Source organism: Lathyrus oleraceus, chromosome 1, assembly GCF_024323335.1.
Source record: "Lathyrus oleraceus cultivar Zhongwan6 chromosome 1, CAAS_Psat_ZW6_1.0, whole genome shotgun sequence".
NCBI classification, from domain to species: domain Eukaryota; kingdom Viridiplantae; phylum Streptophyta; class Magnoliopsida; order Fabales; family Fabaceae; genus Lathyrus; species Lathyrus oleraceus.
The window spans coordinates 402,639,042-402,783,220 of NC_066579.1; the positions used below are offsets into that span (position 1 = coordinate 402,639,042).

Consider the following 144,179-nt stretch of genomic DNA (forward strand, 5'->3'; position numbering starts at 1 on the left):
AAGGATTGAACTTTGTAATAAAACATTATGTTCTTTCAGTATCACATGTCTATATTGTCTTACTCAGACATTAATCCTTGTAGTTGTGCATGTTTATTACCTCTTCAGGGTAAATATTCTCCCCGCCACTCTTGATGCGACCATTTGTACGTCCAAGGAGCCACAAATTACCATGACAGTCCATGGATCCAATGTCACCTGTGTCAAGCCATACTTCATTCCTCTGATTAGATGAGGTTGTGAGAGTTTGATCCCAATACCTGACCATTAAATGTGGTCCTCTAGTTAAAATTCTTCCAGTGTCACCAGAAGAATCTGTACATATCTTCAGCTCTACATGAGGTGCAGCCTTGCCAACACAAACACCTTGTGGTTGGTGAATGAGATGTTTGGATTCTACCTCACCATATGTTTGAAAAGGACGGCTTGTGGTTTTTTGCATTGGATCATATAGCGTCAAGAATGTCAGTGAAGAGCATGCCTCTGTCATCCCTTTAATAAATGAAGATTGTTAGCTATTTCTATAGAAAAAGATAAATAAGTTGAACTGTTTTTATATATGTTATAAGCTGTTTTCATAAACTAATCCATAAAGCTTATGAAAATAAGCTAAAAATAGCATATGGACATGTCAATAGTTGTATCCGTAATCTCTTCCAAACAATTTCACAAGTGCTAATACCAGTAGTTAAACTCAAATAAGCTAATCCAAACATACTTTAGTAAAAAAAACTTTCTTCTAGGCAAGATTGGGTAAAGAAAGACTCACCATAAGCTGAAATAAGCTTAGCTTTATGGAAGAATATGTTACTGTCTTTGATAAGCTCAAGTGAGAGACTTCCACCCCCATTGAGTATTTTTTTGACAAGTTCTCCACCTTTCCATGTTTCTTTGTGCCTAAAAAAATCAAAACATCAAATAAAGACTTGATATAATAGTAAACACTACTTTAGGATTTTTATTTACTGTTTAGTCTAAACTAGGAAACCTTTTGATAGAAGTGATGAATCTTGTATGTGTAAAGTAACATTTTCTTTGCGGTAGATTAACTGATTGTAATACCACATTTGCATTAATTTAATAGCTTAAACGCAATTTTAGTCTCTTTATTTGGTCTCATTTATAATTTTGGTCCCCTCATTTTTAAATCTACAAATTTGATTCAACGATTTCAAAATGTCTTACATTTTCCAGATCTTTACATTTGATGTTGATTTTTTATGATTTAGCAAATGAGACACTTATTTGATAAATAAGTCGAAGACATGGAAATGGACTATTAAATGAGAATTCTCCTGAACAATATTTTATATCGAATTTAGTTAGTTGCTTTCGTGATATAGATTAATGTATATTATATTTTGATAAATTGGAAATTAGTTGTTAAGAATCCACCTAGGTTGTGTTACTTCACCAACTGAGTTACCACTTGAGCATCTCCCTCATCACATAATCAAAGTTGAGCCTTAAAATGTATAGGTGGGAAAAAATTTAGTCATTTGAAAAATTGGAAGACTATAATCAGGGATTTGAAAGTAGGGGGACTTCAACCGCAAATGCAATAAAATAGAGGACCAAAACTGCATTTAAGTATAGGCTATTTTATAAATTGATCTTTTTTAGATACTGTATCATATGACCATTTTTGTTTCAGAAAGGAACAAAGTATTGTTACTATTTGAAACTAGAACATACCTAACAATAGAAATCAAACTGGCCATTATGGCAGGAACTGTGATAAAAGATGTGACAGTATGTTGTTCTATGGCATCAACAGCTAATTCAGCATCAAACTTTGGCATGAATACATGGCAACCTCCAACCATGAGCATGGCCATTGCGGATGACAAGCCACCAATGTGACATAATGGAGCAGTATGAAGATAAACCTGTAAGAGAACAAATGGAAAAAGAAAAAAAAAACGGAGCTCAAACAACAATTAGACGATTGAATGTTTCAACTTGGTTTATAATGTAACATGCAAGTAAGTAGAATCTAAGTAGTTAATATTGACAACCTCATCATGTTATGATATAATGGTAAGTTGTCAAAACCAATAAGTAACATAAACTGGATGTAATGGTGAATGGCATACATCATCTTCACTATATCCAACTATTGCAATCTTTGCTAGGGACTGTATGATCAAAGCTTCATGGCTTATTGTCACTCCCTTGGGCTTTCCAGTAGTTCCTAAGAGTCAAGCATATAACAATTTCAGCAATTTGGAAGTGTATTCCCTAGATTAATATTTGAACACTAGCATGTACAATATTATCAAAAAGTCATGCAAATTGTACATTATTGCATAGTTATCAGTATCTTACAATACATGCAAGTCATATCTCGATTTAATACAAAACTGAACTCAATCAATACACATGATGTGAATCTCGATTTAATAACCAAGTGAGAAGTTTTTCTGAGGCAATCAAGTGAGAATGAAGAACCTGAAGTAAAGCATATTATGACAGCTCCTTCAGGTGCCCAGGAGTAATTAAACTCTATAGGTTTCACAATATGCTTCTTAAGTATTCCTGGAGTCAACACTGCAAAACAACAAGAGCAATTAAGCTAAGAAGATTATTCAAGCTTATAAAAGTTTTTATGCATAAATTGTACTTTAGTATAAGGTTTTAAAAAACGGCCGCAGTCGCGTAAAGGCTTTCGCGATTTCGGTTGGTACAGGTGTCGCGACACTGATTAAAGTCGTCGCGGTGTGAATTAACCACAATTTGTTCTTTAATATAAAAACGGTGATAACGGTATCGATATCGGCACATGCTGATACTGTTTTGTCGCGGCCGTTTTCGTGGTTAGAGACCGTATTTAATTATTAATGAAGACACACAAATATTCCTACCATTCCATTTCTTTGCAAAATCTGAAGAAGGAGAATCCAACAAAACACGCCACTTCAAAGATTGAATATCAGTTTGTTGGAATTTGAAGTACCATGAATAGCAACTCTCATCAATCACTAACATCACTGGCTTCACTACTGCCATTGCAAACCTCGCCTCTTCAAAACTCTTCAAAAGTAGAAAATTGCTTCAAACCACAAAAACAATACAAATTAGGGCAATCATGTGTACAGCAAATTTACATACCCAGCGATAGTTCAAAGGAGCGGCAATTCCTCCAACAAATGCAATGGCTAATAACCATTCCAAATACGAATCACTGAAATGAAAAATCAAATTGATTCACCTTTCGTAAATTCATTGATAATGAACTAGCAGAAATAAGTAGAATCTGTACTACCTGTTGTATGCAGAGATGGCGATAACGTCACCGGGTGAGACTCCAAGCTGGAGAAGGCCGTGTGCTAGTGATGCCACTTCCACCACAAACTGTTGCCCGGTTTTGCGGTGGTTGCCGGAAATGGTTACCGGGAAGTCTTGCCGGAAGGTTAACAGTCGACTCAGACATTGGCAGATGTGAGCCATGAGGAAAGTGAAAGCGCGCTTTGCTATTCTGTTTCCAAATGAACGTTATCTGCCCAAATACAACGACTTTCTCATGTTATTATCACACGTGTCATGTTTTCATTGGTGATTTTAAAATTTTCTCTATCTTTTTCTTGCATTCGTGTGTTTGTTATGCTCAAGGATGACATAGTATAGCAAGAAACAATTAACCTTATTGTTGAAGCGCATTTGTTCTTATAATGTAATCAAAAAAGTAAGAAAAAATTTAAATATTTGAAGATAAATAATTGAATTGATATATATATATATATATATATATATATATATATATATATATATTCAAAGAAAAAAATGGAGAGAGTTGTTATATAATGGTATGCAAAATGGTTAGTATTTGAAATAGGAATAAAAAAAACTCATAGAAAAAGTAGGCAATCAACCTTAAATTTGACATTTTAGTGTTTAGAAGTAGCATGGATAAAAAAAAGTTGAAGTAAGATATGAGAATGAATGAACAATTCTTTGTATTGAAGCTTATTTATATGGGTAGTGTGTAGATGTTGTGTATAAGAAATAATTTTAAAATGAGATATATAATTGAAATAATAAAATGAAGTGTAAGTTTGTGTGTAGTTTATTGAAAGAGTAAAACAAATATAATGTTGTAAAAAAAGTAAGAAATAGTTGATAAAACAAAGGAAAAGTGCAACCAAACAGAACCTAACAAACATCACCGCAATTGTGTCCAATTACCATACATGACCGAAGTGCATCCAATTAGCAAACAGTGAATATATGCAAGCTAGGAGTAAGAATGTAGTTTCCAAGATATAATAGCTGTAGTTTCTGAAGATGGTGGGAAACCAAATTGCTCTGACATTAGAAAAACGGTAATTTTGAAAACAATGTTCATGTGCATTGTTTCCGCGGGAAGTGATAAATAGATACAAAAGTAAGTAATCTCTCATTTCTTTTAATTGTAATTTTAAAGTATTGATTATTTTTTTTTTTGTCAAAAATATCTCTAATTAATTATTATAAAGAGAGAGAAAAGTCAAATAAATTAATAAAAAATTAAGGATAAAATAAGAAAAAAGATAATGATTGTTTAAAAAGTAACAACAATGATTAGCTTTATTGGTATGAGTAAAAAATCAAAAAGTGATACTTAAAAAGGAATGGAGGAAGTAGTAAATAAACAAGTATAAACAAATGTTTGTTGTGAAACTCATCTCCAAAAAATAGAGTAATGTTGATTTCTTGATTAACAAGAAAATTCTAAAATAAAAGAAGGGTAATGTTAACTTGTGCCATAGGGGCACAAGTTAAGAAAGCCACTTATAGAAAGTTTCTATTGGAAAAAATAATTAAAAAAATAATTTTATAGTACTTTTATTAAAGTCAATACACAATTTCCAAAATAACATTTCTTCATTTGGTTCTTAACTTGTGCCCCTAGGGTATAAGTTAGCATTACCCATAAAAGAAAAGAGAGGAAAAGAAAAAAAAAACAATTCAAAGTGGTATAAATTGAATTTTTGATTCAATTACACATCAAAAAATAATGTTTACAATTGAATCTCAATCACACCATTTTTTTCTTCTGATTATAATTATTAGGGATTGATGGAGAATTGATGACTAATATATTATTTATAAAAAAAAAACTAAACTCTAACTTTTAACTAACATACTAAACAACTGACCTAATAGATTGACTCAATTCAACATGTTAACTTAAACAACAAACTAACATATTCCGACAGATACACTAGCTCTTCGACTTTGACAGAGCTCTTCGACTTCGACACGGTTTGCTACAACACTAGCTTATAACCCATAAGTTACAAATCTTCACTTTGGAACAAACTATGAACCACGAAGTCAACTAGTTGTCATCATGTAGTCTTATCAGCTGCATACATGGAAAAATTTGCAATTTGACAATGTCTTGGTGATCATATCAACAACATTATCGTCGGTCGAAACCTTTAACACCTAGACTTCTCCACGCTCGATTATCTCTCTGACGAAATGCAACCTCACATCGATGTGCTTGGTTCACTCATGATAGGTTGAATTCTTCGACAAGTGTATTGCACTTTAACTATCACAATTAACAGTGATTGCTTGACCTTGAAGTTTCAGCTCCTTAGCAAAACCTTAAAGCCACACTTCTTTCACAACTCCAATTAGGGCAATATACTCCGCTTCAGTGGTTGATAAGGCAACAACCTTATGAAGTGTGGTTTTCCAACTAATTGTTATGTCAAACATAATGAATACATATCCATATATAGATTTCCTAGAATCCATACAACCTGCATAATCATAGTTGACAAATCCTTCAATCTCTACTTTGCTACCATCACCACATGCTCCGCCATAAATTAGGACTCTGCTCAAGGACCCATTTATGTACCTTCAAATTTACTTCAATGCTTGTCGGTGTGCCTTCCTAGGGTTAGTCATATATCTGCTTACAAGACTCACTTCGTACGCTATGTCTGGCCTCGTACATACCATAACATACACCAAAGAATCTATTATACTAGCATATGGAATGTTATTCATAAGGCTATTTTGACTTCAGTACTAGACCTTTGAGTCGTATTTAGCTTGAACTGAGGATTAATCGGTGTTATAACAGGATTTGAATTAGACATACCAAACTTTTCGAGAATCTTTAGTAGGTATGTCTCTTGAGATAAGCATAACCTCAGTTTTTTTCTATCTCTTTAGATGTCAATCCCAAGAATCTGAGAGGCAACTCTCATATCCTTCATGTCAAACTCCTTATCAAGTTTAGCCTTCAACTTCATAACATCCTCGACATTGTTGCTTGCTATAAGGTGAAGGAAAATTGTGATCCAAAATGCAACGGAAATTAAAAAAAAATCCTTTAGTGATCCTTACGAATGGGCATGATCAGTGATAGAAATTGTTACCTCTTGTGGCGATTGAAATCTTTGATGCAGATCTAATGAGTGATCACGAACGTTGAATGGTGACAATGCCTCTACCTAGTCCACATGAACGGATTCCTTCAGTCTCAGTGCTAGCTGCTATGAATGAGGACTTTGAGTGTGTGTGTGTGTGTGTGTGTGTGTGTGTGTGTGTGTGTGTGTGTGAGAGAGAGAGAGAGAGAGAGAGAGAGAGAAATGGAATTTCATCAAGTTAAAATGCTTATGTACAAGGGTTCTATTTATAGAACCACTTGTGTGGGTTGCAAGCTAAAAAGTCTACTTAAGTATATGTGGCACATATCTTATGGTATACCGAAAATCACTTAAGCACGTGGTACCTTACCATATTTCGTATTCTACTTAAGTGCGTCATACCTTACGATGTTCTACATATTTTCAAGTGTAGGTACTCTACATATTTTCACATATTTTCACATATGTTTTATATTTAAGTGAAATGTAGAACACCGTGAGGTACGATGCACTTAAGTGAAATGTAGAACACCGTAAGGTACGATGCACTTAAGTGAAATGTAGAACATCGTAAGGTACCTTACGGTGTTCTACATTTCACTACATATTTTCACTTAAGCGCGTGGTACCTTACCATATTTCATATACTTAGTATGTAAAGTACCTACACTTGACCTGGATGGAATGAGGTGATAACGCCTAAGTATGTGTTTTGATCGTTGGTGAGATCTAGGATCCTTAGCTTGTGCGATAGCACCATTGTTATCACAATAAAGATTAATGGGATTCACAATGCTATGAACTATGCCAAGTTCACTAATGAAATTTTTGATCCAAACAACTTCCTTTATTGCACTTGAGGCAGCAATATACTCGACCCCAGTTGTAGAATCAGCAACTGTATCTTGATTTGAACTTTTCCAGCTCACAGTGTAACACCCCAATTAAAATAAGATAATTATTTAATTTAAATTAATATTTTATTTATTTATTAATTTAATTGAATAATTGGAAGTTTAGATTATTATTATTATTTTGGAATAATAATTATTTGGGATAATTATTTATTGGAATAAAATAAGTTGGAATAATAAAAAGTCCCATTTTTGGTAAAAAAGGGTTTTTTGCACGTGAAAAGGAAAACACAGAGAAGCGGTTGAAAGTGGAAAAAGGGCAAAAAGGCAGAGCTAGAGAAGAGGAAAAACTTGGAGCTCAGAGATTTCTGGATTAACTCAGGTAAGGGGGGTTTATCATCGGTTAAAGGGCATTATGTGATAATATGTACTGGGTAGTGAGAACCATTGTTTTACCTCTGATTAGATCGATGCATGATGAATTTGTGAACTTTTTGGATAAACGAAATTGGAGTATAATTGAGAAAGAATTCGTAGGAATTAGATGTAAAAGTGTCAGATTTTGTGTAATCGAATAAGATATGAATTGTGTTGAAAATATGAACGATTTCTGTGTAGAAATTGGACTGTGGAAGGTTGGATTGGGTAGATCTCGTAGCAGAGAAAGCCATTGCAGATCTGGAAATCTGGTTTCTGGTCATACGCGTATGGCACTAGGCAATACGCGTATGAGATGGCTGGTACGCGTATGGCACTAGGCAATACGCGTATGGATGAGGAAGATGATGTTTTGAACGTATTTTGGTCTCTGTTGGTACGCGTATGGGAATGTGATACGCGTAGCATACGCGTATGGGCGTGGGCATTACGCGTATGGATTTGGTCAGGCGTGGGCAATACGCGTATGGACATAGGCAATACGCGTATGGGCAGAATTGTGATTTTTCTGTGCTGTTGTTGTGCAGTTTTTGGTTGTTTAGGCTGAGTGATGTACTTAGCTGATGTATGATGTAGCAGGGATCATTTCCCGTTGTTTTGAGTAGTCTAGGTATTAGTAGAATGTGCTAATACTGTATTTGATTATGTGGCATGATGTGATATGCTTTTGTGATAAAATGTATTAATGATGTGTGATGATAAGCATGGGGCTGTGAATGTATCAGTTATGTATGCATTTGTGAATAGACTGTTTTATGGCTTAGAGTGCGAGCTTATGTCTATTCTTGAATTGTTGCTATTGTTGTTGCATTGCTAGGTGATTTGCATGCTTATTCTAGCCTTTGGGGCTGTAGCTAATTCCCATGGTGAGGAATTAGTGAGTGAACTATGGTGGGTTTGTTGTTGATGTTTGCATGCTAGATGATTAGTGTGCATAGTCTAGCCTTCGGGGCTGTAGCTAATTCCCATGGTGAGGAATTGGTGAGTGAGTCATTAGATCTCGAATGAGTGAGACTAGTGAGCTTAGTAGCCGTATCTGGATTTGATCGGTGAGCTTGAACTGTATGTTCAAGAATAGTCGGTACCGCATGTGTGGAGTCTCATTTCATAATGAATGTATGGCATATAATATGAATGGATGTATTCCAGTATTATATGTGTGTTATGTGTTGTGTTGTTGATGTTGAGTATGGTTGAGATTATACATATGCTATATGTTACTGTTGAATATGATGTTTGAACGGATATTGTCGTTGCTGAGTGCGTAGTCTGATTAGGGTGAATTGATGTGTTATTTACTTAGCATTACATGTTGTTCTATAATGCTTATTATATTGATTGAGGAACTCACCCTTACATCTATTTTTCAGGTAACGAGCAGTGAGTTGAGTAGAAGCTAGTGCTATGGAGTCTAGTGTCGTCCTTAGTGGGTCATGCTCTGGTAGATGTAACATCGGGAGGGAATGTTTGACTATGTTTTAATTTAGTTGTTGATTCAACTTTACATGTAATGTAGTACATGATTTGAATGTCGATGTTTGTACCGCTGCGAATTATGCAAAAGAGTCTTATTTTGATTTAATAAATGAGCATGACAGGATATTTTGATAATTGTTGTGAAATGATTGTGTGACACCCTTCGGGGCATAATTACTCTGATTGATATGTTATTATTTTAATTAAATATTTTGGGGTATTTAGAAGGGTGTTACATTAGTGGTATCAGAGCATAGTCGGTCGAGTCGAGTCGTAATTATTCTGTTTCCCCTGTACGGTATAGGTGTTGTGTAACCTATCAGTACTCATTGTTTTAGTTGTTTGGGTTTTCAGAATAGAGATGGCTGGAAGAGGTAGAGATGATGCTGCGATTGCTGAGGCTCTGGGTATGCTAGCTGGAGTACTTGGAGGAAATCCGAATGTTGTGGGAATGGGAGCTGCTCGTCAACTGAGTGAGTTCTAGAAGAACAATCCTCCAATGTTTAAGGGAGCATACGATCCAGATGGCGCTCAGAAGTGGTTGAAGGAGATCGAGAGAATCTTCCGAGTAACTGAGTGTGCCGATAACCAGAAGGTCAGGTTCGGTACGCATATGCTGTCAGAGGAAGCTGATGATTGGTGGGTTGCTACCCGCACTGAGTTGGAATCTGCTGGAAATGCTGAGATCACTTGGGCTGTGTTCAGAGAGAGATTTCTGAGGAAGTACTTTCCAGAGGATGTCAGAGGAAAGAAAGAAATAGAATTCTTGGAATTGAAGCAGGGTAACCGGTCTGTTACTAAGTATGCTGCTAAGTTCACAGAGCTGTCAAAGTATTATACTCCCTATAGTGAGGCTACTGGGGAATTTTCCCAATGTGTGAAGTTTGAGAACGGGTTGCGTCCCGAGATCAAGCAGGCGATTGGATATCAGCGGATCAGGGTGTTTTCTGATTTGGTTGACTGTTGCAGGATTTTCGAACAGGATTCCAAGGCTAGAGCAGAGAGCTATCAGCAAAGGGTTGATAGGAAAGGTAAGAATCAGATTGATCGTGGGAAACCGTATGCAGCTGGCAAAGGTTTCCAGAGGCAGAGTGGGATGAAGAGGCCTAGTGGGGGAGACTCTAGTGCTCCTGTTAAGTGTTACAGATGTGGTCGGGCTGGACATCGTGTTCATGAGTGTACCAGTGCTGAGATGAAGTGTTTCAAGTGTGGAAAAGGTGGTCATTTGGCTGCAGAGTGCCGGTTGAAGACTGTAACTTGTTTCAACTGTGGAGAGTTGGGCCATATCAGTCCACAGTGTCCTAAGCCAAAGAAAGAGAATCAGTCAGGAGGCAAGGTCTTTGCTTTATCGGGTTCTGAGACTTCTGCAGATGATCGTTTGATCCGAGGTACGTGTTATATTAATGGCTTTCCTCTTGTAGCTATTATTGACACAGGTGCGACTCATTCTTTTATATCTTTGGATTGTGCTGTGAAACTTAAGTTAGAGATATCTGAGATGTTGGGTAGTATGGTGATTGATACTCCTGCGAAGGGTTCAGTGACTACTACTTCAGTTTGTTTAAGTTGCCCTTTGAGTATTTTTGGTAGGGATTTTAGGATAGACCTTGTGTGTCTTCCACTTGTGCAGATTGATGTTATCTTGGGTATGAACTGGTTGGTGTTTAACCGAGTTTCTATCAACTGTTTTGATAAGACTGTGATATTCCCTGAGATTGAAGAAGGAAAGGATTTGTTTCTATCAGCGAGGCAGGTGAATGAGGAAGTAGCAGATGGGGCAGAGTTGTTTATGCTGTTAGCGACTTTGGAAGCTAAAGATAAACTGGTGATTTGTGATCTGGCTGTGGTGTGTGATTTTCCTGATGTGTTTCCGGAAGAGGTGAATGAATTGCCGCCAGAGCGTGAAGTTGAGTTCTCGATTGATTTGGTACCTGGTACTAGGCCAATATCGATGGCTCCGTACCGTATGTCTGCTGTTGAGCTGACTGAATTGAAGAGTCAGTTGGAAGATTTGTTGGATAAGAAATTTATTCGTCCGAGTGTGTCGCCGTGGGGTGCACCAGTGTTATTGGTTAAGAAGAAAGAAGGTACTATGAGGTTGTGTGTGGACTACAGGCAACTGAATAAAGTGACGATCAAGAATCGGTATCCTTTGCCGAGGATTGATGATTTGATGGATCAGTTGGTTGGTGCGAGTGTGTTTAGCAAGATAGATTTGAGATCTGGGTATCACCAGATACGTGTGAAAACTGAGGATATTCAGAAGACTGCTTTCAGAACAAGGTATGGACATTATGAGTATTCTGTAATGCCTTTTGGTGTGACTAATGCACCTGGAGTATTTATGGAGTATATGAATAGGATTTTCCATCCGTACCTAGACAAGTTTGTGGTAGTGTTTATTGATGACATTTTGGTGTATTCGAAATCTGAAGAAGAGCATGCTGAACATTTGAGAGTAGTTTTAGAAGTTCTACGAGAAAAGAAGTTATTTGCTAAACTATCCAAGTGTGAATTTTGGTTAGAAGAGGTTAGTTTTCTTGATCATGTGATTTCAAGAGGTGGTGTTGCTGTTGATCCTTCTAAGATAGAAGCGGTGTCTAAGTGGGAAGCTCCGAAGTCTGTTGCTGAGATTCGCAGTTTCCTGGGATTGGCTGGTTACTATAGGAAATTCATTGAGGGATTTTCTAAGTTGGCGTTACCGTTGACGATGTTGACTAGAAAGGGGCAAGCATTTGTTTGGGACTCAAAATGTGAAGAAGGTTTCCAAGAGTTAAAGAAAAGGTTGACTACTGCTCCTATTCTGATATTACCGAGTCCGTCGGAATCGTTTGAAGTTTACTGTGATGCTTCATTGTTGGGCTTGGGTGGTGTGTTGATGCAGAATAAGCAGGTTATAGCTTATGCTTCGAGACAGCTAAGAGTTCATGAGAGGAACTATCCGACACACGATTTAGAGTTGGCAGCTGTGGTATTTGTTCTGAAGTTATGGAGGCATTACTTGTATGGATCAAGATTTGAGGTTTTCAGTGACCATAAGAGTTTAAAGTATTTGTTTGATCAGAAAGAGCTGAATATGAGACAGAGGAGATGGTTAGAATTTCTGAAGGATTATGATTTTGGTTTGAATTACCATCCGGGTAAAGCAAATGTAGTGGCTGATGCATTGAGTAGGAAATCATTGCATATGTCTATGTTAATGGTTAAAGAATTGGATTTAATTGAGCAGTTTAGAGATTTGAGTTTGGTGTGTGAAAGTACTCACAATAGTGTTAAATTGGGAATGTTGAAGTTAACGAGTAATATTTTGGAAGAGATCAGAGAGGGTCAGAAATCCGATATGCTTTTGGTTGATAAGTTGACTCTAGTGAATCAAGGTCAAGGTGGTGAATTCAGAGTTGATGAGAATGGTGTTTTGAGATTTGGTAATCGGGTGTGTATTCCGGATGTTACCGAACTTAAGAAGAGTATTTTAGAAGAAGGACATCGTAGTGGCCTGAGTATTCATCCTGGAGCTACGAAGATGTATCATGATTTGAAAAAGTTATTTTGGTGGCCGGGAATGAAGAGAGAAATTGCGAGTTTTGTTTATTCCTGTTTGACTTGTCAGAAGTCAAAGATTGAGCATCAGAAGCCGTCTGGGCTAATGCAACCGTTGGCTATTCCAGAGTGGAAGTGGGATAGTATCAGTATGGATTTTGTTTCTGGTTTGCCGAGGACAAGTAAGAATTTTGAGGCTATATGGGTAATTGTTGATAGATTGACGAAGTCGGCTCATTTCATTCCGATCAGAATGGATTATCCGTTAGAGAGATTAGCCGAGTTGTATATTGAGAAGATTGTAAGTTTGCATGGTATTCCGTCTAGTATTGTTTCGGACAGAGATCCTAGATTTACATCGAAGTTCTGGGAAGGTTTGCAGAGGGCTTTGGGAACTAAGCTGAGATTGAGTTCTGCATATCATCCGCAGACTGATGGTCAGACTGAGAGGACGATTCAGTCATTAGAGGATCTTTTGAGAGCTTGTGTTTTGGAAAAGGGAGGTGCTTGGGATTGTTATTTGCCTTTGATTGAGTTTACCTACAACAATAGTTTTCATTCGAGCATTGGTATGGCACCGTTTGAAGCTTTGTATGGTAGGAGATGTCGGACACCTTTATGTTGGTATGAGTCCGGTGAGAGTGCTGTGGTTGGACCGGAGATTGTTCAACAAACTACGGAAAAGATTAAGATGATTCAGGAGAAAATGAGAATTGCTCAGAGTCGTCAGAAGAGTTATCATGATAAGAGGAGGAAGTCACTTGAGTTCCAAGAGGGAGATCATGTGTTTCTTCGTGTTACTCCGATAACTGGTGTTGGTCGAGCTTTGAAGTCGAAGAAGTTGACACCTCGATTTATTGGTCCTTATCAGATTTTGGAGAGGATAGGAGAGGTAGCCTATCGTATCGCTTTACCGCCATCGCTTGCGAATTTGCATGAGGTTTTTCATGTGTCTCAGTTGAGGAGGTACATTCATGATCCGTCGCATGTAGTCCAAATAGATGATGTACAGGTGAGAGATAACCTGACTGTGGAAACATCACCTATGAGGATCGAGGATCGAGAATTGAAGCAGTTGCGGGGTAAAGAGATTGCCTTGGTGAAGGTAGCTTGGGGAGGACCAGCAGGTGGCAATGTGACTTGGGTGTCGCATCCTGCGAAAAATCAACCGGCGAGCCTAAAAATAAAAACACACAGAGCCGCCACTAAACGTTATTTATCCCAAGATAGGGAAAGGAAACGCTCAGAGAAACCTGGAAAGACATGGTCTCGCGACCAGAGAGGAAAGGTTCGGGAGTCGGTTACGCAAGGGGAAGGTATTAGCACCCCTCACGTCCTAGGTACTCCTAGGGATCCACGTTCTAGAATAAAGAATGGGTTGCTAAACATCACACACACACACACAGGGAACGCAGGTGGGGTTAAGAGAAACGGGCTCGATAAGGCGTCGCACCTTAGGCCTACATATCTTGTCTGAACAAGAATCAGAGCCACTGTAGTTCGGCTTACGCACGCCAAACAACACGAAACAACACAAGCAAGAGTGGCAAACATGGAGCCCGACAACCACTGGATGGAATTACGTCGGCATCCGAACCAAAACATGCATAAAACGGCAAACGTGGAGCCCGACAGCCAATCACTGGGCTTACGTCGGCATCCGAACCAAAACACACAGTCAGATAACAAGTAAACGCACGCAAAAAAGAAAAAGGTTGCCCGGAGTGGTCTCGCACGACCACCTGCCTACATACCTCGTCTGGAACGAGGATCAGGGCGATGTAGTTCCCCTGAAAGGGACTAAATTGCTAACCAGAAACCGGGGAAAGACACGCGACTAGGGAGCTGAGACTCGAGCCTAATGTTGTCATGCATCGTTTACCCTAAGTTCGGTTTTCTATCCTACTTGCATCAGCAAACTAACCTAACCAGGAAAGAAGCTAGCACACAAGCATACAGTCATATCATACATCAAATGAGAACAGGCATCTCAAACAAGCATGTCAATCAGATATCCACATAGCACGCACTATAACCACACAAGGGGCTCAATCAATCAGGTTTGACTGCCTAAGCAAGTCGTATGTACAGGCTGTGTTTGCTCTTAACCTTGCCATTACGAGGCTAAGGTGAAGCAGATGATAGGATGAAGTGAGGATCAGACCTCACAGCTCTTATCCCTAACCAGGGAGAGCTGACAAATGAGCATGGGTCCAGAATAGGGGAACCCTTCTATACTCGATGACTCTGACTCAATGTGCACTGCACGGATCTTGGGCTTTTGATCTCAATGCTACAACCATGTAATGGGAGCAAGGAGAAGACTCAACTGAATAGTGGGGGACAGACTGCTTGTCCCTAACTTCCACCGATTGCCTTACTTGAAGGACTTTACCTGCTTGGGCTTGAAAATAAACATACACAATCATTGCCTCTTAAGGAGGACTTCAGACAATTTGCCCGGCCCGGTAACAGCCGGGTCTCCAGACTACATGAAGTAAGAAGGTTATACCTCAAATGCAAGTTGCTTAAGCAAAGCAAAGCAAAAGTTCACAAGGAACTAAGCAACTAAAGTACCTGGAAACAATCAAACTCAGTCAGTACTCAATCAGACAAACTATACAGCAAACAATCAAACAGTTTAAACAATACAACACAAAGCAAGCTCAAGGCTTAAGCCCAAGCTCCAACACCTACAAAACAATGTTATGTTAGTGTACAAACATCCACAACATCAATTAAAATCAACTTGTATCATTCTCCATGTACATTATGCTTTTGATCCTGAAAAACCAAGCAAACATTAGCAACTAGACCACTAGGCCAAGCCTAGGGTCCACAAGCAAGAAAAAGTTAAAACAGCAAGGTATCCACCATCCAACATCAAATTAACATCAAAAAAGATCAAACATCATTGGTCTCATGTTTATATCATCCATCATGCTCAATTCATGCACAAAACAATCCATATGAGGTCAAATGAACCACCAAGCATACAAACAGAAGTATTGCATTCAAATCCCTATCAAAATAAATCCAAAAATTCTCAAATTAAATACACCTAAACAGGGGATAATCAAGGTCTACCATGTCAAATTTGAGCTCAATTGGGCAAATGGAACCATGTCAATGAAAATCATCAAAAACAGACACAATTTCATGCTTCAATTCACACCATCAATGCATACATCCAATTCAAAAATTCATATCTCATTGAAAACAAAAAAGAAATGGATGAGACCAAAACAGGGAGGTCACACAACGTGTCTAGTTCATGCATATCAAATTTCATGGCCATACAATACAATATGAGGATTTCCCAATCAATCTACCAACATGTATCACATGAGCTTGCAATTTCAATCACCAGAAATGAAAAATCATGATCAATTAGAAAAGGCAGTGAAAAATTCTACAAAAATTCATACAACATCCTAACATATCAACAATTCACCATGCCAAATTTCATTCAATTCTAACATGCATAGGTTATCCAATTAAATTCAACAAGTTGACATCAGGAGGTGTGACACAAATTGTCACACCTAAGTTCCAGAATTTGCTGCTCTCTGACCAGGTATCAAAAATTCATGAAATTTACATATAAATAATCCTCAATGAGTCAAGAACCACCACAAAAATTTTCAGCCATTTATTTTATGATATGAGTATTTCATGATCAAATTGCCAAAATGTATCAAAATGTGACATACATTAGAAAAGCCTATGCCAAATAAAATATTTGCCAAGCACAACTTTGACCAATAGGTCAAAAAAATCCTACACAAGTCAACAAAGTCAAGGAAAAAAATCTCCATATTTTTAGGATTTTTTTACTATTTTGTATGAATTTTTTAAAGTGTTAAATATTTTTTAGAAATTAAATGAATTAATTAAAAATGACAATGGCAATCCTGTAATTATTAAAGGCACTGGCGGTAAACACGAATTTTGAAAGTTCAAACTGGATTTTGGATCAAACGCATGTATTTCATCTCCTTCAACCTACAGATTTCCAGAAAAATTGAAAAAACGAAGAACACAAAATCTCAACAGAAATTGACATGGCTATATCCGTTGGAAAGGTCTCTCCTCCTACAATCCAAATATCACATTATTAAGACCTAAAAGTTCCTAAATCGAACAGATCGAAGCACTTAGGGTTTGAGTTCATAATTTCAATTCCAGATTTCGTGAGCTATGGTGTATCATTTCTCAAACCAAACACATCCTCATCACCTACATTCTACGCTCTACCAAACACACCTAAGCAATTGCAAAATCGTGATGCTCGAAAAATCTCATACCTGGAATGGCAGTAGTGATTCACGACGTTTCCAAGCTCATGATCTCAAAACAGCAACGCAGCAACCTTCAGGAAGATGAATGCCATGCTCCGTTTCAATCGATTCCACTCCTATTGTCCATAATTCGAATTTGCCATGGATGAGGTGGTTATGAACAGTCGCGTTTTAGCCTGCCACATGCTCCATGCTTCACAAACAGTTGGAGAAGATGATGATACAAATTCAATGCAACAAGAATCGTGAGATTTGGTTGAAGAATGAGGAAGAATTTTGCATTTGAAGATTTTTGTTCTTGATGCAAATTGAGAGAATGTGAGAGGTTTTTGATCTGAATTTTTGGTGAATGATTTTCTGTTATGATTAGGAAGTGTTTTAGAATTTATATGGATGCTTAATCCTCCACTAATCCACTTAATTAACCAAATTAGCATGTTAAGTGAAATTGGTTATTTTGCAAATAAGGGCAAAAATGTAATTTCCATGTACAGCTCATTGCCAGCTGTTTTGACAGCTCATGCAAACTCCAAATGTCATATGTGAACCATAGAAACTTGTCCCATGCTCATTGGTGTTGTATTTCTCAAATTCACATATGTGTGGTAATTGTCCAATTTTCCCCATTTCACTTTTCAAGCCAAATCTCAATTTAAAAGGCCTAGGCATGAAATGAATATTCAAACACACTCCAAATGCCATTCCTGAGGTGTTGGAAAAAGTCCCATTCAAAAATTCCAATTATTTTGACATTTGGACAATTTTGCCCCTGGTCCAATTCAGCTGTCCAGTTGAAAAGTGACTTTTTGCCTTGGCCATTTTTGGGAAAATCCAATGATGCACCCTCAAAGTACATGTCAAATGGAGTTTGTGCATATAAAGAACTTGCAATTTGGACAAAGTATGTGGTAGTTATGGCCTCCTGATTACGGGTCTTTTCTGAAATTCACTGAGCCATAACTTTCCAACCATACATGGGAATTTCAAGTTCTTGGATTTTTTGGAAAGGTGAGAACAAGATCTACAACTTTCATGTTGAACAATTTTTCATTTGAAGCTTCCTTGGACATCTGTTTTTGAGGTCAAAAACTTTCCATTTTTGGAAACTTCAGTTACAAGTCACTTTCTATTTTTGGCAGTTTTTGTCCTGACTTGATTTTCTTCATTTTTAAGCTTTGCAATGTCAAATAACACTTGTCCCAACATGAATGAAGTGTATCCAACTTGTTTCCACCTCCAAATCCATCAGATCATGTACAGTTGACCACAATTGACTTTTCTGCTGATAGATGAATCAGGCAATGCATAGATCAATTTAAGCTCCAACCTTCAACTGAAATGGCTCAAGGGTGAAACCCTAGCCTCAATAAGCACAATATTATCATAGAATGAACCCCATAATCATCAGAAACCTCATCTCCTGATCCAGCCTAGACTAGCAATGCAACTGATTAGGGTTGACCGGTGGTCAAAACCCTAATCTCAAGGAATGAGCTTCAATCTTTGATCCTTCTGATGACAACCAACCATGATGATGATGATGTATCACTTCAATCAAGATGAAGACCAATACCTTGAGAATCATGAAACCCTAATTCACAGCCCAATCCTCAGATGGCCATGATCAATCAATGAAACCCTGGCTTGCACCTTCTGACTTCCTATCTCCTGATTAAGACTTGGGAAGATGGCTTGCACAATGTAACCACATGATATGCAATATGACATGCCTAATGCCCTAAAATGAAATGCAAATATGTTAATGCTAGTCCCAATAGAGGAGGGCAAATTTTGAGGTGTTACAGCTGCCCCTATTCAATCCACTGTGAACCTGTCGATATGAACAGCCTCGGCTTTCAGATGATCAGGATGAAGAGTGATTGAATACCAAGAACAGACGAACAATTTGCACTCTGATGGGATAATAATTAACAACGCCTGTCAGCATCGGCGAAGAAACAAACTTGAAAAATGTCAACCTGGATACCAAAATAAATGGTAACGCAGGGATAACCATGGTCTGATCACCACACATCCACGCGGGATTATCATCTCTTCTTTTCTCTATTCTTTTCTTGAACCCCGAAATTTTCTTTTGCGTAAACGATCCTCAGATCTCTGCATTTGAACCCCGGAAAATGCCTCAGCATCTCTTTTTGCCAACATAATGAACCCCGATCTCCAATTTGAACCCCAGTCGCCTGATGATAACTCGCGATCGCCAATATGAACCCCGTTCTCCAGAAAATGTCGCAACATCTCCTTTTCTCCATTTGAACCCCGTCTCCAGAAAATGTCTCCACATTTCCTTTTCTCCATTTGAACCCCGTTCTCCAATCTCTCGTGATAATTCCGCTGGCAACGCCGGAAATAACACCAAACACCACTCTGAGGGCGACATATCAGAGGGTACACCTTCACAAAAGGAAGGTAACATGTGCATCTCTTCTTCCGAAGACACCCGTAACGACCTCCACTGGCATCCGCCAAAGCCTAAGGTGACACATGAACAGAAGACGATCCTAAGGACCTCATCCCGGATGTAATCTTCAACTCCATCTTCATTTGAACCCCGCTCTCCAGAAAATGTCTCCACATTTCCTTTTCTCCATTTGGACCCCGCTCTCCAGAAAATGTCTCCACATTTCCTTTTCTCCATTTGAACCCCGGAACATGCCTCAGCATATGCTCTTCTCTGATTGAACCCCGATCTCCAGAAAACGTCGCAACATCTCCTTTTCTCCATTTGAACCCCGGAATCGCGCTGATCGCGTAACGTCGTCTGATATCATTCCCATCTCTGTCCGACGGAAACATTTCCTCCAATATCGCACTACTGGGGAACACTGCTGATCTGACGTCATGGTACCACACTCCTCAGAGTAACATTTTCAACCAGACACTGACTGATGACTGGGAGAAAACTCGACGTTTACTGGACATCGAACAATGATGTTGACAGGACATCGAACAATGATGTTTACAGGACATCGAACAATGATGTTGACAGGACATCGAACAATGATGTTGACAGGACATCGAACTGATGTTGACAGGACATCGAACAATGATGTTGACAGGACATCAAACAATGATGTTGACAGGACATCAAACAATGATGTTGACAGGACATCGAACAAGGATGTTGACAGGACATCGAACAATGATGTTGACAGGACATCAAACAATGATCGACCAGACATTAAACAATGACTGGGAAATAACTCGACGTTTACTGAACATCGAATGATGATGTTTTACAGGACACCAATCAAGCTCGACCAGACACTTACTGATGACTGGGAAATACTGCTGCTCACAATGCTGAACTCCTCGGAGTATCGTCTTCACTGTCCGGCAAAACCAAATCCCAAGCGGTAACCACGGCTTGAATCGCGTTGATCGCGTCACGATGTTGAACTTATCCAAGTAACATCTTCACCATCCGGTGAAACCAAATATCAAGCGGTATCCACGGCTTGAATTGCGCTGATCGCGTCACGATGTTGAACTTATCCAAGTAACATCTTCACCATCCGGTGAAACCAAATATCAAGCGGTATCCACGGCTTGAATTGCGCTGATCGCGTCACATTTCCATCTCTGTCTGACGGAAAAGCTCCTCCAGTATCGCACTACTGGGGTACAACAAATCTCAAGCGGTAACCACGGCCCGAGTAACTGATGCTTGCAATGCTGATGTTGATCTTCCAACCAGTGAAACCACTCCTCAAACGGTAATCACGGCTCGAGTTGCATCTTCACCCACTGGCAGAACCATATCTCAAACGGTAACCACGGCTTGAGATTAGCCTATGCTTGCAATGATGCATGATTGATTTTTCTGCGTAATGCTCCATAATTATGGAAATGCTACGCGATTATTTATTTTTCTATGCAATATGCCATGTTTATTTTTTCATGATGAATGCATAAAAAGGTATCCCCCTCAAGGGACTCTTCTGGGGAATACGAGACACTCCGCTGAGGGACTCGTAAACGCTCCGATTTCCACCATGCTGGGGAATAACTGCTGCTGGGAATAAGGCAACCCTTGCCGGGGAAGAACCTCCTTTGCACCCAATCCGCTCGGGAATCTGCTGGAGATAGGAACCACCAACACTCTGTGGGGATACCACAATCTTTGACTTGCTGGGGATATCAATCCCGACTCCGCTTCGAGAAACCCTCACAGATACCTGCTGACTTCACTGGGGAAATGCTCACAGATACTCCGTTGGGGAAAAGCAACCTCCATGTCTGGCAACTGGGGAAGCATCAATCTGACACCTGCTGAGGATAACCATCCTGACCCTGCTAGGGAAGACGAATGCTACTCCGCTGGGGACAACCCATGCAATCCATAGGTAGCATCAACTCAGCTGGGGATGCAAAAAAATCTGTCCGCTACGGGAACTTGTCCAATCCACTGGTAGGATGAACACTGCTGGAGATATATTTCTTTGAAGAAGACCCGCTCCATTCGGGGATTGCTGGAGATATATTTCTTTGAACCCGCTCCACTCGGGGATTGCTGGAGATATATTTCTTTGGAAAAGACCCGCTCCACTCGGGGAACTGCTGGAGATATATTTCTTTGAAAAAGACCCGCTCCACTCGGGGAGTAGCAACCTTCTGGCTTGGCTGCTGAGGAAACACCGTTGTAAATCTGCCGGGGATAACCATCTTGACTCGGCTGGGGAAAGCCATAGATCCGGAATCTGCTGGGGAGTTAGTCCTCTAATTCTGCTTGGGGACCTAGCTGAGGAAATGAGAAAAGTTGGTACAGAACACCCGTCGACTCGTCGAACCACGGCATCCACCTCCAATACTCGCATCGGCTTTCCACTTTTGAGAATTCCCAGACTCGTCTGGACCTTTTCTGCTCCATCATCTTATATTCCAAGTCGCTCCGCGCTCGACGAGAAACGTACTCCTGGGATTTATACAGAAATTTCAATTTTCCGACTTTGAAGAGTCTTCTTGGTTAATTTCAAAGGTCGTCGGACGTCTCGACGTCTCTCCGTCGTTCCTCCATCCATTCGTCCCTGACTGGACCCTGCGGGGAATTACACACTTTCAAGTCTTTCGACTTTGAAGAGTCTTCTTGATTACTATCAAGGATCGTCGTGCGCCGCAACGTCACTTCGTCATTCTTTCACTGATTCGTCCCCGAGCGAACTCTCTGGGGATCTGTTTTCAAAAGCTTCCACACCACAACCTGCAAGTGAGTGAAAGTATCTAACAGTACCTGCAAAACAGATCGTTAGATAAAACCGTGCCCCAGGCGTGTCAAGATTTCAACACTTGGATCACTCAACCTTCCAAATAAGATTTCAAGCCTTCAATCCTATAAACATGCATTGGAAGGAACCTGTATGTCTTAAAATGCAAAGATTCTTTATCAAAAATTCTGGATGTTTTTGCAATCAAAGCGGTAATGAAAAACAAAAACAAAATTATTTGACTGAATGTGCATTTTATTGATTGGAAAAGTGTGGCTCAAATTGAGCAATACAAAAGGAAGCAATTCCTGAAAAGAGGTAATTGCGCTCAAAAGGAAAAATCTATCCTAATGGCAATGTGAAACCCGTGATCTCATCGAGTTCCAACTCGGTTACACCCCATATGTCCTCAGACTCTCCATGCTTTCTGCCTTCTGAACAAGACGATTCCAACTGATCCCTACCGGGTATTATCCATGATGCTTTAACCCAAGCGCAAACGATCATGCTAGACGCAGTTGTTCGTTTCAATCCCTCTTTTGCCTGGACCGCCCTTTCGGGTTTTCAGTCCACCGGGATACCCCTTTTTGCCCAAGTCGCCTTTCTCAGGTTTTCGACTTGCCGGGTGTACATTTTTTCATTTTTATCCCTAATTTTTGCCCGAACCTTTCATTCTGTTTTTGGTTCGCCGGGATGCCCATTTTTGCCTGGACTATTTTATTCTTTTCGTCCAGCGGGTCAATTTATACGAAGTATTTTTTAACTGCGTCCGCATTCACAGGGGATGGAAAATCCTCACCATTCATGGTCGTTAACAACAAGGCTCCGCCAGAGAAAACCTTCTTGACCACGAATGGACTTTCATAATTCGATGTCCATTTGCCCCTTCGATCGTTTTGAGGAGGAAGGATCCTTTTCAGCACCATATCACCCACGTGATATACCCGAGGTCGCACCTTTCTGTCAAAAGCACGCTTCATCCTCTGCTGGTATAATTGCCCATGACAAACGGTTGCTAGCCTCTTTCCTTCGATCAGGCTCAACTCTTCATACCGGGTCCTTACCCATTCAGCCTCTGGCAATTTCACGCCCATCAGGACTCTCAAAGAGGGAATCTGAACCTCAACAGGTAATACCGCCTCCATCCCATATACCAATGAGAAAAGAGTTGCCCCAGTAGACACACCGAAGATTAATACCCAGGATACCAGTTTCCTACTCAATCACACCGTCGTTGGTGTATTCAAACGTTATCCGGGCAACAAAATCTTATTCTCCTTAACCTCCCCATCAGACATCAGAATCCGTTCGGATTTGGGTCAGGCCCCTCCTCCGGGATCGGTTACTCTCAATCTTCCGATTAGAGCACCTCGAGATGTCCTCATCAGGGAACTCAAACTTCATCGGTTGATAATCCTCATTGGGTTGCAGAGAGATGTAATCAGACAATACACCCCTTGGTCGCTTTCTGAGAGTATCCCAAATCAGTCAATATTCTTTTTCACTCTCGCAACCCGTCCGGTCAATGCTGGCTTCTCAAACACATACCCGATCGGATCCATCTCGGAAATCCACAAAGTGGTATGACCCAGCATATACTGTCTCAGTCGGCGAGCAGCCTATGCCAAAGTACATCAAGTTTTCTCGAACAGTGAATGTATTGTTTCACAGTCGGTAAACTTTTTGCTTAGGTAAATTGCATGCTCTTTTCGACAAGACGCGTCATGCTGACCCAATACACCTCGTAGACCCCTCGAAGGCCGTCAAGTACAGATTAACAATTGCTCCTTCCACAGGAGACATCAGAATCAGAGGCTCCTGCAACTTATTCTTTTATTTCCAATGCCCCTTGGCAATCATTATTTCACCTGACCGTTTGATCTTTTTTTTCCAACATCTTGAATATAGGTTCGCACGTGGCTGTTAGATGAGATGTGAACCATGACAGGTAGTTCAATCTTTCTAAGAAACCACGAACCCCTCCTTTATGTTCTCGGTTCAGGCGTTTCTCTTATTGTTTTTTTTTTTTTTTTTTTTTTTCTTTTTTTTTTTTTTTTTTTTTTTTTTTTTTCAGGATGAACCTCGATTCCTCCCTTACAATGAACCCCAACATTTTACCGGACCGCACTCTGATAGTGCACTCACTTGAATTCAACCTCAGTTTGAATTGTCTCCACCAGATGCCCCAGTCCTGTTTGGGACTTTGCTATCATGTCATAGCAGTCGATTCATGACGAATCATATCATGAAACAAAGTCACCATGGCTCTCTGATAAGTAGCATCGGCGTTTCGCCTCTCTGGAGGACAGTCTCCTTTCCATGGTAATTCATGCGCAATGACACCGGTATCCGACCCTAGCATATCTTGACATGACCAGGTAGAAGCATCCACATGCTCTTTCAACAGGGCTACCATTCTGCTCTCGGCTTGCCTCTGAAGCGGCCTTATTTCCCTATTTCTTTCCTGACCTCGGCGGTGCTTGGGATAACAATCTCGCATCGCCCTTCGTGCGACTGAATCACCTTCTCCTCTTGTTTAAACAACCTGGCTAATTCCAGTAGATCACAGTCTTCTTCGCCTTCTTCTTCAGCCTGATCGCTCGGATTGTCGAAGTCATACGAGGTGTAACCAAATTGTTATCAACGAGATCCGGAGAATTATTTTTGAAGTTGGGACGAGACAAATCACAAAAAGGAAAAATGAAAATAAACATTGCCATTTTTATTTGTTTTTAAACTGCAAAAATAAATGAAAAACAGGGAACACCGCTTTTTGACTGAAAAACATCCATTTATTAATGATGCAGAAAATGCAAATTTATGAACATGAGGTGGCCCTTACAATGGACCATTACGTGTCGGGCTACACATATGGCTTTCATGCAAATAACACTGAAAACAGAAAATATTACTCTTCAGGATGAGTGTCAGTGATGATCTTGTTTAGGCCTTTCAGCTTCCCGGTACGCACGGCTTTATCCAACCACTGAACTTGCAGTTACTGTCATTCTCTTCCCCCATCACACAGACGTGATCCGAATCTTCAACAACTGCACTCACCATCGCCTGACCATGTGCCGGCATGGGATTGGCATCAGCGTTGGGAGACGGTGCAAAATTAATGGCTTTGGAATCCACCAGGTCCTGGACAACATTCTTGAATGCTCTACAGCCCTCAATGTTATGCCCCGGTGTTCCAGAATGAAATTCGCACTGGGCGTTCTCATCATAGTTAGGCGGCCTCTGATCTGATCTCATCGGAACCATTGCCCTCGGCTGCACCAACCCAAGATCCATCAGCTTTTTGAACAAAACAGCGTATGTCACAGGCGGCTTGTCAAAATGGCGATCAACCCCTTTTTCCCTCACCTGGTACCCAGCTCTCTGTTGAGGTGGCTGACGTTGCTGTCGTACTGACTGATTACCAGCAGGGATAGTTACAGCAGCAGTGTGCTGGTAGTAACGGTCCCTACCGTGTCCTCTCTGGGCATACACAGCACTCGATTCACCCTCATTCTTGCGCTGACCGTTCCCGAATGGCTTCTTCGACGCTGATGACGAAGCATTACCTTGTATTTTCCCCATTTTCAGCCAACTTTCAATTCTCTCTCCTGCCACCACAATGTCAGCAAAGTTGGTAACCGGGCATCCAACCATTCTTTCAGCAAAAACCCCTTGCAGGGTACCCATGAATAGATCCGACATCTCCCGATCCACCAACGGAGGTTGAACTCTGGCAGCCAACTCCCTCCACCTCTGAGCATATTCCTTAAACCCCTCGTTATTCTTCTGAGACATACCCTGCAGCTGGGTACGACTCGGGGCCATATCAGCATTGAACTGATACTGTTTAAAGAAAGCGTCACCAAGATCCTGCCAGCTCTTGATATCGGACGACTTAAGCTTGGTGTACCACTCCAAGGATCCTCCAGACAGACTGTCTTGGAAGAAGTACATCCAGAGCTTCTGATCTGTTGTGTATGCAGAGATCTTGCGAACGAAAGCTTGGAGATGGGTTTCCGGGCAGGAACTCCCATTGTATTTGTCAAACGCGGGCGCTTTGAACTTTTGTGGGATCACAATCCCCTCAACCAGCCCCATGTTGGACATGTTGACAAATCCCGGAGTAGCATGGCTTTCCAGAGCCCTTACCTTTTCAGCCAGCAACTGAATCTCTTTGCTTTGTGGTTGGACACCATATTGACCGAATGGCTCATTGTGCATGGAGAATTGATCAGCTTCTCGGTCCTCCTCTCTGTCATCATCCACCCCAAAGAAAGGCGGGAACAGATTATCCTTCAGATTATGCCCCAGACCGGGCCCAGGCTGACCACCAGCAGTACCAAAACCATCATTGTTGTTCACCATACCTACAGTTTCTCTTTTTCCACCATCTCTGGATCCACCCAGCCCCTGATTGGAGACACCATCCAGATTAACAACACTGTTAGCAGCTGAGGCCCGCTCAAGCTTCTCAACTTTATCAGCCAAAGCCTTCTGATCAACTGCAAAACCCTGCATGATGTTGATCAGCTCAGTCATCTTGTCCTTCAGCTCAAGGAGATCAGTACTCGGGAGATCCATCAGTCTAGGAGTGTTGCGCCGAGTGAAGTATCTGTGAGGACGAGTTGAGTGCAAAGGTACAGTTCTGCAAGCACGAGCAATGATTCCTGCAAAACAGCAAACAGGTTAATATGCATGAATGCAACGTCTATCCATATGAGGAAGCTTCTGTCCTTTGATTCTGGTTTCATCGAGACAGATAACATTTTGACATCCACATTCTGAAATTCAAGATGTCTCTCAACCAGATTCTCAATCTATAATACTCCCCATATGGCTAGACGTATGTTTGGTGCAGATGAATGCAAAATGAGAATGATGTATGAATGCAATGCATTGTGCCATCCTCCAAGTCATCTGATCCTCTGTTGCTCTGAATCACAGCCCGGATCTCTGAACCGATCATAACCATCTGAGGAGTGTACAATCATCAATCTGACCCACGGGTTCAGAAATAAACGGAAGACAGATACATCATCATCATCATCAGTCTCTGAGCAGACACTCACAACCATCTGAATCGGCCCGGGGAATCCTGAAATAAACGGATCCCCACTGATAAATCACGGACAGCATTCCGGCGTCACGGCAATAAATGACCATAAATCCGACTTATAATTATGTCTCTGAATCACAGAACACAAAGTCACCATCTGATTATGCATCTGAACGGATCACCCTCCCCTCACAGGTAAGTTCTAAACAGGTCATCCTAAGGCGGATAATAGTCTCGACAATCGGGCGGAGATACTCAATGGGTTTGCCCTTTCGGGTGTGCCATTGTAGCTCTCTTAAAACCGTCTAAACCAAAGATCCGGGAAATGATCGGCCACCAGAGTCAACAACTCAGATGGAGTAACTCAAACAAAGCGGAATATCCACAAAGATGAGCACTACCAAATGAGCCTCGTCCGGCTTGTGGTACATCACGCCGCCAGGCACATGTTGACTTAACATGAAAGAGGCAACGTGAGACCACACTAGTCCTAGGTGTGTACTCGGGCCTGGGTTTTAGCCCCACTCAGAACACCCACCCCAAACAACAGAACCACCTGCAGCGGAAGATGGCAACATGACAGTAATGATGCATGCAGACATTTAATGCAAATATATACACACTGGTTAGAATAATAAATGCAATAAATAACACAAACAAGCAACCTAAACTAATCCTAGAACGCTAGGAAGGACTCGCTTAGGGACGATGGACCAGCATAGGTCTACATCGCACGTCCCCAGCAGAGTCGCCAGCTGTCGCATCCTGCGAAAAATCAACCGGCGAGCCTAAAAATAAAAACACACAGAGCCGCCACTAAACGTTATTTATCCCAAGATAGGGAAAGGAAACGCTCAGAGAAACCTGGAAAGACATGGTCTCGCGACCAGAGAGGAAAGGTTCGGGAGTCGGTTACGCAAGGGGAAGGTATTAGCACCCCTCACGTCCTAGGTACTCCTAGGGATCCACGTTCTAGAATAAAGAATGGGTTGCTAAACATCACACACACACACACAGGGAACGCAGGTGGGGTTAAGAGAAACGGGCTCGATAAGGCGTCGCACCTTAGGCCTACATATCTTGTCTGAACAAGAATCAGAGCCACTGTAGTTCGGCTTACGCACGCCAAACAACACGAAACAACACAAGCAAGAGTGGCAAACATGGAGCCCGACAACCACTGGATGGAATTACGTCGGCATCCGAACCAAAACATGCATAAAACGGCAAACGTGGAGCCCGACAGCCAATCACTGGGCTTACGTCGGCATCCGAACCAAAACACACAGTCAGATAACAAGTAAACGCACGCAAAAAAGAAAAAGGTTGCCCGGAGTGGTCTCGCACGACCACCTGCCTACATACCTCGTCTGGAACGAGGATCAGGGCGATGTAGTTCCCCTGAAAGGGACTAAATTGCTAACCAGAAACCGGGGAAAGACACGCGACTAGGGAGCTGAGACTCGAGCCTAATGTTGTCATGCATCGTTTACCCTAAGTTCGGTTTTCTATCCTACTTGCATCAGCAAACTAACCTAACCAGGAAAGAAGCTAGCACACAAGCATACAGTCATATCATACATCAAATGAGAACAGGCATCTCAAACAAGCATGTCAATCAGATATCCACATAGCACGCACTATAACCACACAAGGGGCTCAATCAATCAGGTTTGACTGCCTAAGCAAGTCGTATGTACAGGCTGTGTTTGCTCTTAACCTTGCCATTACGAGGCTAAGGTGAAGCAGATGATAGGATGAAGTGAGGATCAGACCTCACAGCTCTTATCCCTAACCAGGGAGAGCTGACAAATGAGCATGGGTCCAGAATAGGGGAACCCTTCTATACTCGATGACTCTGACTCAATGTGCACTGCACGGATCTTGGGCTTTTGATCTCAATGCTACAACCATGTAATGGGAGCAAGGAGAAGACTCAACTGAATAGTGGGGGACAGACTGCTTGTCCCTAACTTCCACCAATTGCCTTACTTGAAGGACTTTACCTGCTTGGGCTTGAAAATAAACATACACAATCATTGCCTCTTAAGGAGGACTTCAGACAATTTGCCCGGCCCGGTAACAGCCGGGTCTCCAGACTACATGAAGTAAGAAGGTTATACCTCAAATGCAAGTTGCTTAAGCAAAGCAAAGCAAAAGTTCACAAGGAACTAAGCAACTAAAGTACCTGGAAACAATCAAACTCAGTCAGTACTCAATCAGACAAACTATACAGCAAACAATCAAACAGTTTAAACAATACAACACAAAGCAAGCTCAAGGCTTAAGCCCAAGCTCCAACACCTACAAAACAATGTTATGTTAGTGTACAAACATCCACAACATCAATTAAAATCAACTTGTATCATTCTCCATGTACATTATGCTTTTGATCCTGAAAAACCAAGCAAACATTAGCAACTAGACCACTAGGCCAAGCCTAGGGTCCACAAGCAAGAAAAAGTTAAAACAGCAAGGTATCCACCATCCAACATCAAATTAACATCAAACAAGATCAAACATCATTGGTCTCATGTTTATATCATCCATCATGCTCAATTCATGCACAAAACAATCCATATGAGGTCAAATGAACCACCAAGCATACAAACAGAAGTATTGCATTCAAATCCCTGTCAAAATAAATCCAAAAATTCTCAAATTAAATACACCTAAACAGGGGATAATCAAGGTCTAACATGTCAAATTTGAGCTCAATTGGGCAAATGGAACCATGTCAATGAAAATCATCAAAAACAGACACAATTTCATGCTTCAATTCACACCATCAATGCATACATCCAATTCAAAAATTCATATCTCATTGAAAACAAAAAAGAAATGGATGAGACCAAAACAGGGAGGTCACACAACGTGTCTAGTTCATGCATATCAAATTTCATGGCCATACAATACAATATGAGGATTTCCCAATCAATCTACCAACATGTATCACATGAGCTTGCAATTTCAATCACCAGAAATGAAAAATCATGATCAATTAGAAAAGGCAGTGAAAAATTCTACAAAAATTCATACAACATCCTAACATATCAACAATTCACCATGCCAAATTTCATTCAATTCTAACATGCATAGGTTATCCAATTAAATTCAACAAGTTGACATCAGGAGGTGTGACACAAATTGTCACACCTAAGTTCCAGAATTTGCTGCTCTCTGACCAGGTATCAAAAATTCATGAAATTTACATATAAATAATCCTCAATGAGTCAAGAACCACCACAAAAATTTTCAGCCATTTATTTTATGATATGAGTATTTCATGATCAAATTGCCAAAATGTATCAAAATGTGACATACATTAGAAAAGCCTATGCCAAATAAAATATTTGCCAAGCACAACTTTGACCAATAGGTCAAAAAAATCCTACACAAGTCAACAAAGTCAAGGAAAAAAATCTCCATATTTTTAGGATTTTTTTACTATTTTGTATGAATTTTTTAAAGTGTTAAATATTTTTTAGAAATTAAATGAATTAATTAAAAAATGACAATGGCAATCCTGTAATTATTAAAGGCATTGGCGGTAAACACGAATTTTGAAAGTTCAAACTGGATTTTGGATCAAACGCATGTATTTCATCTCCTTCAACCTACAGATTTCCAGAAAAATTGAAAAAACGAAGAACACAAAATCTCAACAGAAATTGACATGGCTATATCCGTTGGAAAGGTCTCTCCTCCTACAATCCAAATATCACATTATTAAGACCTAAAAGTTCCTAAATCGAACAGATCGAAGCACTTAGGGTTTGAGTTCATAATTTCAATTCCAGATTTCGTGAGCTATGGTGTATCATTTCTCAAACCAAACACATCCTCATCACCTACATTCTACGCTCTACCAAACACACCTAAGCAATTGCAAAATCGTGATGCTCGAAAAATCTCATACCTGGAATGGCAGTAGTGATTCACGACGTTTCCAAGCTCATGATCTCAAAACAGCAACGCAGCAACCTTCAGGAAGATGAATGCCATGCTCCGTTTCAATCGATTCCACTCCTATTGTCCATAATTCGAATTTGCCATGGATGAGGTGGTTATGAACAGTCGCGTTTTAGCCTGCCACATGCTCCATGCTTCACAAACAGTTGGAGAAGATGATGATACAAATTCAATGCAACAAGAATCGTGAGATTTGGTTGAAGAATGAGGAAGAATTTTGCATTTGAAGATTTTTGTTCTTGATGCAAATTGAGAGAATGTGAGAGGTTTTTGATCTGAATTTTTGGTGAATGATTTTCTGTTATGATTAGGAAGTGTTTTAGAATTTATATGGATGCTTAATCCTCCACTAATCCACTTAATTAACCAAATTAGCATGTTAAGTGAAATTGGTTATTTTGCAAATAAGGGCAAAAATGTAATTTCCATGTACAGCTCATTGCCAGCTGTTTTGACAGCTCATGCAAACTCCAAATATCATATGTGAACCATAGAAACTTGTCCCATGCTCATTGGTGTTGTATTTCTCAAATTCACATATGTGTGGTAATTGTCCAATTTTCCCCATTTCACTTTTCAAGCCAAATCTCAATTTAAAAGGCCTAGGCATGAAATGAATATTCAAACACACTCCAAATGCCATTCCTGAGGTGTTGGAAAAAGTCCCATTCAAAAATTCCAATTATTTTGACATTTGGACAATTTTGCCCCTGGTCCAATTCAGCTGTCCAGTTGAAAAGTGACTTTTTGCCTTGGCCATTTTTGGGAAAATCCAATGATGCACCCTCAAAGTACATGTCAAATGGAGTTTGTGCATATAAAGAACTTGCAATTTGGACAAAGTATGTGGTAGTTATGGCCTCCTGATTACGGGTCTTTTCTGAAATTCACTGAGCCATAACTTTCCAACCATACATGGGAATTTCAAGTTCTTGGATTTTTTGGAAAGGTGAGAACAAGATCTACAACTTTCATGTTGAACAATTTTTCATTTGAAGCTTCCTTGGACATCTGTTTTTGAGGTCAAAAACTTTCCATTTTTGGAAACTTCAGTTACAAGTCACTTTCTATTTTTGGCAGTTTTTGTCCTGACTTGATTTTCTTCATTTTTAAGCTTTGCAATGTCAAATAACACTTGTCCCAACATGAATGAAGTGTATCCAACTTGTTTCCACCTCCAAATCCATCAGATCATGTACAGTTGACCACAATTGACTTTTCTGCTGATAGATGAATCAGGCAATGCATAGATCAATTTAAGCTCCAACCTTCAACTGAAATGGCTCAAGGGTGAAACCCTAGCCTCAATAAGCACAATATTATCATAGAATGAACCCCATAATCATCAGAAACCTCATCTCCTGATCCAGCCTAGACTAGCAATGCAACTGATTAGGGTTGACCGGTGGTCAAAACCCTAATCTCAAGGAATGAGCTTCAATCTTTGATCCTTCTGATGACAACCAACCATGATGATGATGATGTATCACTTCAATCAAGATGAAGACCAATACCTTGAGAATCATGAAACCCTAATTCACAGCCCAATCCTCAGATGGCCATGATCAATCAATGAAACCCTGGCTTGCACCTTCTGACTTCCTATCTCCTGATTAAGACTTGGGAAGATGGCTTGCACAATGTAACCACATGATATGCAATATGACATGCCTAATGCCCTAAATTGGAATGCAAATATGTTAATGCTAGTCCCAATAGAGGAGGGCAAATTTTGAGGTGTTACATTGGGAACTTGAGAGCCAGATGAAGGAGTCTTATCCGGAGTTGTTCGCTTGAGGTATGTTTTCGAGGACGAAAACTCTTTTAGTGGGGGAGAGTTGTAACACCCCAATTAAAATAAGATAATTATTTAATTTAAATTAATATTTTATTTATTTATTAATTTAATTGAATAATTGGAAGTTTAGATTATTATTATTATTTTGGAATAATAATTATTTGGGATAATTATTTATTGGAATAAAATAAGTTGGAATAATAAAAAGTCCCATTTTTGGTAAAAAAGGGTTTTTTGCACGTGAAAAGGAAAACACAGAGAAGCGGTTGAAAGTGGAAAAAGGGCAAAAAGGCAGAGCTAGAGAAGAGGAAAAGCTTGGAGCTCAGAGATTTCTGGATTAACTCAGGTAAGGGGGGTTTATCATCGGTTAAAGGGCATTATGTGATAATATGTACTGGGTAGTGAGAACCATTGTTTTACCTCTGATTAGATCGATGCATGATGAATTTGTGAACTTTTTGGATAAACGAAATTGGAGTATAATTGAGAAAGAATTCGTAGGAATTAGATGTAAAAGTGTCAGATTTTGTGTAATCGAATAAGATATGAATTGTGTTGAAAATATGAACGATTTCTGTGTAGAAATTGGACTGTGGAAGGTTGGATTGGGTAGATCTCGTAGCAGAGAAAGCCATTGCAGATCTGGAAATCTGGTTTCTGGTCATACGCGTATGGCACTAGGCAATACGCGTATGAGATGGCTGGTACGCGTATGGCACTAGGCAATACGCGTATGGATGAGGAAGATGATGTTTTGAACGTATTTTGGTCTCTGTTGGTACGCGTATGGGAATGTGATACGCGTAGCATACGCGTATGGGCGTGGGCATTACGCGTATGGATTTGGTCAGGCGTGGGCAATACGCGTATGGACATAGGCAATACGCGTATGGGCAGAATTGTGATTTTTCTGTGCTGTTGTTGTGCAGTTTTTGGTTGTTTAGGCTGAGTGATGTACTTAGCTGATGTATGATGTAGCAGGGATCATTTCCCGTTGTTTTGAGTAGTATAGGTATTAGTAGAATGTGCTAATACTGTATTTGATTATGTGGCATGATGTGATATGCTTTTGTGATAAAATGTATTAATGATGTGTGATGATAAGCATGGGGCTGTGAATGTATCAGTTATGTATGCATTTGTGAATAGACTGTTTTATGGCTTAGAGTGCGAGCTTATGTCTATTCTTGAATTGTTGCTATTGTTGTTGCATTGCTAGGTGATTTGCATGCTTATTCTAGCCTTTGGGGCTGTAGCTAATTCCCATGGTGAGGAATTAGTGAGTGAACTATGGTGGGTTTGTTGTTGATGTTTGCATGCTAGATGATTAGTGTGCATAGTCTAGCCTTCGGGGCTGTAGCTAATTCCCATGGTGAGGAATTGGTGAGTGAGTCATTAGATCTCGAATGAGTGAGACTAGTGAGCTTAGTAGCCGTATCTGGATTTGATCGGTGAGCTTGAACTGTATGTTCAAGAATAGTCGGTACCGCGTGTGTGGAGTCTCATTTCATAATGAATGTATGGCATATAATATGAATGGATGTATTCCAGTATTATATGTGTGTTATGTGTTGTGTTGTTGATGTTGAGTATGGTTGAGATTATACATATGCTATATGTTACTGTTGAATATGATGTTTGAACGGATATTGCCGTTGCTGAGTGCGTAGTCTGATTAGGGTGAATTGATGTGTTATTTACTTAGCATTACATGTTGTTCTATAATGCTTATTATATTGATTGAGGAACTCACCCTTACATCTATTTTTCAGGTAACGAGCAGTGAGTTGAGTAGAAGCTAGTGCTATGGAGTCTAGTGTCGTCCTTAGTGGGTCATGCTCTGGTAGATGTAACATCGGGAGGGAATGTTTGACTATGTTTTAATTTAGTTGTTGATTCAACTTTACATGTAATGTAGTACATGATTTGAATGTCGATGTTTGTACCGCTGCGAATTATGCAAAAGAGTCTTATTTTGATTTAATAAATGAGCATGACAGGATATTTTGATAATTGTTGTGAAATGATTGTGTGACACCCTTCGGGGCATAATTACTCTGATTGATATGTTATTATTTTAATTAAATATTTTGGGGTATTTAGAAGGGTGTTACACACAGCGCCACCATTTAAGCAGAACACATAACTAGATTGCGATCTAAAGTCATCCTTATCTGTCTAGAAGCTAGCATCGCTGTATCCAATTACAACAAGCTCTTCCTGACCTCTATATATCAAGAATGAGTCCTTATTCCTTCTCAAATACTTAAGGATATTCCTGACAGCTACCCAATGAGCATCACCGGGATCAGATTAGTACCTACTCGTTGCACTTAAAACATACAAGTCATTTGGTCGAGTATATAACATGCATACATGATAGATCCTATTGCAGATGCATATGGAATCTTATTCATGCGATCCTTTTCTTCCTTAGTTGAAGGGGATTGTGTTTTTTATAGACACAGACCATGTTGCATAGGTATGAATCCTTTCTTGGAATCATGCATATTAAAACGTCTCAGCACTTTATCTATGTATGTACTCTGACTTAGGCCAAGAAGTTTATGTGATCTATCTCTATAGATCCTGATTCCTAATACAAAGGTTGTTTCACTTAGGTCCTCTATAGAAAAGCATTTCCCTAACCAAGTCTTTAGTTGTTGCAGGGTAGGGGCATCGTTTCCAATGGATAATATGTCATCTACATATCTTGATGGATCCATATTGTTTTAATTTTTCATCAAAATGAAGATTTCAACTTCTAGAAGCTTGCTTCAATCCATATATTGATCTCTGTAACTTGCATATCTTTTGTGCTTCTTCTGGTATGTTAAATCCTTCAGGTTGTGTCATGTACACATCCTTAAAAAGATTCCCATTAAGGAAAGCAGCTTTGATATCCATCTGTCGTATTTCATAATCATGATATGCAGCGATATCAAGTAAAATCCGAACAAATTTAAGCATTGCTACTAGTGAAAAGGTTTCATCATAGTCAACCCCATGAATTTGTTTATATCCTTTTTCAACTAGTCTTGCCTTATAGGTACGTACCTTACCATCCATGTCAATCTTATTTTTAAAGACGCACTTGCATCCTATAAAGTTAACTCCTACAGAAGGCTCTAACAAAGTCCAAACCTAGTTTGTGTACATGGAATCCATTTCAGATTTCATGGCTTCTAGCCACTTCTCAGACTCATGACCAATTATGGCCTCTTGGTAGGTCACAGGATCATCTTGATCCATGAGTAATACATCACCTTGATCAGTTGTAAGATATTCATATCTCTCAGGTAGGTGACATATCCTACTAGACCTACGCTGGTCTTGTTCTACTTGAGTAGGTTGCTCTTCTACAACTACTTGTGTTTCCCGCTCTAATTTATCCATAGATGTATCAGTGCTTTATGATTCTTGAATTTCTTCAAGCTCTACTTTTATCCCACTTATTCCTTTGGAAATAAAATCCATTTATAGGAAAACTCCAGTTCGAGCGATAAACACTTTGCCCTCAAAAGGATTGTAGAAGTAATACCCTCTTGTTTCTTTAGGATACCCCACAAATAAGCATTTGTCAGATTTGGGCCCAAGCTTAGTTGAAATTTATCGTTTTGCATAAACTTCACAATCCCAAATCTTCATATAAGACATATGTGGTTTCTTACCACTCTATATCTCATATGGTATCTTCCTAACCTTTATGGGTAGAACAGAGTTAAGTGTGTAAGTTGTTGTCAATAGTGCATGTCCTCAAAATGAGTTTGGAAGATCAGTGTAACTCATCATGGATTGGACCATGTCTAACAAGGTTCAATTTCTTCTTTCAGATACACTGTTCTATTGAGGTGTTCCAGGAGGAGTAAGCTGGGATAGAATCCCACACTCTTTCAGATGGTCATCAAAATCTAAGCTTAAATATTCACCACCTCGATCTGATCGAAAAGTTTTAATATTTTTACCTAGTTGGTTTTGTACTTCATTCTTGAATTCCTTTAACTTTTCAAAGGACTCTAATTTGTGTTTCATTAAATAGAAATAACCATATCTACTGAAATCATCAGTAAATGTGATGAAGTACCAAAAACCTCCTCTGGCTGGTATGTTCAGTGGTCTATATACATAAGTATGTATGAGGGCCAAAAGACCATTAGCTTTTTCACCTTTTCATGTGAATGAAGACTTTGTCATCTTTCCAATTAAACAAGATTTACATGTCTCATATGATTCATAATCAAAAGAGTCCAAGACTCCATCTTTATGGAGTTTGGAAATGCGTTTCTCATTTATGTGGCCTAATCGACAATGCCAAAGGTAAGTTGGATTTAACTCAATAGGTTTCATCCTTTTAGTATTAATATTATAAATATGCATTTCAAGATCAATGACATATAGTCCATTGTTCATTTGTGCATTATCATAGAATATATTATTCAAATAAATGGAGCAACAATTGTTCTTTATTATGAATGAAAAATCAAACTTGTCCAAACAAGAAACGGAAATAATATTCCTGCTAATTGCAAGTACATAATAACAATTCTCTAACTGAATTTTTAAACCACTAGGTAAAGTCAATACATAAGTTCCTACGGCCAAAGCATAAACCTTTGCTCCATTTCCAACTCGTAGGTCAACTTCACCTTTTCCCAAATCTCTATTCCTTTTTAGCCCCTACACATTGGTACAAATGTGAGAACCGCATCCAAAATCTAATACTCATGATGCAGAAGTAGATAAATTAATTTCAGTAACGAAAATATCTGAAGTTGAAGTCTCTACTCTATTCTTCTTATCTTCTAGGTACTTTGAGCCGTTTCTCTTCCAGTGTCCGGTCTTATCGCAATGGAAGCAAGTGTCATCCTTTGCTATGCCTGCAATAGGTTTTAAAGCAGGAGTAATGGGTATGGGTTTGACAACTTCCTTGCCTTTCCCTTTACCATACTGCTTGGTGGACCTTTTGTTCAGTTTCTTTCCATTTTCGATCATCATAATGGACTTCCCCTCTGACTTCAGACTCTGCTCAGCAGTTTAGGAAGAGTTTTATCCATATCATTCATGTTGAAATTAAGGACAAATTGACTGAAGCATTCTGGCAACGATTGCAAGATCAAATTAGTCGCAACTTCCTTTCTGAGAGGAAAACCCAACCTTTCAAGGTTCTCTACATAGTCAATCATCTTGAGCACATGGGGACCTACATGGGCTCCCTCAGCTAACTTGCCTTGAAAAAAGATTTTTGAAACTTCAAACCTTTCATGTCTTGCCTTCTCTTGATAGAGCATCTTCAGGTGTCTGATCATATCAAATGCTGCCATGTTCTCATGTTGCTTTTGCAACTCCGAGTTCATGGTAGCTAGCATAAGGCAAGCAACTTCATTGACATCATCGACATACTTCTTATAAGCTTTTTTTTTTGTCTCAGGTGCATAACTAGGAGGTTCCTCTTCAAGAACAGATTTCTCCAAGACATACAACATTATATCATGCTTGAGGATAATCCTCAAATTTCGGTGTCAATCAAGAAAATTTGTCCCAAACAATTTTTCCTTATCAAGGATTTATCGTAAAATGTTGTTAGAGGTGTTTGTTGTCATGGTAATCTACATGAAAAATATGAAAACATAAGTATCATTAAAATAACATATTTAATTAGACCTTTAATTAAATATGTTTCCACTATTTTACTCAAAACAAATGACCTTCACCATTTGATTCGAAAAATCCTGTTGGAATATTTTCTAGTGGGTCGAGATCCACATTTCACTTTGCTTTAAGTCCGTGTAGGCGGATTACACAAAATTAGGTTATTTAGGTAGGAACTTCTTCCAATTGTATCTAATACAATTCTCGAATATTTTAGTTGGGTGAATAACTCCTTATTTCAATCCATCATATGGATCATTTCCAACTCTTGATTTTAAACGTATATAATCTTATTATAATTTGTTTAGTTAAGTTTGACATATTATTTTAGCAATTGGATATTACAATTGTCCCATCGCACCTTACTAATATAGAACATGCACCTCGCGTAGGCGAAACCTACATTATTTGATACTAGTCTTGATGAGTGATAAAACTTGGAAAGCATAAACTTAATATTTAATTTGAGGGAATTTACAATTATTTTGATCTCACTGGCTTATTTATCATATAAATCATCTCTCACGGGCATCAACATACATTCACATGCATCAATATACATACAAAATGAAACAGTTATGACCCATAGTGTAATTGTTCTCTAAAGCCAATGAGAGAACCTAGGCTAACCTAATAATCATCTAAGCTTCTCCAAGTAAGATCTTCAAGGTTGTCCTCCTTTGATATTGTATTCTTCTCTTTCTTCATAACATTACATTACATAAAAGATATTTTTTTACATACGGGGGAGTGAGATGAGAAAAGAAGTTACATTAAGAGATTAAAAGAGAGACACGACACGTAGGTCGTATTTAAAAATCCCAAAAACAAAATAAAGGAAAACTAAGGTCATAACTGATCACCACAAGATAGTAATAATGAACACATTATTATTATCAATTTAAATTTTGTTAATTAAATAAACCAAATTAAATTTTGGCGATTGATCACACTACGCAGAGTTAGCCGGGGGTTCCACTGCCCGGTCAGAAGATTCGCTGGAAAATGCTCGTTTGGATGATTCATTGTCATCGTGATTTTTTTCCTACGAATCGCTCAAATTGGAGATCTATATACCAGATGTTGGAAATCCATCACAACCTATGGAGAATTTCTATCAATCTTGATGAACAAGATTGTTATCAACTACGCAATGACAATGAAAAGAAAAGAACAATCGAGAAAGAAAGAAAGAACGTTGGAGAGGAAGAAGAATATTTTCTACAGAGTTTTTTGTCTGCTCACAATCTGTAGAATTTTTCTTTATTCACTTTGCAACTGCAAAATTCGGTGAATACAATGTTATGAGTTATTTCAAGAATATGAGTTACTCCCTCTATTTATAGATTTAGGTTAGCTTACTCCATAAGCCAAAATCCAAAACTATAAAAATGCAAAATAGTTAACAATACTAAAAATAAGCCTAAGTTGAAATCTTGTGTAAAGCAACATGGTTCGACATTTCCACATACTAATACAACTCGACACACTAAACTATTCGACACATTCTTATTCTGTCGAACAACCTGCTTCAACACAAAAAATTACAATTTAACAATATGATTAATGAGTTTTATTTGTATTTTATAAATATAAATTTGATTTTAACATTTGAGATTGATTTTTTTCAGAATAGTGATTGTGTGTTGTGTTTAGTGTTCTTAAAAAAAGCAACAACGAAGTAATATATCCACTAAGATTCATTTTTTAGTATGAAAAATTAACATATAAAAGCGTGCTTATGATTATTATGAAGTAATGCTAAACATGTGTTTAATATAAACTTTACATACTTTACTTATGGGTAAATATTGTATATTTCTTTTTACAAAAAGATTAGGTTACGTATTAGCATATTACCCACGATAAAGAGGTACTTTCATATACAAATTGCTTAGTGAGATTCTCTCATGAATAATTTTTTTAAAGATATTTATCTAAAATATAATTAGTTAAATCTAATCACTTATTTTATTGAGATTAATTACTATACATTGTCAGTGTAAAAAGTTTTACACCGTCGATTCATCACCATCACCCGTCTGTATTACTTTATAGATTTTTAAAATAAAAATTAAACTTCTTTTAATATCTCACGCATATAATTAATTGATGGTGTAAAACTTTTTTACACTGATAGTGTATTTCAATTAATCTCTATTTTATTATATCATTAAAATGATGATGTATTATTATGAAAAATCATTTACTCATTTTTTATTGATATCATTGAAACATAACTCTCATATAAATCTATTTATTATAACATATCAATATACATCTTCCACTCATATTATTCGTTTACATAATTTATAATTCTATTATTATACTAACACAAATTTGTATATTAACAACTTTAATCGATAGAAAAATAATTCACTTAGACATATCATCACAAATTCTATTAGTTAATTTTAATCTTATTCACTTTAATACATCAAATTCTTTTAATCGAGAGAAGAAGAAAAAACGAATAAACTATTTTTCTTATAGAATTCATTTAGATATCTGAGCCAATTATTTTTTATGTAAGGAGTATTTTTCTCACTTTCAAACCATAGTTCTCCGAACTACGAATATTTTGATTTCCTTATTGCACTATAAGAATACGTATGCACGAGATTGCTAGATCTTGACGAACACATTAATATAAAACCTCAATTTTTCCTACTGAGGTTCCCTTTCATTTCTCTTTTCAATCTTTTATTCACTCAAGAAAAATAAATAACATTTAGTTAACATTCAAATAACAAATTAGATTAAAAGAGTCTCATTGAGTACAACGTATGTGAGGGGTACTAATACCTTCTCTTTGCATAATCGATTCCTGAACCCGAATATGGTTCCAACGACCATTATTCTATTTTCAAAGGTTTTATCGATATTTTTCTATTCCTCCATTGAAATCAATAAAGTTCGGTGGAGACTCTGTTCGAATTATTTTTCCGCGATCATCGCGAGGAAACGTATTTTTCGAGATGCGACAGTGCCTAACTCCTATTATAAGGCTAATCGTCTCAGAAGGTGTGAATATTTTAAATTTATTCCTACCTTTTGAGACAATTAGCCTTATAATATGAGTTAGGCACTGTCGCATCTCGAAAAATACGTTTCCTCGCGATGATCGCGGAAAAATAATTCGAACAGAGTCTCCACCGAACTTTATTGATTTCAATGGAGGAATAGGAAAATATCGATAAAACCTTTGAAAATAGAATAATGGTCGTTGGAACCATATTCGGGTTCGGGAATCGATTATGCAAAAAGAAGATATTAGTACCCCTCACATACGTTGTACTCAATGGGACTCTTTTAGTCTAATTTGTTATTTGAATGTTAACTAAATGTTATTTATTTTTCTTGAGTGAATAAAAGATTGAAAAGAGAAATGAAAGGGAACCTCAGTAGGAAAAATTGAGGTTTTATATTAATGTGTTCGTCAAGATCTAGCAATCTCGTGCATACGTATTCTTATAGTGCAATAAGGAAATCAAAATATTCGTAGTTCGGGGAACTATGGTTTGTTGATGTTTTTTATGAACAATTATTTAGATTATGTTCTAAAGGCTAAACATTGACTTTTCTATCCTCAACGGAGGCTTAAACACTAGTTTGCTATGTGCATTATAAGAGATTAAACAATATTCTTTTTGAAAAGATTTTTGATATGCTCGATTAATATGTTGGAAGTGTTATTTGAATGACGACTACTCTGATAGTCGAGTAAGGCAACTCGTGTCCAAATAATCGAGGAGAGGAATCGAAGGCTCTAGATCATCTCCTTTTTCATCCTTAATTGTAAAAGGGTTTGATAATAATTAAGATATTTTAAATGGATAACAAATACTTAAATGACCGAGTAATGCGACTCATATTCAAGTATTCGAGAAAGGAAATAGAAAACTCTATATCACTTTCTTTTTTTACAATGTTTTGTTCTTATATAATACAAGTGACAATACACCCTCTCTATCTTTATTTTGTAGGTTTGAATTTTGTTTAGTTATACTTTTTTATTATTTAATTTTTTCTCACTATCTCATATGATTCAATCACTATACAATCACTATAAGATGATTGTTATGATGTAATGTTTATTTTTTGTATTTTCAAGTGAAAGTTATTTTATTATACATAACCGACTATCCAACTCAAAATTTAGCTTTTAAGCTTTTAGAGTTTTTAAGGATTATTTTTTCAATATTTATCTAATAAATAAAAATTGGTAAAAATTTTCCTATATTTTGAACTCTTTGAATTTTTGGTTTAGCTCATTTCATCTTGATTCACATTATAAGAAATGGTATAAATTTTAATTAAAAGAAATTGAATGATATATATAATTTTAATTAATAGTTCATTTTCAAATAAAATTCTTATACTTAAATAAATAAAAAACTATGGGAAAATTTTAAAATTTAATATTATTATTATTTAATTAGAATAATATCTAATAATTATATTTAATTACAATTATCAAATAAAAGAGGACACGAATTAAAATATATTTATTTATTGTATTTTTCATCTAGAATGAGTCATCCTTAAAAAAATTACATTTGAAACTCTAGATCTCTAAAATACTTCCATTTACCCTCATATATTTTACAAAGTTCATCAAAAAAGTTTAAATGTCAAAATATCACTGATCTTTATATTTTTTCGATTATTCCACCATCTCCGCCTTTTATATTTTTTAAGTAATTTACTTTTGCAACCCTAGATCTCTAAAATACTGAATTTTCTAATTCTTTTTCCATTCCACCCTTACATATCTTGAAAAGTTCTTCGAGATTTTTTAAAAATTGTTTGCGTGATGCATAATTTTGTTCGTGCTTGGCCTTACAATCATGTTTTAGAAGATACTGGAAATGAGGCTTAAAGTATCGCAACATAGAATCAGATCGTATTGTTTTTGGGTCATGAACTTGGTTAGGACAATCAAATTGGTTAGGAATTTGTTACCGAAGATTGTCGTTAGGATTCTATTTTGTGGATTTAGGGTGTTGAGATTTGGCATATGTATTATGTATTTGGATTGTAATTGAAATGGGATGTACAAACTGTTTTTGAGATTAAACTGAATTTAATTTAATGGTTTACACTTGAATGATTCATGATTTAGTGCAGTAGGTTTGTTGACATGGTTTGAGATAGAACTGTACTCTAGTGGTTCTGTTGTAAATGTTTTACAACCTATTATTAAAACTTGTAAATTGGTATATGGGTTATTATTGTAATGGATTTAATTGAAATACACTGACAGTGTAAAAGGATTTTACACTGTCAGTTAATCATAGTCGTTGGATGTTGAAACACGTTTGACTTTTATTTTAAAAATCTATAAAGTAATGCAAACGGGTGATGGTGATGAATCGATTGTGTAAAATATTTTACACTGACAGTGCATAGTAATTAATCTCTATTGTAATCTAGTAGTGCTCTTACTTGAACTTGAAATTGAACGATTCATTATGTTTTTCATCTTTCTAATCAAGAATCTCAAGATAATTTCATTGAACTAAGTAGCAACATTGATCAATGCATTTTGATTCACTTTCTTCTATTATTGTACTTAGGAAAATCTATAGTTTATTATATTATTTTTAATATTTTAGTGTGTTTTAATATTTGAATTTATTTTTGGCTTTATTTTATTTTCGTACTGTATTTTCATCATAAATAGTTATTTGATACCTTATCACTATGCAGATCATAACTTGGGCTATAGAAGTCGGATTGACACGTTCTAATATGCGTTGGAAAACTAAGAGAAAGAACTATAAGTTTCATGTTGAAGCCAAAAGAAGATTCAGAATGAAGAATGGTCGAATAATTTGTTGAAGTTCCAGACTTAATTAAAATAGTTAGTTTTGACCAGTTTTTGTAATTTTCGGGCCGGATCCTATAAGGGCCCGAATTTGCCTTTTATTATATTAGGTCTCTTACTACTCTAGTAATCCTGGGTCTGAAATTTGATGATACAATATTGCTTAGAAGATTTCATGTAGAGCTAATTCCCAAAGAGCTGATTTGTTGTATTCGAATTTCACTTTGAGGTTTTTATTAATTTCAGTTTAGTTTCAATTTCTTTTCAATTCTTCCTATAAACTCGTTTGCTTAATTCGAGTAATTTCGTTTGCTTTATTTGATTGTTTATTATAGGATAGAGTTTATTAAATTTGATTGTTTGTATGATCTTTAACTATAATCACGTTAGCGTAGCTTTTTCGTTATCGTGTTTGATTAAGTCGCGTTTGTTTAATTTGCGTCTGCTTAAATCCGTTTGCTTAATTTGAAAATTAGGAACATACATCATATAATACCAATTTGTGCTTGTCAGTGGATATTGTAATCAAATGAGTTTGAATCCGCTAGGGAATTGAAATTATAAGAATCGATGATAAGTCGGAAATCAATACAATAGATTAGCTTATTTATCAATTTTGCTTTTACCTTTAATCATCTTCGATTTAAGTTTTGAACCTTATAAAAACCCCTTCTTTTCATTTGTTTTCATACTTGGTTAATTTGCCAAGAGTCCTTGTGATACGATACTCGGGGTGTCGTTTTCCGTTTACTATATATTATTATTCGCTTTTGACCCGTGTGCGACATCGGATCAAATTAGCGCCGTTGTCGGAGACTTTTGTAGGTTTTAACCATTATTATAGTCTAACCATTATTATAGTCACAAGTGTTATTCTTAAGCATTTTTCCCTTAACTTTCTTGCATTCTGGTCTTTTTGCGGTTTAAGATAAAAAATAATAATCTGTTTTTAAGAAAATCGTCTTAGATTATTCCGATTCTTTGTAGATTCATTAAGAAAAAATCAAGGATCAAAAACCTGTATTTAGGGGCTAAATAGTGGACGCTGCCCTAAAAAATCGAAATTCCATATTTTTCTATTTTTTATGATTTGTTTTCTATTTTGGTATTTTTAGAAAATTTCGCAAAAAATCTTAAAATTCTTAATTGACGTTATTAGATTAATTTTCGTGTTTTTGTATTTTTTGTATTTTATTTTAATCGTTTTTTTTTCATATTTCAATTGTTTTTACTTAATATGGACATTGTCAGTATTTTCCTATTTGTTGTTGCATTGCTGAATTAGTTGTGTTTTCTCATTGTTTGTTGGTTTTTTTCTTTTATATTGAGTTTAACATGGCTGACCAAAGAACTCTGAGAGAACTTGTTGCCCCTCATATTGATTATAATGCTTTATGTGTTGAATATCCTATTGCGGACAAATCCTTGATTGGGAACATGTCACTTAACTCCCAATAGTTCACAACAAGGGATAATTTTGTGGTCCAAGCAAAATGTGTGAATGAGATTCAGGTTTCTTCTTCCAACAAGGCTCTAGAAACCAAAATTGATGAAGTTACCTCTTTAGTGAAATAATTGATGTTACCCATTCCACCACCACCACCATATAACCCTCCACAAGTAACCACCTCTTTACCTTCTGAACCTTCACTAGAGGAACTTGTCAAGCAAATGGTTGTAAACAGTCTCCAATTTCAGCAGCGAACAGATTATAGTATTCAGACTTTGTAACCACAAATTGGACAACTTGTCACTTCAATGAGTGTCATGCAACAAGCTCAAGGATCAAACCAACTACATGCCCAAACAATAGTGAATCCAAAATGCCTCAATGTGAGTGCAATTTTCTTGAGATCCAAAAATTTTACAAAACCAGCCATAGAAAAAATAAAAAAATTGTTAGTGTAACACCTGAAAATAAACCTGGACCTTCTATTGTTGTTGAAGTTGAAAAAAAGTATGTATCATCAACCCCCTTACCACAAAGAGTACTGGAAAATAAGAAGATTAACGAGGAAGAGAATTCTGTTTTTCAGATAGAGTTGCTTTCTGAAGTTGTTGATGAAACTTATTCTGATTTGTTTTCAGCTGATTTTCCAACTTTATCTGGTTTTGATAATATTTACTCATGTGATGATTGTACTAACACTAACATTTGTGCTGTTTGTGCTGAGATTGATGCTGCCTTGCAGGGTGATAGTATAAATGAAGTTGTTTATGTAGCTGAAGCTTTTGACATTCCGGCTACCCCAAACATATCATCCATTGAACAACCACCTTCTTTAGAGTCTAAACCACTTCCTGAGGATTCATATTATTCATCAAAGCTTCAACTTAAGCAGAAACATAAGAAGGCAATTGGATGGACCTTGGCTTACACTCGTGATATTAACCCATCCATAAGTATGCATATGGTCTCACTTAAAGATGAAACAAAAGTAGTGAGGCAGCCCCGTAATCCTTTGATTCTTGATGTTGTGGAAAAAAAGATCACTTTCACATGCCCATTCAACACTTTTACTTATCAAAGATTCTTCTTTGATCTTGGAATACAAGGTGAAGACACTAATAAAAATTTCAAGGTCAATGGACACTACGCAAAGCTACTCCATGAGAACCCGACTTTGGAAGGAGATACTATAAAAGAGCTCTCTTTAGGAAAATGTGCTTATGCAATCACTTACCCGCCTTGACTCCTCGGGTGTGTTCTTTCCTTTCTCTCACTCTTATTTTATATTTATGCTCTTTTATTGAGGACAATGCATGTTTTAAGTGTGGGAGAGGGAATCATTTATTTGTTTTGTTTTCAGTTTTTCTCTGTTTTGATTTTTGTTTGTTTTCTTTTAAAAAAATTGCATGCTTTTTCCTTTGGTTTTTTAGTTACAATTATGAGTATTTTTCTTAGTTCTCTTGACTAAAGTCTTGTGGTGTGATGTGAAAATTTTGATGTGCATTTTTAGTATGATAGGTAGGACTAAACTCTGAATTGTACATCATTTGTGGTAGATCAATTAACCTTGTAAGCTTTGAGCCTTATATGGATAACATACAAAAATCCATATCTTTCTTTCTTGTGCGATTCACTCATGTCTGTTAGTCTCTAGAACTTGAATTGACTCTTGTTGATGTCGTTGTTTACTTGTGCACACTGATATGGTAAAGGCGATTTTGTTTTTTGTTTTTTTAGCCAGTTAGGCAAAAAGCCAACCATGAAATAATATTATCCCTTGTTTGAGACCCCCTTGAGCCTATTATCCTTTTTTTGTTTAAAACTCATTACAAACCGAGAAGTGAAAAACAATGTTATCGTCCTATTCAAATGATTGAAAGAGTCTTGTTTGGAGTTGTGTGAGGTTGAATGATTATGTTTGTAATATTTCAGAAGTTGGTAGAAAAAGAAAATAAAATAGAAAAAAAAATGAATGAAAAAAAATAGAAGGATGTATACATGTCAGTACATACTCCTTATAAAAAGAAAAAAAAAAGAAAAAAAAAGAAAGGAGAAGAAAAATGTGAATGAAAACAGTTGCTATAGAGTTGTTGGAGTGAATGAAATCTTTTATAAATTCAACTCTCGCAGTTTTTTTCAAGTCTTTTTTCTCTCTTTGAATTTTAACCTAGTACCCTCTTAGGATTTATCTCACCCTTACCTTTGTCATGTTACAACTAAATAAAAGTCTTTTTGATCTTTGTATGCATGTATTTCAATTGTGGATGTTAGAGTCTTTTCAAGATTATGGTAGTATTAACTTTCATGTTGTACTTTGAGTGTATACTGTTAATCTAAACACTTGAGAGTTAAGTGAATAATATCCTTTGAGGATCTTACTACTGTTGATGTACTATTTGGTAACCTGTTTTCCTATTTGCTTTGAATGTCACAAAAAGTTTCGTACTAACATCATATTCTTGAAGCTTAGACTTAGAACTTTGCTTGCACTTTGTATCTTGATAACCTTTGGAATTGCATGTTTTGTTTGTTCTTGTTTTTCTGTTTTGAGTTTTAAATTTATAATTTTGCTCGAAGTGCAAGAGTTCAAGTGTGGGGGATTTTGATCAGTGCATTTTGATTCACTTTCTTCTACTATTGTACTTAGGCAAATATATAGTTTATTATTTTATTTTTAATATTTTAGTGTGTTTTAATATTTAAATTTACTTTTGGCTTTATTTTATTTTCGTACTTTATTTTCAGCATAAATAGTTATTTGATACCTTATCACTATACAGATCATAACTTGGGATATAGGAGTTGGATTGACACGTTCTAATATGCGTTGAAAAGCTAAGAAAAAGAACTACAAGTTTTATTTTGAAGTCAAAAGCAGATTCAAAATTAAGAAGGGTCGAATAATTCGTTTAAGTTCCAGACTTAATTAAAATAGTTAGTTTGGGCCAATTTTTGTAATTTTCGGGTCGGATCCTATAAGGGCCCGAATTTGCCTTTTATTATATTAGGTCTTTCACTACTATAGTAATTCTGGTTCTGAATTTGGATTATACAATATTTATTAGAAGATTTCATGAAGAGCTAATTCCCAAAGAGCTGATATGTTGTATTCGAATTCCACTTTGAGGTTTTTATTAATTTCAGTTTAATTTCAATTTCTTTTCAATTCTTCCTATAAACTCGTTTGCTTAATTCGAGTACTTTGTTTGCTTAATTCGATTATTTCTTATAGGATAAAGTTGATTAAATTTAATTGTTTGTATGATCCTTAACTATAATCATGTTAGCGTAACTTTTTCGTTATCGTGTTTGATTAAGTCGCGTTTGCTTAATTTGCGTCTACTTAAATCCGTTTGCTTAATTCAGAAATTAGAAACATACATCATATAATACCAATTTGCGCTTGTCAGTGGGTATTATAATCGAATGGGATTGAATCCGCTAGAGAATTGAAATTATAAGAATCGATGATAAGTTAGAAATCGATACAATAGATTAACTTATTTATCAATTTTGCTTTTACCTTCAATCATCTTCGATTTAAGTTTTGAACCTTATAAAACCCCCTTCTTTTCATTTATTTTCATACTTGGTTAATTTGCCAAGAGTACTTGTGATACGATACTCGAGGTGTCGCTTTCCGTTTACTATATATTATTACTCGTTTTTCATCTTTCTAATCAAGAATCTCAAGATAATTTCATTGAACTAAGTAGCAACATAAAAATGCATAAGAGAGTTGAATAGTGGAAATGGATGTCTAAACAAGCAAAAATGAAACTAAAAAGGCATGGTGTACTATATATGGTTGTTTGGGCTTAACATGAGTTTGCACATAGCAAATGTTAATTCTTTTTGCTGAGTTTTTAATATGAATAAAGGAAATGGGCTGACCTTCGAAAAGCACATTCATGGCCCATTAGGAAAAGTGATTCCACAAATTGGCTTGAATTTCCATATTAACTTAAATTATCCAAATTAACTCGAATTTCTAAATTAATTTGAATTATACGAATTAACTCGAATTTCTAAATTAACTTGAATTATCCAAATTAACTCGAAATAAGATTAACTCAAAACAATGATTAAATGATTATGGACACTTATGTCGAATGCAATGATCAAATATGGTCTTACCTGGAGATATAAACGAAATTAGATCCAAATTTGAACAAATATCTTGAATCATATATCCTACAATGGATGACACAATGACGACTTTAAGAACAATATGCAGTGACTCAATGGATCCAAAAGGCCACGAGACTTTGAATTAAATTGGACCCTGATCAAAGGAAATGAATGAAAGTATGAAGATACTAATGAATCAATGCAACGAGACCTATGTGATAAAAGATCACGTGGATGATTCAAATGATTAGCACTATGAGACCATAATCCTCTAGTGAACTCCATGAATGACATGATATAGATCGTAACGACCAAACAATCCCTTCCATGAGCTAAGGTTTTACAATCCTCAAATTAAACCAACAACTTTAAGTACATCTGATCAAGGTTTTAAGCATATACCAAGTAGTGAGGCTCACAACCCTTATGGACCAACAAGCTAGGGTTTCAATTAATCATCAATCCAAAAGTCTATTAATTAAGTCATTTGAACAACAACCACAACAACCATCCCTGATTAGGGTTTCAGATCAAGCACAAAGCGTCACCAATAATAACTCAAACCATGTGCCCACAACTAAGGTTTAGAAGTCCAGTTCATGCACGGAGGTCCAGCAACGAGATCCCTCAAGACCAAGAATTAGGGTTGCAATCCACACGATGAACAATACCAAAATCTTCAATCCAAACTAAAAACATTGAATCTATAACATTCGTTAATTAATGTTAATCATGAATGAATGATGAACATGAATGAGACATGAAGGAGGTTAGATGGGTCTCAGGTTATATGTTAGATGAAAAAGTAAAAAGGGGAAGCAAATTTTGGGGTACAACACTAATACAATTTTATGTCATGTAACTTTAATTTGCTACTATTTTATGATAATTTTATTAGTTGATGATATTATTTATTATTTTATGATACTAAAAGATACTAAGAATATGTTGTCTAATTTTTTTTAGGAAAATATAAATGTTGAGTAATTTTATAAAAAAATATGATGACTAATTATTTTGTCACTTAATATTAATAAAAAAAGAAAAATTATTTGGGCAATTCACTACCCAATCCAACATGAAAACTAATGAGTTTGTCCAAACCGACTTATTGGTGTAACGGATGATTATTTTACCTCATCCAAACATGAGTGTTCTATATAAAATGAATATTGAGTTTGACCAAACTCAACCCAAACCGACTCATGTCACCCATAAAATTAATGGTTCAACTAACTTATAAATATAAAATAACATAAAAGATATTTAATATATATTTATTTTATTTTAAATTAAAATAAGTTACAAAGAATAAATCATTTTAAAACTCTAACAAATTATATTTATTTTAGCTCATCAAAACTAAATCTTTTATGAAAGTTTAGCAGTTAGAAACTTTATGTTTTATGTAAGTTTTAACTAAAAACTTAAACACTTTAAAACTCATATTAAATATCTGAATTTTAAAATAAAAGATTAATTAAAAATATTGATGTTAAAGGACCATAAAAAAATTGATAAACTCAAATATATAAGAATTATACTAGGCTAATTGTTTTTTTTCTAATGAGAAATAGATAAACATAACCCTTTCTTTTTTTTTCTATTTAAAAAAAAAGGTTTTTATTTAGCTTTAATTAATGTTTTGGTTCTCATATTTTAATTTAATATAAAAATTAAAATACAAGTTTTGATATTTTTATATTGATTAAAAAATTTAAAAATGTTATTAACTTTATATAAATAAATTATAAAGTATGGTTAGAAATTAAATATATATAGTATAGCTAAAAAATAAAAATAAAATAAAATAGAAGAGGATAATAAACAATAAATAGTATAGTTAAGAAATAAATATATACATTTTTGTTAAAATTTTAAGTTGACTTATAATATAAAATAAATTATTTTAAAAAATCGATTTATAATTTAGGAGAGAAGATAGTTATTTTTGTTTTGACATTAAAACAATTTATGTGTAGTTGAACAAATTTATTGGTTCTATCTAAAAATAGGGAAAAAAATCGTACTACCATTTAATGATATAGTTTGAAAAAAATAACATGCGTCAATTCGTGCAAAAATTCGTACTAACATTTAATGATATAGTTTGAAAAAAATCATACAAAAATAACCCACTTTTTTAAAGAAAATTCCCCAAATACTCCTGGTTTCAAAAAAAACCTCAAACTACCCCACTTTTAGGAGGAGACGCCAATTCAATTGACGACTCCTCTTAAAAATTGAATGCAGGCGCCAATCTGCCCTAGCCAATTGGATTGGCGCCCCTGTGTATAAGTTGATAGGAGACGCCAATTGGATTGACGGCTCAGTGTAAAATGCAATTTTTTTGTTATAAATAGATGCGTTGTGTGAGTCATTGTTCCACATCTTAATTAATCCTTTGACAATCATGTTTGGTGTTCGTCGCCGATACGGAAATGTGATTTATGCAAGAGACAAACCTCAAATGTTGATGCTGTTCTGGAACATCATTACGTTCGATCAACTGAAGAGGGAGTTGGTTCGCTGGTTAGATGGGAAAATACCAGAAGGGCAAAAATTAGAAGTATTGAGAGACTCAACAGTATCTTTGGTTGGGTGCAAATGAAGACTGATAAGGATGCTAGGGAAATGGTGTTCGGTCGAGATGACAACAATTTGATTGTTGTAATCAGTTAGAAATATTTCTGTTTTCAGATAGATTATTTTGTACTGATATTTATTGTGAACCTCGTTGTAACAAAAACTTAATGATATATAATGATTGAAGGTTAGAGAAATACATTGTTACAAAAAGCTTAAGACCTAGATGATGCTCCTCGATTGGGACAGTTGTTCTTGTTGTGTCCTGGTTGACGACAAATACTACATAATCTTATCATTTTATCTGTGGAATCCATTTCTGTCCTGATACGTGTGTCGGTTGGCCTTCCTTTTTTCTTTCTACGCATCTCGTCGTTGTGCCAAACTATATCACCTTCATATGAAGGCCAGTATTCCTCCATTGGTAGTACCGAGAAGCTTTGATTATATACATTCATAACGGTGACGGTCTTGTACACATCAGATAAATGGCTATAAGCGTCTTGGCGAGTATAAGCGCATACTGCAATGACATGGGAGCAAGGAATGCAGAAGGCCTGGAATTTTCCACAATCACACCAACTTCTGTTTAGTCTAATATCATATGCTAAATTTGGTCTCCCCTCGTTGTGATCCATTGTTTCCTGGACACTGAAATTTTGCCTATGACGGTCAAAGACTATTACAACGTGTGTGCTAGCTTTGATGCTTTCCTCTTTCATGACCTTCATGCAACACTTACTGAATACTTGCCCGAACATTAACACCGCACTCCATCTTTCACCTCTGGTTGCAAACGTAGAAGCCAACCTATAATAGGTCGATCTTACCAAGGCGGTTATCAGCAGATTTCGAATTCTTTTGAATACCCCGTTCATGCATTCCACAAGGTTTGTTGTCATGTGGCCCCATCGACAACCTATGTCAAATGCCCTTGTCCACTGCTTTACTGGTATGTTATTTAGCCATCTCCCTGCGTCTTTATTAGACAATCTAATTTCATCATGATAATATTGAAATGACGGCTGAGTTAGAGCATACCCAACATTCACCACCTTCTTGCGAAGACTCTTATCTTTTATAGAACGCATGAAGCTTTGTGTAATGGCTCTGATGCAATAGACATGGGTAGAAAGAGGATCATGCCATCCGTTGTCATGGTTGTTGTAGACACTCTCAATGGCAGTATGTCTATAAAAAATCAAACAGAGATTGGCTTGTGGAGCCACATGCATTCTGAGATGTCAAAGAAAGAAACCCCATCCACCAGTCGTTTCACCTTCAACCAGAGCAAAGGCAATGGGAAAGACATTGTTGTTGCCGTCTTGTGCAACCGCCATGACCAAAGTACCCTTGTATTTTCCGTATAACCAAGTGCCATCAATTTGAATAATATGTTTGCAGAATGTGAAACCTTTGATGCACGGGTCAAATGCCCAAAAGAGACGATGAAAGATTCTATTACCTGTAGCACAAGTTCCGTCTGGCATCATCGCTGACAATGTCTCCATAATTGCCACAGTTCCTGGGACATATGTTTTTAGTGCCCATAAAAACAGTGGCAATTCCTTGTATGAATCCTCCCAGTTTCTGAATACTTGTTCAACAACCTTTGTTCTCGTAATCCAGGCTTTCTTGTAAGATGGAGTATAATTATATGTTGTTCTAATATGGGATATAATTATACTCACCTTCACTGATGGGTCTTTATTAACCAACGGCAGAATGTCTTGACATATCAACGCAACACTTAGTTTACAGTGATCTTGTTCAATGTTAGTTGCAATGCAACTGTGAGGTGGGTCTATTGAAGTGATCTCCCAAGAGTCATTTTTATTTTTGTAAGACGCAGCCAAACGAAACTTACAAAGCATGTTACGACATTCGATAACATACCTTCTAGAATCAATGTGTTTCACTGTAAAATCATCAGAGTTGTTCATGTGGAATTTTTTGATAGCTAGAACACATTCTTCTTTGGTACGAAACATATCTCCCACCTTTAATTCGCCTTCTGATCTCGGATACGAATTATAGAAAACACTGTTGGATGTTTCATCGTCGTGCAGATCCATATTTGTCATATGTTGAGGCAGATTGTAGACATGACTAGGAGGTATTGGTGGTGGTTGATCATCATCTTCAATGTCGTTGTTCAGCATGTGATAAACCTGTATCTCGGTCTCCTCTTCTTCTTCATTAACGACGTCCACTTCTGCTTCTGCTTCTGGGTTGACGTCATCTGACCATTGTGGATCAAATTCACCAGATTCATCCTGACTGGTTATTTGAGACTGCTGAGATGGTATACATGATTGAAGAGTAATGTACAACTCAATACAGTTGCAGCCTGAATGTTCATGACTAACAAACATGTATTCAACATCTTCATCGTCTCGTACCTTAAGGGGAAAAAACTTGCATTGACTATTCTAAAAAAATATTGGATTTTGATACGTGATCTTTGACACAATACCCGATCCTATATAGGATTGTATTCTTTTTTTCAAATACAAGAAGGTTGCGTTTCTCTTGATCGTCAGTCTAATGGTATCAGTGTTTCGAAAACAAAAACCATACAACTCATACTCGTATGTTTCACCGTTGCAGTGAACGTTGACACTGTATTTTGGTGAAGATGACATTGTGCAGATGAAAACTATTGTCTTGCTGCAGATGAATGTGAGTGAAGTGTCTTGGATGTTGATAGTAAGACACTTAAATAGGGGAGTGAAGTGTCTCACATGCTAGCTAGTTCAGACTGACGTGTCGCACATGCAAGCTAGTTCGAAGTGACGTGTCTTACATGCAAGCTACTGCGAAATGATGTGTCAACCATGCAAGCTACTAAGAAGTGACATGTTCAGCATGCAAGAGAGAGGACAACCACGTGTCATACATGCAGACACACACTCCAAATGAATTGGCACCCCCATTCATTCCTTGCACATGGGCGCCAATCCATTTGGCGACACCTTGTCAAATCATGCATGCAGACCTCGAAACCAAGCAATCAGACCTAGGTCTTGCATGCATGTCCCTATGGAGGCGCCAATTTGAATGGAGACACCTCTTAAAGGTTGTACATGGTCTCCAATTCAATTGGAGACACCATGCAAGCACAACTTTTCATGCTCCCATTCATTTGCCTATAAATACATCCACTCCATCAACACTTCTTCCACACCATCACTCTCACTACTTCTTCTACAATACTTCTTCTACAATCTTATCTGCAACAACTTCTTATAGTTTCATCTGTACCAACCACCCGACAAAATGTCTATCCTCACAATGGGCGAATCACATAGAGGAACGGTTGCAAACATCACAACATATGTAAGTTTTTTCTTTTGTTAGCTTTTCTTCTTTCATCTTCACCAATCCCCTTTTATTTTAACATACCAACTTAGTCAAGTTTTTTGTTCTTTCTTTTATAGGATGTATCAAGGTTCCAGACTCGGGTCCACGAATATGTCCATATGGACCCGATGATTCAACCTTATGTTGAACTCACCGGTTTTGGTCATATAAGCAAGATTTTGTCTTGGTCCGTAGATAACAAATTCATTCTAGCTTTATGTGAAAGATGAAGATCAGAGACACACACATTTTGGTTCCCAACCGACGAGTGTACCGTGACGTTAAAAGACGTCTACATGCTTTTGGGACTACCCATTGTAGGTAAGACTGTTAATGGTAAAACCAACTATGCAAATTCAATTTGCACGGATCTCTTGGAGACTGATTTTGTTAGATGATAATGCAAGAGGTCAAGGTATACTACTTTCACGCCTTAAGTCGTACTATAATAGTTTATACTTAGATGAGCATTCTACCAAAGATGCTCGAATAATAAAAACTAGGTGTTACATTATGCTGTTAATTGACTCGTTTTTATTTCCCGAAGGTAGTGGTTCTAGCATGCATATTATGTATTTACCTTTACTTAGACATGTAGATAGAATATGAAGTTACAGTTAGGGATCTGCTTGTCTAGTCTATCTCTATAGCTCCTTGTGCAAAAACTCACACAAAGACACATCTACATTTTCTGGATGTGCTGTTTTGCTACAAGTATGGGGTTGGTCAAGACTACCGTCCCCAACGCCCATCAACAACAACCTTTTCACATTTCCGTATGCACAAAAGTAAGTTGTTTAAATTGCTTTATCTTTACTTACTTCTTTAAAGATTATTATCTCTAACTAATATTTTTTGAATTTTTGGTGTAGATGGTCTGCACGTGGTATGAGTTACAACAGATGTCCAAGACACTGTATTACTCAGTATCGCAATCTATTGGATCACCTTCGACCGACAGACGTAAGGATAATAACTTAATTATTTCGTTATATTTTGTTAACTTTTTCTACCTATATTATAATCCTATCTTCTTTCACATTTCAGTTCATTTGGCGTACATACCTTAATTTGGATCATGACCATGAGGTCAACACTGAAGACGTGGTCGTATGGACTGCATGCACACCGATATGCCCAACAGTGATCGTGTGAAGCTGCAGTCCGGTATGCCCCAAAACGTCCCAGATCCCCCAGCTAGCCTAGGAGAATGGCATATGCGCAAAGTTAACGACCAATGGAACTTCAATCCATGGCAAAGCTTCGCAAGATCGGAGTGTCGCAAATGGAAGCATCGCCATGACCATGTCTTAAATGACGCAGTCATGCCAACTGAAGAAAAACCAAGCCGTACTTATATGGCTTGGTACAGATCGATTGGTTTTCAGTTCATCGCCGAGGATATGTACTTGTACGACCCACTCCAGATGACTTACACACCTGACACGTCAACATCAAACCCCCAACAACAGTGTCAGACTGGATACACACAACCCCCTGTCCGTCAAACATTCCGTTCAACCAACACACAAACATACAACCAAAACATGCCATACACCCAACCCCAATATCAAGAGCATACCTCATACCACCACTAACAAATTAACCATCAACCTGAGACCGAACATCGCTTCACACCCACCCCATCACCCTACCAAAGTCACCTTAGCCAGAACACCCAACGATCATTCAACACCAACCGCCCCTCCTCCTACCATAGCCAAGAAGCCCAAATCTCACAAAACCAAAACATCCAACAACCATATCTCTACCAAACACCCCAACAACCTTTCCAACCTTTCCTCGACGCATAGTTCACACCCATGTCTCCTTTCAACCGTCCAGGTCGCCCATCAAATAGTCAAGCACAACCCAACTTCTCTGGCATGGGTCATGAGCTCAGCTGCGGCGGTACACCATCGATGCATACTGAAGACTATGCCGACTTGTCTGACTACCTCAACAGGCCTTCTCCTGTAGTTGGTAGTGACGCTCCTGGCCCCTCAGATGCTCAAACACCGATACTGAATCATCAACGTGGGTTAGGGCCACGGGTTAAGGTAGCCAGAGGATGTGGGACCGAAGGTCGGTTAGGTGATCCCGGTCATCACCATTAGGCTTTTTGTGTAAACGAAATTTTTTATTAATATTAATTGGTCCTATTTCAAATTTATCTATCACGTATACCATTTACAAAAAAAAAATGCATTTTACACTGAGGTGCCAATCCAATTGGCGCCTCCTATCAACTTGCCTTAGCCAATCCAATTGACGCCTCCATTCAAGTATTTAAGAGGAGTCGCCAATTGAATTGGCGCCTCCTCCTAAAAATGGGGTAGTTTGAGATTTTTTTTGAAATTAGGGTATTTTGGAAATTTCCTTTAAAAAGTGAATTATTTTTTTTAAAAAAATCGATAAACATAACCCTTTTTTTTTCTATTTAAAAAAAAGGTTTTTATTTAACTTTAATTAATGTTTTGGTTCTCATATTTTAATTTAATATAAAAATTAAAATACAAGTTTTGATATTTTTATATTGATTAAAAAATTAAAAAATGTTATTAACTTTATATAAAAAAATTATAAAGTATGGTTAGAAATTAAATATACATAGTATAGCTAAAAAAAAAAACTAAAATAGAAGAGGATAATAAACAATAAATAGTATAGTTAGGAAATAAATATATACATTTTTGTTGAAATTTTAAGTTGACTTGTAATATAAAAAAAAATATTTTAAAAAATCGATTTATAATTTAGGAGAGAGGATAGTTATTTTTGTTTTGACATTATAAAAAATTCTGTGTAGTTGAACAGATTTATTGGTTCTATCTAAAAATGGGGAAAAAAATCGTACTAAACATTTAATGATATAGTTTGAAAAAAAAAAACGAATGTAATAATAAATCAAAAAGTGGGTTATCATCAAAATCATCACCACCACCCGCCCTCGTCGCAATCCTGTCTCTCTCGCTAATTCTGCCATTCCGATTCCTTCATCTTCTTCCTTTTCACTGGTAACGTAACTTCGCCACTTTCTCATTCTGATCTCAATTCCACACTCACACAGATTCCCATTTTCAACCAATTTTACCATATCATTCATCATCAATTCTAACTTACCATGCCGTTTTCTTTTTCTTCTTTTCGATCCATATCCTAAAACCATCTTCCTTCACAATTTAGGTTCTGATCGCGTCAATTGTCAATTCCGATTGTGTACATTTCTGATTAATATGTAATCATTTATGATTATTCATTTCTGATTGTGTTCATGCTTTGTAATAATTAGTAATGTAGTGGATATGTTTTGCAATTAGAGGTTTCCTTCTACGTTTTGGTTTGTTGGAATCATTTTGTTGTGAAAAGCTGAAAATAAATATTTGTATTTTTTTCATTTCTAAGCTGTTGTTTGTTGTTTGACTGTTAGTTAAAGGGGTTGCAAACTGGATGATTGTGGCCTTGTAGCATGTCAGCTAATAATCACCTAATGGATCTTGGAAGGCCCGCGTCAGGTATTTTATCATACTTAATAGAAAATGGAACATGCATGCACTGTCAATGTAAAATAGTTTATATTAGTTTTAGATTGGCGTCCAATGATACCATTGTGTAGTTATTTTTTAAAAAGGTGATTACAAAGTGATTTATATGTATATTAATGAGGTGTTTGTCATTCTGAATATTTAATATTATGACTGCATAAGTACAATTAGTGACATTTTACTATTAACCCACTCTCTAAGTGGATGTGTTTGGTCCTTGATGAGGAAGACATGAGGTAAGATTATTTGGTAAGCTAATGAAATTAATAAAACAGACCAGGGGCTTTTTCAGAGCAATTTTCATTTGTTTTTCTTGAGAAGTTGAATGATTGGCAGGCCTTTTACAGGTAGAAGAAGATTGAAAGATTTATTGCTTCAGAAGGATAATCGTATTTGTGCTGATTGTAATTCTCCAGATCCTAAATGGGCGTAGGTTTTTTGTTCCTGCACTCATGATTTTTGTGCTTTATTTTAATAGGTGGGCAGTTTCATCCTTTTTTCGGATGAACTTGAATGAATATGCCCTTAAACTAGGAAGATAGCTTAATGTAAAAATAAAATAAAGAATGTGACATGAATATTGCTACTGTGAATTTATTTTTGAAGGTGATTTTCAGGTCTGCCAACATTGGGGTGTTTATATGCTTAAAATGTTGTGGTGTGCACAGAAGCCTTGGTACTCATATATCAAAGGTAAACCATTAATATGTACCATAATAAAAACGAAAACTATTTACTCGTTTTCTCATTGCTGTTGAAGCATCGTTTCCTTAGTTCACTTTAGTCAGGAATTTTTATTCTTTTTGATGTGAAATGTTTGAAGTTTGAAAAATGATCTTATCCGTTGTTGTCTTCAACAAATTTAAAAAGTTGACAACTCATTTGTATGGATTATTAATTTTCCAGAACTTGTGTAAGAAATGCATCTGACATGATATGGAGGAAGAGTAAAAAAATCAATAAACTTCATGACTTGCAAAACACGTTTGTCTTTCAATTTGACATTCACAAGACGTCTTTAAGTACATGAAATTGCAGTTACATGTATTAGATGCATGACATTTCATTAGTTTGGCATTAGCTATGAAAAAATAATGTCTAAGTTAAATTCTCAGTTCTCACTAAGTATTATTCCTCATTTTGGTTCTATTTATAATTTTAAATGTATTTATGGTGGTTTTAACACTCCATGTCTAAAATGAAGCAAACTATCTTAACCAAGGTCATTGAATTCAAATTCAATATAAAAAATATTTGGTTTTTATATTGGAGCTGATTCATTCTTATAAAACCAGCTTATAAGATGAGGGGTGCCGCACTTTATTAACTCATTGCAGGCCTACTCTCTTTTCTGTGCGGGACTTGGATTTTTTCCAACACACTCCCTCATGCCCAACATTGTTGGATTTGGTGGCGGTTCTAAATGGTAGACGGCCCAAATCGATAACCTCTGATTCCATATAAGGTTTTCATATTGGGCTTACTCATCCTTACAAAATTGGTTTGCAAGGCGAGGGTTACTAGGATTATAGAATAAAGGGGAATTATAGTAATTAAAGTAGTTATGAGTTGTTATAGAAGTTGGTTAGTTAGTTTAGGTTGTTATAGAGTATGTGTGTAAATAAGAGAACACAAAGGGTTGAGAGCATCTTTGAATATTTGTAATTGCAAATAAAGTATTCTCTAATGTGAAGGAGAAAGAAACCCTTGAGGAGAGATTCTCTCATATTCTATCCCATTTCTTTATAAAATTGTTGTTTCCTTGGAATCTAATTCTTGGGTACTAACAATTAGTCCGACGTGCTGGATTTTCGAGGAGTGCCTTTTGGATGGATTGCAAGGGCTGAAAAGATTTTCGAAGTGAAAGAAATTCATGGATTTGATAAAGTGCAATGGACGTTCATGAGCTTGAATGCTTGGACATATTGTGGTTTTGTTCTTGGCATTAAGAAAATTCAGATCCAACCTGAGAATCCTTCTACAGGTCTGATCAGAAGATTTGGAGGGCGAAATAGTGGCTGTCAGGAAGAGGGAGCTGCAATAGAGAGATACGAAACCTACAAACAAAATATTGGCGAAATGATAAAACAAGAAAGGGTGCAACCTCTGTGTTCAAGAAAAGTGTCAAAGGGAGTGCCATATCTTAAGGTTGATGGGTTAGGAGGTAAATATGCTCCATAGTATGTCCAACGAGTTGGAGGCACGACCTTCTCCAAAGAAATTGAGGCACTGCACGAACTGTCACAACAGAGCATATATTGCAGTTTTTGGGTCACAATTTTATCCACCAATTCAAAGGGAACAGAGAAAAATTGAGGCTCTAGCAGATGGAGTTCCTTTGGTTGCAGCAGGTTCATCCAACTTTCAACAATGGGATCTTGGAGGAATTTATCTATAGCTATTAAACATGAAGAAACTGAATATATTTCAACCTTGAGGACAAGGTTGTTTTGAGGAGGGATATATTGTTAGGATTATAGAATAAAGAGAAATTGTAGTAGTTAAAGAAAGTAGTCATGAGTTGTTAGAGAAGTTAGTTAGTTGAGGTTGTTATAGAGAGTGTATAAATTAGAGAACACAAAGGGTAAAGAGCGTCTTTAAATATTGTAGTTGTGAATAAAATATTCTCTATTGTGAAGGAGAAACCCATGAAGAGAGTTTCTCTCTTATTTCCTTAAAATCCAATTATTGGGTTTCTAACGGGGGTGTCACTCTTTATAAACTCATTTTAGGTCTTCTCTCTTTTCTATATGAGGTGTCACTCTTTCGCTCAGTTTCAGTTCAGTTCTCATTTTGTTTCCTAAGGTTGTTTTTCTGAAGCATAACTAGCCTAGACTGTTCATTTTTTCATTCAGAGTGCAGTTCTGTCCTTAAAGTTTAGCTTGCAAAGGCAAGCTAATATTTGCATATTAGCATAATGACCTAGGTTTATGGTCGTTCTACCTATTGCAGTCACCCACACACCATTCCTTTTATTATTTTAGAGGTCTATTAGGTGTGTGTGTGTGTGTTAAATAGGATCTTATGCTATGACCTTGTTTTTCCTCTTACACAAACACGATATTGAACAGTATATGTAACCTATTTTTGTTTGCAGTAGGCCGTGTCTATCAAGTTAAGATTGTGCAAATTTGAATATGATTTTTCGTTTGACAGCATTACTTTTACTTTCAGGTTTTGTCTGTGACATTGGATGAATGGTCAGATGATGAAGTAGATGCAATGATAGAAGTTGGGGGAAATGCTTCAGCTAATTCAATTTACGAGGCTTATTTTCCTGAAGGATATACAAAACCCGGACCAGATGCCAGTCACGAGCAGCGCTCAAAGTTTATACGGTTAGACATACTTTCAGATACGCAGTGAATCATCTGCAGGCTGCATCATTTAGTTCCTTTTATAAATCCTATATCTCTGATCACCATGAAGTAGGCAATGCTGAATATTGTTTTTCCTTTCCATCACCCGCTTTCTGGGGCTGAATCATTTATTTTCTTGACATTCTTCTGTTCTTTTGACTAGTCATGTGAATCCTTTAGTTAACTACTTTCATTTTAATCGTGGCTATTTTGGCTGCAGGTCAAAATATGATATGCAAGAATTTTTGAAGCCTAGTTTGCGCATTGTGTCTGGAAAAAGCAGCCTATCAAGTTCTTCCAAAAGTAGTTTCATGGATAGTTTTAGAAGTGCTGGCTCACAGAGAATGGTAACTTCGATTTTGCATTAAGTCTTTTGTCTATCTTACTGCTTTTATGAATGAGGGAGACCAAACTTAGTACGCATATTTTTGTGAACTAGATTTTCACTTGGTTGAATCATTGTTGTACCTGATGAAAGCCTACAAGTTTTATTATGAAAAACAATTTAATATAGATGACATGAAGCATGTTGCATTGTCAATGTAGCTATTCTTGTTAGTGATTTCCTTGGATGGTGATTGATATTGGTGGTGACAACAGGAAGGTATGGTAGAATTTATTGGAATGTTAAAGGTGAAAGTGATTAAAGGCACAGATTTAGCCATCCGGGACATAAAGTCAAGTGACCCATATGTTGTTTTGAACCTCGGCACACAGGTTGGTTGTTCTTCTCATATATTTTATTGAGGAACTGCTGTTTTCTTATCTTTTATTCATAGTTGAAAATCATGAGCGGTGACAGTTTTCTTTCTGAAATTTGATTTGGTGCTATGGCGTACAGACTATACAGACAAGTGTAGTGAAGAGTAATTTGAATCCAGTCTGGAATGAGGAACATATGCTGTCTGTTCCGGAGGATTATGGACAGCTGAAATTGGTATGATTGAATTTTATGTTGTGAGTGATAGACACTAAATTCTGTTTGTATCATATTATAATGGACACCGTGATTGCAGAAAAATTAGTTCCTCCATCCTCATTTCTCAACATCTGACACCTTTTAAAACCAGATCCATTTAGTGTAAGCAACCTAATCCAGTTCAAAGTTACCTTCTGTTACACAGTTACAGCCTTTCTCACCATTGGAAATAAAATATAGTTGCCTTCTAATTACATTTCCTAATTAGTTATAATTTGCAATAGGTTTAAAGCAGAACAAAAGTATGAATTTATGGCAAGAATGAACAAAGTTATACAAACAGTATAACTTCCTCACCTACCTTCCTTGTTATCTTGGTCCTGAACAATCTGATTAGCTCCTTCTGTAAGGGATAGAACTTGAGAATAGCGTCTTTCTCTTGTTATTCTTCATTGCCATGCCAATTTTATTTTCAGCCAGTGACCTGTTTATCTCGGATCAAATAAGAATTTAATGGCATTCACTGTTCAGTATTAAGTAAAAATTTAAGTTGGTTATCTACTGCTGTCTTCTTGATGTAGTAACAAATGATAAATATAATACATACTGCATCGAACATAGCCTTACTACAGCTGTGGTAGAATTGTTGTTCTCTTTAAGTTAATTTCATGTTTAATGAGTTTGATTGAACTGTATATGTGTTTGTGCAACTCGTCTTTTAGCTATACAATCTAAAATTATTTAGTGGAAGTGAAGTAAGAGACGAGGCAATGCAATAAGGATAAAAGAAGATAGTATATTTCAGGTTAGTGAACATGTTATTTAATCTTATCAATTGGCTACGTTGCAGAAAGTATATGATCATGACACATTTTCGGCCGATGATATAATGGGGGAAGCCGACATTGATCTTCAGTCACTAATAACATCTGCCATGGCATTTGGAGATGCTGGAATGTTTGGAGATATGCAGATCGGAAAATGGTTGAAATCTGACGACAATGCACTTATTGAGGATAGTGCAGTCCTAATTACCGATGGCACAGTTAAACAAATGATGACACTCAAACTCCAGAATGTTGAATCTGGCGAAATAGATTTAGAACTCGAATGGATTTCTCTTGATCAATAATAGCTTCTGGAGGAATGTTGTTAGCATATGAAGTAACTTATGTAATTTTTCTCTTCTGCTTTTGGCTCATAAACAAATAAATCTGCCTATTTATGTTAACATCTGTCAAATTATTGAAACAAACATTGAATGCATTTTTCCCATAGAAAAGTGAGAGAGATAGAAAACGTAATTTTGCTTGCATGTTCATAATCATATTACTTTCATGTGTAATTGTCAAATTACCAGTGTGCTTGTCAATTGGTTTATGTAAAACTTCAGGCTGAAAAATATTTGTTTCCCATTCTGAAGCTGTGGGTGTTTGTCTAATATTTTATATTTGGTTTTATGAAAACTTCATAATAAATTTTAGGACGTTAAAAAGAATAGTTTTAAATAATATTTTTATTTACTTTAAGTTTTGTTCAAAATATTCATCATATACCTTTTGTTGTATAATAACTAGACTAGATAGTAATGGTTCATAGAAAAAAAAATTACTAAAGGTTTAAAACTGCAATATGAAATGGAGTATTCAATAGGAAATATTTATGGTTTATTCTCGGCTGGGAGAGACCTTAGGCAACAAGATTAAGTGTATTTTTCATATAAAAAAAATGAATAAGTGTATTTTATCCTTTTAATTTATCTCCAAAAATTTATTAAATAAATTTCATCAATGACTTAACATCTTTAGAGTGTCTTTGAATAAAGTAATTGAATTTTTTAATAAAAATTATCAATTTGTAATTTTGAAAATTTGAAAAAATTAATTTGTAAATTTTAAATTCTTAAGGACTTATTTATATTTTTTTGAAAATTCTAAAAAATGAATTTGAAATTTTCTTAAAATATGAGGACCATCTTAAAAAATAAAAATAAAAATAAAAATAAATAATTTAACATCACATTCTCTATTTTTTTGATGTCTTTTGAAATTTCTTAAAGGTTTAAATAGTTTTTTGAACCATTTTTTATATTTTGATTTTATAATTTATTTTTTTTATTTGAGCCTCTATATCTCATTTTTGTGTTCCAATATCTCACTTTTGTGTTAGTTTTAGTTTCTGAAAGTAAAATTTGCAAAAAATTTTTGAAGGAAAATCCGTAGAAATTCTACGGATGTTAATTTTAAGAACTAAAACCAATACAAAAAATAGATATAAAGACTCAGACAAAAATAAATAAATTACAAAATCATAATAAAAAACTCGCTAATTTATAAAGATCAAAAAATTATTTAAATTTTTTTAAAATTTACTTTATTTTAACAATTTTTATATTTTTTTTTATCTAAATAGTAACTTTTGCTTTAATCATATTAAATTCCCTAAAAAAAATTATTTTTTTGTTAAAATTCTTCATCCAAACACCTTTATTTTGCCTAAATTCTTAACGGGCAAGTATATCTTTTTTCTGTAAGGATGTTATGATGTTCTCGGCGATAAACCAAAAAGAATCTTCATGTATTGAAAGTTACTATATGCCATCTTTTACTCTTTGTGATGTGAGGGTATTTATTCTAAGTGAGATTGTCACTTTTGTTTTTGCATGCCTCGCCTCAAGCCATAGATAGAAAAAGAACCCTCTGAAATGGTGTCAAAGTCAATGGCACTTATTAACAACCAATTATCGATAGTTAATTTATAGCATTCACGCAATTATGACAGGGATGATAATCAAATTGATGTCAAAATATTTACAAAAGTATGTATATTTTTATTTTATTTTAATAAGGATTAAAATTTGAACCACTCGATTTTAATTCAACAATCACATACAAATTGATAGTGGAATAAATTAAGTTGTCAAATACTTGCTCAACGGTCTTTATTATAATAAAAAAATTCATATAATTAATAAATATATTTAAAATAAAATAAAAACATACTCGTATTATAATAAGAACAAGAGGAGCAGTTGATCATTTAAAAGAATGAAGTGGACAAATAAGCGGAAAGGAGAGCTTTTGTTTTTGTTACTTACATTTAATATATATTCAGTATCACAATAAATTTAATAAAACCACAATAAATATTTTGCAAAAACAATCTTTCTTTTTAACTTTTATAAAATTATGACGACTCTCCTAGTCTATTTTTACCAAATTAAATCTCATATCAAATGACTATAATGAGAGCAAATCCATCATAATATCAAATTAGTATTACTACTATTGAATATGAATTATTTCTAACATTATTCTTTAATTCATATTCAGCTAATCAAAACTAACAACACCAATTCCATCTCTCAAGTGGAAAAGTTAATCAATATTGATTGTTTTTGTCAGAATACCTGTCAGGTACTTTTGAATACTATAGTGCATAATTTCTAGCACTCCATTTTGAACCTGATTTCTAAGAAAATGATACTTAGTCTCGATATGCTTGCTTTTTCCATGCAACACTGGGTTCTTTGCAAGATTGATTGCAAACTTGTTATCAATCATCAACTTCAGAGGCTTGTTTACCTTGATTTTCAGATCCTATAATAAATTCAAAAGTCAAACAGTTTGACATGCATCCACAACACCTGCAATGTATTCAGCTTCACAAATTGACAAAACAACAATTGGTTGCTTCTTGGAACACCAAGAAATATGACCTCCCAGATATTTTAAAAAATATTCATAAGTACTTCTTATATCAACTCTGTCTCCACACCGATCAGAGTATGAGTAACACATCAACTCTGAATTAGCCTTTTCATTAGAAGGGAACAAAACTTCATACTTCAGAGTCCCCTTAATATACCTCAAAATCCTGACAACGGTTTGCCAATGAGACCACTTCGGTTTACTCATGAACTTACTAACCATTCCAACTGCATAACAAATACCAGGTATGGTATAATACAAATACCTCAGAGATCCAACCAACTACTTGAAAGTTGTAGCATCTACATCATCACTATCAGGATCAAAATCCAATTTGTGATTTGTTTCTGAAGGTATGGCGGCAGTCTTACAATTCAACAACTCAAATCTCTTCAGAAGTTCAAGTTCATACTTCAGTTGATACAAAATGATAGCCTTCTCAGAGTACAAAATCTCCATCCCTAGAAAATATATCATATTTCCTATATCACTTATCTCAAATTCATTCATCAACACCTTCTTGAATTTAGATATCTCATGTTCATAACTTTCTATTAGCAATATGTCATCAACATGGAGACATACTAGAATCATATTGCCTTCAGAAGTATGTTGAACATAGACACCATACTCCATCTCACACTTTCTGAATCCTTGAAGCTTTAAAAATGAATCAATTTTTAGATTCCAAGATCTATCAGCTTATTTCAGTCTATACAACGTTTATTGTAACATGTACACCATTATTTCCTGATTATTTTTCATAAGTCCAGGAGGTTGTGACACATATACCTCTTCTTACAATGGACAGTTCAGAAATGCATATTTCACATCCAGATGCATCAAAGGCTAATTCCTGTTAGCAGCTATCGCAATCACCAGTCTGATTGTCCCATGTCTCGCTACAGGAGCAAATACTTAAAAGTAATCTAACCAAGGTTTCTGTAGAAAATCTTTTGCCACTAACCTTGCTCTGTGTTTTCCAATTGATTTATCTGGCTTTAGCTTCACCTTGGAAACCCATATGACGCTGATGGCATTCTTGACCTTTGGAAGCTCAGTTAACTTCTAAGTCTTATTTCTTTCTATAGCCTCAAGTTATTCTTTCATGGCCTTCAACCACACTTTCTTCTTGAGCGTTTTTTCAGTACTCACTAGTTCAGAGTCTACTAACATGTCACACTAAATGACTTTTTCCTCAAATTATATTTAAGTATCTTGCAACATGTCAAACTCTACAAACCTTCTTGGAATGATGTATCTGATTTTTTGTGGCCTCTGAACTTGTTTAGAATCTTCTTCGAACGTTGGAACAGTATCAGATGCTGGAACCCCATAAGTACCACCTTCATAGGCATAACCACCTTCAGATTCTGGAATATTCCTAGAGTCTGAATCTCTACCAGAGTCTGAATCACCATCAAAATATGGATTAGAATCAGATTCACCTTCAGAGTCAAACTCGTCTTCAGAGTCAGATTCAACTTCAAAATCATCTTCTGATTCTGACTCATCTTCAGAACCTTTAGATTCTGAACAATTTTCAGAAGTTAACTCACCAGAGTTGGATTGAGATTTACTCAAATCCACGTTTCTGATTCCTTCACAATGACATCTCTACTAAATTCAACCTTGTTAGTGATAGGACAGTAAAGCTTATAAGCTCGTGTACTTTGGTGCCCTACAAGTAACATAACTATGCTTCTATCATCCAACTTCCTTCTCTTAGCATCTAGAACATGGTTATAACAAACATAACCAAACACCTTTAGATGGATCACACTTTGCTTATCTCCAGTCCATTTATCTAAAGGAACAATTTCCTTCAGCTTCTTGGTTGGATACCCGTTGAGCATATAGGTTGCAGTGGAAACAACTTTTCCCTACAAAGTGTGAGGTAGCTTCTTCTCCTTCAGCATGATTCTTGTCATATCAAGCAAAGTTCAGCTTCTTCTTTCATCAAGACCATTGTGTTATGGAGTGTATGGATCAGTTACATCATGCTCAATTCCATTCTTCTCGCAAAAATTTCTGAATTTTGTAGAGTTATACTCACTTCCACCATCAGTTCTAAGAACTTTAAGCTTCTAACGACTTTGATTCTCAGTCTTGATTCTGAATTTCTTAAATTCAACAAACACCTCGTGTTTGAACTTTATAAGGGATACCCACGTTATCCTTGTGAACTCGTCAACAAATGACACAAAGTATTTATCCCCTCTAAATAAAGGTATTGGAAATGGTCCACACACATCGTAATGCACCACACCTAGAGCATGTTTTCCTCTTAGAGCCATTTCAGATGCAAATGGCAGTCTTGAATGCTTCCATCTCATGCACATATTGCATGACTTCTCTGACTTCTTAATTACAGGAATTCCATGTACCACCTTCTTTTAATTCAGATGCCCTAAGCTTCTGAAGTTCAAATGACCAAATATTTTGTGCCACATCACACTTTCCTTCACAATACTTGTTGCACTAAGGCATTCAGAGTCTGTAATTTTAACATTCACTTTGAATGTTCTATTCCTTCCCTGTTCTGACATCATAATTAGCTTATGATTACAATCATACAACTTCAAAAGATTGTCCTTCATGATAATTGAAAATCCTTTCTCATGAACTGACCTACACTCATTTGATTGCTTTTCATGCCAAGAACATAACACACATTCTGAATCAACGTTGTTTTACTATTATTCAGAACTACTGTGACATTTCCAATACATTCAGCATTGAGGTATTTATCATCAACACATCTGATCTTTGTCCTATTTCTAGAGTCAAAATCAACCAGCCATTTCTTATTTATAGTAAGATGATTTGAGCAACCAATGTTCATATACCACTAGCATGCCAAATACGCATCATCAGATTCATAAGCCATCAATACATCATCAGAATCTCCTCTGGCTACATTTTCTTTTTCTGACTTCCTTTCCTTATTTTACCAACAACCAGGAGTGAAGTGGCCAAACTTCTTACAACAGTAGTACTTAACTTTCTTTTTGTCATACTTCTCCTTCCCCTTCTGAGCATTCTTCTACCTTTCAGAAGTTAAGGTTTCTGACTTCTAAACACCATCAGATCTCTTTTTGGCTTCTGACCAAGACTGCTTATGATATTTCTTACCAGAACCTGTTTTTAGAGCTTGTGTTCTACCTCAATTTCAGAGTTTCTTTCAGTCAGACGCAACTCTTGTTCCTCTATACTGCTTTGTAGCTCTTCAATTCTCATGGTGCTAAGATCCCTAGAATGTTCAATTGCTATAATCAAACCGAGGAGTGAGAGATCTAAGTACCTTCTCAATGATCCTTTCATCAGAGAGAGTTTCTCCATACGACTTTATCTCATATGTGATCAAAATCACTCTGGAGATATAGTCAGTTACCTTCTCATTGTTCTTCATGTTGAGATTCTCATACTGCTTACGTAGAGACTGAAGTTTTACCTTTTTCACTGATGCATTACCTTCGTAGCATCGTACCACTGTGTCTCACGCAACCTTCGTCATCGTCGAATCAACAATTTTCTCAGATACATTCACATCCACACACTGATGAATATAGAATAACGCCTTCGGATCCTTCTTCCTCAAATAATGTTGAGCATTCCTCTATGCATCAGTTGCATTTTCTGGAAGTGCAACCAGAACGTAACTGTCGTTGATAAGATCAATAACATCTTGGCTGCCAAACAACACATGCATCTGAATCATCCATTGATTCCAGTTCTTGCCATCGAACAATGGTAACTGTTCGCTGTGAATTTTGGCGAACAACCTCTGGTTTACCAAAACTTGTAGAATTGGGTTACTTGCAGGATCAACCACACAAATCCTAGGACATGTGCAGATCTAGATGGTCTTGAAGATGTCTAGACTCACTTTCATATCTTTCATTTCTGTTCTCTAAGTGTTTTACGTCGAAATATGTTGACTAAAGCGTTAAGTTGATGTAAATTTAACAAGATAAAGTAAATGGCGGAAAATAACTGATGAAATGTAAAGTGTCGAAAAGTAGAAAGTACAGAAAGATAAATGACTGGAAAACATAAAAGAGATTTGTAAAGAACTTTAAACTTTATAAAATAAACTTTGAAGGAATTGGTGTTTGTTTACACATACATGTTCCAAATATGACTCTTTTCTCTCACACGGGTACTTTGAGTATTTTCAGGAATTTTGTATAAGTAATTCTTCACACCCTTTTCTGATAACAACTACCCTATTTATATACAAATAACATAACTGTCACTAACGGTTAAATCCTAAAACTGTGACGAACGGCTTTCATCTTTTCGCCAGATGCTTCCACGCGTCTTCTGTCAAACGTTACAACTTTTTAAATTCAAATTTACACTTTAAGTCGAAACGACGTCTTCCTTTAGGATTTTTTTTGTCGAATTATCAAGATACTGCAATGTCTTCCATGTCTTGTTAAAGTACTTTTCTAGCTACAAAGATCTTTGTCGAAACGACGAAACCTCCATTTTGTCGAAGTGTCGAACCATGCTCATTAATCAAATCGTTTCGTCCCATGTCATCATTTGTCGAAAAAAAACATTTCGTACACCAAATCTCATGGCGTCGAAAACGCACGTATACAGTAACTTAGTACTCAGATTACTGTTTTTGTTCATCTTCAACCTTGTGCAAATCACCCAGATCTCACCAAACACTAGTGTTTTCCAATTCCACAAAATCAAGAAATATGATTCTGTTACGATTTCGATCAAAAATTCAACACGAATTCAAGAAATGAAATCAATCACACAACGCCTCACCATTCACTCGTGTTTTCCTGTGGATCTGAACTGGAGCTCTAGATACCAATTGTTAGTGCAAAAGATGAAGAAGATGAAAATGGAAGAAGAGAGAAGAAAAAGAATAACAAACTTCCACCACTCTTACAAAACGGTTACAACAAATGATTACGCACATCCACTGTGTACAATACACACACTCAATACACTACACCACACTCATAACAGTTGATAGCTACATTGTTTATATATACACAATAATAATACCACGTAGACAAAAGTGCTAACTTACACTAACTAGATTAAGGTTAACAAAACTAATACTAATACTAAATATGAATTATTTTAAAATGATTTGTCTCACTTAGGGCTGGAAATGAGTCGAGTCGAGTCGAACCCGTCGTCAGCTCGACTCGACTCGATAAGAATTGGTTTAACTCGAAACTCGACTCGAGTTCGACACGAACTTTTTTTTAAGCTCGAACTCGACTCGTTTTAAGTTCTTGAACAACTCGGTTCAACTCGTTAGGTTCAGTTTGTTTACTTCACGGACTAAAAAGTCATTTTTCAAAGTTTAAATTTTTTTATTATATTTGACATTTTAAATTATTCTTTTTAAAGGGAAAATATTAAAACAAAATAAAGCTTTCAAGAGATAAATTTAAAAGTCTAATTCAAAAACTATTCTTTTTGAGTTTAAGTTTGTCTCAAAAACTATTACAAATATAATAAAATAGTACAACAAAAACTATTAGAAATTGATACATTCCCATCACAAAATGATTATTCAACTTCAATCTTCATTACACCAACTGTCAACTGATTTACTGTCATAGCTAGTAAGGAAAGGATAACCTGCAAGATGGAAGAGGATAATTTTTAAGCCAATTAAATTCATATATCAGAATACCAACACAACATGATCATGGTATGCTATGCTAAATCAATTACTTCTATAAATAAATTCATTTTAAATATATCACAAATAGCAGTACCTTTAAAATATATCACAAATATCAGTATTTCATATATCACAAATAGCAGTACCTTAAATCAATTCTTTTTAAATTCATGAAATTTCTAGATTTATGTTACAACATTGGTATGGTTTGAACACCATATTAAAGCTCACAAATTAATATACATTGCAGCTACCTTTTAAATATATCACAATTAACACAATACTAGTTCCTCATATATAACAAATAGCAGTACTTTAAATGATTAATTCTTTTTAAATTCATGAAATTTCTAGATTTATGTTACAACACTGGTATAGTTTAAACACCCTATTAATTGTATGAGATGCTAACAACTAACAAGTAATAAAGACTAAATACACAGTTAATTATACAACAATCTCACTCACCTGCATTGATAGCTCTCTATTTATCATCAAGGGAGTAATGTAATTTCTGTTTGCACTTGCTCCACCTATTAATAAAAAGAAGAATTTAGTTTTAAAAATTATCAATGCTATTTTTAAAAGTTTATATTATACTTAATAATCAAAAGAGAGCATATTACCTTAGGTTTGTTCCTAATTCCATGCAATATTCGAAGCCAATCACCACCACAAATTAAAGCTTCGACAGTAGATGAACTTAAAGAAGCTCGAAATGAATCGATAACTCTCCCTCCGGCGCTAAAAGTTGACTCCGAAGCCACAGTAGATATTGGAATGGCAAGAACATCTGCTGCCATATGGGACAACACTCTATATTTTCCACAATTCAATTTCCACCATTCCAAGGCACAAAATTACATATGGCCGTTATCTTTAGGTTTGTAAGTTGGCTCATTCAAATACTCTTCAATTTCAGATTTTACAGCAGGAATTGCTTGTTGTTCTTCGACATAATTCATTAACAATGACCACCCTGAGGATTTTTGTGACTCCAAAATAAGCTCATTTTGATCAACACCACTTCTACTAGATCCTTCTTCACTATGCTCACTAAGTATATCAGCATACTCTTTGTACATATCATCAAGCGTGATACGCACATTTTCTATATTTTTTCTAGCTTCAACTTCCGGATAAATTAAGGGAAAACACATGTTAACACCCATCATTTTGATCCTAGGGTCCAAAACAGAAGCAAGCGACATAACAAGATTACATTGACTCCAATATTTGTCAAATTTTCCCTTCATCGCTTTTGCCATTTCTTTCATAAAATCAGATTCATCTTGGATAGCTTGATCTAAAACTAGTTTGATTCGAAATACCTCAGCAAGATATAAGTTAGCAGTTGGATATTCACTACCTAAAATAATATTTGTAACAACATTAAATACCTCTAGCAACTTGGAAACTTTTTCAACCTTTTCCCAATCATCATCATCTGGAAGAGTTGTATAGCTTGGTTCTCGATCTTGAAAACGAGGGAAGACTTCTTTGAACTGCATTGCAACTGACAACATTTGATAGGTGGAGTTCCAACGAGTAGGGCAATCAAGAATTAATTTTTTACCACCAAGCTTTAGTTGTTGAACTATTTGTGAGAATGTTTGCAACCTTGCTTCAAACTGATTGATGAACTTCACACTTTCACGCACGTCTTCAACTATTTTTGCTATTTTCCCAATACCATCTTGAACAAGCAAATTTAGTATATGCGCACAACAACGCACATGAAATAACTTTCCATCTAACACTAATTTCCGGTGCCTTAAAATCAGAATTTTTAACTCTTTCAAACATCTATCGTTGTAATGTGCATTATCCACTGACACACTAAATATTTTATTTTCAATACCCCAATCTTTAAGACATTTGAAGATAGCATCAACAATATCAACACCACGCCGAGGAGGAGGAACATGAACAAAACTAAGAATGCGTTTCTGCAAAACCCAGTCAGCATCAATGAAATGGCTAGTTAGCACCATGTATTCTATCTTCTGACTTTGTGACTTTCATAAATCAGTGGTCAAACAAATCTTATTTACTGTCCTTAAAGTAGACTTCAACTTTTTTCTTTCAGCTTCATAAACAGCAATACAATCATTCTTCAATGTCTTCCGACTAATTTTCTCATATGAAATATTAGAATACTTCATCATAAAATGAAAACCTTCTTCCTCAATAATACTAGATGCATGTTCATCCATCATAATCCAATGTGCGGTGGCTTCTCGTTATCTTTCATGGTCATATTTACCTCCTGAATTCATTAGTAGTGGTCCAGAAAGCTTCTCATCAATCTTGCTTTTTGCTGGTTGAAAGTTTAATTTTTTTGTTGTGCTACTAGCTTCTTGTAAACATGACATGTTTGTTTTAAATGCCTCATCAAATGACTGGTTGATCCACTAACAACAACAGAATAATTGTTTTTACCGTGTATACATTGCCATTTTTTTCCATTCTTTAATTCCACTTTTTTGAAGTGATCCCAAACTAGAGAAGTTTTCTTCCTCTTGGACTTTTGAATAACAATGTCACTGCTCTCAATATTTTCTTCATTCACAACTTCATTTGCCGGTGTTGATTCATTTGTTGGTGGTGATTGTGAATCTCCCAATGATTCAATTGAGGTACTGTATGACATATCTACAATAGAAAAATAAATAAAACCACAAGTTCCATTAAAAAAATCATTAAAATTTTTAAATAGAACATAATAAAAAAATTCTCATAACAGAGTTATATATTTAGTTCAAACCAAGAAAAATAGATTCAGAAAGAACATATACAAAACAAAGAAAATAAATAAAATCCTCATAACAGAGTTATAGTTCATTATATACAGGAAGAACATATTCAACATATTCAGAACACAGTAAAAAATGACAAAGCTACTAAAACAATCAGATGATGAGAATAATAATATTTATCTCTATTGAAAAAAATTGTTGAATCTGGAAGAAAGAGTTAAAATTTTTTTTCTTCAGAATAGAGAACAAAGACTGAAAATACGTAATATGAAGGATGAAGGAAATTCTCTAAAACCTAAAATCTAAAAAGGAATACTAAAGGTTTTGCTTTTGGAAAATGCAATACTAATAAATGGGCATATTTAAAATCTTAAAAATAGTTAATAATAATAATAAAGTCAAAAATAATATAAAAGGATACAAATTAAATCATATAAATGGTACAATATTTAAAAAACGTTATTTTTAAAGTGGTAGTTTAAAAAACAAATTTAGAAGTAGTTTAAAATGACACTTTAAAATTAAAAGTCACGATGCATTATATTTTTTTTTTGAGTTAGAAGTATTTTACTTTGTATAAAAAAATATCACAAGTATTTTTTAAAATATTTAATTTGATAAGTTAAAAGGTTAAAATCTATACATTATTTTTTTAAACGATACTATTGAGATATATGATTTAAAAATATTATATATATATATATATATATATATATATATATATATATATATATATATATATATATATATATATATATATATATATATATATATATATATATATATATATATATATATATATATATATATATATATATATATATATATATATATATATAACCGAGTCGACTCATGAACCTAACGAGTCGAACTATACATAGCTCAAGTTCAGCTCATTTATTTTACGAACTTAGTTTTGAGCTCAAGTTCGACTCATTTGGTTCATGAACCAAGTCCAACGAATTAATTATCGAATCGAGTCTCGAACTATTTTCGAGTTGGTTTGGTTCATTTCCAGCCCTACTCACTTAAACTTTAGTGGTCTCACTTATTATTAAAAATAACATACTTATATTCTTTAAAAAAACCTATTTATTATAATAAATTAGACTTAATTTCTTTAAAATAGTTATCAAATCAATTAAGACGACCAATATATACGTGAAATTAAAAAAAAATTAACAAAATTTATGTTATAAATTTTTCTGTTAATTCTTTTAAAAGTCAAAATCATGTTATAGATTTTTTTTATTAACCCCTTTAGAAGAAGTGAGTCAAATGTTCTTTATAAAATTATTAACAAAAATAGATTTTTAAATAGATAAAGTGAGTCAAGTTAACCTTTAATAATAGATCAAACTTAGACTTTAATTTTTTTATGCTTAAGTATGTCGGTGATTCTCTTAAATATACAATATTTTGTTTTTAGTGTATGTTGGGTTTGACTTTTAAAATAGGCAAAAACAATTATGGAGGTGTAGAATTGTTTTTGGAATGATTTTGAGATGTTTGATCTTTTTAAAGTAGAATTGATTATGTCTCCAAAACTGATTCTACTTGAAATTAGAATTTGTAGTTTTTGAGTTTAAATTGAAATATATTGTTCAACTCAATTTTACATAAAATTATCCAAACATAAATCATTTTACATTCAACGCTCGTTAAACCATAATAAACTTTATATAATCAATTCACTCAAAATCATTTTTCTCTATCACATAACTAACATACGCTTAATCCCTCAAAATATTTTCTTCGAACTTTGGTCCCTTTAAAATTTTCATTCACACTATTGATGTCTTCAGTTAACTTCTGTTGATGAAGGATGACATCATGACATATTTCCAGTCTCTTGAAAAAAATCATTTATAAGTGTTTTGCTCTAAAAATAAAAATAAATCGAGATATGTTCGGAATGTTACGAGTGTGAAGAAGATTTTCATTATCTATCTTAGTTTAGTTTGATAAAAACAAAAGCTTATCAAAAAATAAATATCAAAGAAGAAAAAGTTTAAAATCAAGAATCTAGTATGTGAAGAAAAGATCAACTTGAAATATGATTTCGATGAAGACAAATAACTATAAAAAGGATACATATCTCAATCAAGGTTAAAAAAAAAGATCAAGCTTGTAAAGCCTAAGATGATTTGAAAGCCTAAGATGATTTAAATTCAAATGGAATTAATCATTAAGTACGGTACAATATCAATTCACTTTGTATAAAACTTTAGGTGCTCAAAAATCTTCATCTCATCTTTTCTAAACATTTACCAAAGATCCATACATCACACATTATCAAACCATAACTTTTCAAAGGTAACGATTCAAATTTTACCATAGCGTAATCGGTTACACTATTAGTGTAATCGATTACACAACATCTCTTCCAACCAAAATATGACTTTTAAAGGGTGTAACCGATTACACTAAAAGTGCAACCAATTACACATGCGGAAAATATTAAAAATCTGAACCATTGTGATACCTTTTCATTACAATTGTTCATGAATCTTCCTCATACCATTGCATCAAATCCTAAAGGCATTATGGAATGTATTTAAGCCAAAATGCATTTGATTTCAAGCCTACCTCTTTCACTCACATTTTCAAACAGTTCATTCAAATTTCAAGTGTTCAAAATACAAATTTCATAGAAACGTTTTGTTGCATAATTGTCATTTATCATTAAAAAGTTTCTTAAACTATTTAAGCACTTAAGTTTTATATTATTGTGAGTTGTTTATTGAAAGGGAAGATTAAAATTTAGAATTTTAGAAAGTGTCCAAAATCATTGTTAGTAAAAATATATTTTTACCAATTTGTTGTAACTTGTTCACCAAGTTGTGGTGACAAGCAAGTGTAGAAGAAATTTGTGTGTTTTCTTTAAGTTTTATGTAAAAAAAAGTGGTGTGCTTTCTTGTGTATGTTAGAAGATTGTAAGAGGGACTTGGAGTGAGGCTTATACAAAGATCTAATATAGTGAAAAATCTTTCAAGGTGTAAAGGGACTAGATATATCCTTTAGTTAGAAATGGGAACTAGGATAAATCTTTTGTGTCTTTTATTTTCCTGTACTTAATTTTTTTATGTATTTTCATTTAAAGTTCATACACTTAATTTGGGAAAAAATATAAAGGAAGGAATTGTCGTATAAGAGAAGAAAAATTCAGAAAAGCTAATTCACCATTTCCCCCTCTTAGGTTGCACTTTAAAGTTACAACGAAACTTTGCAGATCCTTTCTATGTGTTATGAGGGAAGTCTTAACAACTAATTAACTCAAAATTCAATCAAGGTCAAGGTTTGTATGATTTCCGTTTCATGAAAAATCAGTATTTAAAAAATTCATATTTAAATCATCTCACGTCAAAATAACTTCAATTTTTGTGAGAGAAATGCTTATAATGTAATAAACTTTTATGCTAAAAACTAATTAAAAAATCAAAGTTTAGGTCACTATAAGCATATATTCAAGATGAAACAATTTGAATAATGTTGTGTTTGAATAAATGAGAGATTTAGAGACAAAATCAACGATGGATTAGCGACCACTTCTTGGTTTAAATAAGATGTTCATCTTATGCGACATATTTAACAACATATTATGGATTTTACTATGAATCTTCATCTATTACGACGGATTTATCGACCAAAATGTCGTTGCTATATATTTAAGTAATATTAATAATATAAATGGACTCAATTGTCCCGCTACATGCCATGTCAACATCTTTATCATACTAACGATTGTCAACATCTTTATCGTATGTCAAATGTATGCTTAGTCCCCAAAAATATATCATATGATGTGTCATGTCATCCTTTCTCAACGAAAATTATCAATAGCGTGGATGAAAAAACTATAAGTAGATCAAAATTTGTAAAAAAAAAACATTTTAAAATACTAAAAGCAAAATTTAATATGTTTAAGAGAATTATAAATATTTGATTTTTTTTTAAATAACCAACTATTTCAATTTAATTTCTTAAATGACCACAATTTGAATTTATTTACCAAAATAATCATGTTTCATGGACACGTTTATAGCATGCGTCAGTTCAACAGAAACATGCATTTTATCATTGAGCAGAGTCGCCATCACCATTGTCGCATGTATACAGTGTAGCCAATGCAATTGGCGCATGCTTATTATAAATCATGTGCATGCGCTATTGCATGTGGCGCAAACTTTATGTATTTTTTTAAATTTTAAATTTTATATTTATAAATAAATAAAACAAATAGGTAAATGAAAAATAATTATTATTATTATGATATAAAGTCAAAATACATAACAATTTAGAACAAAATCAATGACCCTCCCGATTGAAATGCCTCTTTGTTCCACATCCTGGTGTGTTAGCCTGTCTTTGAAGTCTCCTACAATTTTTCTGAGGTGTTTGGGATCTTTGAGTACTGACACGATACAATGGTGGCTGGTGTGAAGGTCTGGTGGAAGGTCCAGCGGTATTTGATAAATTTGTCAATATTTCTCCATAATAGCTAGGGGTGTTACCGTCAACAGCGCTGCCGTAATTGAGTTTGGTGCTCGTGTTGTCGTAGTTGGGTCGTTGTGGTTGGATGGTTTGTGGAGGATATGGTTGCCCGAATTGGGACATTGAATCGTTTTGGAAACGAAGCAATGGTCCATGTGGTGTAATAAAGTCAAACAATGGTTGGGTGTTGTGGCGTTGGGATATTTGGATGTTCATAAGTTAGGGGTTATGATGGGATGAGATTGAATCATATGAACCATCCGGGATATAGACAAATATGATGGTTGCGTATGGTTATTGGTGGTTAGGGTTTGGTTCCTGGTTTTGAGTTTGGGTGTGTGACATGAATTAGTTGCATGGTTGAGTGTATAGGGTAGGGTGATGGTGTGAGGTTGGTCGTTGGGTTTATGTGGGTTGACATTGTTCTTAGGCGGGAATTTGTTGTTGGACGTTTGATGATGAAGCTCGTTGGCATGGATCAATCAAATACCTTGGCTCAGACACAAACTGTGGCGTTGTAACCGACCTAAACCATGCCATATAATGTTGAGTTGGTTTAACACCATGTATGATTGGTTCGTTTAAGATGTGGTGTCGTCGATTCCTCCAATGACGACACATCTCTTTTGTAAAGTCTCTCCAATCGGAATAATCCCATTGACCATCGACTCTTTGTTGATGTCAGTCTCCCAAACACGTCAGAGATTCTGGAATTTGTTGTTGCATGTCGAACTGCTGCTTTACACGGTCACTCTAGTGCATCTCCATAATAGTGAACTGGATGATTGGTGTTTTTGTTGTCCAAATTGCATTGTCATCATGGTTAACCTGATGATCAAGACCCAAATACGGCCTCCAGATAAATTATATAAGAATTTGACATGATTAGAGGATATGTAATCGGATAATTTTTTAAAATCAAAAGTAGAGTTGTTTAGTAGTAATACATTATCTGGTCTAATGTGGTCTAAAAGATTGTGATAGACTACTACACCATGTTTGGGACACCTGTTGTAGTTCATCCCCTTAAAATATTGAAAATATATTAGTTACGAAAAGATTGAAAATATATTAGTTACGAAAAGATTGAAAATATATTTGTGACAGTTAGTTGTAGTATAAAGTCTAACAAATTAGAAGAGTTAAGATAAATTTACTTTGTTGCGTAGGGGAATGTGAATGGTTTCTCGTTGACCGGGGCGAGTGACAACATTCTTGACCAACCCCATGCAAGAATAAAACGTACAAGTATTTTTTTTGGCATTTTTACACAACGAACTATATAAATGGGACAAAACAGCTGAATCCCAACTATATGTGCCTATTTTATTTATGTTTCATAACAACGGCAAATGCATAATATTTACCGTATTACCAGTACTTTCAGGAAATAAAAAAAATTACTAAATAGAATCATAATATAACATCGAGCTTTAATCATCTTTTCATACTCAGTAGATTCTTCTGATCTTTTCACCATCTGTAATGTCTCCATTTAACAAACGATTCAAGGTCCTATTAAGATGTTCAAACGTATCTACATTCCAAAGTCGGGTCTTCATCGGAGGCTGCACTGCTGAGAAGATTAAATCGGCATTTCTCTTGTGAATATAAGGACACAAGTATGAATATGTAGACATTTTAAAGAAAATTGAAGGAGATTGAAGGAAAATGGAAGAAGAGAGTAAGAAGTTGTGTGAAAAATTATGGGAGGGTGTAGTTGTATTTATAGATGATTGGTGGAGAAGTAGCCATATGCATTGACGCACACATATACTGCAATATGCATAGGCCATTGCATGTGGTCCCTACACATGGCTTACACATACATGCGTCATTGCTTGTGGCGCCAATGAATTCCATTTTCATTGGATGCGCCCATGCAATTGGCGTCTAGGTTAGATATTTTTTGAAAAGTGATTATTTTGATAAGATGGTTATTTAAGAAATTAAATTTTAAAAAAATAGTTATTTAAAAAATTAAATTTAAAAAAGTGATTATTTTAAAAAAATCAAATTTTTTAAACTAAACTTACTTGATTTAAATAAAAATTTATTTAGCCTAACTTATTTTCATTTTGGTTGTGCCCATTTCTTCTCTCAATCATCAAACACAGAGTTTTATATAAAATTTAATATTATCTTTGTTGCTTTTTATTTGACAGTTAAAAGTTGTTTACAATACCAAAGTTAATAAACTTTGTTACATTTTTAAGTATAGTTTTTATTAGATTTATAATACTAATAAATATTTATTATCTTAAATAATATTTATCTTTATAATAAATAGATAGACATAATTTGATCAAATTGAAAACTATAGCTTAAATAAATAAATAAATAAAATCGACAAGTAACATGACATTTGTCTATTACTACTATTTTGTAGTAATACATTGTTTGTTAGTCATAATCATACCCAATTCTATTTAATCTAACAAACACTTGATGTCCAATTAAATCAATGTAACACCACCTCACCACATCAACAACCGCAACTTTTAAAAAACCGGAATCTCAATAATGATAGAAAATTAAAACCCATAACAAATACAAACCAATAATATCAAATATATTACCAAAAAAAAAGCATTATAGTGGTTGTAATATGAATGAATTTACAAAATGACCCTCGACCCTTCACCTTTACTAAAAAATACAACATGAATAAAAAAAAGAAACAAGCTAAGAATGGAATATAAGATAAAAACAGCAAGAAAGAAAGAAAGATAGAACTCACGAATTCTGCATCACCTCAAGTTTGTTAGCATTATTATTATTATTAATATTAAAATTATCATCATCATGACGAAACGACTCGTTTTGCTCTGAGTTTCTTCTTATGTAGCCAAACAGACAGAGAAAAACGGAAACCACTAATAAACTGACACCTGTGACTCCACACACCAAGCTTGCAATTATTAATGCTTTACTCAACGGTGTTCTGTCGTGAACGGTGGTTTTCGGCAACGCCGGAGGCACGGAATCTGTGACATTCCAATTAAATGCATCGGGAGAAGATGAAGAAGAAGAGTTGTTGCTGTTGAAGAAGGATCTCATATCCGAGGGAGGATTGGCCGGCGGCGACGACTGGTAGTCGAGTCCGTGATCGGATGGACGGAGTTCCCTGCCGGCGGAGCTTCCGGCGAGTAAGATAGTTATCGTGATTGCGGTGATAAATCCCGTGAGCGAAGTCATGGACGAGTAAACTAGAAAACAATCCAAAGGACTAGTGTTCTCGTGTCCTTACATTTATAATGTGAGGAAAAAAAAGAACTTTTTATATTGATTTAGTAAGTGATTTGAAATTGAACTACTATTATTTTTATGCGACTTCGTTAATAAAAGGTATAAATAATTTGGATGTGATGTAGTTATTTATGTTGCTTAGCTTTTAAGTATTTGTTTTCTCGTGACAAGCTATAGAATTTATAGTAGAGAACAATTGATATCGATTAAGTGTAGAATAATTTTATACTATTAATTAATCACCATCATCTATTCTTACACCTAAGATTATAATTTTTAAATTAATGATATAACATGAGTGAGTGACAAATTCTTATTAAATGACAAGTGCATAGTCATTAAACTTTTTATGTTAGGGGGCATTTTTGCAATCTAACTTGCTTATAACAATTGTGAATAAGTGATTGCACTTTCAACACTAATAGACATTAGAGTCGGGAAAAAAAAGCATCTATCGATTTACTATGCAAATATTGTTGGTATCGATTGAAAATATAATGTTAACAATTAAGTTTTATTCTATTAAATGGTGTCGGCTACATGAACAACCTTCGACATATGTTATATTTATGATCATATTTTTATTCAAATTGTTAGTCTCAAAATCCTTCTTAATAATTTCTCTTATAGTCTTTCTAGGTCTTCCTCTTCCTCTAAATCTACATATGATCTACTCTCTTTACCACCGAATCTACATGTCTTCTCTTGAAATACTAAAACTAGTTAAGTCTATTTTCCACCACCTTATCTACTATAGATAATATTAATAGTTTTTTGTACTAGTAAAAAAATACATGTTTGTGTGTCCCCCTGCAAAGGCATAAAGACTCAAATGCCTTAGTAGGTTTATAACATGATATGGTGGTTAGGATTTTTCAACGACGGCAAGAAGCCCTATATGGTGGTGTTTTGAGGTAGGTTAGAAAATTTGCTCACATGAGGTGAGAGGCATTGATGATGACCAGTGATACTTGGTAGAAGCATATAGTTACTAACATTCGTGTGTTAAGACTATAGTGGGCGTTGTGTTTTTTAGGTGTGGAGAATACATATCACTTAGGGTCGGTCGGTTAACATCTATCCCTTCTCCCTTTGAGAGGAAATGCATTTATAGATGCCTCTAGGGCCTATAGTTTTCTTGGAAAGAGTCACCGTTCACTCTATCAATGGTAAATAGTTGATTCCCTATTTACACAAGTTAATGACTTTGACTTTCTCTTTGTCAAAGAAGAGTCTTATCTCACATTTTCCACTTATGAGCGATTATAGACAACTAGGCGATACAATACCTCATTTGGGCGACATTCTATCGTCGCATCCTCTATGGTGGTCTAAGGACATTGCCATAGGCGATGCCTTTTACAAATATCACACTACATAGTCCCTCTAGCACGAGGCCTTTAGTAGAAGACAAAGTGTTTTTCATTCACAACTTATGGGAGTATTATGAGGACCGGTACTTCCTCTCATGAGGTCTTAGCTATCATGAGGAATCCGAATAGCCATGTGTAATATGGCTGAAGAGACACTAAGTCCCTCAAGCGAGGGTATAATTATCTTGGGGAATATAAGTCACTCATGAAGAAATGTATATAGCCTGACTGATCACATTATAAGCCTCTCAGGCGAGGCACTCAACCTACTTAGGAGGGACTTCCATCGAGCCCTCAAGCAAGACTTATTATCAAGTCTCTCATACTGAATATATGTTTTGCCTCTTAGGCGTGATTCTTGAGTACTTGTCCTACCCGAGAAGACATTAAGTCCCTCAAGCGAGAGTATAATTATCCTGGGGAATCTAAGTCCCTCAGAAAAAATTATATATAACCCGACTGATGAAACTATAAGTCTCTCAGGTGAGGCGTTCAACCTGCTTGGGTGAGACTTCTATCGAGCTCTCAAGCAAGACTCGTTATCAAGTCTCTTAGACTAGATGTTTGTCGCGCCTCTTAGGAGTGACTATTGAGTACTTATCTCTCCCGAGAATACACTAAGTCCCTTAAGAAAATGTATAATTATCCTATGGAATCTAAGTCACTCAAGCAGAATTGTGTATATTCCGGCTGATAAGACTATAAGTCTCACAGGCGAGGCGTTTAACCTATTAGGTGGGACTTTCATCGAACCCTTAGGCAAGACTTGTTATTAAGTCTCTCATATTGGATGTTTGTTTTGCTACTTAGGCGTGATTCTTGAGTAGTTGTCTTTCCCAAGAAGACACTAAGTCCCTTAGGCGAGAGTATAATTATCATGGGGAATATAAGTTCCTCAGGCATAATTGTATATAGCATGATTGATGAGACTATAAGTCTCTTAGGCGAGGCATTCGACCTACTTAGGCGAGAATTCCATCGAACCCTCAGGAAAGACTTATTATCATGTCTCTCGGACTGGATATTTGTCGCTCCTATTAGGCATGATTCTTGAGTACTTGTCTCGCCCTCGAAGACATTAACTCCTTCAGGCATAATTTTATATAGCCCGACTGATGAGACTATAAGTCTCTCGGGGGAGGTGTTTGACCTACTTGGGCGAAACTTCTATTGAGTCCTCAAGCAAGACTTGTTATCAAGTCTCTCATACTGGATGTCTGCCGCGTATCTTAGGCACGATTCTTGAGTACTTGTCCCGCTCGAGAAGAAACTAAGTACCTCGGGCGAGGGTATAATTATCATGCAGAATCTAAGTTCCTCAAGCAAAATTGTATATAGTCTGACTGATAAGGCTATAAGTCTCTCAGGCGAGGCGTTCGACCTACTTGGATGGGATTTCTATCAAGCCCTCAGAAAAGACTTGTTATCAAGTCTCTCAGATTTGATGTTTGTCGCGCCTCTTAGGCATGATTCTTTAGTACTTATCGCGCACGAGAAGACACTAAGTCCCTCAGAAGAGAGTATAATTATTTGGGGGAATCTAAGTCCCTATGGAAAAATTATATATAGCCTGGTTGATGAGACTATAAGTCTCTCGGGCAAGGCGTTTGACCTACTTGGGTCGGACTTCCATCGAGCCCTCAAATAAGACTTGCTATGAAGTCTCTCGGTCTGGATATTTGTCGCACCTCTTAGGCGTGATTCTTGACAACTTGTCTCGCCCGAGAAGACAATAAGTCCCCTCAGGAAAAAATCCAAATAACCCATTCGTGTTTCTCTATGGGGCGCCAAGGATCTTCTTTATGGAGTCCAACAAGGAGATGTTTCCCTAAGGGACGACCAGGATCTTCGCTATAAAATCTAGCAAGAAGATATTGCTCTGAGGGGTTTCAAGGATCTTCGCTATAAAGTATAGCAAGGAGATGTTGCCCTGAGGTGCAAGAAGTATCTTCGCTATGAAGTCCAGCAAGGAGATGTTTCCTTTAGAGGAGGCAATGATCTTTAATATGAAGTCCAACAAGGAGATGTTGCTCTGAGGGGCGACAATTATCTTTGCCATGAAGTCCAATAAGGAGATGTTTCCATGAGGGGAGGAAAGTGTCTTCGCTTTGAAGTCCAACTATAAAATGTTTTCCTCAGGGGTGGAAAGGATCTTCTCTATGAAATCCAGCAAGGATATGTTATCTTGAGGGGCGACAAAGATCTTCACTTTGAAGACCAACATACAACATTTTCAGGAAAAAACATCCTTGTCTAGAACAAGTCACTTAATAATTATTCAGAGGTACATAGACATACTGTTTTAATATAGAATTACAAATAATTATAATTGTAATACTATCTAAGATGAAGAGTGTTTCAGGTTCTAGGAAAAAATGACCCTTCTAGTTCCTATAACGTGTACGCTCCGTGTGGGAGCTTTTGATATATGCGATATGGTCATTCCCATTCAGGTTGCAACTTTCCCTAATGTGCGGGTATAACTACTTCTTTTAAGACCAGAGTTCCCTCCTACATATCTCTCGGTTTGACTTTGGAGTTATATTTTCTGGCGGTCATGTGTTTGCCGGAGAATTCCCAGAAATGGGCAGCCTCCCTTACTTTGTCGATCAGGTCTGTTGTGCACTTTAAGTTATCTCATTCACCTCGTCATTAAACTGAGACCTTATCTGATCGGTAAATTAGCAAGTATACTAATTTTCCAATGTAGTAATAAAAAAGGGAAATCCCCAGTATCGATCTTAAGAACTGCTTGACGATACAGAGTTCGAGATTAATTTCAACTAAACAAAAGTTTGGGGGTTTTGGAATAATTTGGTGAAATTATGAAAACAATTGCAAATAAAATAAATAAAGTACGCAAACGGTTAAAACAGATATGAGTAGTATATACTAGAGACAGTGTATGATTCAATTCAGTTACAACTCTGAATTAACACTACAATAACTTATTTTAACTAATTAATTACCGGTTCTTTAGGGTGTTTAATCCTAAGTCCTTAGTGATAAAATCTTTAATCATACATCCTAACGCTTATATCCATAGAGAATTACAGATGAAACTAAGCATTCAATTATCAAGAATATTCTGGTTTCTATAGGGTATCCCTAGTCCTAAGTGATATCTACTGTAGAATAATATCAAGCAAGCCATAAACAATGACGGTCCAGCCTAATCGTTAACCATAAGTCAAACTTGTTTGTCCGACAGAGCAAACATTAAGAACATCAAGAGAATAAATTAATTATGGAAAACAACATTGTTATTACGAATATAAAATCAAGTTATTCCATATTCAAATCAGGGACACCCCCTAACATTAGGGGGGTTAGCTACTCATAATATTCAATGAATTCAAAAGATAAAATGTAGACATTACAAGTATTCAGATGAAATTTGATCTTCAATTGCTTCCACTCATGAAAATCTTGTCTCCCCCAAAACCTTATTTTCTCTAATTCTGAATCGTGTGATTTTTGCTTCCCCCAAAAAGTCCCTCGTCTTGTCTGAAAAAAATCCCTTAAATAGAAAAGTCCTCCTTTTTCTTTCTCTCTCCTCAAACAGATCAACAATAGTCAATGAAATCAGATATTCGATGGACCAAAACGCATTTCGCTTAAAATTAACAAAAACAAAGGAAATATCTGGTTTTTACACACATGTCTGCTACTGCTTGTAGCCGGTGCTACGGGTGGCCGTAGCAGGCCCTGTCTTTTATGCTCTCATCCAGGCCCTCCTGTTACGGCCCGTAGCTGGCCACTGTCTCTGTGAAATTCGGGCTTTGTTCCAGACCTTCCACTACGGCCTATAGTAGGTGCTACTGGTGGTCGTAGTGGGCCCCTATTTTGGATGGACTTGGCTTCTGGTTCAGGCCTCCCTGCTACGACCCTTAGTAGGTGCTACGGGTGGTTGTAGCAGGCCTACTAGAGCATGGGGACACTTCTCCAATTCTTTGCGATTCTCCTTGGTTTTTGCATCTGATCGTACTTGAAGATCTGTTTGAACCTGAAAACAATAAAAACACAACCCAAGCATCAAATGCAGAAAATGGAAATAAATTGATGAAAAATAGTGATGATTAAATGACATTAACGGTAAAATAAGGTGTAAAAACCACTTAAACTATAAGAAAAATGCAAATAACTCGCCTACTTTCACCTGTTAAAATGATAATAACTATAACACAAATGGTGTATGATCACAAGCCCAAACTTAGCTTGTTGCTTGTCCTCAAGTAACTTTATGTACAAAACTCATGTCACTCTCAAATGAAATAAAATAATTCACGTACCAGCATACCTCTAAGATCTTGCATGACCCTCATTTTATGATACCTTTGGTTTTTGCTAGATTACCGAGGTCGTTTGATTGACCACACCTTCACTTAAAAGTACTGCTTCACCTGTCAGCTCAATTCACACTCTCACCAAATCTCTCGGGTGTTAATGCATTTTACACTCAAAATTCATAGTATGCAATACCATACCATAGACTTGAATAAATTCTCTTTTGATGTTAAGATGCACGACACACACACTCTTTGAGGTCTTTATGGCTGTAATGGGGCTAGGGTTAAGGTTGGATAATTTTGGAAAAGTAGGCTAAGGTTTAGAGTCAATATGATTGTTATCTTCATTATGCTCATTTTGATGGATTAACTGTTATCGAGGATTCAACTTTTGGATTTGTCTTTATTTTCAATATTCGCTGACTTCTCCTTCTTTCAAGTGTCATGATGATTATTTTTCTATTATTCATTTCAATTTGATTTTTCAAATTTTCATCTTTTCTTTTTCTTCTCTCTCTCTCTCTCTCTCTCTCTCTCTCTCTATATATATATATATATATATATATATATATATATATATATATATATATATATATATATATATTCAATCATCATCTGCCCTCATTTGTACTAACGTTGCACAGCTACCCCAAACTTAAAGGTTGTTATCCCAACAGAAACCCCAAACTTAGAATGAACATGGATTTGATAACTCACATAAATACTCTAAACATGGTGGGAGAGTGTTTGGGCCATGGGTTATATTATGTGTTTTTTAAAACAAACAAATGGTTAACGACTCAAATGGGGTTAACTATGGATAATAATAAAAAGGACGACTAGAAAGGCTCAGGGGTAGAAAAAAATGTGCCTTGGTGTATGTAATCATGCAACCGAAATCAGAAAAGAACGTACGTAAGTTCTAAATGATAAAGACGTACTTGTATGCTCTCTTATGATGTACATTGTGTTTGGCTTTTTCTGCTCTCACCATGTTAGGTAGAGCTGACAACCTTCACAGTACCTCTTGCTCAATGTGGCTTCTCAATCAGTTGTGGTAAACCTGCTCAACTCTCAGTCCAACTCAATTAAACCAATCAGATCATCTAGAGGTATATAAAAAATATATATTGGCGAGTTAACATGCATACAGGACACACATGCCTTCAGTTTGGGTACTTTTCGCACAACCATTAAAGCTACAATTATCACATTACTAGATGAAAGTAAACAACAAAAAATAAACCAACTTAAAGCCAACAAAACTCAGAACTTAATATAAAATTGAAACTATAACATAAAAAATACGAATACTTTCCTTGGGTTTCCTCCCAAGCAACACTCGTTTATCGTCATTAACTTGACGCTTCATTCCCCTATTATGGGGGGTACTCCAGCTTCCACACCTTGTTGCTTGCCTTTTCCAAAACCAAGAAGCCGTCTTTTTCAGAGATATGGGCTACTTCGTGCCACAATTCACTTCCAACTTCCATATCCTTACCTCGATATTGCTTTCTCTTCTTTCCCATGGCTTTTGGAATGGAAATAGGAGGTTTTCCGCTCAGGGTTGCTAATGGATGTGATACCAGTTGAGATGGCCTTCTTGAGAGTTTTTATGATGTAGGCATGTTACTTTTGCCTTTCACATTTGTCTTGATCATGCCTACTTGATATTGATTTTCTTTTTCTACCTCTAGATTCCTGTTTTCAAGCACATTCAAGGTTATTTCATCAACATAAGTTTTTAAAGTCAGTGTACCATGTTCTATATCCAAATTGCATCGACTTGTCTGCATGAATGGGCGACCCAAAATGATAGGTGTCTCATTATCTCCAGGTATGTCCATGATCACAAAATCAACATGAAAGCTAAATTCCTCTATTATCACCAATACGTCTTCCTCTATCCCACATGCATTCTTTATGGAATGATATGCAAATTTCAAGTTTGTCCATGTATCACTCACTTTACCAATACCAATCCTTTGATAGATTGACAATGGCATCAGACTCACACTAGCTCCTGAATCAATAAGTATCTTCTTGAAAGTTCTGTCTTTTATATTGCATGAGACTGTAACAGATCCAAGATCCTTCTGCTTGATCGAGATTCTCCCACTCGGTGATATAGCATTATATTTTTCATTAACGGTTACCGACCCATCTCCTATTGGTCTCTTTCTAGAGATTACCTCTTTCATGAATTTTTGGTACATGGGCATTTGCTCAAGTGCTTCAAATAAAGGCATGTTAACCTCTAACTTTTTGAATATTATGATGAATTTCTCAAAGTCTTACTCTTTTGGATCCTTCTTTGTCACTCTCTGAGGGTAAGGTAGCTTAATCACTGGTTTAGCATTTTTTTTCTCTTCAGTTGGCTTTATTGATGGTATAACTTCTTCTTCTTCTCCTTTCTTATTTTCCCTCACTTCCAGATCTACCTCTATGACCTGGTAATCCTTTGTTGCCTTCTCCTATTCATCTTTAGCAACTTTCTGACTTCTTGTTGCGACAACATTAACATTCTCATGATGTCTTGGATTTTGTATTGTTGCACTCGGAAGGGTGCCTTAAGCTTGATTTGTGGGTTATTGTGCTATCTGGCTCATCTGAACTTCAAGATTTTTGATAGAAGCAGTAGTGTTCCTCTGATTATTTCTTGTTTCTTCTTGGAACTGGGAATTTTGAGTTTCCATCTTTTCAATGGCAAGTTCCCAATCGGCCTTTTTGGGTGCTTGTTGTTGATACTGCTATTATTGTGGAGGATGTTGTTATTGTTGATATTGTTGTGGCTGGTTTTGATATTGACTGGGACTCTGCTTTTGAACATTCCCTTGCTGACCTTTCTAGGGGAATCTTTGATGATTCTTTAGCCTAGATTATAAGTGTTATAATAAGGGTTGTTCTGCTTCAAAAAATTTATCTCTTCAATTTTTTGTGCGGTTGCAACACACTGTGTGGAAAAATGGGGTCCCCCACAGATCTCACAATTAACAGCTTGAACATGTTGAACCTGGGCTCCTTGTTAAGTACCTATATTCATAGCTTTAAGTTTTTTCTCAACTTCAGCAACAACTTGGTCTTCCATCTTCACAATCTGATTGGCAAGTTTTAAATCAATCACACCATCTGGTTTACTCACACTCCGATCATATAACTCCAAATGTTTGTTTGCAGCAATGGCTTCTATTATCTTCTTGATACCAGTGGCTGTTATAAAACTGGATGAGCCACCGTCAGCTGTATAAACAAGTTGTTTGGTGTTCATTTTGAGACCATTTACGAACATCTGCATCTGTTCAGTCTGATCCAAATTATGAGTAGGACATGCAACCAGTAACCTTTTGAATCTCTTGTAAGCATCATCCAGTGATTCCCCTTCATTCTGCTTAAAATTCACAATATCATATCTTTTTCTAATATAAACAGAAGCAGGAAAATACTCATTCAGAAAAGTTGTTTCCATTTGTTCCTACGTAGTAATACTTCCAGCTAGTAATGAGCAAAACCATTCTTCGGCGTCTTCAGCTAGAGTGAAAAGGAACATTCTCAATTTTTTGGCTTCTTCAGTGTGCCCCTCAATCTTCAAAGTAGTGTTCATAGTAAGAAACCTTTACAAATGTTTATTTGCATCTTCATTTATTTTCTCTGTAAAAGGCCTCTTCTCAAGCTGACGGATAGTATTGGGTGCAACTGAAAATTTGGAACATTCACTAGTTGATTCACTATAGTCAAACGTCCCAATGGGGCATTTGCTCCTCCATAATCTCTAAGAAGTCTTTCTTGTTATTCAACGATAATTGGATCTTCTCTCTCTCTATCGGATTCTGTATCTGAGGGCTCAAAATTTTTTGCTTCAGAGGCGGCCAACCTTGCTTTCCTAGCTTATCGGAGCCTGGCGTGCAACGTTCTTTCTGGTTCTGCGTCAAAAGTAAAATCAGCTGAGGGCTTTCCATGCATACAAGGATTAGACAAATATTAGTAATAACCAAAAATAGCCACAAAACTAGAGGTAAAAATAAAAAACTGAAAAATAAATTTTTTAGCTCCAGAGCAGCAAAATTTTAATTGAAATATATCTATGAACTCTATTATCTTTAATAGTCCTCGGCAACGACATCAAAAACTTGATCGGTAAATTAACAAGTGTACTAACCTATCAATGTAGTAATAAAAAGGGGAAATCCCCAATATTGATCTCAAGGACTGCTTGGCGATACATAATTCGAGATTAATTTTAACTAAACAAAAGCTTGGGGGTCTTGGGATAATTTGGTGAAATTATGAAAGAAAATGCAAATAAAATAAATAAAGTACGCGAACGGTTAAAATAGATATGAGTAGTATATGCTACAGACAGTGTATGATTCGATTCAGTAACAACTCTAAATTAACATTGCAAAAACTTATTTTAACTAATTAATTACCGGTTCTTTAGGATGCTTACTCCTAAGTCCTTAGTGAGAAAACTTTTAATCATCCATCCTAATGCCTATGTCCATAGAGAATTACAGATGAAATTAAGCATTCAATTATCAAGAATATCCCGGTTTCTATGGGGTATCCCTAGTCCTATGTGATATCTACTATAGAATAATCTCAAGCAAGGCATTAACAATGGCGGTCCAGCCTAATCGTTAACCGTAAGTCAAACCCATTTGTTCGACAGAGCAAGCATTAAGGACATTAAGAGAATAAATTAATTATTGAAAATAACATTGTTATTGCAAATATAAAATCACAGTTATTCCAGATTCAAATCAGGGACACCCCATAGCATTTGGGGGTTTATCTACTCATAATATTCAATAAAATCAAAAAATAAAATATAGACATTACAAGTATTCAAATGAAATTTGATCTTCAATTGCTTTCGCTCATGAAAATTTCGTCTCCCCCAAAACCTTGTTTACTCTAATTCTGAATCATGTGATTTTTACCTCCCCCTAAAAGTCCTCGTCTTGTCTAAAAAACTCCCTTAAATAGAAAAGTCCTCCTCTTTCTTTCTTTATCCTTAAACAGATCAACAATAGTCAATGAAATCAGATCTTCAATGGACCAAAACGCCCTTCAGTTAAAATTAACAAAAATAAAGGAAATATCTGGTTTTTGCACGCATGTCTGCTACAGCCCATAGCCGGTGCTACAGATGGATGTAGCAGGCCCCTGTCTTTTATGCTCTCGTCCAGGCCCCCCTTCTACAACTCGTAGCAGATGCTACGGATGACCGTAGCAGGCCACTGTCTCTGTGAAATCTGGGCTTTGTTCCAGACCTTCCACTACCGCCCGTAGCAGGTGCTACGGGTGGCCGTAGTGGCCCCCTGTTTTGGATGGAGTTGGCTTTTGGTATAGGCCTCCCTACTACGGCCCGTAGCAGGTGCTACGGGTGGTCGTAGCATACCTACTGGAGCATGGGAACACTTCTCTGATTCTTTGTGATTCTCCTTGGTTTCTGCATCTGATTGTACTTGAAGATGTGTTTGAACATGAAAACAGTAAAAACACACAACCCAAATATTAAATGCAGAAAATGGAAATAAATTGATGAAAAACAGTGAAATGATTAAATGATATTAACGGTAAAAGAAGGTGTAAAAACCACTTAAACTATATGAAAAATGCAAATAACTCGCTTGTTTTCACCTGTTAAAATGATAATAACTATAGCACAAATAGTGGTACTACATAATATCTCATGGAGCAGTTCCGTCCACCAGCCTTTGGCATTGTCGAGTTTCTTCTTGAGTCCCTTAAGAATTACCTTGTCCGCCGACTCAGCCTGACTGTTAGCTTGAGGGTGTAAAATGGATACATATTTTATTTGTTTTTCCAAATCTTTATAAAAGTCGGTGACCATAACACTGGCGAATTGGTTCCTATTATCAAAGACGATGGACCCGAGGAGCCCATATTTTCACATGATCTTCTGATAGTAGAAACGAAGCACTCTTTCCGCCATAATCTTGGCTAATGCTTATGCTTCTATCCATTTGGTGAAGTAATTAACTTCTACTATTAGAAACTTCAGATGAATGGGTTTCAAGGGGTCCAGGCCAAGAATGTTCATGCCCCATTTGTAGAAAGGTCATGACGAAGTCATTGACTAAAGAAGTTACGTTGGGGCATGGTGAAGGTCAAAATGTCTCTAACATTGATCGCACCTCTTGAAAAAGTCGATATTATTTTTCATTAGGGTAGGACAATAATATCCCGCTCTTAACAGTTTGTGTGCGAGAGCTTTTCCACCTATGTGGTTGTTGCATGGGCCCTTGTGTACCTCTGTAAGAACCAGAGAGGTTTCATGCTGGCCCAGACATCGTAACATGGGTGAGGCCCTCCCTATTTTATATAGTTTTCCAGATGAATGTACTTAGTAGCTTGTTTTTGGATCCTTCTTCCCTCTCCCTTGTCTAATGGTAGCTCGCTAGTCTACAGATAGTGCAGTATGGGCAACATCTAGCTAAATTATGGGATAACCTCCAGGGAGTACACCTCGTTTACCTCACGGGGGATGTGCTCTATTTCAAAGGAGGAGAAGCAAGAAGGTATATTATGTACTTTTTGTAGATTATGTACTTTCTTCTCACTTTCTATTTCTCGGACGATGATTGAGCTCATCGTCTGATCAATAACCGATAGGTAGAGCAGTAACTGCAACCCCTCTCTCAGACGAGTGAGGACGGTGGGCGATGTGAGGATATTATTTACTTTGGTGAAATCCTCCTCGCACTTGAGGGTCCACTCAAACCTCTCCTTATTCTTTAAGGCAACAAAGAAGAGGAATTCTTTGTCTCATGCGCAGGAAAGGAAGCGAGATAGGGCAGCGAGGCGACCTGTGAGTTGTTGCACTTCCTTTATGTTAGTGGGGCTCCTCATCGTGATGACTGCTTGGAACTTGTATAGGTTGGCCTCGATACCTCTCTGTGTCAACATGAACCCCAAAAAGTTTCCTGCTTGGAACCTGAAAGAACACTTGGCGGGGTTTAGTCGCATATCATACTTCCCAACAGACTACATGACATCTTCCAAATACTCTACATGATTGTGCCTCTCAATAGTCTTAATTATCATATCATCGATGTAAACCTCCAGGTTTCTCCCTATCTGATGGGCGAAAAAACATCCATGAGGCGCTGGTAGCGAGTGCCAACATTTTTGAGGCTGAAACACACGGCATTATAGTAGTAGTTGTCATGGTTCGACATGAAGGCAATTTTGGGCGCGTCCAGGTGATCTATCCAAATTTGGTTGTACCCTAAGTATGCGTACATGAAGCTCAACATACAATATCCTGGTGATCTGTCAATAAGGCGATTTATGTCCTATATTGGGTACAAATCTTTGGGACATGAGGTGTTCATATCTATGAAGTCTATGCACATGTGCCACATATTGTTAGTTTTCTGTACTAGAACCACGTTGGATAGTCATGTGGGATACTTTGTTTCCATGATGAACTCAATTTCATATAGCTTTCCCACCTTTTCATCGATGGCGACCCTCTTTTCCTCGCCAACTTCCTGCTTCCTCTGCACCACTAGTTTGGAGGAAGGGTGAATGGCAAGGCGATGGCTCACAACTTAATTGTCTATTCCTGGAATATCATAGGGAGTCCAAGAGAACAAGTCGACAATCTTAATGAGTTGATCAACTAGTGGGCATGAGGACCTATCTGGACCTCTATCAAATCTTCTGTGGGAGTGAACCTTTCAGCATCCACTCCTAATTTGGGGTCCCAACACTCAAAGTCAGTATTTGGAACTTCATAAGGGGGAACATCAACAAGGAAAAACTCTTCCTTGGATGTCTTCAGGCTACCCAAGTAGCATTCGCGAGTCTCTTGCTAATCCCCTCGGATTGTACTGACTCACCCATCGGGGATTAGATATTTCAAGGTCAGGTATAGATTGGATATGAATTCTCTCAGGGTGTTAATGGTTGAGAGCATCCAACTAAACAACAAACTATGGAGTGAAATGGTGAGTCTCCCTTCCAAATTGCGGATCGAAGCAGTTAGTCTCTTTTCCACAAGAATCTTGGAGAAGTTAGTCTTCAAACTTCAAACAAACCTTGGGAGCTTTTAACAACGAGATTAGCTCCAACCTAAACAAGCTTTTAATATCTATGAGATTTTACAACAGTATGATCTCTAACCTAAACAAACTTTTAATATCGGGGTAAGATTTAACCTAAACTTGGTTTTACCACGGGCTAACCAAAAACCTATGAGATTTTACCACAGGCTAATCTACAACCTAAACAAGAGACTCGATCACACAAATCCCAAACCTAAGCTTTTTATGGGTTTAGCTTTAAATCCAAAAAAATAATCCCTAAGTGGAATGTTCAACCAAAGTATAAACAAAAGTTCCTTGGTGAAATTACAAATCTGCCCTTTTAGAATTACAACTTCCTCACTTAAAAAAAGACTTTTTTAAAAACCACTTCGGTTAAATTCTCAGTGAGAGAAAGTAAATAAAAGGAAAGATTATATATATATATATATATATATATATATATATATATATATATATATATATATATATATATATATATATATATATATATATATATATATATATATATATAAGAGAGAGAGAGAGAGAGGTGAAATGAAACCCAATTTTGGTTAGAGGTTAGCTCAAAAAGGAAATTATTTTAAGGCCAACTTATGACTTACCAATCGATTGACAACATATACTAATCAATTGGTTGCCTCCAATTTAATCGATTACCAAGTTAAAAATTGAAAGAAAATATATTTATTCGTTACACCTCATTAAGATGTTGTCCTGATTGCTTGGGGACCATTTTTAAACTGAATCAATCGATTGGTTTAATGTGCCAATCCAGTGGCAAAGACAAAATTTTACCTGGAGCTTTTCAGACAACTTCCAATTCATCTGACACAACTTCAAGATATTTTTGAAAATGTTTTCTTAAGAAAAGTCAGTTTAAAAAATATTTGTGTGTATGTGTGTGTGATTTAGCCATGCATTTTTACGAGATTCCCCTGTGCTTTACAAAGTATTCACTTAGACTAATCGAGATAGGGCTTTATAGTTCTTGAAGACTTGTCTGATTCTTTCTTTCTTGTAGACACTTTCTTGAGTTCATTTGAGATGAGGCTTGATTTATATTCCATTTGGTTTCCATCATCAGATAGTCAAGTCTTATGAAACCCTAATATCATATTTTACATCTTTAACCGTTTAACTACTTATGCTTGACTAATTTTCATAATTAGTTGTCATCATAAAAACAAGGTTCCACACCTATAAATAAGGAAGAGTTTGCCTAATTTGAAGTTGCAGAAGAAATACCTTGACTAGCAGTAGAATTCTGATGAAGATTCACAAGTTTGTAAAATTGTTCTTGAGTAATTAGTGAAGAAATACTTTTCTCATTATTCTTCTTGATAGAATATGTGTCATCATCATTATCATTAGCAATTGAATTATTTTTCGTTGATCCTTCACCAAAATGAGGTGAAAATCCATGTTTCCTGTAACAACCCTCAGTGACGTGACAAGTTCTACCAGAATGAGTACACAATTTAAACTTTGATGTATTAAGTTGAAAATTGAAATTTACTAATTTAGAATTTGGTTTCTTGAATCCTATAACATTTATCAAGACCTGAGAATCACCGGGTTGATCAAAATTATCCTGCCTCTCATGTTGCACAACCATGGAAAAAATATTGTTCATAATTGACAAGGGATCCTCGAGTAAAGTTTGATATTCAACCACTACAAAGTTCTAATTCAAACCTATGAGAAATCTAATAACATACAATAGATTGTGAATGCTTCTTGATTTCCAATTCTTCCCAAAGAATTTTTAATTCATAAATAATTTTTTTAAATTTTGGAATCTTTCTTAAGAGCATATATTTCTTGTTATAATTCAGAAATACAAACAAGATCACTTTGACAAAAACGTTCTTCAAATCATTTCATACGTAAAACAAACACAATTGATTGTGCAATGGATTTTGAAACATAGTTGGTTATCCAAGAATAAATCAACATGTTGCATTTGTTCTAAACAAGAATGGAAGGACCAAAGTGATTATCTAGAATAGGAATAGATCCATCAACGAATTCTAAATTTCATATTGGCACCAAGAGCATGACACGTTGATCACGCCCATGAATGATAATTTGATCCATTAAGAATAGAAGTAACCTTAACTGAAGAAGGTTTGTTGCTTGAATGAATAAAATAGAGAATATTTTGATCCAATTATGGATCAATAGGAGCTAACACGATGAGACATGAATGGAACAAAGCTCTAAGACGATGATAATGGAAGGTAGTTTCAATGAAAAAGAATAAGTAAAACAATTGGATTGAAAAAACTTATGATACCATGTTAGAATGTGAAAAATTTATTATATATATATATATATATATATATATATATATATATATATATATATATATATATATATATATATATATATATATATATATATATATATATATATAGAGAGAGAGAGAGAGAGAGAGAGAGAGAGAGAGAGAGACTTAACAAGCTCAACAATAACTGAATTTTAAAATAAGTTAATGAAAAGAGAAAGTTTATTAAACAGTTGATAACAAGGCTTAAGGCATCAAATTTATCCTTCTTAAGCCTTTTAACAATTGATTTAAGAATTAGGGAATACTTATCCACCCCATTGGGTGCGCCCAACACCTATGAAAATTCAAAAATATCCTTATTGGTTTTCGAAGATGCATCTTCGGATGCACCTAAAATCACACAAGTCCCCGTAATTTAGCCACACACCTTATTTTTGTAAAAATCTAGTCTGCATATGCATATTCGTAAATTTTCTGGGGTCCGAAGATGCATCTCCGTAAAAAAACCTTGAAAGGATTTTCAGCGATTGAAAATATGTTTATTGCACATCACATAATATATTTCAGAGATGCATATCTGAAAATCCTTCTAAATGCATTTTAGGCAGCAACATTGTCCTAACTTTAACATTGTTTTAAGCCAACTTATATTTTAGGTTAGTTTAGACCAAATTTTATCATAAAACCATTTAAGAGTGTCATAACATGATTCAAAAATACTATACATACATTAATTCAATAAATGCAAATGTATCGACCTTACATAATTTTTTTCAAAAATACAAACAAGTATAAACTCATGGCTATGTCTACCCCCCCCCCCCCCCCCCCCCTCCCCCGACTTCTCATATTCCTCATGTACTGCAAGACATTTTGTGTCTCAACAATAATGGCTTGTAAGATGGCCAACTAGGGACTGCCTTCCTAAAAAAATAAGCATTTATGTCTGATCTTGCAATATCCACAATACTCCAACAGAGCAGCAACACGTCATGGGTGTAGTCATCCCTAGCCTACTCATCCTCAAGTATCTCTTGATGAGATGACTTAGATGGTCCTCCAACAACGTCTGGTGTCATGATAGGATGTGACACCTTATAGAACCATGTGATATTATTATTTGCATAAGCCAATTATACAGGAGCTAGCACTCTGCAATAGCCCTCTAGTACCAAATGACTATCGAGATCCTCAAGTATGGCATCAAAATCTCTGTGGCGGATGGTGTGAAGAGCATACTTTAAGGGGTGTCTCAGAATAACCTGAAAATACCCAAAATGGTGCATCACTCGCTCGGGAAGACACACATACATCATACCTGACCCGCAAGCCAATCATCTGGAGTATAAAGAAATGACGTCCAGTTGACGCGTCTGGTAGTGATCGCCATATGGGAAGAAGGTAATGTCATATTCTACACGATGGTCAAGATACACCCGGAAGGGCTCGATCGCTTGATTCCCTTTGACCGAGACATCTAGGTAAGCATGTGGCTAATCTTCAATATAGTTTTCCTCATTGCAGTCAAAGAAAAATCCGAAGATGCATCTCCGTAAACCAGTTCAGACAAAATTTGAATATGTATCTCCAGATAAACTCGCGAGTTGCAGAAATGGCAGAAACCCCATTGATGTCATACTCTCCAACCAAATGGGAATGCATGTCTATACAAGCTACCTATTTCAAATGTAACTAGTACCTAATGTGTCTTAAACAACCTATTTTACCTAATATATTCATCAAATCTCAAATGAGAAACTTACCGAAAGAGAATTGTGGATAAAAAACTTGAATGTAGTGAGTCGAATGACCTGAGATTGAATGTAGTGAAGTAGATATAGTATTGAACCTTGAAAAATGAACTTGAAGAAACTTGTTCACGACCTCAAATGGGGTTTTAGTGAGTTTGCAACAAATGAAGAATGGATGAGGAAAGGTCTGACGCGGGTATATGAATTAAACGTGTTCGGAGATACATCTCCGTAAAACTCAATGAATTTTGAATTAAGGGTTGTTACGGAGATGCATCTCCGAACTCGTCCTAATATTAATACGGAGATGCATCGTCGGACTAAATTTTGACAAAATACGAATGATTCACCAATTTTCACCGAAGTGTAAAAAAGATGCGTCCAAATATAAATATCTAGATTTTAGGGACAAATAGGACTTTCCGACTTTCCACCGCACCCCATGAGTGAAGAGAGTACCTCCTTAAGAATTTTGGCAGGAGAGAGCATATAAAGACAATTAAAAGCCATCACCTAATATGCCAAGTCCGTTTGGATCTGTTATGTGTCCAGTCACAAAATCAGATAAACTTAACAACAAGCTTATAAGCAATTTGTTTCCACTGATTCTCCCAACTTAGGCTAACATAAGTAGGTTTAAGGAACTATCAGATCTTTGCTCTGGATGGTGGAATTGATATCCCTCCTATTGGTTGGCTGTAGTACCGGATACCGAGTTTTAAAAAAAAAATTGGCTAATATACAATACAGTACTTGGCTTTATTAATTAACAGTAACAATCAATGCACTTGGAAACAAAATTAATACTTTTGAAGTTCAACACTTTGGAAAGCCTCACCAATTTCCCTCTATTCCTCTGCTCTTGAAGGAACTCATCATACACAAGTACATGCTTTCATCATTTAACTTCTCAAGCACTCACAATTTCACACATTTTTGGCATCATTCAAGGTCATGCTAAAATTCAACATACTAACAATAATCCTTATTGATTAACATGATAATTCATCAAGATATGGCAAGAGAAAACGTCATTATAATCTACTAATTCAGAACAGATACAGCTACTCAAGCTGCTTAATGAACATTATTAATCAAAACAATTTCTAGAAACAAGAATGAAAATTGCTAACACTTCTGTCTTTTTCTTAGAAGACTATTATGCATCCTGCATTAGAGAATAAAAACAATATCAGTAAACTTCAACATGCCATTGTTTGTTCTTCTTGAGTTGTGAAAGCTTTTCTTCCCAACTTTCTCCTCTCTTCTCAGCAACCCTTTTCAGTGTTTCTTGGATCCCAGGCATCATTCCTCTCAGACCACAGAAATAGATGTGTGCTCCATTATCCAAGAGTTTGAAGATTTCATCGCTATATTCCTCAATCTTATCTTGCACGTACATTTTGCCGCCGTTCTTGTTCTTTTCCTCTCTGCTGAGTGCTCGGTTGTACCGGAAGTTGTCCGGGTAATCCTTAAGGTATTTGGTAAACTCGTCGTCGTAGAGGAGACTATCGACATTTGCAACACCAAGGAAGAGCCATGCTAGCCCACCAAACTTGAATGTTGGAACTGATTCCATGAACATTCGACGAAGATAGCCTCTATATGGAGCAACGCCAGTGCCAGTGGCAATCATTATATGGGTAGCATTTGGGTCGTCCTCTGGCAAAAGCATTATCTTCCCTGAGGGGCCTGCCCAAAAATTGTAGAATATAGTTATGACAGCATGTACAAAAAATTAGAGATTGGAGTATAAATTATTTCAACTGCGCCAGATCCATCAATGCATTACAATGTTGGAACTTGGAATTAAAAGAGTTGTGTTTTACCTGCGATCTTAATTTTGTCTCCAGGCTTTGAGTCACACAAAAAATTGCTACAAACACCATTCTTTGAAGGATCTTCCTTCCCTGTCACGGGATCATAATAAACAGCACGACGCACACACAAACTGGCTGTTTTGCCATCAAAATTGTCTCCATACCTCGTGGAAGCAATTGAATATAGTCGAACATTATGGGGAGACCCGGGTTTTTTTGGATTTTCACCCTGCCATCCATGTACAATAGTATTCATGAGTAGTGAATGAAATTATTTCAGAATTTAACTGCGTGAACTCACACATATGATCTCAGAAAAAGAAAGTGAAAAAATGCTTTCTGCATGAATTGAAGTTCTAAAAAGGTACCATTGTGAATTCACATTCAGTATTCGGATAGAAAAAACAGTAAAAGCATAAAATGGTATCATTAACAAGCGACTTACTGGTGGAATAACACCGTAACTCTGTCCCTCCCAGTAAGGAACATTTCCATCATGATTGATCACAATATGACAAGTTTCCCCAGGAGCCTTTGGTCCTACTAATCTTTCGACGGAAACAATGGTTGCTGTATAAGGCTCTTTAGGCTTGTGTAAGTTCAAGGGAGGTTCAGAAGGATTTTCCAATTCCAAAGGGGAAACGGTAACTTTCGGCACACTTGCTTGTTGCACTGACATGCAAATCACATTGTGATTTCTCCAACCACAGTTCTTAGCTTTCATGCCCAACGTAAATACTGGTGCCCATGATTTATCCCGAAAGTTTAAGTTTGACGACTGCAACATCAAGTGCAATTTATTTTAAAAATACACATATAAATTAAACAGGAACAACAGCCAATGAAAAACTTCGTCGAATCTCTATGGTATAGATAACGTGTATAGAAAAGTTTAGTTTCTTCTGAACTCATTCAGAAAGAAACAAACATCCATCAATCTCAATAATAGTTCCTTCAAGGTTTCTCAAAAGCCATAAAGTTTAACAAATCAAAGTAACATATGTATAGATCCTTCATACAGCTGAGGCTTCCGAAGCACTGACATAGATAATATCAACAAGACAAAACCTTAAACGCAAAATTATTCATATGACCGACCATGTTTGCAGAGTAAGTAGAAATATCAAACCTTAAACGCAGATCTTCTGACGGAGAAATCACTGCTGACAGGAACAGTTACAGCCATCTGCAACAAAAAAAATAATCAAATTTAGTACAATAACCATGAATCCCAAAACATATAACTAAATAAAAACTACAAATTGGGGGTAAATTTATCCGCTTTGAAGTTTCGAAATAAATATTCATTCACCACCCTAGGGAAAAAAACAAAAAGTAAAGAAACAAATATAAAGGTGGAATTTTGATTGTAGATTGAGTGACCCATTTGTATATAGAAAGCAAAAAGGATAAAGAAGGTGGAGAAAGAGAAGTGGGATTACCTGAGACACAGCCAAATGAGACATGGTGAAAAGGAGTGTGATCTGAAGTGATTGACGAAGAAGAGAGGTTGATTGATGAATATATAGTAGGAATAAACAAAACAAGTGAAAGAGGAATTTGTTTTGAAGATCCTTTGGAGAGAGGGAAAGGTCGTGTTTTTCCCTTTGGCTCCTCGGAGTGTTGCTCCTCAGTCTTCACTCACCAACCTATGCCAAAACTAGGAATTGCCAATTCTCATTTTCCAAAGCAACCGAGTTTTAATTTTGTTATTATTTGAATTAAATAATTGCTTTTATATTTTTTTATCAAACAAAAATGATACTAATCTTTTAGTTTAAAAAAAAAAACTAATAATTTCACAAGAATTCAATGTTTTCTTTTCATAAACCAATTTGTTATTGTTGTTAGGATATTATTTTCAAATTAAGGAAATAAATTAATAAAGTGTTAAAAGTAGAGACTGAGAATCTCTTGTCAATCCTTCAAAGTCTTATTGCACGCTCTTATAAATTTGTCCTTCCATCAAAATATAATTACTCTACATTATGGACAACTTGATAATTAACCAATGTTACAATTAAAACATTCGCAAATCTCTTTTTGCATGACAAATGTCACACGCTTATTATCAAATTTCCATTTCATTCTATCTTCCCATTGTCTCACACTTTTTTCTCTCTCCCGTTTTCTCTCATCTCTCATTCCCCTCAAAACCCTAAATTATTGTCGCCTCCCCTTTCTCCCTTGTCTCTGCTTCTCCTTTCCCTACTACTTTTCACACGTCGTCTTGCTTTCATTGTGAAAAGGTATGAATCAAAACTTGTTATGTTACTTTTACCTCACTACTTTCATTTTTCCCCTCTTCTCTTTTCGGATTTGAATTAGATCAAAGTCTTGATAAAGATCAAGATTCAAGCCTTCAATAATCATGAAATCAGGTTCTGTATTTCTTTTTATTTGTGATTTCAGGGTTTATTTTCTTCTTATTCCGATTTTAGGGTTTATTTTTAACACTTATATTTCAATGTTTAAGGTTTTTTTTTGTTTTTTTTCTATTCTGTCTTTTTCTGGGGTTCAATCGATGTTGAGCATCAACATCATGGAATGTTTTTTTTTGTTTATTCTATCTTTTTTTAGTCTTTCTTACTTATGTATTTTGACTATTGTCTATTGTAAAAGCCGGAGAACTAGTTTTGCACGAGCCTACACGCGAGGTTGATCCAAACGAGATTAAATCATAGAAGATTCAGAATATAATGGATGACATGATTCATGTCATGAGAAAATCCCCTGGAGTTGGTCTTGTTGCCCCACAAATTAGTATCCCCTTAAGGATATGAATCAATATACCTTTCAAAATGTGTGAATATTTGTTGTTGTTGTTGTGAATGAAGTATTAACACAAACACCTTACATGCTACCTTTTAATGTGAAGTGTATGTGCTACATAGGTTTGTTGTTATTGTTTGACTATAAATATGTTTTTTCTTGTGTTTTTTATGTATGCAAATAATTGTTTTGGAAGATAAAGAAGAATATATTAGTTACAACACAGAGGAAGAGACCAAATCACGAGATAGAAGACCTTTTGATCTTTTGGTATGTATCACATTTTTATAGTTTTGTTTTGTACATGAGATTTGTTACTTGAATAATTCACATTTATTTAGTAGTTCTCTTGAACGAGGCAGGTGATTCTTAATATCAAGCTAAGGAACAAGAGCAAGAAGACTGCCTTTTTTTCGAAGGCTGTTTGAGGTGTGTCAACTTATATATTTTCGATTATCAAATTTATAACTATAAAGATAACAAGCCATTTGTTCATGCTTATATTTAGGAATTGTGCATATCTTAATCTATGTTGTCAATTATCATATCCTCAAATTTACCCTACCTCCATAACCCTAATTCATGAGCATACATCTCTCATATATCATTTCATGTGCATCTACACTCATAACAAGCTCAAACTCAAGGCATGAGGTTCATCTATGAAGCCTTAAGACCCTATGATCATGTTGAGGTGTGCCTAAGTCACCTTAACCTTAATCTTCATCCTCAAGCATACTTGAACCTTGGAAGACTACTTAAGTCATCTCACTCACTCTCCAAAATCCTAATTAGATGGTAAGTCCACATTGAAGACATGAGAAGTTTTATCTGGTCACCTAAGGACCTCAACCCCAGTTCTTGATCCTCAAGCGCTTGTACAAGCTCTCATTCACCTTGAGTGTCAACCATACCATTGAAGATCCCTAATATCCAAATTATGTCCATACCACAACCCTTTGAATCATCTCAATACACCTCTTGCACCTCAAAACCCCAACTTAACTGGCCATGGTTCTTGATGAAATGTGTAGTATAAGAAACCCTAGTTTGTGCATCTTTTGGTTCCATGCCTTGCCTCATTTGATCATCCCATCACACCACACTTTATTGACTTTCAATTCAAGTCAATTTGAACTCCAATTCACCAATCAAAAACACATTCCATTCGTGGTACACGTACTTGGTTTGATCATGAACTTTGAACTTTCAATGCATTGTTTTCACCCATGGACTTGACCTAAAACCACCCAACAAATCTCCAAGCCTAATTTTCCATCATTATATGATCATATGAGCTACAAATATCCATCATTGTACCTTAAAAATCAAGAAATCACAAAGTGGAATTTCTAGGTCATGTTGGTTAGTCACATTTTGGCCCGAATGGCCTATCATTTGGTTCAAAGCCCATAACGTTTTCACCTTTCAAGATTTTCAAGATCTTCTTTGAGCCAAATGTCCTAATTGAGTCCATATTCAACTTTTTTTCAATGTCCAAGACCTAATTAATTGAGAAAGGGCCTCAATTTTTGCATTGGCCAAGCTAGTCCAGTGGCCTAGTAAGACCTAGAATCATGCCCAAGACCACTACTTTACCACATTTCCATTTCCAAACCATAACTCTTTTTGACCTGTTTTTTTTAAAATTTGATCAAGGGCATGGTAAAGAGTATTATGCACAAGTTTCATGCAAAATGAATGAGCCAGTTTCATTTGGCCCAAGTTCAAAGTAGCTGACTTGCCATGTTACACAAGCCAGACCACAACCAGTCAGATTTTGCATATTGGTGCTCTAAGTCCTCAAACCATATTAATTTGATTCCTTTTGACCTCTAACATATTAAATAACATTATATGACATGTTTGGAAGTCAACTTGAGTGCAAAGAGATCGCAAACCAAAGAACCTTGGCCATGTGCAATTTTTAGAAATTTACCAAAATGGATAAAAGACAAAGTCATTGCAGGTAATTCCAAATCCCTTGGTTGCACTTGTTTAATGATAAAGGGAAAAACCAGTTGGTTGGTGGTATAAACCAGGTCAGAACATGCCAACACTTGTCCCGAAAATACCACTTTCGAGCATGCTTCAAGCCACTTCCAATATCTGATCATATCCCTCTCATTCTCTCACCTATCAATCCTAACACCTTCCTTATAAATAGGGGAAGGTATTCCCTGCAAGAACCAAGCTTGAAGAGCCAGAATCACCTTGTTGTAAAACCGTGTTTCACCTTCAAAAACAGAGTTCCCATTTTCAAGTTCTAAGTCATTTCAACTCAAACCAAGTGCTCAAAATCCATCCCTTGACCTCACTCAAGCTTTCGCAACCACTAACTCACATTCCCAACACCTCGCCTGAGTTACTCATACTCATCGGAGTTCCACTCTGAAACCGATTTTGATCAGGTTGTTCCACTCATCCCCTTCACTCAAACAAGTTACCATTCTACTCGAAATCACCTGCTGAAGCTTAACCCCATGGTTTGAGTCTTGATTATCAATTATCAAGCATTTCATTTTAATTTTAGGTCAAGTTATTTTTCTGAACTTTGGAGTAATTCTCCGCATTCAGAGCCAATAAATGGCTCATGAGTATGAAGATTAGAACGATGATGTGTTTAAAGTTTGATTCCATGTTTAAATCCCTCTAAAAACACGAGTTCTGAAGATTGATTTTTGGATGTTTTTAGGTTGAAGACGAAGTTCTTTGCGCTTTTTGAATTTGAAAATTTTTCGAGAATCACTTGATAAACATCAAGGTTTATTGAGAAAGTAGTTCAAGTTTAAAAATAAGAAAGTTTTAAAAAGAAGAGAAGAGATTTTGAAAATTAAAGAAAGGGAGGAAATAAAAAGACTGTCCTATAACATAAAGTAAAATCTAGAGAGGAAGGATCTAACCAAGAAATAACAAGCTTTATGACATGAGTCAAGCAAGAATTCCCTCATTTGGATTAAGCCTCAAGCAAACCAAATAAGTAAAGAATAATCCATGTGCCATATGAAACAAAAATAACCAAGTCGAGTCTTCAAAAGAAACCCAAAGTTAAAGATACCAGATGAACCCTAAGGTCACAAATCACAAATTCCCAAAGCAAAGGTCAAGGTCCTGATTCTATGTCCATAACTCCACAACAATGCTAAGGATAGTAACCCCAAGTCCATGAATCCAGAGAACCAATATTTTATAAGTTTTTTCTTTTATTAATGTCTTTAAAAGAAAAAGAAGTCCAAAGGGACAAAGGAAAAAGAGCATAAACATAAACAAAGGTCCAAATAGACAAAGAGAAAATATGATATGAGATGCTAAAATAAAAGCATAAAGTAATAAGCAAAAAAAAAAAACAGCATAAAATTAATGACATTAAAGTAAAGTTAATGCAATAAAATATTGGTAAATGATGTTAGTGAAAAAAGGGGAAAGGAAATTTGTCATTTTTGGGAGAACACTCAACTACTCACCCACGAGTATGAAAATATGAACCTCTATATCACCTATGAGAAGGGCTCCAACTTGAATAAAATCAAGAAGTATGCGACTAGCTCTCTTAGGTTAAAAGGAACAATATTTTTCACACAATACCATGGGGGGTAGGAGACTTACACTTTCACTTATGAAAATGACTTGCTTTCAGATTCAGGACAAATTTAGCGTTATGCTAAGCAATCGTAATTGGACTTATATAGAAGTAACAACTATATGAGGTCGGTCAATAATAACATTTGTGTTAATACATGCTAGAGAAATGATATATAAATCATTCTCCTAAAGTTATGCCACACAAAAAAATAAAAGAGGATTGATCAAACACTAAGGTTAGGAGAGTGGTCCATTACATCAATTTATACTTCATGATACTTATGACAAACTTATGCATCAATCCAAAGTATCTTAAATGATCCATGATCAATTAAGAGGTAGATTTAAAATGGTGAAAGTTCATCAAACACCAATCCACATATCACGAACAAGATGGACACAAACCATCAAGTTGATCAAGAGAAAAAAAGGAAGAAAAAGGGATGAAGAAGAAGGAGACAAGAGAAACCAAATCCAAATTGGATTAAAGGCTTTATCAAATCATCATCAAAATCAATCATCCATTTTGGTGGATTAGGGTTTTCACGCCATCAACACCCAATATCCATTGAGTTTGATGAGACTTATGATTAAAATAACTAAGATCCTACACCAACAAAAGTTAACAAAGGTCAAACAAGCATAAAATGTAAGAAAATAAAATAAAATGCATTAAAAACATTTTTAAAATGAATTTTAAAAGGGAAATAAAAGAGAAAATCCATAAAGTCCTCCAAAACACCAAATAAATGGCCAAGAAAATTATGAAATGTTGAAAATAAAACAAGAGACATAAAATAACATTTTCAGAAATTTTAAATGCCTACAAGTATTTTTCAACCAATTAAAACAAAAGGAGAAAAAAGAAAATTTAAGAAAAATATAAAATCAAGAAAATAAAAATCAGATGAAGAAAAATAAAAGAGAATTTTAAAAATTATTTTGGGATTTTTTGGATGAAAAATGAATTTGTTATGAAATTTCAAAGAAAGTGCAATTTAAAATGAAAAAAAAAGAAATAAAATCAGAAAAACACGGGGGGAGGGGGGGGGGGGGTCTGACCTCATTAATGGACGTGGCAAATCTAACAATCCCCAAGCTAGGACGCACGATGGAAATTAGCCAAAATAAAACACGGGATTGAATTCAAAACGGACCAATCAGAACATTTTAAATTGCCAACGTGTAAGCAAACTCAGATGACCTGAGATAACTCCAGTCATCTTTCCCGATGATCCCTCACTGGAGTTTCATCTTTTTGCAAATTCATAGTAAGAGACTACCACCAATATGATCGCCTCTCATCACGAAATCAATCTCATGCTCAACATTCATTTATCTAAACTGAGCGTGTAGAGTTTCAAAGAAGTTTCAGAAACAAGCAAGCCACGAAAAATAAAATTAAATAATGAACACAATCAATCAACAGCAAATAAGTTATGAGAAATCATCAGAGAGTGAAAGACTACATTGTGGTAACTTGTTTGAGTTCAAATGATGCTCAGACCTACCTTGTCCAAATGGTGATCAAAAGTTGATGAAACTCAATCTAGTTAAGGCACTTCAGAAGGTCTTAGAGCTTGGGAATTGTTGCAAAAGCTTCAGAGAAGATCGAAGGTGCTAATGGAATCAAGAAATTGGATTGAAACAAGCTGGAAATCAAAACACGATAGCTCAATTTTCTGGAAAAAATTCAGAGTGAAGTAAGGGTTTCTTGGCTCTCAAAAGCTTGGGAATGAAGCAAGCATGTTGCTCTATTTATAGGGAAGTTATTAGTCATCTCATACGTGCCAAATGATGCTCAATTCGTGCAAAACGAATTTGATCAGAATGTGAGAAAAATGTGTCTTGCAAACCATCAAAACTCAGCCAAATCATGCGTTTTAAGAGTCATATAACTTATGGAGACTTGATTAAACATGTTTAGGTCCAAAACGCATGGTAATTTGGCTTGTAATTAAGATTAGTGAAGTTCAAAATTCGGATCATGGTGATTTCTTCAGTTCCAAGTCACCATGTTCAACTCAATGAGGCATCTTGCTCAAAAGGCTTTTTGATCCCATTCTTCTTGCAATTTGTTGACATCATATCAAATATTACAATGTGCCAAGAAATGTTGTATTTGGATGCTTGAGCACAAATTTGTGACATGTTGAAGTTGGCACGAAAATATGGTAATGTAACTTAGAAAATTCTAAGTCCCAAATGACTGGAAATGACATGTAATGTCTCAAACAATTCCATGGTCTTACAAGCATAATTTGAATTTAATCCTTGAAACAAACTTGTAGAGGGCATCACAAATGATATTGTGCAAAATGATTCAGCAACAAATGTTGAAAGTTGAAGAAGTTATAATCCTTGAAAGTTGAGCAAAAATCACTTGAAAATATGTCAAATTCCACTAAGTCCACAAATGACCTATAATGTCTTCAAACTTTTGATAATTCTACAAGCATAATTGGCTTTTGTCATGTAAGTAGAAGTTGTAGAGGATATTGATAATATTCATATGCAAAAAGAAGCATTCAAAAATGTTGAGGATTGAAGGAGTTGTGATTTTTTGAACTTTGACTTCAAATGTTGACTTTTTGGATCAAGCCTCTTGGAATGAACTTGTGTACTTGGAGTTTTCTTGTATTTCAAGGTACATGGATGATCATATGAACTCAAAATAAGGTGTTCTTGAATGTATTTTGATTGAGTTGCTCAAAGTTTGAGGTAAATTGTTGATGAAGGCATGGAAACAAACACACGAACCTTTGACTTTTGTTGAAAAAATAAGCAACAAAACTTCGAGATGCTCTTGATCAAAATGAGATTGAAAGTTTCTTGAGAACCTTAGAGACCATACTTTGTTGAGGAATAAAAGGAAACATAGCTGAGGAACCATGCTTGAAGCTCTTGATGAAAAGCTCCACCTTGCACAATAAACTTAAAGAAAATAAAACATATTTTTTTCTTTTTTGATTAGTGGTTAGATAAGCAATGAACATGTAAACACAAAGGTACAAAAACAAAGAGGTGCTTGATGGTCCTGTCATACCCCAATTTTGTCCGGGCATTTTAAAAATTTCATAAATTCGATTTTTATTTCAATTTGCATCAGTTGTACAGCATAACACGCATTTCATCATAAATAATACCTAAAATATCAGTCAGGATAAATTTATTGAAAATACAGACAAATTGGTTAAATCATTTCTCAAGTACATGCAAAATCAGCGGGTAAAAAGTTTTGAAATTAAATTTGCAGACGTCAGTATTATTAATCTACGGTTCACGTAGTTTAGCCTGGTGTGCTCGTAATATTTTTCGGCAACTTGTTCAGCTGCATTTTAATCCGTTTGAGTCTTTTAACCGGTCAAAATATATTTCAGAATTTGAAGAAACGCTGTATTTTTTCAGTAAGTATATTTTATGTTGATCATTTTAGTGTGACCGATTTAATTTTTTGAGCAAATTTTTGCCCGACATTTATTCATTTCTAGTCATTTTATTTTTATTCTTTCGCCAAAATATTCACACAAAAAAATAGAATTTTCCATGTCTTCATTTTATTTTTATCATATTCATTTTGGAAGTTGTCAATTTTATTGGATTTAATTGATATAAACTATCTAAATCAATTAAATCATCTAAGAGGGGCATTTTAGGCATTTTAAAAGTAGGTTGCAATTTGTGTTTCTTTCAATGGATCTCAACCATTAAATCATAAGTAATCAACAGTCCATGTTAGCTATCCATGTGCATCTTTATTCACCAATAGAAGAATGAATTAATAATAATAATAATATATAAAAAAACAAAAAGGAGTAAATAGAAAACGACTTTCTCTCTCTCTCTCCCTGACACGTTTTTTCTCTCTCTCAATAATTGACCACAATCCTCACAAATCTCTCCTCTCAATCACTCACGATTCTCACGTCTTTCCCACTTCACTCTCTCATTCAGATTTCAAAAAGATGTTCTCTGCAAAAAAACCTTTATTCCAACAATACTTCATTTTGCAGCAACACCTCATAACCGTGCCGTTACAACCTCAAAATGATTTTCACCCAAACACGATTTACCAACCCCCTTCGACCACTACTTATTTTTTTAGTCAAAATCGCATCCATCCTTGTTCTTCCTCTTACTCCTCTAAACCTCACTATGCAAAAACAACCGTAAAATACCGTTGAACACCATCCTTTATTTCCTAACCATCAAGTTGCCTCATGCAGTAACATCTCACAACCACCGCATCAACCTTAACTCACCGAAAAGCCATCGAATCTCATATGCCGTTTCCACTTCACTCACCGAACTCACTCCCTCTTCCGTGTTGCTTCTTGAAACTCACTCACCACCACTTCACCCACCACCTCGTCGTCGCCACGATCCAAACCACCGGCGAAACATACCGTCAATGATCTATCCCTCAACTCACCACCACCCTTCACACTCCCCTTTCGCCGTCATTAAAACATCATCCGCCGCGGTAACACCGGCAGCAACCACAATCCCGTCGACACGACAACTTTCTGCATCCTTCTGTCGGATCTCCCTCACCGCTCTCCCTCTGTTTTCCGTTGAAAACCGTAACCACCAACCAAATCACCGGCGAAACCCACACAAACATTGTCGTCCACCAACACAACCTCCGTTTTTCCTCCTCAACAACAACAACGATTCTTCCGCCGGAAACATTAACGCATCCGCCACCGCGATGCAATAATGATTCTTCGCCGCGAAACCCTCTGATAGCTTCCTTCTCTCCACCGCTGTGTAAACCGTTAGCTTCCTCCACTCGCACATACTTTCTCCAATCTCGACACGTACTCTTTCTGGTCTCAGCTCCGATGAACTCAGATTTACGGTGAAACCATCTTCTTTCTTACTTTTTATTTTCAATGTTTTATATTTATATTATTTGTTAACTCTTTTCTACTTTAGTTGGTAAAGTTATTGTTCTACTTTTATTTTAAACTTTAGGTTGTTTCTGATAGAATACTATAAATATATTATTAATCATTTGCTAAGTTTTGTTTTTTATGATTTGATTTATTTAAATAAATAGTTATGGGTATGATTTTAGTAAGCTATCACTATGTTTTAATTTTTATGTTGAAAGTGTATGCCCTGTTAGTTTGTGTTTTGATCCAAAGGCATCAAGGGAAATTGAAATTCGTTTAGCATGTTATCAATAACAATTCAAATTATTTTCTCATTGTATGGTGATTATAACAATAAGTGATGTACGTAGGTGTTCATTTGGGTGCTCATGTATCTAGGTTTTCTTAAAAACATTCTATTACCTTTTTTACTAGTTTATCACTTTCTATTTTCTATTAATAAGTTTTGATTATTAGTAGGAAAATTCTATATAGTTTTGGGCTAAAAATTATGATATTTGAATCAATCTCATCTAGTTCTTATTATTGGCACCCATGGTATTTTGGTTTAATAATGATTGTGATAAGTTTTTTTTAATTAGGATGATATGAGGTGATAACTTTTGCAATGTCATTATAACAATAAATGTTGAATTGTTGATCTTAAATTTCATTGCATTGTTGAATCGGACTTTGGATTTCTTTTTTTTTTCTTTACGTGGATTCGGCAATTTTATGTCGTTACGCCGCCCAAGTTCCTATACATTGATTGTGTATTTTCACCGCGTTTCGATTTTTACGTACGACATTTCAATTTCGTTGTCGCTATGTACAAACCGGTTTATGAGCACATGATTCCCGATTCAATTCAACTATTCTACATTCAATATTGTCATTTATTTATTTTTAAAATTAATTAATTAAGATTTTGATTAAATTAATATGATTTTGTTAATTAATTTTAATTAACTTAATTATTTGATTATATTAAGTCTTAATCAAATAATTTTGATAATTGATTTTAATTACCTTAATTAGGTGACTTAATCGAATTTTAATCAAATTAATTTCGTTAATAAAAAGCGGACCGATTCATTTCACGATCATTTTCCACTATATTTGCATAATAAAAAATTCGATTTCATCATCAATCTAAACCAATTTCAAAAAAACACAAATCACACGATTCTTGATTTAACATCAAGCCTACTTTCAAAACAAACCCTTTGTAAGTCGATAGCTTTTAGCATCGTCATCAACCTCACATAGCTTACTCTTGGGCTTTCTTACAATGAGACCTATTCGATTTTAATTAATCGATTAGATGAACTATTCACTAAATAAATTCAATCCATTCGTAAACATAAATTTTAAACCTCGATCCAACATCGAGTATTATTTATTAAAATTAAATTAAAATACCTAATCACAATTAAATACTATTTCATTTACAAATGAAAAAGGAGATGGTTTTGAGTTTTCAACTCCTCTCCTCGATTATTTGAATACGAGTTCTTTTACTCGGTTAGTTGAATAATCGTCATTTCTATCCATCTAAGCACAAACAAATCGAATCATTTTATAATAAGAAACGAAAAGGGAGATGACTTTGAGTTTTCAATTTTTCTCATCGATTATTTGAATACAAGTTCTCTTACTTGGTTAGTCAAATAAATGTCATTCCTCTACAAACCTCCAAACCCCGATTAAATCAAAATATTTTCACAGTAAGCTAAATGAAAAGGGAGTTGACTTTGAGTTTTCAACTTCACTCCTCAATTGGTCGAATACGAGTTCTCTTACTCGGTCAGTCAAACAATTGTCATTTTTCCGCAAAACATACCGTAAGTCAAATCATTCTCAATCAAAATTATACTAAAAGGGAGATGGTCTTGAGTTTTCAATTCCTCTTCTCAAATGCTTGGATATGAGTTGTTTTACTCAGTCGTTCAAGTACTTGTCGTTTATTATACAACCTTATTTTCATAAATATTCAGATGAAACAGAAAGCGGTCTAGAGTCTTCTATTCCTTTTCCGATTATTAGGATATGAGTTGTCTTACTCGACTATCCGAGTATTCGTCATCCTTTCAAAAACACCTTAACTATTATTAATCTTTCCTATAAATAAGGATGAAAAATAAAGTGGTCTAGCGTCTTCTATTCACTTTCCCGACTGTTAAGATACGAGTTGTCTTACTCGATTATCCGAGTAATCGTCATCCAACCAAAAACATCTCAACCAATCAAAATATCCAACATATTAAATTGTCACCCCAGTGTTGTAACACCCTTCTAAAATACCCCAATTATTTAATTAAATTAATAAACATATATCAGAGTAATTATGCAGTTAAGGGTGTCACACAATCATTCACACCATGTTCCAAAATAACTGTCATGCTCTTTATTTAATCAATTAAACATTTGCATAAATCGCAGCGGATATAAATCAAATTAATCAAAACATGTAACATACTACATGTAAACTGGTTCAACAATCTTTAACAACATAATTAAAAAGGTTCCCTCCCGATGTTACATCTATCAGAGCATGACCCACTAAGGAGACTACACTAGACTCCAAGCATTCGCTTCTACTCAACTCATTTCTCGTTACCTGAAAAATAGTTGTAAGGGTGAGTTCCTCAATCAATATAATAAGCATTATAGAATATAATGTCATGTTAAGTAATTTAACACATTAATCACCCTAATCGTAACATACAATCAGTAACAGCACATCAGCTCAACATCATACTCAACACCAACATAAGACACAAGTATAATCTCGAATCATACTCCATAACAACACAACCACACGTATAATATTGGAATACATCCATTCATATTATACGCCATACATACATTATGCAATGAGACTCCACACATGCGGTACCGACTAATCTTGAACATATAGTTCAAGCTCACCGATCAAATCCAGATACGGCTACTAAGCTCACTAGTCCCACTCATTTGAGATCTAATGACTCACTCACTAATTCCTCACCATGGGAATTAGCTACAGCCCCAAAGGCTATGCTATGCACACTAATCATCTAGCATGCAAACATCAACAACAAATCCACAATGATTCACTCACTAATTCCTCACCATGGGAATTAGCTACAGCCCCACAGGCTATGCTATGCACGCTAATCATCTAGCAATGCAACATCAACAACAATTCACAATGGACATATGCTCACACTCTAAGCCATACAACAGTCCATTCACAAATACATGCATAATATATACATTCACAGCATTATGCATATCATCATACATCATCAACACAGGTATCAACACATCATATCATGTCAAATAATTAAACACAGTATTAGCACACTCTACTAATACCGATACTGCTCAAAACAGCGGGAAATAATCCCTACTATATCATAGGCCAACATAGGCCAACCCTCAAATAGGCACACAACATTTAAAAACACCAATTTTCCACTCTGCAACAGTGTTAACCGGTTAACGCCCTGGGTTAACCGGTTAACGCAGCACAACACGCTTCCTGTCCCAAAACTTAACAGTGTTAACCGGTTAACGCCCTGGGTTAACCGGTTAACGCAGCACAAACAGCAATATTTCAGCAATCACAACAGTGTTAACCGGTTAACGCCCTGGGTTAACCGGTTAACGCAAGCAAAACAACACATTTTCACAATTCAAAACAGTGTTAACCGGTTAACACCCTGGGTTAACCGGTTAACGCAAGACAGAAGCTGTTCCTGCGCCAACTCAAGGCAGAATGCAGAATTCTCCACATTTCCCGCCATTGGAGGACTTCCGGACCTCCGATTCCAATTCCGTAAAAAGCTATACGTTCGGGAAAACACGACTCACACAATCACGGATTAAATTTCAGTTTTTAACACAGTTTAACCAACGTAATTCCAGCATTCACCAATCCCAATTAGGGTCAAATCAACGGCTTATCACTACCCATTACGTATTATCCCATAATACCCATTAATCGCCGATAAACCCCCCTTACCTGAGTTAATCCGGCGAATCTTTAAGCTTCAGCTCTTCCCTTCTTCAACCTCCTTCCTCTTGCTCTGCCTCTTTGCTCTTTTTCCTCTTTCACGATCGCTTCTCTGTTTTCACGTAAAACCTTTTTACTCCAAATGGGCTCTTTTCCTTATTTCCAACTTATATATATTTTCCAATAATAATAATAATAAAATTTCCAATAATTTAATTAAATTAATAAATATATTATTAACTCAATTTAAATAATTATTTTATTATTATCGGGGTGTTACAACTCTCCCCCACTAAAAGAGTTTTTCGTCCTCGAAAACATACCTCAAGCGAACAACTCTGGGTAAGACTCCTTCATCTTACTCTCCAGTTCCCAAGTCACATTGCCACCTGCTGGTCCTCCCCAAGCTACCTTTACCAAGGCAATCTCTTTACCCCGCAACTGCTTCAACTCTCGATCCTCGATCCTCATAGGTGATGTTTCCACAGTCAGGTTATCTCTCACCTGTACATCATCGACTTGGACTACATGCGACGGATCATGAATGTACCTCCTCAGCTGAGACACATGAAAAACCTCATGCAAATTCGCAAGCGACGGCGGTAAAGCGATACGATAGGCTACTTCCCCTATCCTCTCCAAAATCTGATAAGGACCAATAAATCGAGGTGTCAACTTCTTCGACTTCAAAGCTCGACCAACACCAGTTATCGGAGTAACACGAAGAAACACATGATCTCCCTCTTGAAACTCAAGTGACTTCCTCCTCTTATCATGATAACTCTTCTGACGACTCTGAGCAATTCTCATCTTCTCCTGAATCATCTTAATCTTTTCTGTAGTTTGTTGAACAATCTCCGGTCCAACCACAGCACTCTCACCGGACTCATACCAACACAAAGGTGTCCGACATCTCCTACCATACAAAGCTTCAAACGGTGCCATACCAATGCTCGAATGAAAACTATTGTTGTAGGTAAACTCAATCAAAGGTAAATAACAATCCCAAGCACCTCCCTTTTCCAAAACACAAGCTCTCAAAAGATCCTCTAATGACTGAATCGTCCTCTCAGTCTGACCATCAGTCTGGGGATGATATGCAGAACTCAATCTCAGCTTAGTTCCCAAAGCCCTCTGCAAACCTTCCCAGAACTTCGATGTAAATCTAGGATCTCTGTCCGAAACAATACTCGACGGAATACCATGCAAACTTACAACCTTCTCAATATACAACTCAGCTAATCTCTCTAACGGATAATCCATTCTGATCGGAATGAAATGAGCCGATTTCGTCAATCTATCTACAATCACCCAAATAGCTTCAAAATTCTTACTTGTCCTCGGTAAACCAGAAACAAAATCCATACTGATACTATCCCACTTCCACTCTGGAATAGCCAACGGTTGCATTAGCCCAGACGGCTTCTGATGCTCAATCTTCGACTTCTGACAAGTCAAACAAGAATAAACAAAACTCGCAATTTCTCTTTTCATTCCCGGCCACCAAAATAACTTTTTCAAATCATGATACATCTTCGTGGCTCCAGGATGAATACTCAAGCCACTACGATGTCCTTCTTCAAGAATACTCTTCTTAAGTTCGATAACATCCGGAATACACACCCGATTACCAATTTTCAAAACATCATTCTCATCAACTCTGAATTCACCACCTTGACCTTGATTCACTAGAGTCAACTTATCAACCAAAAGCACATCGGATTTCTGACCCTCTCTGATCTCATCCAGAATACCACTTGTTAACTTCAACATTCCCAATTTAACACTATTGTGAGTACTCTCACACACCAAACTCAAGTCTCTAAACTGCTCAATTAAATCCAATTCTTTAACCATTAACATAGACATATGTAATGATTCCCGACTCAACGCATCAGCCACTACATTTGCTTTACCCGGATGGTAATTCAAACCAAAGTCATAATCCTTCAGAAATTCTAACCATCTTCTCTGTCTCATATTCAGTTCTTTCTGATCAAACAAATACTTTAAACTTTTATGGTCACTGAAAACCTCAAATCTTGATCCATACAAGTAATGCCTCCATAATTTCAGAACAAATACCACAGCTGCCAACTCTAAATCGTGTGTCGGGTAGTTCCTCTCATGAACCCTCAGTTGTCTCGAAGCATAAGCTATAACCTGCTTATTCTGCATCAACACACCACCCAAACCCAACAATGAAGCATCACAGTAAACCTCAAATGGTTCCGACGGACTCGGTAATATCAGAATAGGAGCAGTAGTCAACCTTCTCTTTAACTCTTGGAAACCTTCTTCACATTTTGAGTCCCAAACAAACGCTTGCCCCTTTCTAGTCAACATCGTCAACGGTAACGCCAACTTAGAAAATCCCTCAATGAACTTCCTATAATAACCAGCCAATCCAAGGAAACTTCGAATCTCAGCAACAGACTTCGGAGCTTCCCACTTAGACACCGCTTCTATTTTAGAAGGATCAACAGCAACACCACCTCTTGAAATCACATGACCAAGAAAACTAACCTCTTCTAACCAAAATTCACACTTGGATAGTTTAGCAAATAACTTCTTTTCTCGTAGAACTTCTAAAACCACTCTCAAATGCTCAGCATGCTCTTCTTCAGATTTCGAATACACCAAAATGTCATCAATAAACACCACAACAAACTTATCTAGGTACGGATGGAAAATCCTATTCATATACTCCATAAATACTCCAGGCGCATTAGTCACACCAAAAGGCATTACAGAATACTCATAATGTCCATACCTTGTTCTGAAAGCAGTCTTCTGAATATCCTCAGTTTTCACACGTATCTGATGATATCCCGATCTCAAATCTATCTTGCTGAACACACTCGCACCAACCAACTGATCCATCAAATCATCAATCCTCGGCAAAGGATACCGATTCTTGATCGTCACTTTATTCAGTTGCCTGTAGTCCACACACAACCTCATAGTACCTTCTTTCTTCTTAACCAACAACACTGGTGCACCCCACGGTGACACACTCGGACGAATAAATTTCTTATCCAGCAGATCTTCCAACTGACTCTTCAATTCAGTTAACTCAACAGCAGACATACGATACGGAGCCATCGATATCGGTCTAGTACCAGGTACCAAATCAATCGAGAACTCAACTTCACGCTCTGGCGGTAATTCATTCACTTCTTCTGGAAACACATCAGGAAAATCACACACCACGGCTAGATCACAAATCGCCAGTTTATCTTTAGCCTCCAAAGTTGCTAACAACATAAACAGCTCTGCCCCATCTACTACTTCCTCATTCATTTGCCTCGCAGATAGGAACAAATCCTTTCCTTCCTCAATCTCAGGAAAGATCACAGTCTTATCAAAACAGTTGATATAAACTCGGTTACATACCAACCAGTTCATACCAAGAATAACATCAATCTGCACTAGTGGAAGACACACAAGGTCCATCCCAAAGTCTCTACCAAAAATACTCAAGGGACAATTCAAACAAACGGAAGTAGTAGTCACTGAACCCTTCGCAGGAGTATCAATCACCATACTACCATGCATCTCAGATATCTCTAACTTAAGTTTAACAGCACAATCCAAGGATATAAAGGAATGAGTAGCACCTGTGTCAATAATAGCTACAAGAGGAAAGCCATTAATATAACACGTACCTCGGATCAAACGATCATCTGCAGAAGTCTCAGAACCCGATAAAGCAAAGACCTTGCCTCCTGACTGATTCTCCTTCTTCGGCTTAGGACACTGTGGACTGATATGACCCAACTCTCCACAGTTGAAACAAGTTACAGTCTTCAACCGACACTCTGCAGCCAAATGACCACCTTTTCCACACTTGAAACACTTCATCTCAGCACCGGTACACTCATGGACACGATGCCCAGCCCGACCACATCTATAACACTTAACAGGGGCACTAGAGTCTCCCCCACTAGGCCTCTTCATCCCACTCTGCTTCTGAAAACCTTTGCCAGCTGCATACGGTTTCCCACGATCATTCTGATTCTTGCCTTTCCTATCAACCCTCTGCTGATAGCTCTCTGCTCTAGCTTTGGAATCCTGTTCAAAAATCCTGCAACAGTCAACCAAGTCAGAAAACACTCTGATCCATTGGTATCCAATAGCCTGCTTGATCTCGGGACGCAACCCGTTCTCAAACTTCACACATTTCGAAAATTCTCCAGCAGCCTCATTATAGGGAGTATAATACTTCGACAACTCTGTGAACTTAGCAGCATACTCAGTAACCGACTTGTTACCCTGCTTCAATTCCAAGAACTCTATCTCTTTCTTTCCTCTGACATCTTCTGGAAAGTACTTCCGCAGAAATCTCTCTCTGAACACAGCCCAAGTGATTTCAGCATTCCCAGCAGTTTCCAACTCAGTGCGGGTAGCAACCCACCAATCATCGGCTTCTTCTGACAGCATATGCATACCGAACCTGACCTTCTGGTTATCGGCACACTCAGTCACTCGGAAGATTCTCTCGATCTCCTTCAACCACTTCTGAGCACCATCTGGATCGTATGCCCCCTTGAACATTGGAGGATTGTTCTTCTGGAACTCACTCAGTTGACGAGCAGCTCCCATTCCCACAACATTCGGGTTTCCTCCAAGTACTCCAGCTAGCATACCCAGAGCCTCAGCAATCGCAGCATCATCTCTACCTCTTCCAGCCATCTCTATTCTGAAAACCCAAACAACTAAAACAATGAGTACTGATAGGGTTACACAACACCTATACCGTACAGGGGAAACAGAATAATTACGACTCGACTCGACCGACTATGCTCTGATACCACTAATGTAACACCCTTCTAAAATACCCCAATTATTTAATTAAATTAATAAACATATATCAGAGTAATTATGCAGTTAAGGGTGTCACACAATCATTCACACCATGTTCCAAAATAACTGTCATGCTCTTTATTTAATCAATTAAACATTTGCATAAATCGCAGCGGATATAAATCAAATTAATCAAAACATGTAACATACTACATGTAAACTGGTTCAACAATCTTTAACAACATAATTAAAAAGGTTCCCTCCCGATGTTACATCTATCAGAGCATGACCCACTAAGGAGACTACACTAGACTCCAAGCATTCGCTTCTACTCAACTCATTTCTCGTTACCTGAAAAATAGTTGTAAGGGTGAGTTCCTCAATCAATATAATAAGCATTATAGAATATAATGTCATGTTAAGTAATTTAACACATTAATCACCCTAATCGTAACATACAATCAGTAACAGCACATCAGCTCAACATCATACTCAACACCAACATAAGACACAAGTATAATCTCGAATCATACTCCATAACAACACAACCACACGTATAATATTGGAATACATCCATTCATATTATACGCCATACATACATTATGCAATGAGACTCCACACATGCGGTACCGACTAATCTTGAACATATAGTTCAAGCTCACCGATCAAATCCAGATACGGCTACTAAGCTCACTAGTCCCACTCATTTGAGATCTAATGACTCACTCACTAATTCCTCACCATGTGAATTAGCTACAGCCCCAAAGGCTATGCTATGCACACTAATCATCTAGCATGCAAACATCAACAACAAATCCACAATGATTCACTCACTAATTCCTCACCATGGGAATTAGCTACAGCCCCACAGGCTATGCTATGCACGCTAATCATCTAGCAATGCAACATCAACAACAATTCACAATGGACATATGCTCACACTCTAAGCCATACAACAGTCCATTCACAAATACATGCATAATATATACATTCACAGCATTATGCATATCATCATACATCATCAACACAGGTATCAACACATCATATCATGTCAAATAATTAAACACAGTATTAGCACACTCTACTAATACCGATACTGCTCAAAACAGCGGGAAATAATCCCTACTATATCATAGGCCAACATAGGCCAACCCTCAAATAGGCACACAACATTTAAAAACACCAATTTTCCACTCTGCAACAGTGTTAACCGGTTAACGCCCTGGGTTAACCGGTTAACGCAGCACAACACGCTTCCTGTCCCAAAACTTAACAGTGTTAACCGGTTAACGCCCTGGGTTAACCGGTTAACGCAGCACAAACAGCAATATTTCAGCAATCACAACAGTGTTAACCGGTTAACGCCCTGGGTTAACCGGTTAACGCAAGCAAAACAGCACATTTTCACAATTCAAAACAGTGTTAACCGGTTAACACCCTGGGTTAATCGGTTAACGCAAGACAGAAGCTGTTCCTGCGCCAACTCAAGGCAGAATGCAGAATTCTCCGCATTTCCCGCCATTGGAGGACTTCCGGACCTCCGATTCCAATTCCGTAAAAAGCTATACGTTCGGGAAAACACGACTCACACAATCACGGATTAAATTTCAGTTTTTAACACAGTTTAACCAACGTAATTCCAGCATTCACCAATCCCAATTAGGGTCAAATCAACGGCTTATCACTACCCATTACGTATTATCCCATAATACCCATTAATCGACGATAAACTCCCCTTACCTGAGTTAATCCGGCGAATCTTTAAGCTTCAGCTCTTCCCTTCTTCAACCTCCTTCCTCTTGCTCTGCCTCTTTGCTCTTTTTCCTCTTTCACGATCGCTTCTCTGTTTTCACGTAAAACCTTTTTACTCCAAATGGGCTCTTTTCCTTATTTCCAACTTATATATATTTTCCAATAATAATAATAATAAAATTTCCAATAATTTAATTAAATTAATAAATATATTATTAACTCAATTTAAATAATTATTTTATTATTATCGGGGTGTTACAAGTGTGACCAAAACTCTGTTAATCCAACTTGTCACCCCCATGTGATCTAAACTATTTTCAGAAAGAACACTGTTAATCATTTCTAATGCGCATAACAAACCAATGCTTAAGCCTCCGCCGAGAGTAGACAAGCTAGCGTTTAGCCTTTAGAACGCGATCTAAGCAGTTGTTCACTAAAAGACATCAACTAATCGTAGTCCCCGAACTACGAATGCTCTGATTTCCTTATTTAAGGATACGTAGGCAGGAGATTGCTGTATCTTCGCGAGCACATTAATAAAAAACCTCCCCTTTCCCTTTCTGAGGTTCTCATCCATTTCTATTTTCAATATTTTATAACCCAAAAATAACAAACAACATAAATTAACACTCAAATTGCAAAATTGAACTAAAAGGTTCCCGTTGAGTACAACGGACGTAAGGGGTGCTAATACCTTCCCCTTACGTAATCCACTCCCGAACCCAAATATGGTTGTGATGACCATTATTCCATTTCCTAAAGGTTTTATCGGTATTTTCCTATCCCTTTGTTGGGATAAATAAAGTTCGGTGACGACTGTCATACCCCAAAATTTGCCCGTTAATCTTTCAAGACACTCCAACTCATTGTTCAAGGCATTGATCTGAAAAGAACAAAGACCTAACACATAGGTGGCCAAATCCAGAAAATGGCCCAAACTGGCATGCTCGCTAGGCGAGCAACTCCTTCGCCTAGCGAACCCTTCGCTACGCCACTCGCCTAGCGAAGCTTGCGAATACCAGAAAATTCTGGGCTTCATTCTGAGCCCATCAGGTCACAAAAATTATTATAAATAGCAGAACTTCATTAGAAAAGACAGAGGCAGACAGACAGAAACCCTAGCAAGGAAACCCTAACAGAAGGCACAGCAAACCCTGGAAGCTAACCCAGAGAATTCAGAGCAACCCTAAAGGAAACTCATCTGCACCAAGGTTATCTCCGCCCAACTCAATCCGGCGCCAACCCTAAGAGTGACTTGCCAATTCAAGGTTGCAATTCAATTTCAAACAGGTTTGCATTACTATTACCGCTTTATGTTCTTAATTTTCATGTGGCATTATGATTGAATTTGTAAAAATATCTTAAGTTTGGCATGTGAATTTAAGTACGTATGAATATCTTGAACGTTTAACCATGTAATTTCTGTGATGGATGTCATAGGGTGTGAAGCTTGCTGGAATCGTACTGTTCTAAAATCCAAAACCCGCAGCCGTTCGCTAGCACATAGCTAAGCGAACATGCAGCGAGTATTCGCCAAGCCCTCGCTAGGCGAGGCAGCAGCGAACATGACAGTCGCTGATTTTTTCGTTCTGATTCTTGCTTAGCTGATATGTTTTATTGTAATCATGCATTATTTACCTGAAACTATTTCTGTTGTGATGCCTTTTATTTGGTGCAACTCTTGATTGCACCCTGATTTGGTATTCTGACCTGTTTGCTGAATTTTGTAAGGGTTCACATACTCCCGGAGAAGGTAGCTTGCCAGGTATTCCACTTTATTTGTGGGATACCCCTTGGGGAAATTCACCCTAATTACCTAATTGATTATAATGTGGACCTAATTACCTAATTGATTACAACTACCTAATTGATTATAAAATATTGCCTTTGAATATGTGATCTTGGACCTCTCTTTGTTGCTTACGATATTACGGTATTATGGTCAGGTCCCGCGAATGTGGGGATACACTTAGCAAAGACCCTTCGATTAAATCATCATGTCCCTATAAAATAAATCATCGTCCCTCGGATGTTGCCTGCGAATATATGATTTTGTCCCTCGGTGACCCATCGCTGTAGCCTACGGTTTAATGATGATCGTCCCTTCGAATGCTAAGGTATCCTTACAAATGTTGCCTTCAATGACCAATCGATGACCCTACGATGACCCTTTTACATCCAAAGGATAAAACTACTTACTTCTCAATAGTAAGGACAGATTTACCCTCATAAGGAATGCCCATAAAGACCTTGGGTGGGTATAACTCTTAATTGCTGGCTCACAACCTAAAACATTTTTCATGCCTCACACTTTGCAAATACTAGAAAATCACCACTTGGTATACATTCGTACTAGAATCATTGCCAAGTTATATTTTTCTAAACCGCTTTTAAAATTAAACGAGATAAATACTTTGTATACATTCGTACAAGAATCATTACAAAGTTAAACTCTCTTTTCAAAACATTTTCTAAGCAGTTCACAAACACTTTTTGAGACAAGAAAAATAACATAAGTGATCAAGCAATTAAGAGCCCATGGATAACCATGGATACAAAGGGTGCTAACACCTTCCCTTTGTATAATGTACCTCCCGAACCCAAAATCTAATTAAGGTCTTTCCTGTTCTTTTCCACCTTTCCTTATGGGATAAAAGAAAAGTCGGTGGCGACTCTTGCTAACCGCGACATTTGCTTTCCAAAGCAAAAACATACCAAAGTCAGTTCACCGTATGACAGAACTGGCGACTCTGCTGGGGACACTTAAAGAGAGGTTACCTTAAAAACAGGATCACTTATTTAAATTGTCTGATTTACTTTTAAGGGATTGCTTGGGCATTTTATGCTTGAGTGAAAGATCCTACACCCGGATCTAGTGTACCTTAGGTAAGTAGCAAGAGATCATCGCGACTATCCGGCGTATACTGGAATGGTTAAAATGATGGCTACGGTTAATGTGACACTTTGGATGTCCTGATGTTCCTCATGTTTACTTGAGGAGAAATTTGGCGTCCGCGTGGTGTCATTAAAGCGTTAACCAGACCTTTAGAACCCTAATTGACTCATCCTAGCCATTAGAAAGTAGTGAGATAACTGACTTCGGTTCCGACTGGGGTTGGTTGAGACTCGATACTACACTCTTTGAGATTGGACTTTAAGGAAGCTTCGGTCAACCACTTGGTGTTACACTGAAGTGGACTTAAAGGAAGGTCAATGATTTGAGATCCTTCTAGAACCTGGTTACTATTCTAGGACAGGTTGAACCCACCAAACTTCAGTGGGGAGGGTACTTACCTATGGAACTCATGCAAGCCTTAAAACTTAGGAATGATTGTTGTGTGACTTGTTTGTGCTTGTTTATTTACTTAACATCATAACATCATAACATCATGACATCATGGCATTATACTAACCATTTCAAGGACTTTAAACATTGAAAACATTTCATACATTGCATAGCATAACATCACATTGCATAACAGGTACTCTAAAGGGATCAATGTTCTCACGGTTTTCCTCCAAACAGAAAAATGGCTCTCGAACAAACTGTCAAAGATCTCCAGGCTCAAAATGCTCAATTCCAGGAAATGATCTTGAGCTTATCCAAGGGGCAGGAGGAACTGAAGGCTCTATTGCTCGAGAAGAAGAAAGACAAGAAAGTTGTGAGTTACATTAACCCGAGAAGAAGGCTTAAAGGACAGGCTGCAGGAGTCAAGATTAGAATTCCGAAGGATCAAGAAGAGGAGACAGAGAATGATTCGGAGGAGAAGAATGTTGATCTCTTCAACCATGAGGATGACGATGAAGATTATGAAAATGAACAGTACTCTCCAAAAGATGATAAGTATAAGTTGCTGGAAGAACGCATGCTAGCTATGGAGGGTCAAAAGACGCCCAATCTGGATTTCGAAAGCTTAGGTCTGGTCTTTGATGTGGTCATTCCCCGCAAATTCAAGGTCCCTGCTTTCACTAAGTATGATGGTGCGTCTTGTCCTCAGATGCATCTGAGAGTTTATGTGAGAAAGATTCAGCCGTATACCACTGATAGGAAGATATGGATCCATTTCTTCCAAGAGAGTCTGTCTGACACACAGTTGGAGTGGTATTATCAGCTCGAGAGCTCTAACATCCACACCTGGACTGACTTAGCGACAGCTTTCTACAAGCATTACCAGTATAATTCTGAGTTGGCACCTACTCGGCTACAGTTGCAGAATATGACTATGGGATCTAAAGAAAGCTTCAAAGAATATGCTCAAAAATGGAGAGATTTGGCTGGCAGAGTCAAACCCCCTATGACTGATCGAGAATTAGTGGACATGTTCATGAGCACACTGACTGGCCCATTCTACAGCCATCTATTGAGGAGTTCCTCGTCGGGTTTCACTGAACTTATATTAACAGGTGAACATGTTGAAAGTGGCATTCGGAGTGGAAAGATACAGGCGGCTACCTCTGATCCTCCGGAGACTCCTAATGACATCACTACCCCTCTGCCTAACCATGACGAGACTGTCAATGCTGTGGAAGATGCTGATAACGATTGTGACTTGGGTAGCTGGATTTTCCCAACAATTGGTGACGGACTCAATAATTGGAAGGCTGAAGACACTATCCTGATTTCCTTTAGTCAGAAGTAATTGTTATTGCTTATTTTAATGTATTAAATTTTGTTAAAGGTTTTGTCATTTTTATAAGCATATTCACATTCAATAAATCAATGGACCTTTTTGCATTCAAATATTGCGCTCTTTATCTTTCCTGTCATCTTTCAAATAAGCTATGTTTTCTTGCACACACTCACGTAACAATTTGCCGATCCATATCCACTCTGGATCTTGTTGGTAATAACTCTGCTACTGTTCATTATGACTTTGAAAATCCGATCTACCAAGCCGAGGATGGAAGTGAGGAAGATTGTGAAGTACCTGAGAACTTACCAGACTGGTACTGCAAGAAGAAAAGACTATACAGCCGCATGAAGAGTCAATCGAAATTGTAAATCTGGGTACTGAAGTAGACAAGAAAGAAGTCAAAATAGGAGCAGGCTTGGAAAACAGTGTCAAAGAAAGATTGAGTCGGATGTTACGTGACTATGTAGAGGTTTTCGCTAGAAAAATCAAGAGATGATATGGAATGATGAATGTCAAGAAGCTTTTGACAAAATCAAGAAGTATCTCCAAGAACCTATAAATCCGATGCCACCAGTTGAAGGAAGACTTCTAATCATGTATTTGACCGTGTTAGAAAATTCAATAGGGTGTGTGTTGGGGAAACATGACGAGTCTGGTCGAAAAGAGCATGCAATATACTACCTTAGCAAAAGGTACCGACTGTGAAACAAGATACTCACAGCTCGAGAAAGCTTGTTGTGCTTTGGCTTGGGCTGCTCACCGACTAAGACAGTATATGTTGAATCATACCACTTTATTGATTTCTAAGATGGATCTTATCAAATATACATTTGGAAAACCTGCTCTCTCCAATTTGAACAACAAGATGATTACTGAACTCTGCACGCAGTTCAAAATAAAACACCATAACTCTTCCCCGTACCGGCCGAAGATGAACGGCGCCGTGGAGGCTGCTAATAAGAATATCAAGAAGATCATACAAAAGATGACAGTAACATACAAAGACTGGCATGAGATGTTACCCTTTTCTCTTCATGGTTATCGCACTTCAGTGCGCACTTCGACAGGGGCAACTCCTTTCTCTTTGGTCTACGGAATGGAAGCTGTTTTACCAGTGGAAGTTCAGATTCCCTCTCTAATAATTATGAAAGAGGCAGGTTTAGACGAGGATGAATGGGTTCAGACTCGACTCGATCAGATAAATTTGATTGATGAAAAGAGACTTGCGGTTGTTTGTCATGGGCAGGTATATCAGAAGCGCATGATCCAGGCGTTTAATAAAAAAGTCAAGAGACAGGTATATCAAATTGGCGACTTGGTGATCAAGCGTATCATTCTACCACAAAGTGATCCCAGGGGCAAATGGACTCCCACATACGAAGGGCCATTTGTAGTTAAGAAGGTATTCTCTGGTGGAGCCATGATGCTTGCTACAATGGATGGCAAAGACTTCCCGCATCCCGTGAACGCGGACATAGTCAAAAAATACTACGCATAAAAGAGACCCGCTAGGTCGACGTACCTAGGCAAAAGTAAGGGCATTCCGGCGAACCAAAAGGGTTCGGGAAAAAATTAGGGATAAACATATAAAAATGTACACCCGGCAAGTCGAAAACCTGAAAAGGCGGCTTGGGCAAAAAAGGGTATCCTGGTGGACTGAAAACCTGAAAAGGAGGTCCAGGCAAAAATTAGGGATTAAAAGGGTATGACTATGTCCCGTTCTCAGACAGCTTCATCCAAGTTCAAGGGACTGAACAAGCCAATCACTTCTATCCGACAGTAGGAGATGGGATGCTTGAAGACATAATGACAGTGGCAGAATTAAAATCAATAGGACTTTTTCTTCATAGCTTTTCTTTGTTGTCTCGACGATTTCCTCTTACTAGGATTTCTGTCTCCTTGTGCTCAAATTGCCTGTTTATAGGCCCTCTTTCAAAATCAATACAACTTTACTCCCAAAAAGATGCTTTTACTTTCTCTGTTTTGTTTGCGTAAACGTCCATTGATTTAATTTGAATTGATATATGCATTTGAATGTGACCGATGTTTATCAAAATACATGCACAAAACGGAAATAGCAATTACTAAAAGACTTCAGGATCGAGGAGAAGGTCTAACCATGCTTTCCAACGAATCCGGTTGCTAATTCTATTCCCCAGCATAAACCAGTTACTCCCCAGAAGGAATTGGCATCGCTAGACAGACGAATCATCTCCTCCATCCCCCAGCCAGACTCTGTTGAACATCTCTACCATCAGACAGAAATCAAGTATCCCTAGCTAAGAGAGGGTCATCGATACAAATGTCTCCTACCAGAATATTGGGATTTATTTTCCCCTGGAAAAACTTTCCCCACGCATAATTCATTCATTACATCATTTCACAGCATACGCATGCATACAACATTCGCATTTATTTTCGAAAGCATAAAACATCTCATGCATCATGACATGGCATGAGGCTAACTTTGTTTTTCAGGTTAATTATCCTCCTGATACCGTCAGAGTAAAGATCCATTCAGACGGACATCTTTATCAATTACGTTCAAGATTCAACTACACCTCTCAGATACAATCCATATGAACGTCCATTCCGACAAGCACTCTGATGGTGGCATCTTTAAGCCCACCCCAGATATTCATTGCAAATACAACATATACAAATACTATCAGATATAGCCTAGCGTACGGTTCATTCTGATTCAGCTCAACATATGACTCCTTCAACTCAGATGCGATCTAACGTACGATCCATTCTGACCTTCAAATCCTCAGATACTGCCTAGCGTACGGTACGTTCCGGGGTGTAGTCTAGCGTACGACTACTTTCTTCTTCAGATACAGCCTAACGTACGGCTCATTCTGCAACTCAGATACGATCGAACGTATGATCCATTCTGACCTTCAAATCCTCAGATACTGCCTAGCGTACGGTACATTCCGGGGTGTAGTCTAGCGTACGACTACTTTCTTCTTCAGATACAGCCTAACGTACGGCTCATTCTACAACTCAGATACGATCTAACGTACGATCCATTCTGACCTTCAAATCCTCAGACACTGCCTAGCGTACGGTACATTCCGGGGTGTAGTCTAGCGTATGACTACTTTCTTCTTCAGATACAGCCTAACGTACGACTCATTCTGCAACTCAGATACGATCTAACGTATGATCCATTCTGATCTTCAAATCCTCAGATGCTGCCTAGCGTACGGTACATTCCGGGGTGTAGTCTAGCGTACGACTACTTTCTTCTTCAGATACAGCCTAACGTACGGCTCATTCTGCAACTCAGATACGATCTAACGTACGATCCATTCTGACCTTCAAATCCTCAGATACTGCCTAGCGTACGGTACATTCTGGGGTGTAGTCTAGTGTACGACTACTTTCTTCTTCAGATACAGCCTAACGTACGGCTCATTCTGCAACTCAGATACGATCTAACGTACGATCCATTCTGACCTTCAAATCCTCAGATACTGCCTAGCGTACGGTACATTCCGGGGTGTAGTCTAGCGTACGACTACTTTCTTCTTCAGATACAGCCTAACGTACGACTCATTCTGCAACTCAGATACGATCTAACGTATGATCCATTCTGATCTTCAAATCCTCAGATGCTGCCTAGCGTACGGTACATTCCGGGGTGTAGTCTAGCGTACGACTACTTTCTTCTTCAGATACAGCCTAACGTACGGCTCATTCTGCAACTCAGATACGATCTAACGTACGATCCATTTTGACCTTCAAATCCTCAGATACTGCCTAGCGTACGATACATTCGGGGTGTAGTCTAGCGTACGACTACTTTCTTCTTCAGATACAGCCTAACATACGGCTCATTCTGCAACTCCAATACGGTCTAACGTACGACCCATTTGGATCTTCAACTCAGATACGATCTAGCGTACGATCCATTCTGATTCTACCTTCGTCAGATACAGCCTAACGTACGGCTCATTCTGCAACTCAGATACGATCTAGCGTACGATCCATTCTGATCTTTCCTCCCCAACGAAGTCACCCGCCTAATGAATAACTCATTCTGCGATTCATATACGATCTAGTGTATGATCCATTCTGATCCTTTATCCCCAGCAGTGTATGACCCATTCTGATCTTTCATCATCAAACTTCCTGGATGTTCCTGGATGGCATCTCTAAGCCCATCTCCATCAAGACTAACCTTTGATAAACAAGTGCACATTTTTGGGGCATTCTAATGTTCAATAATCTTCCACCTCCAGACCACGAATGGCATACATACCATTCTAACTCTCTCGGTTCAAGAATATTGAACAGGGGCAGCTGTCATACCCCAAAATTTGCCCGTTAATCTTTCAAGACACTCCAACTCATTGTTCAAGGCATTGATCTTAAAAGAACAAAGACCCAGCACATAGGTGGCCAAGTCCAGAAAATGGCCCAAACTGGCATGCTCGCTAGGCGAGCAACTCCTTCGCCTAACGAACCCTTCGCTACGCCACTCGCCTAGCGAAGCTTGCGAATACCAGAAAATTCTGGGCTTCATTCTGAGCCCATCAGGTCACAAAAATTATTATAAATAGCAGAACTTCATTCAGAAAAGACAGAGGCAGACGGACAGAAACCCTAGCAAGGAAACCCTAACAGAAGGCACAGCAAACCCTGGAAGCTAACCCAGAGAATTCAGAGTAACCCTAAAGGAAACCCTGAAGGAAACTCATATGCACCAAGGTTATCTCCGCCCAACTCAATCCGTCGCCAACCCTAAGAATGACTTGCCAATTCAAGGTTGCAATTCAATTGCAAACAGGTTTGCATTACTATTACCGCTTTATGTTCTTAATTTGCATGTGGCATTATGATTGAATTTGTAAAAATATCTTAAGTTTGGCATGTGAATTTAAGTACGTCTGAATATCTTGAACGTTTAACCATGTAATTTCTATGATGGATGTCATAGGGTGTGAAGCTTGCTGGAATCGTACTGTTCTAAAATCCAAAACTCGCAGTCGTTCGCTAGCACATCGCTAAGCGAACATGCAGCGAGTATTCGCCAAGCCCTCGCTAGGCGAGGCAGCAGCGAACATGACAGTCGCTGATTTTTTCGTTCTGATTCTTGCTTAGCTAACATGTTTTATTGTAATCATGCATTATTTACCTGACACTATTTCTGTTGTGATGCCTTTTATTTGGTGCAACTCTTGATTGCACCCTGATTTGGTATTCTGACCTGTTTGCTGAATTTTGTAAGGGTTCACATACTCCTGGAGAAGGTAGCTTGCCAGGTATTCCACTTTATTTGTGGGATACCCCTAGGGGAAATTCACCCTAACTACCTAATTGATTATAATGTGGACCTAATTACCTAATTGATTACAACTACCTAATTGATTATAAAATATTGCCTTTGAATATGTGATCTTGGACCTCTCTTTGTTGCCTTACGATATTACGGTATTATGGTCAGGTCCCGCGAATGTGGGGATACACTTAGCAAAGACCCTTCGATTAAATCATCATGTCCCTATAAAATAAATCATCGTCCCTCGGATGTTGCCTGCGAATATATGATTTTGTCCCTCGGTGACCCGTCGATGTAGCCTATGGTTTAATGATGATCGTCCCTTCGAATGCTAAGGTATCCTTACAAATGTTGTCTTCAATGACCAATCGATGACCCTACGATGACCCTTTTACATCCAAAGGATAAAACTACTTACTTCTCAATAGTAAGGACAGTTTTACCCTCATAAGGAATGCCCATAAAGACCTTGGGTGGGTATAACTCTTAATTGCTGGCTCACAACCTAAAACATTTTTCATGCCTCACACTTTGCAAATACTAGAAAATCACCACTTGGTATACATTCGTACTAGAATCATTGTCAAGTTATATTTTTCTAAACCGCTTTCAAAATTAAACGAGATAAATACTTTGTATACATTCGTACAAGAATCATTACAAAGTTAAACTCTCTTTTCAAAACATTTTCTAAGCAGTTCACAAACACTTTTTCAGACAAGAAAAATAACATAAGTGATCAAGCAATTAAGAGCCCATGGATAACCATGGATACAAAGGGTGCTAACACCTTCCCTTTGTATAATGTACCTCCCGAACCCAAAATCTAATTAAGGTCTTTCCTGTTCTTTTCCACCTTTCCTTATGGGATAAAAGAAAAGTCGATGGCGACTCTTGCTAACCGCGACATTTGCTTTCCAAAGCAAAAACACACCAAAGTCAGTTCACCGTATGACAGCGACTCTGTTCGAACGTAAATTTTTCCGCGACCATCGCGAGGAATCATATTTTTTGAGATGCGACAGATGGCGACTTTGCTGGGGATTAGCTTCAAGAAAAAGAGAGTGAAGCCTAATTTAGTTCAGTTTCTGTATTGTGTGTTAATCTTGTTTGTTTGCCTATTATTTTTATTCCGTTATTATTATTCTGTCATAATTATTGTATTGTGATTTATTGACTATGTCTTATTTGGGGCCATCTGTTAGTCGTACTTTGTGAGATAGACTCTCTACCCGAGTCTGAGAAAAACCATAAGATTAAGTTGGTGGTTGCGTAGTGGGCGCCCATAAGGAGTCTTCCTTGTTGGGAAGAAACGAAGACCCCGCATAGAGGAGATTCTCTTGAGATATTATTGTCCGACGAGTCTTCGTCACGACGATAGTATTTTCAAGTTGGATCAATGACTCTAGGGACCTTTTAACCCACTATATCCGGTGGTTATGTAGTATTAACCTGCGAAGTTTCAGACTTGTTGGGTTAATACGAAAGCCCCAATCAGATGAGATCCCTTGGACGTATTATTACCTTACAATAATATTTCCAACCTCGATCTATGACTCTGAGAGCCTTGTTAGAACCCTGGACTCGAGAGTCATGTAGTAGAATCCCCATGGAGCCTTCCTTGTTGGGACAATACGAAGACCTCACCTAGACGAGATCTTCTTAAGGATATTATTTTTTCGACGAGTCTTCGTCACGGCAGTGACGTTCTCAAGAAATATATGTGACTCTAGGAACCTACCAACTGTAGAGCCTACCCATGGGGTTCCATTATTCAGAGATACCTGTCATTCACCCATTATTTTGATCCATCTAAGAACGCTTTGAACCTGTGATCCTAAACATGTCACTACATTCATACACATATCATTGCATTTGCATTCATCATCATACATTTCATATCATTTTTCACCCAAAAAAATATAAATACAAAAAAACTCATCCATCCTTCGTCCATAACCTCATGTTGATTTCCCGATACTAATATCATACTTGAAGTAGCTCTTGAAAGATCATGGATCCGTTGGAGCAAAGTCATATTGCATTAACAGGAGATGTGGACTCGATGAAAAATCAGTTAGACCAATTTGTGGAAGCTATGATAGTTTTAGCAAACAGGAAGACATCCTCAACACTGGCAATTGTTGGACTGATCTGTTTCTATGTTTACATTTGTAGTTTCTTTGTTGTTAAAAGCTTATTGTGTTTAAACATTGTCGTTTTTAATGGTAATATTGATGAAGTAATGATGCATGTTTTGAATTAATTATCTCGCATTCGCTCATTTTTCTTCTCTTATATCAAAAACAAAAATACATCAGTGTTTCTCCCATTCACTTTTCTTTATCATAACTTTTGTTTTAGCAAAGATTTGAGGGAGGATGACGAAAACAAGATACCCATAATTGATGACTATATGCTTTCGGATAAGATCCTGCTGATGATGTACAGACATTGTTTCAAATTCCCAAACACTGGAGAGATAAGGAGTTAATCCCTAGTCAACCACTTTGAGCCTAGAAGTAGGTGTTTCTTTCGGATGAACAAACCTTATGTTTAACCTGGGGAAGGGTAGTGTTCAGTTAATCTGACAACGCATTCAAATTTCAAGATGACACATCCTGTCTGAGGATCAACCACATGATATTCTTCGCACACATCCTGAAGTGTAGAAGGAACCGGGCAAAATCCAAAGGTTATGTTGGATTATTCTTCAAATGACCAATGACTTGGCAGTCACAATTCTAAAAAATAAAATAAAATCAAAGAAAAGCCCGCTAAGTCGAACACCCAAGAGGCGACTTAGGCAAAAATTAGGGCAATCCCGATGGACTAAAAGCTTTAAAAGCAGTTTAGGCAAAAGTTAGGGATCAAGAAAAAAAATCAAAGGAGGTCACGAAAAACCCTCAACAAAACAAAACGAGATTCAGTGACTACCATATCCAAATCAAAAGATCACCAACATCCATAAAGAGCGAAATAAGTGACTATCATTTCAAAAAGATCTTACACTGCTGAAATCTCGTAAGAGTAAGTGTGTGTCGAATTAATTGAACGTAGGATTGGAGATCATCATGAAGAAGGGGTGGGTTAAAATAAACTTTGAGCCTTATATCCTTTTGTTTCAATATCCATGAACCAAGCCACGTTACAACCCTCAAAAGACCTAATTGAGGTAGGGTTATTTCCGAAAGCATATTACAGCAAAGTTGTATAAACTGACTCCTAAAGATTTGCTAATATTCAACATCAATGTCATTATTCTCGCTGTGTCTTTCACACTTTAAACTACTAAATCAGCATTACATTTGGACTCATGGTCCACTCGTCACACACTATCACATCATTCCAATAAATGATTCGTTTTCAAAACTTGCATGAATATCGCATTAAAATTACCATTTCTGAATAAACAATTTTAACTGCAAGTCAGTACTTGACGTCAGGGAAATTTCAACAAAGAGCAATCAGAGAAGCTTGACCATTTATCAGAACCAAGACTACCTTCGAACCTATGAATATGGGGCATGCCACCTAAACATCAGTTGATCATAGGAAGATTACTCCAAGAATTGGCCAGTCTTAAACAATCTCCAAACATCTGTTAATCAGGGGCAAGTCATTTCAAGAATAATTTGATCTAGAGTAAATCATCTCAGAATTCTATTAACTGGGGAAGATCACCTAGAGTTTATGTTGGCCAGGGGCAAACCCCTTCAATATTCAGTTAGGGTGAGTTAAGTCGCTTCAACGCTCATACCGGGGCAACCTACCTCAAAAGTATAGAAAAGTAAACCACTCTGAGAGTCGGTTAATCAAGGAAAAATATTTTCATGACTTTAAATTTTGGGACAACCATCTCCAAATTATGGTACAATTGCTTTCGAAATCCTTTCGAGGTAAACGTCCGTAACGACCCAACAAACTGGGGCAAGATGAGCCACATAGGAGCAAGTCCTCTCCATGTTTTCAAGCTGGTCAATCAAAAAGTTTGGTCGCACGTCAACAACCATAGGGTTCGAGACAAGTGTCGGGGAATCATGATATCATCCCATAAAACAACCATCTGGCAAACAAAAGCCTTTTTGCAAAGAACCTTCTCTTCCAATACCCACGCAGGGGAATTTTGAAAACCTGCAAATCATTACATGAATCATCATCATGCATTAGTCATGTCACTTTGCTCTAAGATAAAACCATGCATGTCATAAAATTCATCGGGTATAACCCCATAACATGAATCTGGCATCAAAAAGCCTTGAAACACAAAATCTGACACCAAAGCCCAACGTCGCTTGGCCATTTCAAAGTCCAGTTCCCGTCTGGCAATTTATTTCAAAGCCCAGTTCCCGTCTAGCAATTTATTACAAAGTCCAGTTGTCGCCTAGAAATTTATTTCAAAGTCCAATTCTCGTCTGGCAATTTATTTCAAAGCCCAGTTCCCGTCTGGCAATTTATTTCGAAGTTCAGTTCTCGTCTGACAACTTATTCCAAAGTCCAGTTCCCGTCTGGCAAACTATATCAAAAATCAGTTCTTGTATGACAAATCATTTGCTCAATACCAATTCTCGTCTGGTAAATTATCTCTTAATACCAGTTCTCGTCTGGTAAATTATCTCTTAATACCAGTTCTCGTCTGGTAAACTATCTCTTAGTACCAGTTCTCATCTGGTAAACTATCTCTTAATATCAGTTCTCGCCTGGTAGGTCACCTATTTCGATACCAGTTCCTGCCTAGTAGTCTATTTTTCGTAACCAGTTCCCGTCTGGTGGCCTGTTGTAAAAGTCAGTTCCCATCTGACTAACAAAAACAAATTCAGTCCCGTCTGACATTTTAATTATTTTCCCCAGTTCTCGTCTATTAACATATCCTTCAAGTTCTGTCCTTATCTGGCGGTTCCCATATAAAGTGCAACCTCATTGGCAATCAGGAATAAAACCCTACAAAAACATCTAATTACCCAGTTGCATTCCCACATGCATCATATGCATCATTTCATGCATAATTTCCTGCCAAACAAGAAAATTCATCAAACACAGTCATATCAATCATCAACATACTTATGCATAACCTTATACAAAATCAGAAAAAATCATTTGCATTCTCATACACAACCAAATATCCCCAGCAATTGCATACGTACATGCATCTCATGCATCCTCCCATGCATAGTATTTCCACCCAAAGTGGAACATCATACGAGAATCAAACATAAATCATCAGGATCCAAGGTCATTCATGTATATCTTGGATATTTCTCATTTCCAAATAAAGTTATTTCCCTGCATGTGCTCGTAGAATTATTTCTCAACAAATCATTGTTCAACTTTATGATTAAAAATGATATTTCCAGCATTTTTCTTTACAATCATTGCTCCCCAAGCAGAGGTTACCCTAAAAAGTCTCTTATGAGTTTTCCCCTGCAGAGCATTTCCAGTATGTCTCCCTCAAAAGGAGTATTTTCTTAAAAATTCCCCCAACAGACGAATATTTGAGATACTGCTTCATTTATCTGAAGAATTTCATTTCTTTGTTTGAGATACTGCTTCATCAATTTGAAGAATCTCATTTGTTTTCTAGAGATACTGCTCTAAGTATCCTCGGAGAGTCTTAGATTCAATTAAGGTATCATTCCCTTGTTCGAAATGTCTTAATTCTATCATATAAGATGCTGCTTCGACTCGATACAGAGAATCTCGTTTTTACTGTTTGAGATACTGCTTCATCAATATGAAGAGTCTCATTTCAGATTTTTTAGAGGTACTACTCTAATATCCTCGGAGAGTTTTAGATTCAATTAAGGTATCTTTCCCTTGTTGGAATATCTTAATTCTATCATATAAGATGCTGCTTCGACTCGATACAGAGAATCTCATTTTTACTGTTTGAGATACTGCTTCATCAATATGAAGAGTCTCATTTCAATTTTTTTAGAGATACTGCTCTAACTATCCTCGAAGAGTATTAGATTCGATTAAGGTATCTTTCCCTTGCTGGAATATCTTAATTCTATCATATAAGATGTTGCTTCGACCCGATACAGAGAATCTCACTTTTACTGTTTGAGATGCTGCTTCATCAAAATGAAGAGTCTCATTTCAGATTTTTTTAGAGATACTGCTCTAATATCCTCAGAGAGTCTTAGATTCAATTAAAGATTCTTTCCCTTGCTGGAATATTTTAATTCTATCATATAAGATGCTGTTTCGACTCGATACAGAGAATCTCACTTTTACTGTTTGAGATGCTGCTTCATCAAAATGAAGAGTCTCATTTCAGAATTTTTTAGAGATACTGCTTTAATATCCTCGGAGAGTCTTAGATTCAATTAAGGTATCTTTCCCTTGCTGGAATATCTTAATTCTATCATATAAGATGTTGTTTCGACTCAATACAGGGAATTTCATTTTTACTGTTGAGATGCTGCTTCATCAATATGAAGAGTCTCATGCCAGGTTTTCTTGATACTACTCTAGCATCCTGGAAAAGTCTTGAGATTTAGCAAGGGATGTCACTCCATTACTAACATATCTCGACTATGACGTCCAAGATACTGTTCTGACAATTCCCAGAGAGTCTTGACTATTTCATTTTACCTTTTGATAATTTTTTACTATATTTCTCATTGTATTTTGTTTATGCATTTCTTCCTTGCATTTCAAGGGACAAAATTTGAGTCTTTTCGTATTTAATTACCTTCCACTATGAATGTATGAAGACTGTTGTCATTCTTACCTTCTAGTTCAAGATAATGAAATAGGGGCAGCTGTCATACCCCAATTTTGTCCGGGCATTTTAAAAATTTCATAAATTTGATTTTTATTTCAATTTGCATCAGTTGTACAACATAACACGCATTTCATCATAAATAATACCTAAAATATCAGTCAGGATAAATTTATTGAAAATACAGACAAATTAGTTAAATCATTTCTCAAGTACGTGCAAAATCAGCGGGTAAAAAGTTTTGAAATTAAATTTGCAGACGTCAGTATTATTAATCTACGGTTCACGTAGTTTAGCCTGGTGTGCTCGTAATATTTTTCGGTAACTTGTTCAGCTGCATTTTAATCCGTTTGAGTCTTTTAACCGATGAAAATTTATTTCAGAATTTGAAGAAACGTTGTATTTTTTCAGTAAGTATATTTTATGCTGATCATTTTAGTGTGACCGATTTAATTTTTTGAGCAAATTTTCGCCCGACATTTATTCATTTCTAGTCATTTTATTTTTATTCTTTCGCCAAAATATTCACAAAAAATAAATAGAATTTTCCATGTCTTCATTTTATTTTTATCATATTCATTTTTGAAGTTGTCAATTATATTGAATTTAATTGATATAAACTATCTAAATCAATTAAATCATCTAAGAGGGGCATTTTAGGCATTTTAAAAGTAGGTTGCAATTTGTGTTTCTTTCAATGGATCTCAACCATTAAATCATAAGTAATCAACAGTCCATGTTAGCTATCCATGTGCATCTTTATTCACCAATAGAAGAATGGATTAATAATAATAGTAATATATAAAAAAATAAAAAGGAGTAAATAGAAAACGACTTTCTCTCTCTCTCCCTGACACGTTTTCTTTCTCTCTCAATAGTTGACCACAATCCTCACAAATCTCTCCTCTCAATCACTCACGATTCTCACGTCTTTCCCACTTCACCCTCTCATTCAGATTTCAAAAAGATGTTCTCTCCAAAAAACCTCTATTCCAACAATACTTCATTTTGCAGCAACACCTCATAACCGTGTCGTTACAACCTTAAAATGATTTTCACCCAAACACGATTTACCAACCCCCTTTGACCACTACTTATTTTTTCAGTCAAAATCACATCCATCCTTGTTCTTCCTCTTACTCCTCTAAACCTCACTATGCAAAAACAACCGTAAAATACCGCTGAACACCGTCCTTTATTTCCTAACCATCAAGTTGCCTCACGTAGTAACATCTGACAACCACCGCATCAACCTTAACTCACCGAAAAGCCATCGAATCTCATCTGCAGTTTCCACTTCACTCACCGAACTCACTCCCTCTTCCGTGTTGCTTCTCGAAACTCACTCACCACCACTTCACCCACCACCTCGTTGTCGCCACAATCCAAACCACCGGCGAAACTTACCGTCAACGATCTATCCCTCAACTCACCACCACCCTTCACACTCCCATTTCACCGTCGTTAAAACACCCTCCGCCGCGGTAACACCGACAGCAACCACAATCCCGTCGACACGACAACTTTCTGCATCCTTCCGTCGGATCTCCCTCACCGCTCTCCCTTTGTTTTCCGTTGAAAACCATAACCACCAACCAAATCACTGGCGAAACCCATACAAACACCGCCGTCCACCAACACAACCTCCGTTTTTCCTCCTCAACAACAACGATTCTTCCGCCAGAAACACCAACGCATCCGCCACCGTGATGCAATAATGATTCTTCGCCGCGAAACCCTCTGATAACTTCCTTCTCTCCACCGCTGCGTAACCCGTTAGCTTCCTCCGCTCACACATACTTTCTCCAATCTCGACACGTACTCTTTCTGGTCTCAGCTCCAATGAACTCAGATTTACGGTGAAACCATCTTCTTTCTTACTTTTTATTTTCAATGTTTTATATTTATATTATTTGTTAACTCTTTTATGTTTTAGTTGGTAAAGTTATTGTTCTACTTTTATTTTAAACTTTAGGTTGTTTCTGATAGAATACTATAAATATATTATTAATCATTTGCTAAGTTTTGTTTTTTATGATTTGATTTATTTAAATAAATAGTTATGGGTATGATTTTAGTAAGCTATCACTATGTTTTAATTTTTATGTTGAAAGTGTATGCCCTATTAGTTTGTGTTTTGATCCAAAGGCATCAAGGGAAATTGAAATTCGTTTAGCAGGTTATCATAACAATTCAAATTATTTTCTCATTGTATGGTGATTATAACAATAAGTGATGTACGAAGGTGTTCATTTGGGTGCTCATGTATCTAGGTTTTCTTAAAAACATTCTATTACCTTTTTTACTAGTTTATTACTTTCTATTTTCTATTAATAAGTTTTGATTATTAGTAGGAAAATTCTATATAGTTTTGGGCTAAAAATTATGACAT

General features: G+C 36.4%; 6 protein-coding genes across 9 annotated transcripts in view; 1 reads left to right on the forward strand and 5 right to left on the reverse strand.

The window, feature by feature from the left end:
* The window catches only part of LOC127075372 (2-succinylbenzoate--CoA ligase, chloroplastic/peroxisomal), a 17,221-nt gene extending 13,220 nt beyond the window's left edge, over window positions 1–4,001 (reverse strand). The window contains exons 1-9 of one of the 4 annotated variants that reach the window (XM_051016853.1): window positions 3,873–4,001; window positions 3,266–3,499; window positions 3,112–3,184; window positions 2,865–3,033; window positions 2,452–2,550; window positions 2,097–2,194; window positions 1,696–1,889; window positions 770–897; window positions 101–492 (exon numbers count right to left, since the gene is read on the reverse strand). In XM_051016853.1, the coding sequence (XP_050872810.1) occupies window positions 101–492; window positions 770–897; window positions 1,696–1,889; window positions 2,097–2,194; window positions 2,452–2,550; window positions 2,865–3,033; window positions 3,112–3,184; window positions 3,266–3,450 (1,338 nt within the window). In that variant the 5' untranslated portion in view covers window positions 3,451–3,499; window positions 3,873–4,001. Of the gene's footprint in view, window positions 1–100; window positions 493–769; window positions 898–1,695; window positions 1,890–2,096; window positions 2,195–2,451; window positions 2,551–2,864; window positions 3,034–3,111; window positions 3,185–3,265; window positions 3,617–3,872 lie in introns of those variants that run through there. The other 3 variants (XM_051016867.1, XM_051016856.1, XM_051016860.1) reach the window with 3 other exon arrangements.
* Window positions 4,002–58,859: 54,858 nt separating this feature from the next.
* On the forward strand, window positions 58,860–65,170 carry LOC127075398 (probable ADP-ribosylation factor GTPase-activating protein AGD13). The gene is made up of 9 exons (XM_051016875.1): window positions 58,860–59,060; window positions 59,474–59,558; window positions 59,936–60,017; window positions 60,206–60,281; window positions 62,763–62,926; window positions 63,168–63,294; window positions 63,548–63,664; window positions 63,789–63,884; window positions 64,717–65,170. Exons 2-9 carry the CDS (start codon window positions 59,513–59,515, stop codon window positions 64,996–64,998), a joined length of 990 nt encoding a protein of 329 aa, XP_050872832.1. The 5' UTR covers window positions 58,860–59,060; window positions 59,474–59,512; the 3' UTR covers window positions 64,999–65,170.
* An 8,934-nt stretch (window positions 65,171–74,104) lies between these two features.
* Window positions 74,105–75,460, reverse strand: LOC127111285 (zinc finger BED domain-containing protein RICESLEEPER 2). The gene is made up of 2 exons (XM_051046181.1): window positions 75,299–75,460; window positions 74,105–75,193 (listed from the first exon to the last, which is right to left on the reverse strand). The coding sequence occupies exons 1-2, from the start codon at window positions 75,458–75,460 to the stop codon at window positions 74,105–74,107; spliced, it is 1,251 nt and encodes a 416-aa protein (XP_050902138.1).
* Window positions 75,461–83,048: 7,588 nt separating this feature from the next.
* Window positions 83,049–83,847, reverse strand: LOC127075407 (uncharacterized). The gene has a single exon (XM_051016879.1). It carries the CDS (start codon window positions 83,693–83,695, stop codon window positions 83,234–83,236), a length of 462 nt encoding a protein of 153 aa, XP_050872836.1. The 5' UTR covers window positions 83,696–83,847; the 3' UTR covers window positions 83,049–83,233.
* A 7,174-nt stretch (window positions 83,848–91,021) lies between these two features.
* On the reverse strand, window positions 91,022–91,657 carry LOC127111301 (uncharacterized). The gene has a single exon (XM_051046182.1). It carries the CDS (start codon window positions 91,655–91,657, stop codon window positions 91,022–91,024), a length of 636 nt encoding a protein of 211 aa, XP_050902139.1.
* Window positions 91,658–102,500: 10,843 nt separating this feature from the next.
* LOC127075418 (ferredoxin--NADP reductase, root isozyme, chloroplastic) lies at window positions 102,501–105,033 on the reverse strand. Its single transcript, NM_001426844.1, has 5 exons — window positions 104,790–105,033; window positions 104,477–104,533; window positions 103,793–104,125; window positions 103,357–103,576; window positions 102,501–103,219 (listed from the first exon to the last, which is right to left on the reverse strand). The coding sequence occupies exons 1-5, from the start codon at window positions 104,811–104,813 to the stop codon at window positions 102,720–102,722; spliced, it is 1,134 nt and encodes a 377-aa protein (NP_001413773.1). The 5' UTR covers window positions 104,814–105,033; the 3' UTR covers window positions 102,501–102,719.
* Window positions 105,034–144,179: the final 39,146 nt, after the last annotated feature.

Excerpts from the sequence above, each read along its gene's own strand:
- LOC127075398 (XM_051016875.1), top strand. The coding sequence starts at position 59,513 with ATGTCAGCTAATAATCACCTAATGGATCTTGGAAGGCCCGCGTCAG. Across the intron at positions 63,295-63,547 it reads GTGCTGGCTCACAGAGAATG|GAAGGTATGGTAGAATTTAT; the intron begins GTAACTTCGATT and ends TGGTGACAACAG. Across the intron at positions 63,885-64,716 it reads ATTATGGACAGCTGAAATTG|AAAGTATATGATCATGACAC; the intron begins GTATGATTGAAT and ends GCTACGTTGCAG.
- LOC127111285 (XM_051046181.1), bottom strand. The coding sequence starts at position 75,460 with ATGGATGAACATGCATCTAGTATTATTGAGGAAGAAGGTTTTCATTTT. Across the intron at positions 75,194-75,298 it reads TGAAGTCTACTTTAAGGACA|AAACGCATTCTTAGTTTTGT; the intron begins GTAAATAAGATT and ends TGGGTTTTGCAG.
- LOC127075407 (XM_051016879.1), bottom strand. The coding sequence starts at position 83,695 with ATGACTTCGCTCACGGGATTTATCACCGCAATCACGATAACTATCTTA.
- LOC127111301 (XM_051046182.1), bottom strand. The coding sequence starts at position 91,657 with ATGCCTTTATTTGAAGCACTTGAGCAAATGCCCATGTACCAAAAATTC.
- LOC127075418 (NM_001426844.1), bottom strand. The coding sequence starts at position 104,813 with ATGTCTCATTTGGCTGTGTCTCAG. Across the intron at positions 104,534-104,789 it reads CTCATTTGGCTGTGTCTCAG|ATGGCTGTAACTGTTCCTGT; the intron begins GTAATCCCACTT and ends TTTTTGTTGCAG. Across the intron at positions 103,220-103,356 it reads AGACAAAATTAAGATCGCAG|GCCCCTCAGGGAAGATAATG; the intron begins GTAAAACACAAC and ends ATTTTTGGGCAG.